The following is a 144,179-nucleotide window of genomic DNA, read 5'->3' on the forward strand; positions in this document are numbered from 1 at the left end:
CATCCACCGCCAACTGAGCATTTGTTGTTCGTCACTTTAACATCTTGGGCTCAACGGTACCGTCTATACTCAAAAGACACCACATTTAGACGATGAATAAGATTCATAAAGTGTGTGAACACAAATACCATAAAAACTCAAAAACTTGAGAAAGCAATAGAGAATTGTACGCAAAAAGAGCAAGACGGACTCTTCTCAAAATAACACAAACAAAAAACACCAAACAACTGACAGCAAGATCCGTAAACCACGTACAAAACAATACTAGGTTTAAAGCAAACAATTGGCTGCAACGTTCTACATTTAATCAAAACTTGAAAGTTGGTAAAAACCGTGATATCAGTATTCTGACGGAGAGATGACATCATCGATCTTCAAGATCATCTTCACGACTTGTGTGGCAAGCAAGATCTGTTGTTGCTTGCCGATTAAGGTTTCGAATACGTTTTGCTCACGCATATCATTCGTACCAGTATCGTTGCAGTCGATGCCACAGCAATGATTGTTCTCCTACACAAATTCAAACCAAAATATGTTTAAAACTAGGGGTGAGCTTTAAAAATCGAATTAACCAAACCGAAACCGAATTAACCGAAAAAACCGAACCGAAGCATTAACTGATGGTTAATTTTTTGTATTTTTGAAAAACTGAATTTTCAGTTTCAGTTCGGTTTTCCATTTTTAAAAAACCAAAAAAAATAACGGACTGAACCGATTGATGGTGATAAAGATTATTAAAATGATGAAGACTGAGGCTAAACTTTGAAGATGAACAAGATGATATATAAAGATTAGGACTAACCTTCTGGTGTTTTTATTATTAAGAACTTTGTTAAATTTTAAACTCTACGACTCTAGCAACTTTTAGTCGTATGATTCCACGTAACATGTGTCTATTTTTGGTTTTTGTATTTAATATATTTATGGTACTCAAATACATTCTTACAAGCTTAAAGTCATCATCTTTATTTTTAAAATTTTTTGCAATTTCTACACATAAATGAAAAAAAGCCGACTATAACCAAACCGAAACCGAAAAAAAACCAAAAAACCAAAACCGAACAGTTTGTATATTAAAAAAACCAAGGACTTCGGTTTCGATTTTTCCTAAAACCGAACCATGCTCAGCCCTATTTAAAACACATACTAAACACCAACAGTTAATAAATATTATAATTACCAAATTTGCCCCTCTACAGCACCCTGCTATATACTAATGGCATAAATACCTTAATTTGCTGTGCTTTCACTGCAGATAATGTTTCAATCGGTTGCAAACCGCTATTCTCCGCAAGAGCCATGGGTACAGAGTCCAACGCATCAGCAAATGCCCTGATGGCATACTGTAAAAAAAACGGCATATTCAGTAAATAGTTACACAATGGGACCCACAAAATGTAGATTACGGTTTTGTACCTGTTCAACGCCTGGATATTTATCAGCAGCAGCTTCAACTGCAATTGAGCATGAGATTTCTGCAGCCCCGCCACCATATACAATCGAGTTGTTACGGATGAGATTTCTAGCAACACATAATGCATCGTGCATGCTGCGTTTTGTCTCCTCTATCATCATCTTGTTACCTTTATTCTCACAACAAATAAATTTAAGTATATAAATTAATATGATCAAAAAACAATCGAATCAATGTTATTAATATACATACATCTATAACTTACCTCCACGAATAAAAATGGTAACAGCCTTTGAGTTTGCACAGTGCTCGATATAAACCATTCGATCTTTTGTGGTACCAAATGCCTTTTCTCTAACCAAACCAGCCTGTCACACAGAAATAATACAACATTGCCATGAGTGCCTATCTACAAGTAATGCATACAAATTCTTTTTGTAAAGGAATTCTATAAATCTCTCATGACGTAACTAACCAACTCCTTGGAATTGATCTAAAATCTTTCACATGCACACAACAATTATAATTTTTACCAATTTACTATCATTATAGAACACTTGTGTTTTCACGTCTCTTGAGACGTAAAGGTAAAAATGCCCATAATATTTGTTGCGTGCACATCAATTATTGTTGTTTACACAGTATCTTCCTATAAACAAGCATGAAAGAAACATGAAACAAGATTACCTTTCCTAGTTTTTCAGGTGTTAGTTCCTGGAACCTAGGAACAATTCTACCACCTGCATGATTAAATAAATAAATAAAGAGATTAATGAAAACTGTGGTAACAGTTTGTATTAAAGCAAAAAATCTTATAAATAGCTTTTAGAAGGCACAAACCAGTAGCTATTGCTATTAGCTCCAGTTCTACACCACCAACCCATCTGACAGCTGGCAAATTTCTGTTCATCAGTAAGTGATTTGCTTCATCGTCAAAGCCCCATTGGCAAATTACCAGTGTAGCCCCTACATCCTGAACAGATCAAATTCAAGAGTTATTAAGGCATGAAGCTCGAACAGCCTAGTACAGAAAATGTTCGTCTGGTTCAAGAAAGGAATTTAAAATTATGATTAATGTGATAATACACACTATACTATTTCAACAATAATCTAACTTTTCGACAGAAAAAAGAAAAAAAGAAAAAAAACATCAGTAGAAAGTTTTATGCATTGAAATTAAACTTGGGCCAATTTTGACCCATTTAACCCACTTCCTTTTTATCATTTTTTATCAATACACATTTGAACAACACTTTTGTCTTTTTAAAAATGATTTAGGAAGCCTTACACATTAAATATGAACCTTGGGCCACTTTAACAAATCTTTTTAATTGGGTCGTGTAGATCAGCTTCCTTGTAAAAGGTATCCAATGTTACCCATTCATAAGTAAACAGGTGTAAACTCTTTACATAATATATATATCAACTTACCTTGCATTTCTGAACCATGTCATCAAAGTACTTCTGTTCTTGCTTCCTCAAAGTTTGAAACTTTTCAACTGTATCGATGTCAACCTTATGTTTGGTCTTGGGCTTCGGCGGCTCAAATGGGCAGGTCAAAATAGCAATTTTAGCATCTTCAATTTGCTTTGGCATTTGTGGGTGACTCATGTCTTTATCAACAACAATTCCATAAATAAGCTCCGTGTCCTCTAACTTCCCACCAACCTTTCCTTCCACTTTGATCAAATCTAGGTTAACATCCTTCCTCTCTAAATCAGCAACAGCCAAGACACTTTTTACAGCAATCTCAGCCAAGCTACGTTTGCATCGATTCACACTAAAAGGTAGAGCTCAATTAAAAATAATCAAACAAGGAAAACTAACAGCAACTTCCTATTAAAGATTGCTCATTTAAAAAGGTTGTATTGCATGTGTTATAAGCAGACAAGCACTATTGAGTGCTTGGGTGAAGGGAAGTGTTTATATGATTGTTTTAGGGTAAAATCAGTTGTTTGTTTTCAATAAAGTGAATAAGCAGGTTAACTCTTTAAATTGCCCTTAAAAATTACAAATTTACCCTTTGCAACCAACATTAAAATTAGGCACAATTAGAATCCAGCTTATGATATTTTACCAATTTTAGCAATCAACCTTTTCATAACAAATTTCACATGTTTGTGCTTATGTGTAAAATATTAACAAAGGTTGAAAAGATGATCCGTTTTCACATTATACTTAAAATATTTATTATAAGACACATCAAAAGCCATGTGACATACATTATTACATAATCACTAAAATGGCATTAGCAAATAAGATCCCATCAGCAATCTTGAAAAAAACGGTAAAAGTTTGACCTTTTACCAGTTGAACATGTCATTCGTCGCAACAACCAGTTATAAAAAAGTAACTTGATTGATAAAATAGGATTACTTTAAAGTTAGTTGTTAGAATCTGGTAAAACATGAAATACGTTTCTATTTCATGCAATTCGCCTTTTCTTGAATAAGTGATTGTTTCATGAAATACAAAATAACAAGAACTCACATTTTAGAGGACAAGGTGGTCATGCAAGTTTGAACCAACGGCTCAATATTTGTAGCACTGAAATCAAATTTATGGGATATCTGTTCCAAATGATCAACAGCAATCTTTGAAGCAATTTCAAATCCTTCAGCAACTCGAATAGGATGAATTCCACGTTCTAAAAGCTTCTCGGCTTGTTCTAAAAGTGCACCAGCTGCAACAACTACTCCAGTTGTTCCATCACCAATTTCATAATCTTGACTACGTGACAGTTCAACCATAAGCTTTCCAATTTGGTTGTCAACGTCCATTTGCTCCAGGATTGTTGCACCATCATTTGCTAAAAATTAATTAGAATGTCAGAAAAACAAATATTAAACCAACAGATTCTTCTTACGTTTATAAGCAAGCGATTATAGCCCAATTTAAAACACCTTTTAGCACACATAAGATTCTTTGGTTGATTCACCCTAGATATAAAACCAAACATTAAAATACATATAAACAAAATAATTAGATAATACATATTGTTAATTGTTTTTATCATACTTTTATACAAAACTATAATTATTTATACAAATATATATTTCATAAACTAAATAAAAAGCTCGTTTAGACTCATGAGCTTCGAACTCGATATATGAAGCTTGAGATCAGACTCTATAAGTAGGGGTGCAAACAAGCCGAGATACTCGCGAGCTACTCAAGATCGGCTCGTTAAAAAGCTTGCTAGAGCCGAGCTTAATCGAGCCCGACCTCGAGCCTAATAAGTAAGCTCGGTTAATAAACGAGCCCTGTGCCATTTATATAATTTTTAAAATATATATTTAATAACTATTAATTAATATATATAATGTTATGAAAAAATCAATAAAAATAACTAAATGATATATATTATGTTATACATATAATATTATAATAGAAAAAAAAACATATAAAAATAATTATAACTATATAAAAAAATTAATTAACAAATAGTAAACGAGCCGAGCTCGAGCTTGAAAATCTAACAATGAACCTAGCTCGAGGTTTGAAAATAAAGCTCGAAATGAGCCGAGCTCGAGCCTTATACTATAAGGCTTGCTCAGTTCGAGCCTTTTGTTTATATATTTTATATATTCACAATTATACATTTTATATATAACATAATACACATACTAGTAATTGTTTTTATCATAACTTTATATAAAACTATAATTATTTATAAATATGTGTATATATATGTGTTTGTGTGTATTACATAAACTAAATAAAAAGCTCGTTTAGACTCGTGAGGCAGCTCGAGCTCGATACGTGAAGCTCAGACTCATACTCTATAAGGCTCAGCTCATTGCAAGCTTTTATCGATCCAAAACCTAATACCTAAAACTGAACATCTAAAACCAAATAAAACCCTAACTATTAACTAATCAAAACGACATCGTTTAAACAACACGTACTGATAGTAATATCGCCGTCGGGACTCTGGAGCATCTTATCCATGCCTTTAGGACCGAGTGACGTACGGAGGATCCGAGACACGGCTACACCGGCGGCGATGTTAGCCTTCTGAGCGTCTAATCCGCGTAACCTGCTTTTGCTTTCCTGTTCTCGGAGTATTATGAACGGACGTCCGTACTCGTCGAACGCTAACGCCATTGTTGGTCAGATCCAAACACAGTGACTCTATGCTGGTGGTTTTGTTTTGCCCTAATGTTATATATAGTGCTTGGGTGTGTCTACGGGTCGGGTATTAGGCTCAACAAAATTAACTAATCGGTTTTTGGTTAATCGGTTTGATTTAATTATTAAGTTTTTGTGAATGGTCACGAATAATTCTTCAATTGGACTGCTGAGGTGCACAAACTGGTTTGGGTTGAGAACGGTTTGGTTTGGTCAACAAAAGTCAAAACCGGTTTATATCGGTTTCGGTTTCGGTTTGGGTTGAAACCAGTTTCTTACAATGCTGCGATCGGTTTCGGTTCGGGTTTTGACCGGTTTTGGTTCGGTTAACCGGTTTTTGTGGAGAAAATTACAAATCGTTTCCAAACCAGTTTCTATAATCGGTTTCAAACCAGTTCGGTTTCGGTTCGGTTAATCGATTTATTTGCCCGCCTCTATCTGGAGACGCTCAATTTTCGATCCGGAAAAAACCATCGCCTAAGGCCTACCACTTGCCGGAAGATGCGACGGTGCGCGGAGACAAACCCCGTTTAATTCAAGGATCCAACTATTGAATGTCGCATGCTTGACTAGTCTCTCATTATCACCTAATGTTATGATGTAGCTTGGGTGTTTGTGTACTAGTTGGGTCGGTTAGGCTCAAGTAGAGGTGCACAAATCGGTTTAAATCTCAAAATCGGTTTGGGTTAAAATCGGTTCGACTTGGTCAATAAAAGTCAAAACTGATTTATGATTGGTATCAGTTCGGGATGAAACCGGGTTCTTGTCCAGGTTACGATTGGTTTCAGTTAGGTGTTTGGTCGCTTCGGTTCAGGTTTTTGTCTGGTTTCGATTCGGTTAACCGGTTTTTGTGGAGAAAACTACAAACCGGTTCTAAACTGGTTTCGGTTCGGTTAATCGGTTTATTTACCCACCTCTAGGCTCAAGCACTCGACCAAGTTAACCAAGTAGGGTTGGGTTTGCTATCCAAAAGGGGGGTTGCGGGCCAGCTTGTTGCCCGCTTACCTGCCACTTCATTGTAAATTGTTTGGTTGTTTTTTATTATTAATGAATCATTAAGACTATCCATATTCACAGCCCAACCCAACATTTCAATAAAACAAAAATATTTCCTTTTTCCTCCACATATGTAATCCAACTTTTTTTAGCGGGCAATGAATCATTCAAATGGGTTGCTGGCCAAGTTCACCATATCGGAATACACTCGATTTTTTTATCCGAAGAAAACCCTCACCTAAGGCATACCACTCACCCGAATGCACGACAATGCACTAAGATAAAACTCGTTCAGTTCAAGAATCCAACTAGTAAAGGCCACCTACTCTCAAGTCTCCTATCATTACCCAAAAATAAATGATAGGGGCAAGAATAGGCCTAGGCCATATGGAACACCAAGTCTTTACCTTAGGTTGATTTTTCGGTTCAGTTTGATTTATTAGGTTGATGTTTTGGTCCGGTTAATAATCAAAAACAAATTTAGGCTTAATATTTTACTTAAAAATATATGAAATTGCTATAAATAGATGAAATCAGTGTATGGATATACGAAATGAATATGTAAGCGCATGAAATGGTGGTATATTACACAAAATACATTAAATGAATGTATAAAAGCTAAAATTGCATGAAATTTGAATGGTTCAGTTCAATTTGGTTATTTTCGATTAATCGAGGGTACAAAAATTAGTTGATAATGATTTTCGCTTGATTCGATTATCGGTTAATTTCAGTTCGGTTTCATTGGTTAACGGTTTAGTTATTGCTCGCCCCTAATAAAGCCTTGTTGTTGCTTCTTTTACCAAATGTTCCAATCCATGTCGGGCCTGGTTTTGGTCAGGTGGTGTCGGGATATTATAAAGGCTGCATGTTGTGTTGGGCATAAAATTTTTCATTTTTTGATATACACACTATGGTAAGCGCAAGAGAGACCCGAAAATATATATGTGGCACGTTAAAACGTGAAATAGCAAAATCTAGACCAAAATATTAGAAAAGTACCATGTCATAATGGTAAAAAGGAGTTGTTCGTTTATGCTTAGACGATTTGTACATGATCACGCATAACTCCGTTTTGAAGGAAACTTACATCAAAACGCAGATAAAAATAAGCATGCCGCAAACTCGCAAAGGCATACTCGGAATTTTATAAAAGATTGTATTTTAAAGGCAAATTGGAAATAAATAATACCACATTTTGTGTATTGGCCGATAATAATCCCATATTTAAAAATCACTATCAACAGTCCAACCTTTCAACTATTTTTGTATCAATGGTCCTCCGTTAAAAAACACTTAACGCCGTTACGTTTTTTTTTTCGAGTTTCAAACCGATATTTTAGGGCTTTTGATCAGAAAAAGGATACGAGTCAACTGATGTAAAACTTATAACAAATATATAACTTTTTTTTTCATATATTCATCCCTACAAGCCTTGATAAGTTGCATAGTGATAGAATTGTGACATATATCTTACAACATCTAGTGCTACACATTTTCTTTTAGAAAAACTGATACCATCTTATAAATATATAACTTTCTTTTTTCATATATTCGTCCCTACAAGCCATATAAAAATGACATATAAAGGGGACATTATTTTGCAACATTAATCATTAATCTTAATGACGAATGATATTGAAAAATAACGGTTTCAATGGACAAATACAAGGTCCATTTGTTACACTCTTTATTACACTTTAAACAAAAACTATTCAAAAGAAACACCCGACAACAACAACAGCTGCTACAATTGCGTAAACAGCAGAGGCCTTAAACGATGGAGCATCACCTTCGGCAGGTGCAGCGCCGCTGGTTGCGCCACCAGCAGCATCGGGAGATCCAGCATCTCCAGCACCGGCAGCACCAGCAACAGCAGCACCTGCACCACCACCAGCAGCAGCATCAGGTGCCCCAGCTGCTCCCCCTGCTGGAGCTCCTGCACTGTCACCTGCCGTAGCTGGCGTATCGGCACCAGCCGATACGTATGCCACCATGGCTACAAGGACGAGTGCAAGAACAACAAATCGGTTGATGGCCATCTTATTTTCTTTATTTGAAACAAATGGGATATGGTCTTTATTTATTTTTGGTATGATGATTTTGGTGAGATTGAATGAAGTACAATGTTGGATTAATATAGTGGAAGAAATTGAAAAGTGGTTGTATTGACCGTTAAAGTCGGTAGTTTAATGGTATTTTTGTTTCTTTGTGTTCTAGACCACAAAGATGTTGAATCCAAATATAGATTATTAACCTAAATATAGAACTGGAATAGATTTTCAATGACTTTTATTGTTTGACATACGTCTGTCATTTCTACCCGAAACCTGAGACCCAACTAGAATAAGAAAATACCAGGAATACCCGAACATGATCAAACCGACCCGAAAAACCTGAAACCTAAAAAAAACTCGAACATTTGCTGTCTTTTGTTTAAACATACGTTTTGGTTAGGAGTCTTTGGTATTTGAAATATTAAGTTTAGAAATTTTTTGACATTATTATGTCATACTATCCGACCAACTCGAACTTTAAATGGGTCCGAACTAACAAAAATGGGTTGGGTTTGGGTTGACCTGTATAAAAACAGGTTGACCTATTAACTCGTTTAAGTATTTGAAAAAAATATATATAATTATATTTTTGTTAATGTTTTTTTGGTTTTCCATTTCTCCTAATACACCATTACAATTTCCAATTCGATTTTATGAACTTTTAATATTTTCAAAAAAAATTAAATAAATTCATATTACTCATTTGCTCTACTACGGACTCTCAGATATAACTATTTTGTTTTCTAAAAAACCTATAAATATATTTTGATAAATGTTCGGGTTCACTTTCGGGCCGACCCAAATTTTGTATGCGTAGGTTATGATTTAAATTTGACACGAATAATAATGCGAGTCGTGTTCAATAATTTGGGTCATCAGCCCATTATGAAGCCTTAATAACAAGTAAACATCCCAAGACCTAAAGTTGTAAGTCCTGAACACTTAATAAACTTAAACTTGAATCCAAGGTTGTTATCTAAACTATATAATTGTGTCTTATCAAGTCTAAAGCCATGATTAAACATTATAAAATAGTTAAAATCAACTTTTAACAAACCGTTTTACGTACTTAGAACTCTTCATATAGATAATATATTTGTTTTAATAGATAACGATTTGTGCTAAAAAAACACGATGTTGCAATCAAGCATCAACTCGATTTCTCATCATAATCAAGTTCGATTAAAGAAATTTCCATGGTGTATTTGTCAACTTAACAAATGTCAAAACGAGATTCATGTTTGACGGGCATCGATTCATAAACTTTTTAGTTAAATCTCTCGAGTCAAGTTGTATGCACATGTAAACAATGACGAGTGAACAAGGAGCGTCGATACGACAACCATATCCTGATTTTAATCGCACTACTATAGTAGATCCATAGCGCACATTTAAGGTACAAGAAAATTTAAAAGATCTTATGAACACATTTGACAGGCAATCCAAACAATCTTAATATAGCTTACCATGAATCAAAAGAATTATATGAACATATACAGTAGATAGCTTTCATATGAATATGAATCTACCAAAACCAAATTGAAGTAATATCAACCACATACTTGCCGAACATAGCTAGAAAGGCGACAGCTAAGCAAATAGCCGTACCGTTTACTAAACTTGGCAAACGAAAAAAAAAAACAAGTGTGATAAAAGTTAACACCGTAACCAACAACGATCTAAACACACTGACAAATATCACATATAAAACCCACTATTCAAAAAAAGTAGTATGAAATCACACTATAACATCCGGCTCTTAATAGTAACCAGTATTGTTCGCTTTACCTATAAGAAACCACTAGTTGAGATTTTTCAAGAGATCATCCATCGTTATCCCACCCAAACACGTTTAACAGTGTGGAGTTCTGTTCTCGTAATCTCATTCACAACCAATACACCTCAAACTACAATGATAGTGTTTGAGACGTGTTATTCCTTATGACCCAGTATCTGGACTAGAATAATGTGGGACTCACCTAAAGAGCCGCATACACAGACTATTCCTTATGACCCAGTATGTAGAGGTGCACAAAATACCCGGTTCCGTACCCGACCCAGACCGGTTCCTACTCGTACCCTACCCTACCCGCGGGTACGACCTGGTATTGGATTTCTTCCCAGAACCGACCCGACCTGTCGGAACCGGAACCGGAAATACCCAACCAGACCCGACCCTACTTGAAACCCGAAAAAAAAACGGTCAAATACCCAACTATACCCTGAACAGGTTCCTACCCGCCCCGATTTTGACTTTTGTTGACCATACCTGGAACCGGCTCCTACCCGGTTCCGGTTCCTGAAAATAGCCGGTTTGTACACCTCTAGTCGTATGTAACACACATTAAATAATCAGAACAGATCAAATCCAAGATTGATCAAGTTCAAAATCTCAAATAATATGAGACTCAGTATTAAACCACATAAGATAAGATGCATTATGGGAAAATCAAACTCTTTATGATGTACAGTAGGTTTAGCACAAAATTGTGTCATGTTTGATACTATACTGTGTTACAATGTACAGCTAGAAAACAACAGCATACAAGCATGCGGAAAATCTTTCGGCTGCAGCCCTTCTAAAACACAGGAGCAACCGAAGAACACAAAGTAGGCCTAAAACTGGATCTAAACACGGAGCCTAATCGCTACATATTACAACGGTATTTACAACTATAAAACGGGCTGCATATACCCTGTACGAGATTCTAAGAAAACATAAACAGATTTCTAATACAACAAATCAGAAACTAAATGACTGCATGACAATGTGGGGATGATGTTACAACACAAAACATGATATACATGAAAAAAATAATAAAACTAATTTTGGAGCAGACCAGCAGTTGATGAAAATTTTAACTTGTCAGCTTCGTCCAGGTCATAACGTTTCCCTGAATACGGTTAATGACAAAAGCTCCAAAAGTTCACGCATTTCTCTCACGCACACACACAAATAACTATAAATGTATCACGGGTTTTAACTGTTTAAGTTGATTTTACCACAATAATTAAAGCATTGAAGTCTGTAGAGATATATCGCTATAATATAATCCACGCCGTGCTTCCAAATGTGTAGAACTTACTTTTTATAATCCCAAAAGCTGATTTTTGCATATAGTGATTTGATGACAAACAGCAACAAGTTGAAGACTGTAATCCCACCAGATTAGCGCCTTCGTTTCCCGTAATACGCGTCTCGGGACCGGGAACGGTGATGTCGGCGGTCATCGTCGGGCATAGCTCGGGACCTGCTCCTGGACCGTGTTGAAGATTGACCACCACGGTCCCAGTCATCCTCATAACTGGTGTTGCGGTCCTTATGGCGGTGATGTTCCCAGTAACTATCTTTTTCTTCTTTGTACTTGTAATCTTTTTCATACCTATCACGGTCCATCGGATCCCGCTCATCACGGTGCCTTTTTTCAGAGTTTTCTGACCATTCACGGTCTTTTTCCTGAGAAACCGCGTTTGACCGAGTGGCGGTCAACTTTTCATGGCTAACCTCACCGCCACCGTACCCATGTTCCGAATCGCCATCTTCACCACCATAACTTGACTCTCGAGTTCTTTGACCTTGACCTTGACCTTGACCTTGACCTTGACTTTGACCATGGTCTTCCCGACCCCATCCCATACCCATACTCGTGTCACCCATCATCCCTCGGTTAAAAAAGGCTGGGTTCACATGTGGCGCCACCCCAGCTAACCCCATGGGATTAACGCCGGGAAACTGTGGCATCATACCGGGAAAACCGGTTCCTGGAAACCCGCCATACGCCCCACGACCCATATATATCGGGTCAAACCCAGCACCACCCATCATACCCTGAGGAGGCATAAACCCACCTGGCGGACCACCAAAACCAGGTCCTCCATAGCCACCGCCAGCTGGCCCGTTTCCAAACCCGGGTGTGTTCATATTCTTCGGCCCCATCCCCCCTCTACCTCTCATATTCCCACCACCCCGGTTCATACCCCCTCGGCCCCAATTACCACGCCCATAATTTCCACCGCCTCTTCCTGCCATATCATTCACCGGTCTTCGCCCTGGTGGTTCCGCTTGAGATTGAATTGGTTGACTTTGACTTTTATTACTATAAGAAGCACCCATTTGTCTTATGCTTTGCGGTGAAGCAAAAGCCACCACGCAAGGCCGCCCGTTGAACAGGTAACCGTTCATCCCATCTTTACAAGCAGCAACAGCGCTCGAATCATAAAAGTCAACTTGGCAATACCCCTTCGACTTTCCACTAGCCCTTTCATCAAAAAACTTTATTTCTTTCACCCTTCCATATTGAGACAAAACATTTTCCAGCTCAGCATCTGTTGTCCACCAGTGCAACTCCCCAACAAAAAGAGTCGTTGCACCGTTGTCCACGGGTGGTCTAACTTGATTCCCACCCATCTGATGGCCTGGCACTGAAACATCACCTGGACCATGACCTGTATTTGAATTTAACATAGGCCCATTATCATTTCCAATGGGCCCCGATACGGGTTCAACTGAAGGTTTTTGGGTCATGTGAAAGTTCATACTGTTACTCTCCTCAGGAACCATTCTTTTTTGTGAAAGATCAACAGTCAACCCTTCTTTATTCAAGCCAGCATTTGGATAAACGGTTTCGGGTACAGGCCCAGGTATGTTTTTATCTCGTGGCACCATAGATTCAGGTTGGGCTTCAGGGAAAGTCGGTTTTTGATCATGGAAATTTCCATTCCCAACATTAACAGACGGTTGCGACTCGGCCCGTTGTATTTGTAGAAAATTTTCACCAACGTTAACATCGTAGTACAAATCATCATATTCATCATCTTCACCACCAATTTCATCATCTGCAAGTGCAGGAATTGCTCCGTCACCATGATATCGTGTCTTTTGGGACCCACCAAATTCCTCATCTCTATAATCCAATTGTTCTTCAGCCATCAAGTAAACACCTCGTCTTAATTGACGAGTCAACAACAATTTAACTTAACCTGCATGACATAGAAAATGGTCACTAATGTTCATGATTTATCACTTGCATATCTCAACAAAAAGATATATGAATAACAAAATTAATATTATCATTATCCTATACATTCTTAATACATACTAAGGTGGGATTTTAGAATTCTAATTGCCTTTGTTAATGATAAACTAAACAGTTAGCAAACTGATAATTGATGTATGTAAAGAGACTTAGACTCACAACCTAAGAGTTGTAACAATTCACTGATACCAATCTACCATTGGGCCAAAGGTCACTTGGTTCCTAAGCTTTAAATCCCTACAAATTACATTTCAATTTGTGACTCGTTTCCATCAATCATCTCCTAAGTTTGTATAAATAGACATGTAATATTTTAAAAACCAACAGATAGAAAATGAGATATTATAGCTAGTAATCAACTCATTAAATATAACTGATAAATAAGTTATGTGCATACAGTTCAAACTATCTATGTCCTATGTCCTATGCTTTTGTTCAACGCCCTGCTTGCGGTGCGCCCATATGATGTATATATGTGTGAACCCTCGGGTGGGCAAAAGTGAAATTGCACTAATTTTGACGTTATTTTACTAATCTCGTGAAAATAACGTTAAAAGTGGCGGAAGGTTAATCAGGCATTATGTGGTGGCACTGATAGCCGAAAGACAAGGGTACACGCACCAATCGGCCGATGTCCCGTTGGTTGAGTGTTATGTGCCTTATGTCCAAGGCTTGATGCAAAACTACTATCGAGCCGGGGGTCTCACCGGAAGCAGCCTCTCTATGCCTTCGGGGTAGAGGTAAGGCTGTCTACATCTTACCCTCCTCAGACCCTACCATAGCTTTGCTATCGGTGGGATTTACTGAGTACGATGATGATGATGATGTGAGCTTTTGTTCTTTCACATTATGATCTACAGTACACATCAACAGGATACAAACAGAGATGCAATCAATGCCACACAGAATAAGTCTCATAAATCAAAGAGCCTAGCTACTGATTTAAGCTTCAAATCATAATATATATATATATATATATATATATATATATATTTCTTGCAGTTTATTGATTCACTAAACTCTCTTAAAATGTCAAGCTTTACTCTGTTTTGTTAGAAACTATCAGAAAATGACCAAATTAAAGTTGCTGCCAGAATCTTAGCATGCGATTCAACTAACAAGCAGTGTTGTGCAAATCGATGATTAATCACTAATTGGTACTCTACCCATGTGATTTCGGTTTCACCTACTCGGGTTGCAAACGATTAGCAGGGTTGCAAACGAGCTACTCGAGATCGGATTATTAAAAAACTCGATCAAGCCGAGCCTAAAAGTAACCTCGTTTAATAAATGAGCCCAAGCCCGAGCTTCACTTATCGAGCTCGTGCCGGCTCGCGAGCCTGTCATTTATATAATTTTTTAAAATATATATTTAATAATTATTAATTAATTAATATATATGTAAACGAACCGAACGAACACGAACAAGGCCTTGTTCATGTTCGTTCGTTAAGAAAATAATGTGTTCACGAACACAAACAAACACAAATAAAATCGGCAGAGCCTATAGATTGAGACCAATGCATTCATCAACGTGAATAATGAAAGCCTGTAAACGAATTGAATGAACACGAACAAAGGCATGCTCGTGTTCGTTCATTTAACTTTAAAAGAACACGGACACTTAATCGAACAAATATTTATGCTCATGTTCGTTTATATAAAAAGGGACATTTGTGTTTGTTTGTTTAAAATCTAAACGAACATAACTGAACAAAGATAAACGAATATAAATGAACAAATATAATGAACATAAACAAACATAAATGAACTTTAATGAAAACACTTAAATGAACGCAAATTAACAAATATAAAAACCTTTAATCAGATTACCTATCTAGATAATATTTAATTATGTTCTATTAATACATAAACAAACATAAATAAATAAACATAAACGAACATAAACGAACGTTCATGAACATAAATGAACGAACGGAACATGTGTTCATGTTCGTTCGTTTAATTAAACGAACAAAAATTTTGTGTTCATGTTCGTTCGTTTATTAAATAAACGAACTTCCCGCCGAACGGTTCACGAGTAGTTCCCGAACGTTCGGTTCGTTTACAGGCCTATATATATAGGATCAGAATCATGTGAGAACTTTTTGGGAATTGAGAACTATGAGAACCATTTTAGACCACAAAAAAACCCAAAAATAAAAAAAATCATAAAACAAAAAAAAACACAAAGATAAAAAAAGTAAAAAAACCAAAAGTTCTTATTTATCATCCCGGTTTCTAAAAAAAAAATTCTCGGTTTAGCTAAATTATACATATACATATACATATAATATGTACATATATGTACACACATGTTTTTTTCCTATACACATATGTATAATTTAAGGTAAATGATAATGTACATATGTGTACATTACATAACTAGAGATTAAATGAAAGTATACATATGTGTATAGGTATAATACGAATTAAAAAGAAAAAAAATCGGTTTTTTTTATTATACATATATGTATAATATGTACACACATGTTTTTTCCTATACACATATGTATAATTTAAGGTAAATGATAATGTACATATGTGTATATTACGTAACTAGAGATTAAATGAAAGTATACATATGTGTATAGGTATAATACGAATTAAAAAAAAAATCGGTTTTTTTTAATGAAACCGGAATGAAATATAAGAATTTTGGTTTTTTTACTTTTTTAAAATTTTCGGTTTTGTTTGTTTTATAATTTTTTTAGAGGGTTTTTTTAGTGGTCCAACATGGTTCTCAAAGTTGTCAATTTGCCAATGGTTCTCTTAGGATCCTTACCCTATATATGTGTATATATATATATATATAATATTATGAAAAATTAAATAAGCATAACTAAATAACATATTATTTTATACATAAAATTATAACAAAAACAAATATATAAAAAAACATTTATAATTACATAGCAAATAATCGATCAATAGTAACCGAGCCGTGCTCGAGCTTGAAAATCTGCTCACAAGCTGAGCTCGAGCTTTGAGAATAGATCATGAAACGAGCCGAGCGTTTGCACAATAGACACAAAATTCGTCTCCATCTAACCTAATTACAAATAATAATAATAATAATAATATCAAAATTCAAACCTAATCTCCTCAATTTACAAGTAGCAACAGCTAACATAACGTCTAAATTTCTAACATAATAATAATAATAATAATCGGATCGAAGCTCAATCGATGCAAAAACGACGGTAAATTGAGATAATTAGGTACAAAAAATGGCGATTAAAAGGATGAATAAGATGTATGTATGTATACCTGTTGTAGGAGATCGGAGTTGATAGAAAATGAATTTGATTTAACGAATTGAGATATTTATATATGTGTGTGTGTGTATATGTATGTATAAACACAGTGTGTGTGTTGGTTGGTTATTGGAAGCGAATTCAGAAACCTAATTTCTTATTTTTCTTCCCCCTTTTGTTTTCTTCATCATAGTAATTGAAAACGTGTTACATAAAATACAATAATTATAATAATATATTATTCACTTTCAAAATATATGTCAACTTAAATGGTATTGGCCTATAATAATCACAAGTTAGTTTATTATTATTGTTGGTGTCAAATTTTAAAAAATTGACACTCAGTGGTTCCCCGTTAAAAAGGTAGGGTTGAGCATAAACCGGGGAAAACCTTATTTTTACAACAGGGTCGGTTTCTGGGTCCTTAGAATCCGGGCCGGGTTTCACGGGTCTGACTATTTTCTCTTTATGTAAACCGGGGAAAGACCATGAGATTCGAACCGATCAGACCTAGTTATTTACAATAGTTCAGGTCCTCGGTCCTGAGAATACCACTAAACGGGTGCGAGTCAAGTCTCGTGGGTTTGATCCGTTTGCAAAACACTACTAAAAAGGACTTAACAACCTTTGATCGGAAGGGGGATACGAATCGAAGCACCGTTTCGAACTAATGTTTACATCAATCAATTCGTTTCCTTCTTCCGATCAAAAGCCATACATTATTTTGAAATTCAGAAATATGTGTGTGTGTGTGTGTTTATATATATATGTGTGTGTAACGCCGCTAAGTCCTTTTTGACGAGGGATCATTAGAGGCAAACTTTTTAAAATTTGGAACCGCCAGTGACGATAAATTGACTTGGGATTAGTATTCGCCAATACCAGTTAAGTTAACACGAATTATTAAATTCCAATAAACCTATTAAAAAACTTACATAAACTTGTGACAACCTATTAGGGGGGAAAATCGCTCCGTCACGCTTATGCCTGTAAACAAACCTAGCGTTCAGTGGGAAGTTCGTATATGTTCGTCTATTTAATTAAGCGAACAAACATGAACACATGTTTCGTACATCATTTATGTTCGTAGACGTTTGTTTATGTCCGTTCATTTACTTACCAGCATCTTTGGTTATGAGTTATGTTATCTCACAATCCTAAAATCAACCTCATAACCTTAATACCCAAAACATCTCAATCATTGACCATTTCCACTGATCAATAGAATTTGTTATCTTGAGTTCAAATTTACCAAGACATCATACCTATAAAATATCAGCATACCTATAAAATGCAAGTAATTTTATATGATTTTAAGAAGATAACATAAATGTTATAAGATGTCATAAGGCATGATCACAGCTTGTCATGGTCGTAAAGTGCTGCATGAAAGTCATGATCATGATAAAAGCAATGTTTTAAAAACCGATTTTTTACTCATACCGGATTGGGCTAAAAGATGGTATAACCGGTCGAACCGGGTTGTACCAGGAGGTTCAACCGGCTTATGTAGTTTACCTTGTAATTTGATATAATTGCAAATTCAACTCAAAAAATAACCCAAAAACATATGATTTCATAATAAAATATAATCCAAAAGTTAATCCACAATTAAAAAAATAATACAACACTACTCGTTTTTAAAAAATAATCCAAAAGTATACTTGTTTCAATGTTATTCGCTAGGCTAAAAGTAATATTTAAAAAATATAGGCCACAAAATATCAAAAATCTTTTGGGCTTTAAACGGTTTGCCGGTTTAAACCGGTATTTTAGAAAAAACCGCCGGTTTAATGTTCTAACAAACTGCCCAAAAATACCGGACTGAAAATACCAGCCTGATATGCGAAATCCGGTATTACCGGTTCAACCGGCCGGTATGAATCGGTATTTAAAACACTGGATAAAAGTACTTCCTGAAAATGCAGATTTCAAACAAAATAATAAAGCTATACCGGAACAATTTCCATGATATTCCTAAAATAAAAAATCGGAAGTAGATACGCGTTTGTTTAGTTTCGGCTAAGATGAATCAGGTTATCTGCTTATTCAGGGTAAAGCAAGTCGTTTGCAGTAACTTAAAAAGAAAAAGGAAAAAAAAAACAGTTTTCATTGATGTCTTGATGACACCATTATCTGGTCAACTTATGTCATCTTATAAATATGCTTATAGAAACAAACATGTTACTGGGCATCCTATATTCCTATAAAACAAAACCTATTTGCTTCTTAAAAAAAGAATACAATAAAATTCATTTTTCCTTACAAGAAATGAAACATTAATCTAGTGCACACCTAATCTGCAGAATGTACACAAAGCATGATTAGAGAGAAAAAAAAACGAATCTCGGATCAGTACATTCCCTTGAAAACAGGATTTGTTCTGCATATGCTTGCGCCGTATTCCTCATACTCTGCTTTCGTATGGCAAGCCTGTTCATAAAATTATTAATTTTTCAATAAATTTTAAAAACAAAAGGATAAAAACAAAAGTGTATATGGGTGGCCAGGCCCATTTAGTCTGGAACATGATTTAACCATTATTTCCCTGTCTAACAACCGTATCTAAAATATAACCAAAAAACAGACAAAAAGAGCGTATGTGTGGGCCCGACCCGTTTTGGACCCGGTTATAAATTACCCGTTTGCCCATTACCCAACCGACTATTGAGTTTTCAAACCATTGTTCTTGTTAAAGTGGGAAAAAAAAGAAGAATACTTCTTTATCTGATATTTCAAAAAAGAAAAGATGAAATGTGAACAGGTTGGTATGACCTGTTTTGGCCCTGACTATGAATTGCCTGTCTGAGGGCGTGCATGAAACCAAAATAACTGACCCACAACCAAAACAACCAAACCCAACTCAAAACCGACTGTTGGTTTTGTGTTTTTCCAAAAACGAATTTCTGGTTCGGTTTTGATTTTGCATGTACCGGAAAGCGAAAGGACTTTAATAATCAAACCAAACAGAACCCGTAAAAACTGACCTCTTTTATTGAATTTTTGAATTATTATAGTCGTTATTTTTGAATGTTAATACTTTATAAGAAAATAGTAAATGCTGTAGCCCCAAAATTGTAGAACTCTAAATGTATAGCAATCAACTAATCATTAGTTAAGAAAAAAACTTTAGGCCCAAACGTTCATGCTCAAATTCAGTATTTTGGGCCGCTTTTGTTTTCACCCCAGTATTTGCAAGCCCAAATGGCAAAACCGAAAAACCGAACCAGTTGTGAAAACCGAAAAACTGAAACCAAACGGTTTTCAAATTTTTGTTTACGGTTCGGTTTGAGCCCAAAACCGACCCATGCACACCCCTCGGTTTGACCCTGGTAAGCTGTTACCCAACCCGCCTACCCATCCATTTTGCCACATTTAGTGTTTATAGAGCTAACACGGAATGACATTTTCGCTTTATGTTGCAAATAAACTGTTGTGCTGTGCTAATATGGAAAGAGTAATAACAACAATAACAATAGCAACAACAACAACAACAACAATAATAATAATAATACCGTAAAAAATTCTGGTGTGGATGCAAGAACCGAGCCTCCAAACCATGCAGCATATCTCTGAATAGGATGACTGACTACATTGACTTCAACTGGCTGTGCCTGGAACCGAAATTATTATTACTATTATTATTATGATTATTATTATTATTATTATTATTATTGTTAACAATATTAATTAAGAATTGACGGATAAACATGCTTACTTTAACTTCACCATTATGCCTCACGCTAGACGCAAGAACTCGTGCATCAACGATCTTCTTTGTATCTCTTTGCAGCCTTCTTTGGAAATCTTTAAACATGGTTGATCCTCCAGACAACACAATATTCTGAAATTAGTGTCCAAAAAGATTAGCTTATCCTTTTGTATGTGATTTTGTAATTGTCATTTCTTACTTGACATGTATTAATTAATTAGTTGTACCTTATATAGAGCCCTTCTTGTATCAATTGGTGCAGACTGGATACACTTGTCTATTACTTCAGGTAAAGGGGTTGTAAAATCACTGTTGTATATCTCAGGATTAAAAAAAATCTGCAAAAAAAAAAAAAAAATTACCAACTTATTAAGTATTCACAATCGATATAATCATTTAATAAAGCGGAGACAGTAAGTGTTTATTACATCAAAAATAACATATTTTCATCATTTTCTAATTGTATGTAAGAGAAAATGTCTATTTCCATGCTATAAAAGGTTACTTATATGCAATGATAAAAACTAAAATATGTTGCATAATGATGTAATTAACATGGAAAGTAACTATTAATGGTTTAATACACCAAAATACAGCTTACATTCATCTTTTTATCATTGAAGTTAAGCGCTTCTTACCCTAATTGTATGTAAGATATTTTCAATTTTACCATTGTAGGTAACCTTCTATAGCACGTAAACTGGCGAAGTAACACACCATCATGTCATGCCTTCTATAGCTAGTAAAATGTGACGTGGCGCATCGCCTTGTTATTAAAAGACTGGCGCCATGTCACCATGTTACCTGCTATAAAAGATTACTGACATGCAATGGTAAACATAGTTTACATTTTGGTGTAATTAACCTGTGAAAATTACACAATAAAAGGGAAACAAACCTCGGGACCAAGAAAGCGTTCATAGCCAACATCACAAGAATACGGTGCCCCGGTCTTTGGTTTAATGCCTCGCCATTGTTTAATGTATTTGGATGGTTCCTTATCATGCTTATTGTACTCCTGTACAATTACAGAAAAATAAAATCTGGTTATAAATTCATGAAACTTGAAGCAGTGTAACAAAAAGAATTAGATAGGTATTGGCTAGAGGTGTTAAACCTTTTATCCATTTTTTGACTTCTATAAACGATCGAAGTGCTAGATATGTATTATAAGAAAAAAAATTCAAACTTCTAAAAAAGTGATTTAAAAGCTTTCTATACATTAGAAAATTTGAATGCACTTAAGTACGCAAACATAACTACCTTAACAATGTCAGAACTTGTGTAGCAATAAGTCTCCTTAATCTTTCGAGCCACTTCTAGTGAATCTTCGGGAGGAATGTGCTCCCCTCTTTCCTGGCAATTTCATGAGAAAGATTTAACTCAAAAATATTAAATTTGCAAATGTAAAATACAAATAAAAGTCAAAGTCAACATACACGCATGAGTTGTTGAACAAAGAGAGTAACATCTTTTCCAGATATTGGTAGTGACTTGATGCTGCTACCAATAACATAACCTTCTGCAACAGGTACAACATGAGTGGACCCATCTCCAACATCTACTACAACACCTGTCATCTCACACTACGCAAAAGTATAGGTTAATGTGATAAGAACTGAGAACCTGAGATTGTAAAATTAAGATAGTAGGCCTGATTCGAGATAGGCTAATCTCCGAATACAAGGTTAAAAACCCTAATTTGATAAATAAAACATCGATGCCTAAACAATTGAACATCCAGGTAGCAACACTAACACAAGCGGTTAAAAAAATAGAAAAGGGTTCCTGCTAGTCCTATTTTAGCGAACTGATGGACAACCCTTAATCGGGTTCGTTTCATAATATGAAAGTAAAAGTTAGAAAATGAATATACCATGACATTTTAGTTTGTACACGACCAAAACATTTTAGTTTCACAAATATGCTCTACCATCACAAGAAAATACAAGATGAGCTCATTAAAGGTGCTTATTTAGCCTAAAACAAGCAGATACAGTCCAAACACTACAAATTGCTTATCAGAGCTTTAAAATACAATAAGCAGATCATCATCATCATCATCGTACTCAGTATATCCCACCAATAGCAATGCTATGGTAGGGTCTGAGGAGGGTAAGATGTAGACAGCCTTACCTTTATCCCATAGGGATATAGAGACTGCTTCCGGTGAGACCCCCGGCTCGATAGTAGTTTTGCATCAAGCCTTGGACATAAGGCACATAGCACTCAATCATCGGGACACCGGCTGATTGGTGCATGTGCCCTTGTCTTTCGGCTATCAACGCCACCACATGATGCCTGATTAACCTTCCGCCACTTTTAACGTTATTTTCATGAGATTAGTAAAATAATGTCAAAATTAGTGCAATTTTACTTTTGCCCACCTGAGGGTTCACACATATATACATTATATGCGCGCACCGCAAGCAGGGCGTCAAAATACAATAAGCAGATAAGCAGTTTAAAGGCAATCCCAAACACAATAACACATTCTAGGTTGAACAAGTTTTAATGTTATTCGCCAAAGCAAAATGATTTACAATGATAACTACTAGTGAAAGATTCTTGGATTCAATGATATATTACACCTTATTAAGTGAGAGATAAAAAGATAATAGAAAATAAAGGCAGCATGATATTACCAGATTTGATACTAAATAAACTTGATGTTTCATTACAGTGAATGTTATGACGAAAGAGAATCAGTTTGAAAGAACTAAAAAGCTTTTCAATGTTTCTTTATTGACATACAATACAAGTATCCAATCAATTAGGTCTTTCTGTAAACAGTTTGATGCCATACAAAACAAATACAAAACTAAAATGTCTTGTTTGTCTTTCTAAGTTTCTATTATTGAATTTAGGAACCAACCTCATTTTAACTAAATTTACTTGTGAATAGCTCAGGTGGTGTGGGTTGATGTCATGACAGCAGCCCCAATCAGATGTCACACGCAAAAAAAGGCGTATGGGAAATAAAATATTATGTGCAAGTTCAGAAAATGATCTTTTCTCTAAAATCTATGTTCAAAAATAATTATTACCGCTATGCATCGACTAAATAACATAAATGGTGCTTGTGGTATGTTCATATTTTACTTAGTCTAGCGTTTGACAAGTTATAGATTTGGTACCAACCATGTAAGTTGGTTTCAACTATCAGCATTGCGCCTAACATTAAGCTGGTTGCTAAAATAAGGAAAAAGTGTAAAATCTGTTTCTACATTCTTCTAGTTATATAAATCTTTCTAAACTTAATTTCATGTTCATTGTTCTCCTAATCACACGCATCTAAAGATCTAAAGATAATCCTAGAATCTTGAGATACTAATCAGCATCAGCATCAAAGAATCAAAATAAATGCACTTTCGTAATAATAACAATATCAACAATAATCATAAAAACAAACCTTAGATGTTGTGTACCCAGCAGCCAAAGCAAGTACCGGTTGCACTGCAATATAAAGCCCTGGAACATTAAATGTTTCGAACATAATCTCGCCAGTATACTCTCTACTTTCCGGTGGAGTCAGTGGACTTTCAGTCAATAAAAAGTAATGATCCTCTGGATCACACCGCAGGTAATTAAATATACACTGCTGCCAAAACCGTTCCATTGCATCCCAATTTTCCACCTGCCCGTTTTTTATAGGGTAGCTTAGACTGTAAGTACTACTAGTTCTTGATTTGGATAATGCTTCTTCCCCAATAAAGAAATCAAGATCAGCCATTACACCCGCACTGTGTTGTGCCAGCCAACTGCTACTTCCCTTACTAGAGCCACGGGCGGGCTGAGATATGAATGATTCATTGACTGCAACTACAGTTGGAGTAATAAAACAGGGTTCCACGTTACCCGCAAAACCCATTTTAGTATACCTGCAGTACCACCATTGGTCATGCTAATTAGCTTTAGTATTATAAACAATCAGATAATCCAATAAAAAGTTAGCATACACAAGATTTATTCATTGGGGAATTTTATCAAAGAGGTGGTCTGCATATACATTGATACTGTGTAAATAAGTAACTAAATATGATTTAGGATTTGTATCAAACAGTTGGTGATCAATTATAATATTGAGTATCTCATGAATTTGATAAACAAGCGATATGGAATGTATATAAATCACTGGTTGCACTAATTGATTTTAGTTATATAAACAAAAAGATCATCCAGAAAAAGGTAAGTAAATAAATATCTTCTTTGGAAATTTTTATCAAAAGTGTCGTGTCCTTATATATGGGCAACGCACAAACGAATATCATTCAGGATATTTTGTCCACCAGTTGATGATCATTCATAACAATGAGTGTTGGATCATGAATTTTGTTAAACAAGCGATACGAAATGTACTAAAATCATAGGTTACTAATTGATTCTAATCATATAATCCAAAAACGCTAGTAAACAAACAACATCTTCTTTGAGACATTTCATCAAACAGTTGGTGTGCATACACATAAACACTAATTAACCAAACACCATTCATTACTTTCATCAAACAGGTGGTGATCAATTATAATAACAAGCAATTAGATCATAGACTCTTTGAGACATTTCATCAAACAGTTGGTGTGCACTGTGCACATATATAGATATCACTATCAAATGGTTGGTGATCAACTATAATAACAAGCATCAGATCATGAATTTTGTTAAACAGGCGATAATCATATTTTATGCTAATCAACTTAGTTATATAACCCAAAAAAGTTACTAAACAAACGACATCTTCTTTCGGGCATTTCATCAAACAGTTGGTGTGCATATCCATAACCACTAAATAAACAAATACCAATCAGAACTTTTATCAAACAATATCTTCTTCGTAGCATTTTATCGAACAGCCGGTGTGCATACATATACATAAACACTAAATAACCAAATTTCACTAAGGATTTATATCAAACAGTTGATGATCAATTACAATAACGAGTATTGGATCATGAATTTTGCTAAACAAGCAATATCTTCTTTGGGGCATTTTATCAAACAGTTGGTGTGCATACACATAAACAAAGCAATTAGATCAAAACTCACCCGGTTCCATTGTCGATTACTACAGCAGGACGAGACGTTGAAGGATCCATGATTCAAAAGCTCACAAACAACAAAACCAACAATAATAATAATAATGAAGTGAAATTGGATCTGCAATTGAGATCCGGTGTGAGGTTTTAGAGAGGAAGTGATCATGACGTTGAATGCAAGCAACGATTCAACAACAACAACCAGTATCCAGTATCATCATCACCATCCATTTGATTGATGATATCATTGGCGTATAATAATAATATGTTCTGACTGTTACTATTATTATTATTATTATTATTATTATTATTTCAGTAATAATATTTGATTGAATTGAATTGAATTGAATTGAATTGAATGAGAGATTGAGATGGGATCCCAAAAGTGTTTGAAACGCTCTGTTTTGGTTCGATTAGGTTAACCCGCAGGTGTTATTATGTATGGACTTTCAACTTATTATTTGTTGGTGTGTGGTTTTATATGATTTCGGACAAATGTTTTAGTTTTTTATTTATTATTACACTCGTTTTGTTTGGGTGTGTAATGAAGTGATATTTAAATGTTATTATTGAAGACCGGGTGTAGTGGGCGTCTCTTGTCACCTCGTTTAGAATAAGTGTTAAACACTGAAGAGGTTACGTCTCGATCAAGAGGGGTGGTGGAAGCTTGTATTGTGGCATGGGAGGCTCGGGTCACTCCCGTTTTTTTGTTCGGTAGTGTAAACTTATGTGTTTTGATTTCGTCCAAAAATTTTATACGTAGTGTAAATTTACTCGTTTTCCGTTTAAAAATTTTGAGCCCGGTGACCGTGGTTTATGAAGAATTTTATACGTATTGAGTTCAGCCACCACAGTTAGTATTGCAAAAATCCCGACAAGGCGTCGATTAATCCCTGATTAATCGCTAGTCTTCACTTCACTGATTAATATTGGGCTATCAACCAATTAATCGGTCAATGGTCAAATCCGGCACAAAATCAGCGGTTTCCCGCGAGATCCCAGCAAAAATCAGCGGTTTCTAGCGAGATTCTAGCAAAAATCAGCGGTTTCTAGCGAGATTCCAACAAAAATCAATGGTTTCTAGCGAGATTCTAGCCAATTTCCGGGCAAAATATGTTTGTGTATGTGTAAAACTGAAAATTACATATAAAAATGTATGCATGTATTTATAAAACTTAAAATTATATATTAAAGTTCGATCTGATTAATCCTAATTGATCGTTAGTCCCCACCTCACCGTCCGACTAGCGATTTTTACAACACTAACCATGCGTATTCGTCCAAGCTTCGCTACTGGATTCCTGATAGGACGAATTAAGCATTAAGACATGGTATAGGTAAAATTAATTAAGTGTGTAATAGGCTCAAGGTCGTGCCAAGCTAGTTACACGCAAGGCGTGCCTTATGGATTGTTATGTTATCATTAGTGTGTAGCTTATAACATAATGGGACCCATATAGAAACGGCTTGTGTCAAGAATATTCTCGAAATGCACCTACTTGTAACAAACTATGACAGTGATTGGTCCGGAAGAGGCCACTAATTGTCTTGCTCAATCTAACGAGTATAAATAGCCATGCAAGTCAACTGTAATGAGGTAATCAAAATCTATCTCGCTCGATTTCTTTATTCACTTTACTCCTCGAAGAATAGTTACCTATTCTCATGTCTGAGAGTGGCTGGAGAAGAGGCCCTATATCCTACAAGCCTGGTTTGTGTTGTTTTCTGTTGGTAAACTCCTGTCGTTCTTGGATTCACCACAACCAGCAGCTAACATAATTCAGTATCCTCACCGGAGCTAATTCTTATAGCTTCAGATGCTATGGAGGGGCATGACAGGGGGGGAACGCCAACAGCTTGGCCTATTTGTAGTCATTGAGGGTCGATTTCCAAGACCATATATCTGTTGGTGGCCAATTTTGGAAAAACAAATATTTTTCTACGTCTTTCACGTTCTTATGTTCTTCTACTTTAACATTCTTTCAAGTCCAAGTATTCTACTTCAAATATGAATCCATTGAACAAAATCAAACTAGTTTTCCAATACCCTCCATAACATGACTTGAAAGGCCGTTCTACAATAACCAAATTCCCAAACACGACCCAAACAACCTCTTGAATCCTAACTTCTTCCACTAAGACAATGTTTATCGCCTTGTTATGGTGACCCAACCGACACCCAACACGATTTTACAAACATAGAACAAATGCTTTCCCACCATACACCCGAGCTACTCCAACAAGGCGATAAGCGAACCCAAATGAAACGAAGAAAAACAACTAGAAAGTGAGCCCTTAGAAAAAGTATTGAGAGATGGTTAAGTTAAGAGGAGCCGGCATTAGCCAGTGTGTGGGTTGACGTTTATGAGGATTCGAGGACAGATAATTTATTTAAATTCTTGATTATAATACTATGTGTGTGTGTGTGTCTTAACTAAATATGATTTTTTTTCCGCGATAGGAGATAGTCAAAAGTGTGACGTATTTTGGCGTTGGGTTCGTGAAAAATCTCACACCATGATGGGCTGAGGAAATTGCCAGAACCAATACAAGATATCAGGCAAATGGACAACAAAGCATCTAAAACTTTGACAATTTAACTCAATCTTTAATTGGCTTTCAAATATTCACTCAAGAACAAGTGGCGCAAATCGTATCAACAATTTAAAGATAAAAGTTGGGTCCCGTTGTAATGAACTCTTTTAATTATAAATACATGACTAGACAATAATGCCTTGACTTCAAGTTAAAAAATAGACAGGGCTAGTGATTTGGATGAAAATGACAAGACTTCTAAAACCTTGAGATGTCAGATAAATAAAACACAAAAAGCAATCATCACTACCTTTTGCAAGAAAGTGGTGCTTGTGACTAAACATCGGGAGCGATTTTAGCAGCTGATCGTTTATTAAATGAAAATAACTTTTATTAGACTGAAAATGAATATGGTGATTACATGTAACAAAATATGATGTGATATCTTAAAAAGTGGTTATGTGTTCCTCAGTTATTTATTATGATATATTTAAGCAAAAAAACATACAAATGAAGAATATAACAAGTAGAATGACACACACAAATTTTTAATACAGAATAATAAAATCTTGTAGGAATAAATCTAGTAAGGTGTTATGTATTATTGATTAATCATTTATATATTAAAAAAAATAAAAAAGATCTATTTAAATCATGTTTCCTAATCATGGTAAAGATTGTTACAAGAAACTATAACTAATATATTATCCATAATACTCCCTCGTAGTTGAGGCAGGAAAAAAAAAATTAAGCGCTTTACAACGAAACACGTTCAACAGAATGAGTATGTTAATATACGAAAACATACATTCCTGGAAAATAATAATAAGAAATAGAAAACTATAAATATTTAACAGTTAAAAAACGCAATGGGAGTAACATGACATGTCTAAGGTCATAGTTGCAGCGATAGGATGGTAACAAAATCTATGATTACAGCAACAAGAGTTACAACTCCGGTGGCACGATGGTGTGGGCAAGAGAAGTGAAAATAAAACGTAATAAATATATTCGTATTATGAGCCATTAAGTAGAACGAGAGAGCAAGAAAAAAATGAAAGTTATATAACGATGTGGATGATGGCTTGATAACTAACCAAATTTTTGTGGCGTTGGCGCCGAAGAGGAATACGAGGGAGTGAGTGAGAGAGAGAAACAAGAAACTAAAGGTTATAATACCATATAGAATAATAAAATTTTTGTTAGATATTGTGTATTATTACCAAAGCGCCTGTAGTCTAGAGATATCAAGGTGTGTAAAAATGTGTTCATTCACAAGTAGTCAAGGGTTATAGTCAAATGATTGAAAATGTGTAGATATATGTTTTGATTTAATGATTTAGAGGGTGTGTGATTAATCGACTTTACACACAAATACAAAATTGATATTTGTAACAGAACCTAATAAGATCTTATCTTATGTTATAATAATTATTATCGTAAAAATTTAGTGTTTTCTAAAAGGTCTTGTTTTTTTTTCTTTATATTTTTCTTATTTATAAAACTATATGAATGTAAAATTACATGTTTAAATCGTTCTTTCTTAAAGATATTGACACCATTGTCAATTGGGATCCAATGTAAGAGAATTGTCCAAGATTATGGACAATGATTGGAAAAATCTAAGTAAAAGATATAAGAACACAATTATTATACTTTGCAATCATATATAGAGAAATGTACAAATGAATGAATCCAATGAGATATGTTATTTTGCAAAAAATGAATCATCTACACTGTATATATAAAGAAAATTTCATGGGCAAAATTAAGAGTAAATTTTAAGAGTTTTACAACTCATCAAGCATATGGTACAATATTAAAGAAGGTCAAAATAGTCTTTGCAACTCTAAATCTCACAGTTATTTTAGTTTCATTTAAAATAGTTATAGTTTTTACCCTTTAACATTGGTTACCTTTTGTTAATTTTAATAATAGTTACACCTTTATCCCTTAATATAAACAAACTACCCCCACAACTTTTAAACGGCCATAACTATTTTCATACATTAATATTTTTTTAAAAACAATTACACTATAAAAACGACCATTTTATGCTCTTTAATTTGAGTATGATATTCCTATAGTTTATTAATTTTAAAACTAACATATTGCGTGATTACCAGTTTGTAGAAGCAATGAGTCGGGCGAGTTCGGCTGATGATTAATTTGTTTCGGGTCGGGATGAGTTCAGATCAAAACGGGTTTAGGGATAAAGCGTTGCCGGAACAGGTTCCGCGCCAAAACGGGTTGTGTTAAAAAGGTTTATCTGATTTTTGTCACCAGTAACACACGTTTAGCCATCCGTTATGCAGATGATATTGTACATACATATCGGGTTGCTCACGTATAGGGATTGTGGTGCGCTTACCGACACCAGTTACACGTCTAATGCCACGTTAAACGCATACCATCGTCGGGTTATGCACGTACCGAGGTTATGAGCGTACTGACATCGATTACGTACACCACTGCATCGCGCGAGCACCTGGCTAGTTATTGATTAAGTGTTAGGCCATCTGTTGTAGTTGTAGTGAGACGTATGCATGGGAGGGTTTCACATTTCACGTTCAAAAACATATGTTATGATAGAGTGAAATGCAGTTGTTAGAAATGCACCTAGTAAAGATTGGTTTTATTACTTTAGACCCGTCCAACTCCAAATTCTTCACTTTGTTGTTTACAACTCATGCTCGTGTCAAGGATAACAAAAATAACTTCTTGAAACCATTGTTTTAAAGATCTAAGTTCCGCTACTAGTTTTTTAATACCACGAAATCATAAATAATAATAATAATAATAATGATGATATTTTTTTTTGTCATTAAAAACAATAATTGCCGTATTAATTGTTTATTGGATTACATCGAAACAGAAGGCAAGCGTACAACAAGCTGCGCCGCTACCCCCTTTTGAATCGCAAAAACCAATCTTTTAAAAACAAATAAAATAATCCCTTCAAAACGTCCTTGAAGTGAATTGAACTCTTTGAAGTATCCAATGGACAAACTTCCAGTGCGTACGTTAGCTTACAAACCATGCATAATGCACGATCCTCAATGCGCCTCTCACTAACATACGCCTCTTGCTTGAATCTCTTAACACAGACCACATCCACCCAAAATACCGGTATTTCCCGAATTTTACTTTAAATACTGGCACCGTTCCGGTACCGTATCGTCCCGGTACCGTACCGGTACCGGTATTTTCCGAATTTTACCTTAAATACCGGTACCGTATCGTCCCGGTATTTCCCGAATTTTACCTTAAATTCTAGTACCTTCCCGGTACCGAACCGAACATTTCGGTACCGGTACCAAAAAATTGCGATTTCCGGGATCGGGATTTTCGGTACCGGTACGATACCGAGCTCATCCCTAGTTTAGCTTACACTTGGCTCGTTTATTATTTATTAACTATTTTATACATATTTTAAATTGTTTTTATATATTTTGAGAAAAATCTAAAACCAGCTTAAACTCGATTTGAACTTGTGTACAGTAGTACCTTAAAGCAGCCAAAGATCAACTCAAGCTCGGTTGTGCAGTGTAAAATTAATACATTAAAGTCTAAAAGAGGTAAAACTTAAAAACAAACAAGGCTCGCTAAAGCTTGACGAACCTAAACGAGTTTCTTATACAAGGCTTTAGCTCGATAATACATGAGCGTTATTTGAGGCTTGGGCTGAAGCTCAAATATCTCGGCTTGTTCGAGCTTATCGATTTGAGCTCTAGTAGCTCCGAGCAGCTCTGCTCATTTGCACCCATAGTTCTCACTATAATATTTGAGTCACATTTATTAAAATCTTATAAAATGCTTAAACTAGAAAATAAAAATTTATAAATTCAGTTCAGTTTTCACAAAACCATCAGTTTTTATTTCAGTTGAGTTTTTAAGGTGGGGGAGGAGGGGGGGGGGGGGTTCAAAGTCGGATATCTGAACTTCGGATATCCGGACCTTTCGAATAGTGGATTTCACTATCCAAATCAGAAATTTTAGATATTCGAAGTTCGGAAAAAATAATAATTATAAAACAAATTTAAAGAAATGCTTTTAAAAATATTTCGGATATCCAAAATATCCGCAAAATTATCATCAGAAATATCTAAAAAAACTATCCAAAGTACTCAAAAATTATTTAAAATATCCGAAAATTATCCGAAATATCCAAAAAATTATTCGAAATATCCAAAATATCCAAAATTTATAATAACATTTATCATTTAATAATTAAAAAAACATTTCGCATAATTTGGATATCCGAACTATCCGAAAATATTCAAAATCACCTTCCGAATCCGGAAATATTCAAACTTTCAGATAATTCGAATTCAGAGTTTTAAATATTTTGGATGAAATAGGAATTCCAATTTTTTTAACACCTTTATTTACAACTTTTCATTTTAATTTTCACATTTTTCGGTTTCAAAAATGAACCATGCATCATCATTATACACACACAATGCGCCTCTCACTAACCTACGCCTGCTTGAACCTCTGACACACGCACTAAACGCACACACAGCAGTTCTCGTTGCAGAGTGAAATTAATGCAATCTCTCATACTCATACATCTTTAATCGTCTTCGTTGTCTGCAAGCTTAATTGTACTACTCTGTGATCTACATTTTACTGTACACATCCTACTATATGTCATTTCATTATTATTATTGCAAAATCTCCGGTTATTTCATCGCCGTTGCTGACGTATTCACCTCCGATCTGTTTCCGGCGTTGCGGTTTTTGTTCCGTACCGGTATTGTTTAACGATCGTCCGGTTTCAGGTTCGCATTTAGTGTAATTCGATTCGATTCGATTAGTTTACCATTTTGATTCGATTCGATTCGATTAATTGTGTTTGATTTAGGTTATTTCGAACCTGTAGCGTTTTGATTTGATTAACTGTGTTCGAATTAGGTTTTCCGAACTCGTATTGTTTAGAGATCGGTAGCTTTTAGGTTAGCATTTAGTTTGGTTTGGTTTGATTTGATTCGATTCGATTAGTTGTGTTCCAATTAGGTATTGTTTAGAGATTGTTGTGTTTTCAGGTTAGCATTTAGTTTGATTCGATTCGACTCGATTAATTGTGTTTGAGTTAGATCGAATTAGGTTATTTCGAAACTGTAGCATTCTGATCTGATCTGATTTGATTTAACTGTGTTCGAATTAGGTTTTCCGTACTCGTATTGTTTAGAGATCGGTAGCTTTTAGGCTAGCATTTAGTTTGATTTGATTCGATTCGATTAGTTGTGTTCCAATTAGGTATTGTCTAGAGATTGTTGTGTTTTCAGATTAGCATTTAGTTTGATTTGATTCGTTTCGATTAATCGTGTTCGAGTTAGTTTGAATTAGGTTTCTTAACTTGTATAGTTTGGAGGTCATTGTGTTTTCTGTTAGCATTATGATTTGAATTGATTCGACTAATTGTATTCGAATTAGGCTTTTTTTTCGTTTACAGATTGTTGTGTTTTCAGGTTAGCATTTGGTTTGATTCGATTTGATTAATCGTGTTCGAGTTAGTTCGAATTAGGTTTTGTTAACTTGTGTAGTTTAGAGATCATTGTGTTTTCAGTTAGCATTATGATTTGATTTGATTTGATTCGATTAATTGTGTTCAAATTAGGCTTTTATAGTTCACAGATTGTTGTGTTTTCAGGTTAGCATTTGGTTTGGTGTGTTCGAATTAGGTTTTTCGAACCGGTATTGTTTACAGATCGTTGTGTTTTCAGGTTAGTATTTTGATTCGATTCGTTGTGTTCGAATTAGCTTATTCTGAACCGGTAATGTTTAGAGAATGTTGTGTTTTCAGGTTACTGGTTAGCAATTTGATTTGATTCGATTCGATTAAAGTGCTTGAATTCAGTTGTCCCGAACCGGTATTGTATAGAGATTGTTGTGTTTTCAGGTTAGTAATTTGATTTGATTCAATGTGTTTGAATTAGGTTATTCTTAACCGGTAGTGTTATGGGTTGTTGGGTTTTCAGGTTACCGGTTTGCAATTTGATTTTATTCGATTTGATTAATTGTGCTCAAATTAGGTTGTTCCGAACTGGTATTGTATAGAGATTGTTGTGTTTTCAGGTTAGCATTTTGATTTGATTTGATTTGATTAATTGTGTTCGAATTAGGTTGGGGAAAAGATGAATCCGTTATGTTGTATTGCTCCGGTGTCGATTGAGAAGGATCGGGCTGGTTCGCCATTGTCTGGAGCTGAGAAACGTCAGTCCGAATGTCAGTTAGGGTTTGAGAGTTCTGCGAGGAGTGTGAGACCGGCGACTTTTTCGGCACAGGTTTCGTCTGTTGGTATTGAATCGGAAAATGTGTTTCATGAAATCGAGGATTGCGAGATTGAAGCGAGGGAAAAGGATTCTTCGGGCTTGAAACCGGTGGTTTTCAGTGGAAATGGTGGTGGTGTTGTGGCTGGGATTCTGTATAAATGGGTGAACTATGGTAAAGGATGGAGATCAAGATGGTTTACATTGGAGGATGGAGTGTTGTCTTACTACAAAACTCATGGACCAGATAAGATCGTGCTCAGTCTGGGGAGAGAGAAAGGGTTTAAGGTCATCGGAGACGAGTCGATTAGGTACATGAGGAAATGCAGTAATGGCAGCAGTCACAATCGATTTGGATCAAAACAACGGAAACCATATGGGGAGATACATTTGAAGGTATGCCCAAATTTTTGATTATCTTACTCCAACTGCAAACTCTTCACACATGTTGATTCATACAAATAAAACAACTGTTTAACACACAATGTAGCTAGACTGAATTTCGGTTTTTGAATTTTTGAAAACCGTCTGGCTTCTGTTTTTCGGTTTCTGGGTTTTCTGTTAGGGTTTGGTTTCGGTTTTGCCATTTGAGCTTGAAAATTTTGGGCTAAAATAAAATATTTGGCAAAAAAAAAAATAATGAATTTGAGCCTAAATCATTTTGTTAATTAATAACTAATTGATTATTATACATGTGGGCTAAAATATTTGAGTTACATACTTATTAAACTCTTATAAATTGCTTGAAATAAGAAATAGAAATTGTGAATCTTTAAATTCAGCTCTGTTTGGTTTTTTCGCTTTTTATTACATGCAAAACCAAAACCGAACAATAAGTTCAGTTTTTACAAAAACATGAAACCAAACTGACAGTCGGTTTTTGTTTTGGTTATTTTCTTTTCGGTTTGGTATTTTTGGATCAATTTTTACAGTTTCATTCATACCCCTGAAGATTATTGCAATTTTTTCAGTTTCTTGGAATACAAAGAGAAAATATTTTGTATTATTGCAATTACAATTGTTAGGTTGCAATGAATGGACAAGTACTAGTGGTTACTTTTTCTGCAATTGTCTGGTGGTAACTGGTAACCATACTTGTTTTCATGAATTATTGCTATGCAACAGCCACCATTAAAACATAGACAACAAGGACATTTTGTTAGGTGGCATTATATGGTTTTAGTTGTTTGGACTTTATGGAAAACCTGAAGATTCTCTAGTGGATATGTCAATTAATTGATGGCTCTGACCTGCAAAACAAAAGTTTTGTACTTTTAAGCTAAATAGAAAAGACGTAAAGGTTTTGTTTTCTTATTTTTTATTGTTTTGCTCTGCTGAATTTAATAAGTTCGTTAAATGATTTTCCAAATTGGGAAAAATTTTATGCGGTGAGCAGACAGTTATAAAGCTCATTTGCCTATACTTGATGTTGAATTACTATTACTAGATAACTTGCATTATAGAAAATATGTGCTCAATTTTATGTTTTGCAAAGCAGAAGGTGAAATATATGAACATTCATAGCTGATAGCTATATCTTATATGAGCATCACTAGGAACTCAATAGAAAACTAATTTATAGCCATCATTCAGTCATTCTGTAATCTGATTTTTGAATCCATTAGATTTGAATTAACATCTAAGAACTCGCCTGGTATCATAATTGTAGATGCTGTTTTCTTTGTAATGACATCAACATTTTCATAAGACTTATAATTTATTTGACTGATATGGCAATGAAATTTCTATTACGTGTAAATTTAAACAATTTTTATTTTTCTTACTAAATTTACCAGCCAACCCTGTTTTTATCTGATTTAACTATAAGTTGGTGATGTGACACTGGTTGACACCATGCCAGCTGCCACATATGCAAGAAAAAAATGAAAAAGTTATTAATGTGTTAGAAAAGTGTTCTTTTTTTTTTGGGGGTGGGGGGGGGGGTCAGGGTGCAGAAATAGTTATTACAAAGTAACATAAGATGCCACATGACATGAAAAAACAAAAAAAAGGTTTAAACTATATTTGAATGCCATGTCACGAATTTTTGAAAAATAGACACAAAATGACATGCTACATTGCTACTCTTTAAACAGGTAATTTATTGCTACAAGAAGTAAAAATGACGTGCTTCTGCCACACCAGATGACACATATGCAAAAAATTGCTATGTCAAAAATACTGAAAATTCAGTTAAAAACACAATATTCTTTAGAACAATTATGTATACAAGATTAAAAATTAGCATCAAAACAAATCAAATGGCACTTCATATACACTATAATGACAGATATTGCCATTTTAGCAGTTTTTTAAAGACCAGCTAAAATGAATGACCTGCTACAACCTATACTAGATTATTATAACTTGGTTGCTAAAATCAGCAATCAAGTGGAAGTTGGTTTCCATTTTGCTCTTAATTTAAAATGGTTGATAAATCAGGAAAAAGTGTAAACTTCATTTTTATCTTGTGCAATTTGCGTTTTTTCACTCTAATAAATATTAACAGGTCTCATCTGTAAGGACAAGCAAGTCAGACGACAAAAGATTGTCTATATTTTCTGGAACAAAAACTCTTCATCTAAGGTGCATATCTAGAGAAGATAGAGCTGCATGGATTGAGTCCCTTTTAGCTGCTAAGGATAAATTCCCAAGATTATCTACAGGGGATCTTGTTCCTTCTGAAGAATTGGTTATTTCAACTGAAAAATTACGATCCCGGTTATCACAAGAAGGAATAACGGAGGAAATAATAAAAGATTGTGAATCAATTATGTTGAGTGAACTCACCACCATGCAAAACCAAATGAAGACTCTTCAACTTAAACATATTGTTCTCTTAGACACATTAAGACAGTTAGAGGTACAAATACTGTTCAACTTAAACATATAGTTTAGTTTTTTGCAAATCACACTTGCTTCATGAAAGATGAATGCCAAAAAATATTGGACTGATTGGTTTAAGCCATTGATTTGCAGACTGAGAAAATCGAGCTGGAAACAACTGTGGTTGATGAAACAAAAGAGAGGGATTCTTGTTGTGGGCAAGATAGAAGATTTAGTGGTAATTTAATTTTTTAAGAGTTTAATCTTCCTGTTAACTAGGTTATTGATACGATATTGCTATAGATGACCTTAGTAATATGGTTTGCAGATTAAAATTATCAATAGTGGTCTTAAACTTATCTAATTTATTATGTGTAGCCTGTTACCAAATGACCTCTGACCGACTGACCAAATAGAGTTTTATGCAACCAAAACAGACATAATTTAAGACAGATACATTTAATACAGATTTTTTTGGCATAATTGCAGTTTTACACTTATTGCATTTAAGATACCAATTGAGTAATTGAGTTAAAAAATTTGCAATAATTTATAATAAGGGTAATTAAGGGAAAAGGGAAAGCTTCGAATAATAACTATCCAATTGTCACATTGAATAGCTGTTTTTTCAACACGTTAAAGTAGAAAAGAAAGAAGAATGTTGGATGTATATTATAGAATCATAGACACTTTTCTTTTCTTGCAACAGATTTCTATTCTATATTGTCAGAAGGCAGTGGAACCGATTCCGATGCCGACAACGAAAGCCGATACGGAGTAGATATTGAATCAGATGAAGAAACTGGGACATTTTTTGACACAAATGAATTCATGATGTCAGCTGATGTTTTAAGATGTGCTTCTTATCGAGGTAGAGAAAATTATGGAACAAGTTCTTCATCAAATGAAAAGGACTCTTTCTTATCAGGCTATGCTGGAAGTGAAATTAATTTAATTCAGTATCCTCATATTAAAAGAAGAGGCAGTTTACCTGAGCCAAAGGAAAAGGAAAGACCGGTTGGATTATGGTCTATTATTAAAGATAACATTGGAAAGGATTTATCTGGTGTTTGTCTCCCTGTTTATTTTAATGAACCGCTTTCTTCATTACAAAAATGCTTTGAGGATTTGGAGTATTCTTGTTTGGTTGATCGAGCATTGGAATGGGGAAAGCAGGTCAGGTATTTACGTTTAAAATATCCATGTAAACTTAAACTGTTAAGAATTTTGACAGTTGCTCTTGAAAAAAGTAAACATATTTTACACCTTGTAATTTGAAATTTAACTGACATTAAACTTGTATTAATGCAGGGGAATGATTTGATGAGAATATTAAGCATTGCAGCTTTTGCTGTTTCTGGTTATGCATCAACAGAAGGTAGACAATGCAAACCCTTTAATCCTCTTCTCGGGGAGACCTATGAAGCAGATTATCCAGATAAGGGCCTACGTTTCTTTTCCGAAAAGGTAAATTATTATGTTAATTACAGCATATAAGTTTGATTATTAGAAAAAAAGTTATGATGTATCATTTAAGTTGTGGTCATCCAAGTATCAACTTATTTCATTGAGGCCACTTGTATATTGAAACAAGTTATAGGCCACCCAAGTATGTGAGCGGTTTTGTTTATGCTAAATCTGTCCAAAAGCATGTCTAATGACGAAAATGCGCTTAATATTTTGAAAAGACAAAAATGCTCTTAAGTTTTGAAAAGAAAAAAAAAGATGCCCTTTTATCATTATGAAAATTTCTTTCTATTAAATCTTGTCTTTTCAAAAACTTATGGGTATATTTGTTATTTTGTATAATATGGCTGGATTATGTATAAATGAAAACAAATACATCATTGGGTGACCTATAAAGTAGTTAAATGTTAATATATGGTAGTTGTTGAATTTGGATACAAGTGTCTGGAATTATGTTTTGTATACCAAATTCTTAAACTTAACGAAAAAGTCCTCTAATAAAGTTTATGTACTTAAATCATGCAAAAACACCGTTTCTTGTAGTTAGAGAAGTCTATGGATTTAGTCATGCAAAAAAGGATTTTTACGTTATAGATTTAAAAATAAAGTAGAGGACTTCATTATCAAGTTTTGACAAGTTTAATGATTGTTGCATTTAATAGGTGAGTCACCATCCTATGATTGTTGCGTGTCATTGTGAGGGCAGAGGCTGGAAATTTTGGGCAGATTCCAATCTTAAGGGAAAATTTTGGGGGCGCTCTATACAACTCGATCCTGTGGGTGTCCTTAAACTGCAGTTTGAAGATGGTGAAACATTTCAATGGAGTAAAGTAACTACTTCTATATACAATATTATTCTTGGCAAAATTTACTGTGATCATTATGGTACAATGAGAATCACAGGTAGTGGTAAATATTCTTGCAAACTCAAGTTCAAGGAGCAATCAATTATCGACAGAAATCCACATCAGGTAGTAATAACTTCTTAATACAGGTCAAATGAGTCCGGGTTAAAATGGGTAAATTGTCATAACACTGATCTTAGACTTGTAAACGAACAGGACGAACATAAACTTGACATGTTCGTGTTCGTTTTAACTTGAACCAAACAAAGGACCGAACATGAACAAGTAAACGAACGGTGCACGAACAGGCGTAACCGAACATAGATGAACTAACATAACCGAGCGGAGACCAATTAAAGTTAAACGTGAAAGTCAATCTGTCGGGCCTAAATAATAATAAAACTAGACCAAATTGTAATGGGTCTAAAAATTATAACTGAATTATGTAAACGAACTTAAAAACACATAAACTAACAATGAGCATAAACGATCGTAAAGGATTAAACATAAATAAGCGTAAATGACGACATAAACGAATGTTCACAAATATAAATGACAGACGAGACATGTGTTCATGCTCGTTCGTTTAATAAGAAAAAGCATATGTGGGTCACCACTCACCCGACCCAGCTATACCAGTTAAGCCTGTAAACGAATCGAACATTCAATGAATCGTTCATGAAATGTTTGGCAGGAAGTTCGTGTTAGCAAACACACACGATCTTCCTGCAAAACATTTCATGAACGATTCACTGAATGTTCGATTCGTTTACAGGCCTAACTGGTCTAGATGGGTCGGGTGAGTGGTGACCCACATATGCTTTTTCTTTGAATGTCATAAATAATTACTATATGTCTATATTATGTAAGAATATATTAATTATGATTAGAGTCTTAAATACTAACTTATTAATTCGGGTCAGGACTCAAATGGGTCTTGGGTGAAAATGGGTAACCTTTTCTGACACTTTTTTCTGTAAATAAATAATATATAGAATAAGTTTATGCAAACTACAATATTATTACACAGGTTCATGGGTTTGTGCATGACAACACGACACGTGAAAAGGTAGCAATGCTAATAGGAAAATGGGATGAAGCAATGTACTATGTACTAGGAGATTCAACAACAAAACCAAAAGGATATGATCCTATGACAGAAGCTGTGTTATTATGGGAAAGAGATAAATCTGCTACTAAAACAAGATATAATCTCACACCATTTGCGATATCTTTGAATGAAATAACGCCTGGTTTAAGGGACAGACTGCCACCAACCGACTCTAGGCTTCGACCCGATCAACGCCACCTGGAAAACGGTGAATATGAGTTGGCGAATAAAGAGAAACTAAGGCTTGAGCAGTTGCAGAGACAGGTATGGTTTTAGTTTTGTGAATTTAGGGGTGTGTGAACCCTGGTCCAGACTGTTGAAACCACACCGGACCAAACTGGGTCCGGTTCTTGGCATGATAAAGATTCGGGTTTTGGGTCCACTCTGGTTTAGTCTGATTTGGGACTAAACTGGTTCTAAACCAGCGGTTCGTTCTGGTCCTGTCGTGTTTTGGAATTTGGACTATTTCAGTTAAGGGTAGTGTGCATGTAACCGAAGAAACCAAATCCAAACTAAACCCGACGGTTTGATTTTATGTTTTTGTAAAAACCAAACCGAATTTATGGATTTTTCATTTTTTATTTTGAATTTTAAGTAATTTATAAGAATCTAATAAATAGTGTAACTCAAGTAGTTAGCTCAAATGTATAACAATCAATAAATTATTAATTATTAAATAGTTTTTGGCCCAAGTTCATTATTTGCACCAAATTTTTTCTCTGCCCAGAAATTTCAAGCCCAGATGGCAAAACCGAAAAAACCAAAAACTTGAAAAACCGACCCATGCACGCCCCCCCTACCATGCTGCTTGTTTAGCTTAACTGATCTTGAGCTTGAACTCTATATATCCAAAACTCGAGCTTGGCTCACTTATTATATTTTAAATATTTGATTATTTGGAATTGCTTCAATAACCGATATGGCACTCTTTATTTTAACAATTTTTTTTATGTTTTTTCATAATTATAGTTTTATATATAACATAATATAACGATTATGGAACATAAATTTATTATATTGATAAAAATTATTATATCTGTATAAATAATAGGCTCGTTTAAGCTCAAGAGCGTAACCGAGCTCATACGATTTATTCAAAACAACTTATTCTCCATTCACAGATAATCATAAAAGCAGTTTGGATAAGTATATTCCAAACACCTTCAAAACAACTCACATAAAAAGTTGTTTTCTATATATATGGTTGTTGAACTTGAAAACAAAGAGGCACATTTGTAATATAAGACTTGGATCAAGGTTATTTATTTATGTGAACAGGCAAGAAAACTGCAAGAAAGAGGATGGCAGCCAAGGTGGTTTGAAAAAGACGAAGATGGTTGCTTTCGTTACATGGGTGGATATTGGGAAACGAGAGAGAAGAAAGATTGGAATGGAATTCCAGATATATTTGGGCAGAATGCTATTCACGCTGAAGACGAAAATCAAGAGTGATGTTTCAAGGTATTTAAAGACTTTTATTTGATGGTATCAAGTATATAATTCCTTTAAAAAGCCTATAAATAAAACGCAATCATGATATGCTTGAAACCGTTCGTTGTCATATGTATTATTCTTAACGATTTTGACTCTCCGTCTATTGCATCAATGAGTGCTAGATCCTACATTATTGTTAGTTGGTATTGGCATTTTTTTGACAATTGACAAAGTGATTTTTGGTTTCTTCCCTTTGGTTCATTTAAGTGTAACCGAACAAATAAGCAAAAATGGTTTTTGTTAACGAGTACAACCAAAAACAGACAGATTGTTACACCTTGGATACATCAATATCATTCCATTCAAAATAGTAGGGCCGTTCAAATAGCTTGTCGCTCACTTGTTTTTTCGTTCGATTGTAAACGAGCCGTCTAAACAGCTCGTCGCTTGCTTGTTTTTTCTCTTGATTGTAAACGAGCCACTCTGCTCGGTTCGATTTGTAAACGAGCCAAGCAATGACCAAAGGTATGCTTGGTTCGGTTTGGCTCAATATTTTTAATTTATTTTTGTATATAGTTATATATTAACAAATATATGAATATATAGACAACATACATGAATATAAGTATACAATTTTTTTCAACCCTTTCAAAATTTTCCTATTCTGTTAATTTTATAGTTCATTTGTTCGCTTTAAGTTTTCAGAATACTAGAAGTTTGTTTACATGATTATTATCTCACTTGAAACTTCTTTCTAATAAGAATTTACAACTTATTACACGTTTGTTTAAAAACTGCTAATTTGTTTACAAAACAATATTATTTACAACTTTCAAACTTGTTTCTTATTGAAAACTTTAAAGTGCAAAAGAAGTAAATAATGCTTGAAAATCGCTTGATGTTTGATTGAAAAATGCTCAATTCGATTTTGGCTTGTTCCGATTTTCGCTTGGTTCGAATTTTAGCCGTTCGGTTTGGCTGTAAACAAGCCAAGCAATGAGCAAGCCTTCACTCAGTTCGGCTCATGAACAGCTCTACAAAACAGAGATTGGGTCATAAGGAATGCATGGCACACCAAGTTTTACGTTTTAGGTGCGTTGTGGTGGATGAAAGAGAATTTGTAGTTAAATGTGTTTAGATGGGATCATGGGAACCAAAATAAACTCGTATCGTATGCTCTTTATGCATGATGCCGGCATTCTTGATTAGGCGCAAGTGTTACCCAACGATCCATTGCATTGTGTAAAATTCAGATTGTTCATGCTTGTTAAATAAATAAACAAGTATCCTTTGGTTGTTCCGTCACTGTTTTCCGCTTTGCTTGCAGTTATTGTCCATTGAGTTGTGTATGTTAAACTCTATTGGTAAGTCATAACATTTTCTTATACACGCGATCCTTCACCGAATAAAAACAAGTAGTTATTCGAGAAGATGACCTTAACCAACAACAATCATCGATGTCGTGTTCACACAGAACTTATGTCCTGATTCACTTCAGGCAAACCAAACAACAATATGACGGAAAATCATACAATGTATTGTGATATTAATCAAGCAATAAAATAAATTACGTGAGCGGGTCCCTCTCTTTGTTTTCTTGTATCAACTGCTCCCTAACTCTCTTGATCTCTGCTTCCTTCTCCATTCTTTCTTTCTGCAAACAATCAAAAATATTATTAATATTATGCTTTATTACATATATTATATTATTTCAATAATAATCCTTCATCAAAGAAGGTAATAATACATATAGGTGCCAAAATGAGTAGGTCAGATAGTTTAGGTAACGGGATTGAATCAGAATGGGTAGGTTTTTAAACGAGCTGTGTTGACCAAAAACAGCTTTTAGACTTCTAAAACAAGTTTAGATAAGAGTAAACTGCGGTTTTCGTCCTTGTAGTTTGTCCAAATATGCGGTTTTAGTCCAATAGTTTGAAATTTGCAATTTTCGTCCATGTGGTTTCATTTAACTTGCAATTAAACCCGATCCCACTAACCCCGTTAAGTCTGGCCGTTAAAGCCCATCAGCGTGGTCATTTTTATCCTTTTTTTCCCAAATACACCCCAGCCTCTCACATGAGGGGGCTTGCGAATTAGAGCTTGGGTTTATTTGGGGAGAAAAAGGACAAAACTGGCCCTCACGTGAACGGCAGACTTAACGGGGTTAGTGTGATCGGGTTTAACTGTAAGTGAAATGACACCACAGTAGGGGAGTTCAGATTTCGATTCGCATTCGAAACATTCGAAATTCGATTTGATTATTAAGATTCAAATTCGGTTTTAAAAAATTCGATTCGATTCGTATTCGAGTATATTAATCGAATACGAATCGAATACGAATTTATGATTTATTATTCGATTCGAAATTCGAATTCAAATTATACATACAGATATGCATATATATAATAATTTTTTTATTTGTGTCAAAACCACAAATAATAAATTCCATTACAAATTATTAAACTCAATATGCCATATTATTTCCTAGCCTATACTAATATGGGTGTTAGTTACTTCTCGTTTTGAATATTTTGAATTTATACTATTTGTAGTTTAGTTTTGAATTTATTATCATGTGGTATTGTAGTTACTTTAAATTTATATGTTACTTTTGCAATTATGATTATGGTTTTCGAATTTTTGGCATAGGTAAACTTGAGTTAGATTGTATTTATTCGAATTAAAATCGAATTTATTCCAATTCGATTCAAATTCGAATTTTAAATACGAATTCGAATCGAATTGGGCATATAATACGAATATGAATACGAATTGAATAGTTCAACTTTTAATCGAATACGAATACCGGCAAAAAAACAATCATTCGGATTATTCGATTCGATTTAACTTAAAAATTCGTTATTCGATTCGATGAACACCCCTAAACCACAGGGACGAAAATCACAGATTTGAAACTATTGGACTAAAATCGTAGATTCGGACAAACCACCTGGATGAAAACCGCAGTTTACTCTTTAGATAACACAAACCGTACGCAATAAAATCTGCATGAAGATCCAAACCAGACATAAAGGCAATGATTGAAATTTGAAGCAAAACAAAAGTCAAAATATGTTGGTATTGTATTCAACCAAAAAAAAAATAAAAAGGTTCAGATACAAACTTCAAAGAAGACTACTAATAAACAATATTAATAATATCTGCAACAAATCGTTTCCATTCAAAGATAACGGTTAAAAGTTAAACTTCTATCAAGTCTACACATTGACAGGCTACTAAAAGCTAATCATATGGTTAGAAATGATTAAACAGTCTTGTCTTTATCATACAACCATTGTAACAGATACTTTCACATTCATTAAACAAACATGATTTGCATCTCCTATCTCACGTGGCGTTTGGATTGCTTATTAGAACTGCATATTGCCTTTTGATATAAGCAGTTTGAAATAAGCTACTATTTAACTCGTTACTCAAAACAACTTTGTTCAACACCAAATAATCAAATAAGCAGTTTAGATAAGCAATCCCAAACACCCTCAATAACAACTTCCTGACGTATCGTAAATTAATAAATGCGATAAGCAGATTAACAGTTTCAATAACGAGTCCCAGACAGACCCTAAAAATGTAATCAATTTGCCACAATCCATGGAGCTTGTGAGCAAAAAACTAACCGTTAACCGAAATTAATTATAACCAACAAAACCGATCGGTTATGGTTAAGTCCCGTGGTTAACCGTCCATTAGATTATGGTTATGGTCAGAATTTAACCGAAACCGAACCGAACCTTTTGTGTTTTCCAAATTTTATGCCTCCAGTTCCAGATTTGAACATAAATATTCATGCTGCAACTGTCTATAACTAGAGATGCAAACAAGCCGAGCTGCTCGCGAGCTACTCGAGATCGGATCGATAAAAAGCTCGAAAAGAGTCGAGCTTTTTCGAGATTGAGTTGAGTCCAAGCCTCAAATAAAGCTTGTTTAGGCTCGTCGAGCCTTAACTAGCCTTGTGTATTTTTAGATGTGGCCTCTTTTGGACTCCTATGTATTAACTTCACCAATGCACAACCGCGCTCGAGCTTGTTTAAGAAACTACACGAGGTCAAGCTGACCTTAGGCTTGTTTAAGGTTTTTCTCAATACATATAAAACCAATTAAAACGTATATTAACTAATTAAAAAACAATAAACGATCCGAGCCCGAGCTTTAAAAAACAACTCACGAACCAAGCTCACGCCTTGGAAACTAACCTAGCTCACACTCGAGCTCTCGTAAGTCATAACAAGCCGAGCTCGGAACTGGCATATTTCAGCTTCAAAACTTCATAATTGAGCTTCGAACACCATAAGTTCCATAACCGGACCAATTTCAACCGAAACAAAGAATAAAACCCAGAGCAATTAACCAAACTTGACCGAAACCTACTCATAACCGATCCGATAAAATATCCGTCTAACTTCACACCTCACAGCCAAGCTTAGGCTCGTTTAAGGTTTTTCTTAAAATACACAAAACCAATTGAAAAAACTATATAAATTACATAATAAGTAATTAACCGAAACCGACTTGAAAATACATGTAATTATCGCGAACTGTAAAATAGAAGCCCTAATAATTTCTAATCAAATAATCAAACAACACAATCACATATTAACATAGCTAGATTAATATATAATATAATATAATGTTAATGAAGCAAATCACCTTTTCGTCCTGGTGAAGTGCGATCCAGACGTGAACTTTATCCATTGACTGCCAGAACACAAACGCTCCAAGTGACATCCCGAAAAACGTAGTCATATTCACCATCTTCGATGATTCAATTGCTTCTGTGTGTGTGAGTTTTGAGCCCTAATTTTATTTGTATCCATCAATGTTTTAAAAACACCTGCAGGCAGGTTTAAAAACTCTTAATAAATAGTTTTTTAAAAAATTATAAAAAACATAATTGTAAAAAAATATATTTTTATAATTAAAAAAAGAAAACAAAAATGACATGTCATCATTTTACCTCTAAATATCTAGGATTGGAAGATTAAGTGACCTAATTTGAATAATAAAAAAAATGAGTGACCTAACTGGAACAAAGTTGAAACTTGGTTACTATTCTCATAAAAAAATTATAAATTATATTTATTTAATAAAAAACAATTATAAATTATATTAATTTAATAAAAATAGTGAAGTTTGGTTTGCTAATGAGTGCGAAAAGTATGGTTTGGTTGGATTGGATTGGTGGAAGAGAGAGAAATTAATTTTATAATAAAGATTGGGTTGGGTTAGTTTGTGAATGAGAATGGTCTAACATAGCGGATAAAATTGAAATGTGTAAGCACGGTAAACGGCGTTCGTTGATCAATCACTTTTGTATCATGCAAATCCAATATTGGTTTATTTACATCTTTTTTTACTTTTCCATATACAAAGTAGAAACTTTCTATATGACTCGACAATTGTTCATGTTTGATATTTGGTTCAAGTGTGATGCTTATTAACATAATTTTTGGTTATTTTTTGAGTTGAAATTGTATTTATATGGAATTGCAAGTTAACTATTCAATTCGGTTGAACCTCCCGATGCATTCGGTTCAACCGCTTATACCATGTTTGAACTAAATCCGGTACGAGTAAAATACCGGTTTTTAAAACATTGGTATCGATGATTCCAAATGACGTCGTACAAGAATAACATAAAACAAAATGAAAACCGACGGTTTGGTTATATGGTATCATTAAAACCGAAATTTGTTCGCTTTTGATTTTGCATGTAATAAAACCCGAATTGAACCGATTTAATAGATTTTTATTTTTAAGTTTAAGTAGTTTGTAAGAATCAAATATAAGAGTGTCAATTATTTATTTTGTATAATAACAATTCAAAGCGTGAACCGTTCTAATTCTTGATTGATTTACTTTGGAAGCCGGGTCTACCTGTCGATTTCTACCTATTCGGGTTTGGAGGTCGGCATGGTGATGTCTGCCACTCTGTTTTCCACTGTTTATCGCCGTCGTCGCCTATTGTTGTCCCGCTCGATTTTGGAGTTAATTAACAAAAAGATGCACGCCAAATTTTTTATTTTGGGTTAAAAGAATTCTCGGTCTAAAATATTCAAGCCCAAATGGCAAAATCGGAACTGAACCCCCAAATCGAAAAACCAAAGCTGAAATGACTCGTCCATATGCTTCAGTTTTAAAAATCTCAAAACCGAAGTACCCTTAACAGACTCATATACACTCCTAGCCTTTTATGATGGTAAAATATAAAAGTTCAACAAGACTAGAAAATAGACAGAGAAAGAAATGAAAAACATTTATAACACTCCTCAAGTTCTTATCAATCATTTATTCAATAAAAGTTGGTACAATACACCATTATTCTCAAATACATATAGGCAACATATGACCATTAAATCATAACCTATGTAGTATTTATATTATTCAAGATCGTAGATGATACTAGGTATGATTGTTGTTGTTTGTTGCAAGACTACAGACGATAACGCCAATTAGTCAGTGCAACAACGATACAAGTAAAACTTCTCCATCGGCTTCCCACATTCAGCGCAAACCACTTTCTCCGGCACACTCCCAGTGGTTCCCGGCAAGATCAAACGGTTGCAATGATGTTGCGGCTTGTTAGCCTCAAGTTGGTCGTTTAACGCGTCGGTGAAACCCTTGTTTTGTGCATCTGTCTGCCAATCCTCAAAATGTTCAATAGTTTCTAAAAGTGTATCCCCATTGACTTTTTTAATCCATTCCTTTGACCCTTGACTTATCACAGCCCAACCCTTACCACTTCCATCATAAGTAAGCATCACATTGATCTCCCTTAAAACTGCGTCTTCATCGAAAGGTTTCCTATTTTGTAACTTCGAGTGCAACATGCTCTCGAGCCGAACCCAAAAGGATGTTATCAGGGTCAAGCTGGGTAGCACGTTGCTAAGTTCCTCGTCCTCAATGATCTCGATGTTTTTTTTCACTTTGTCCCTTGGGTTGCTTTTCCCGACGTATAACATCTCGAGCTTGATTCCAATCCGATTAACAATATTTTTAAAGGCCCTTGTAAACTTTCGTATCCACTCGGTATCCTCCCCACCGTACAAACAAATGTACTTCCCTTCAGCAACCTGTCACGTATTATATTTGTCAAAAAAAAAGTACAAAAATGAAAATGTGGGTTTGTCAAAATTAAAAAAAATGTAAACGTGCGTAAACTACTTGCTTGGTCTGGTGACAGAAGTGTATGCCTTACAACCAAATGGTTGTGGGTTCTAGTCTCACTTGAGACATATAGTGACATAGATGGAAAAAACATTAGTTGTTCAGAAAAATAAATAAATAAATAAAATAAACGTACCCATTGGGAAACCTTTGGCTCTATGGATTCCACGAGTAACTCGATCTTCCAAGTTTGATCACGCCAAAGGACTTCTTCCCTCTGACTAGTGAACGGGAACCCCTTGCTTCCCCAAATCCACACCATGTGTTGCGCATTGGTGTTGACGATCCTCCCTTGAGTATCCATCACCACGAGCAATGGTTTTTTGTTAAAGCGCCACACGTCTTTAATATACTTGATCGTCGCTGGATGAAGTAAAGATGGGTGAAACAGTGAATACCATGGCATGTTGTTTCTTAGTGTCTCAAATTTGATCCGGTTCTCATCGGTCCACGGTGTTGTCCAATAATTGGACACCACTGGGAGCCAAACCACCTCGTATTGGCTCCCAGGTCTTGTCGGCTCTTTCCTTGACTCCTTGTACCTCTGCTCAAGAACTGATAGCTCTTCAGAGGGTAAGTCAAGGTCGGATATGAATAGCAACACGATCTTCTTTTTAAATACGTCGATGCTAACCTGATTATGCACATTATACAACTTTAGCATGTCAAGATATACAGCTTTTATTATAACTAATAGAAACAAAAAATGTAAGTGCATTCTCATCCAACCCCTCTATATTATGTGAGGGGGGTTTTTATAATTTAGAGAGTGATTAAGGGTGTTGTGAGTGAAGAGTTTTTATATTTTAGAAAAAGTAGTGATTTTTCTGTATATTGAAAAAGTTACTGTTCATCCCCTATAATTTTTTAATATATTTTGAAAGTGGTTGTGAGTGAAGGAAAGAGAAAATGTATAAAAAGTATTATTTAATTGAAATGGAGAGACAAAATGAAGTGAGTTTTAGTGTAATTTTTGGTTTGAAGATATGGGGTGGGATGAGAACGCTCTAACATCTTCTTTTTAAAAAATGTAACACACTTCGTCTAGCTTCTTGCTAGTCGTATATTTCTCAGTAAAATTGATTTTCTTGGCCAAGTTTTGTACCACGTAACGTGTCAAAAGGACAAAACACCGTCTTTTAATGAAAAAATATACAAAAAGTTATCACGCACTCGATCTTTTGTAGAAGTCTCGTACAATGGTGGTTGATCATCCTGCCACGGAAATATTAGTTCGAGCACCTTGCCGTTATCAAATTGTGGAGTGCTAAGGATGCCAACAATAGTTTGATACACTTCATCCTACTTCTTCTCATCTGTTTATTATTAAAGTTTTGAATTAATGATTATTTGATGCACACATCTACATTGATTAAGTGATATATTAATTTATCATTCTTAGTCTTACTAATATGCTTATAGCAAAGATCCAATTGTTGCTTGAGGTGATCATAAATATTGCTGATCTTGTGAGCCAAATTCGATAGTTCCCAAGCTTCCTCGGTCGTTGAGACGTACCTATAGTTAAATGGGTTAAACGAGACAACAAGTTAAACATCAACAAACATATAGTTAAAAGCTTATAATACCCCAAATAATTTGATTTATAGGGTAAATATCTTATTAGTCTAATTGTATAGTTTTTGTACCATACATGTTACATTATTATTATTATTATTATTATTATTATTATTAAAAATACGAAAACATCAAAAGTGTTGGTAACATACCTTGATCCAATGCCGATGAGGCTCATGAGTATGGATGCACTAGTCACAATGCTACGAATGATCCAATAAACCGCAGTTGGAATAACAGTAGTGGCCGTTACTAGTTCTGGTGTATTGGGCTTAATATATTTTTCTGGTAGCTCCTTAAATTTGATGATTAAGTGAGTGAGGTCAAGAATGGCATTGATGAGGTTAGTGACATCGTTAAACCTCGGTTTGAGATATTCACCACGCTCTAGTACGTCAGGTAAGTGCTTGAGGTGAGCCAGTGATTCAGCTAGTGGGTTGGAAGCACGAAGCTGAGTAACCAACCAAAACTCGCCATAGCTCACCGCAAATGCTGCCAAGGTAATAATAGCTTTTGCATCCCAACTATAGTTGGAAAGCGATTTAAAAATCGCAGTGGTAGTTGCATGTGTATCGCCCCCTCCATTACACTTGCAAGAAATCTGCAAAACGTTATATAATATCATTGATCTCGTAAAAAAAATATGGATATTAGATTTTAATAATCACAACTGTGACCTACTAGCCTCAAATACTTGAGCTTAATTAATTATTACCTCACATCCAACTTTATTAACTGTGAGCGATATAATTTCGAGCATCTCATTAACGTCGTTGGCATAAATGTAAGGCACAAACAACGGCTTTCCATCTTTTTCCGCTTGAGGACCCTATAATTAACAACGAGTGATTAAAAAACATTATAAATAACATTCAATACTAAAATGATCTAGTTAACATACATGATGACTTACATAAGGATATGCCCTATGCATTATGTCCTTGATGAATCCGAGAAGTGGTGTGACATCAATAGCAGTCCCATCGAAAGAGTGGGTTGCGAGTATGTTTTTCATGATAACATTGTCATCCGAGGCCGAAAACATGTATTGGTCACCTCTAGCTTGTAGAGTCAGAATGGAAGCCATTAAGGGAATGGTTTAGTTTTTAGAACAATGGACTTTTGAGTTGTGACATAAACTATTGGAAGATGTTATATATAAAAGCAACATTTTGGGAATAAAGTTGGAATAATAGTGTGCCTTACCTATGCACTTAATTCATGCCATATTTCCTCTTGATTTGTTGAATCATCCTCTTTACACTTCCCCCCTTTTCCATAACTTATTATTATTATTATTATTATTATTATTATTATTATTCAGTTTCAAACTATTACCGTAAGTAATATAGCATAATGTGTAAATGTTACTCAATAAGCATAAATTTGATGAATACTGTTTCATAAATCATAACCATATATGCAATATATAGCATGCACTTTCAAATGTGCATTGATTTAGATTCAAATTAAGTGTAGAAACTTAGACCGAGCGTAGTGGCTCGTTGTGGAGTCCACTACTAGCCCCAAAACATGATGAACATCGCCCCATCCTCGTTTTCCTCTTTGTTTTGGCTGGGTTCGTTGTGTACACAAAAAAGATGTTGTGTGTGTGTGTGTTGGGGGGGGGGGGGGGGGGTTCTCCATTCAAGTTTCATTGATTTTTAATTTATATTAACAAATTTAAAAAGTAAGGGGGTTATGGGCATTTTACCACTACGACACTTTTTGCAAAACTAGTCACTGCTGATTGGGATGTCACGTGTCCGAAAACTCCTGGTTGTGCTTAGTTGCTAAGTGTGGTCATATTAAGATTTTTTTGTTCTTCTCCATACTATAAAACTTTTCCTATATCGTCCTACCCATAAATATATCTTTGAAGAGTGTTGTAAAACTCGCTAGGCGCTAGTCGTACGTTAGGGGAATGGGACTAGCGATTAATTGGATTGGAATTTATATGAAAATTTTCAAATATACATAAACATACCAAATTTTATATATAATGATCAAATGGCGATTAATCGGCGGGGTACCGAATGGCGATTAATCGGCGGGGTACCGACGCCTAGGCGGGATTTTTATAACCATGCTTCGAAGTCATTTGAATGTTTCAAGTTTCAACATTCTTTAAGGCTTGTGACTACTCATAAATAAAGTGTGTTATCAACTTATCAGATTCATGGGCTGCTTTAATATCAAACAATCATTTATTCAAATACAAGCATCACAAATACAAGTCATTTATTAAAATAAAAGTATCACAATTACAAATGAATAGCATATGGTAATTAAATCATAACATATGTTCATAATCTATATAACATTTTGTTCTTTAATCAGTCAGTGCAACATTGGTACAAGAAAAACCTCTCCATCGACCGTCCACATTCAGCGCAAACCACTCTCTCGGGCACCTCTCCGGTGTTTCCTGGCAAGATCAAACGATTACAATGATGTGGTGGTCGGTTTGCCTCAAGATGGTCGTTTAAAGCGGGCAAGAAACCCCGGTCTTGTGCCTCATTTTGCCACTCACTATATTTGGTCAAACTTGTTAAAACCGTATCGCCATTGGCTCGTCTCATCCAGTCATCAGACCCACGACATATCACAGCCCAACCCTGGTCATTTCCATCATAAGTAAGCATCACATTAATCTCTCTTAAAATCGGGTCTTCATCGAATGATTTCCCATGTTGTAACTTCGAGTGCAACATGCTCTCTAATCGAACCCAAAAGAACCATATCAAGGTGATGTCGGGTAGCACGTGGCTAAGATTATCGGCACGAATGATATCGTTGTTTTTTCTTACTTTTTCTCTCGGGTTGCTTTTTCCTACATATAACATCTCGAGCTGGATTCCAGCCCTAGGAGCCACAGTTTTTGCGGTGGATGTAAAACTTCGTATCCACTCTATATCCTCCCCACCGTACAAACAAATGTACTTTCCGTCAGCAATCTATCACAAAATAAAATTGTACTTTACTTTAGTATGTTGTCACAAAGTAAAAAATGAAAATAGGACTTATACAATGAAATGTGGTTAGTTAAAACTTAAATGTACCCAATTGAAAATCATTGGCTCTATGGAATCGGCTAGCAACTCGATCCTCCAAGTTTCCTCACGCCATAGGGATTCTTCCCTCAAGCTTGTGAACGGGAAAGCCACGCTTCCCCAAATCCACATCATATGTAACGCGTTGGTGTTGACGATCCTCCCCTGAGGATCCATCACCACAAGCAACGGTTTGTGGCTAAAATGCCACACCTCCTTGATGTACTTGATCACTGCTGGATCAAGTAACGAGGGGTGAAACACTGAATACCATGGCATCATATTTCTTAACCCCTCGAATTTGATTTGATTCTCTTCAGTCCATGGTGTTGTCGTATGATTGGGCACCACTGGGAGCCAGACCACCTCATATTGACTCTCGGCCTTTGTCGGGCTTTGCTTTGCCTCCCTATACATTTGGTCAAGAACAGATAGCTCTTCTGGTGGTAAGTCAAGGTCGGATATGAGTAGCAACACGATCTTCTTCTTCAATACGTCGATGCTAACCTAATCATGCATATTATACTTTAGTATGCCAAGATAACTATTATGGAAACTACTATAGATTTAACTTATTTTGGTCATTATGTGGACTTTTGTCTCGTTTGTGCATTCATTAACGTATATTTTTTTGAACAACTAATTTTTTCCACCTTTAACGAGCCAAAACTCCAAAATGACCAAAGGCCCTTTTTTAATAACAAAATATATATAAGTTACAAGCTTTTATGTAATAGATGCAATAGAACAATGATCACTCACTCGAGTTCTTGTCATGCTTTCGTACAATGGTAGTTGATCGTCCTTTAAGTAAATCAAATGTTTGAGCGGCTTCATATTATCAAGATGTGGAGTGTCCATGACGCGAAGAATTGTTAGGTATGCTTCAATATGCTTCTTCTCATCTAGTTATAATTAAAGTTTTGAATTAATGATCATTTGATGCATACATCTACATTAATCAATTGATTATATTTGACACTGATCTTACTAATATGGTGATTGCAAAGATCCAAGTGATGCTTTAGGTGATCATGAATATTGCTTATCTTATGAGCCAAACTCGATAGTTCCCAAGCTTCTGTGGTCATCGTGGCGTGCCTATGTTAAAAGAACCTGTTATGTGCATCATCCGGTTGTAATAACGCAAGCAATCCAGCTTATAATGTTAAACTGGTTAAACGAGCCAACTCAAACATTGACTAATATGTGTTGCATGCTTATAATGCCCATATTAAGTTAATTATATAGTTGTTATAACCATCAGGACGGGTTATGCTTAGTGTTTAAACTCAATTATCTAATTCATTTAGGCATTTTTATTAAAAAAAAACACTTTTAGCACTATCCAAATCATAATCCAATAAGTCTATTTAAAAATTTTAATTTTTTAAACCCAATAAAAAACTCTTTTAGTTAACAATTTTGTTGTGTAGTTACTGATAACACATAAGAAAACAAGGGAAAAAGATAACATACTCGTGTCCCATTCCGATGAGGTTAATGAGTATGGACGCGCAAGACACAATGCTTCTAATGATCCAATAAACCGCAATGGGTATATGAGTGGTGGCCGCCACTAGTTCTGGTGTATCGGGGCTAATATATTGTTCTGGTAACTCCTTAAATCTAACGATACAATGTGTGACGTCCAGCATGGCCTTGATGAGGCTAGAGACCGTGCTAAACCTTGGTTTAAGAGATTCACCACGCTCTAGCACGTCAGGTAGTTGTTTGAGGTGAGCCAGTGATTTGGCGAGTGGGTTGGCAGTGTGAAGCTGAGCCACCAACCAAAACTCGCCATAATTCACCGCAAAAGCTGCTAAACCAATAACAGCTTTCGCGTCCCACCCGTAGCTGGAAAGCATGTTAAAAATCCCAGTGGTAGTTGTATGTGCATCTCCCCCTCCAATACACTTGCAAGAGATCTGTGATTTGTTTTAAACGTTAAATTAAACGGGGTCAAACCTGAAATTTTATACGCGAATACAACACGAACCCGAAAATCGTGTCATAAAAATGAATCCAAATACGTCACGTGTATTTGTGGGTTGACACGAGCATTACTTATTTAACCCAATTTTAGTTTCTCAATTAGTTCTTTAAATTTGTAAATTTACATATTATTTTTTTTTAATGATATATGTTTAAACTATGCATTTTGTTTTCAATCAAATAATTAAACACTCAAATAGTTTAAGTTATTACACGATACACATACAAAAACAAAATATAAAAAATAGGTTAAATAGGTCAATTCACATGTATTTGCAGATTGACACGAACGTTACCTATTTACCCAATTTTAGTTTCTCGTATTCTAAATTTACATATTATTTTGTTTTTTAAGCAACTATGTTTAAAGCAAGCCAATTATTTTTAAACTAATAAATTTCGAGATAAAATACTCAAATAGTTTAAGCTATTACATAATACACATACAAAAACAAAAGATAACAAACAGGTTAAATGGGCCAATCCAAATATGTCACGTGTTTTGCGGGTTAACACGATATTACCTATTTCACCCAATTTTAGTTTCTCATGTTAATTTAAAATTCTATATTTATGTATATTTTATTTTTTTTAAGCAAATATGTTTAAAGCATGCCAATTGTTAACTAATAAATTTCGGGATAAAATACTCAAATAGTTCAAGTTATTACACAATACACATGCAAAAACAAAAGATAAAAAATGGTTTAAATGGGTCAACCCATCAAAACGTCAGCTTGACCCGAAAATGACCCATTTTGCTAAACATGTTCGTGAGTTCGACCCCAAAATGACCCAAACCCGTTAAGACTAAACCCAAACCCACAAATTTCATGTTTGATTCATGTGATGTCAAAAATTCACACCTCTACGCTAAATTAAACCAACGATCTCATTAAATGTTCACTCAAGACCCAAGCTTAAATTTTACCTCACATGAAACCTTATTGATTGTGAGCGCCATAACTTCAAGCATCTCATTGACATCGTTATACATAACATTCTCCACTATCGCGTCTATTCCCGCTTGAGTACCCTACAATCAATAATCATCATAAACAAAAATTTAGTATTTTGACAAGTAATTTACCACTCACATCATGGCCCATTTATCTTCTGTTTTGATGTAAACATTATATTATTAAGAAAATACTAGAAACCTAAAAATGTTTTTATTTATTAAAAAAAATAAGTACTAAATGATCTAACATACACGATGACTGGCGTCGGGATGGGCCCTATTCATGATGTCCTCGATGATTTGAAGAAGCGGTACAACATCAATAAAGGTTCCATCGGGAGAGTGGGTAGCGAGTATGGTTTTCATCATGGCATTGTCGTCAGCTGATGAAAACATGTGTCGGTCACCTCTTGCACGCCGAGTCCTGCTTGTAGCCATAGTAGAGAATGGTTAAGTTTTTAGAACAATGAACTTTTGAGTTGTGACTTTGTGACATATCAAAGAGTTAGAAGATGTTATATAAAGATACATTTGTGGAACAAAGAGGGAATGAATCTTGTACCTTGCTTGTACACATTGATACAATCTTCCCCTTGAATCTCTTGAACCATCATCTTTACTTTCCTCACTTTTTCATAATTTATTCAAGTTTATTTATTATTATTATTATAGACAATATACATTTAAATAGCGGGGTTTGAATTTAGGGGTGTAAACGAGCCGAACTACTTGATACGAGCCGAGGTTTTTTCTAGCTTGAGCCAAGTCTAAGCTTGATCAAATAAAACTTGTTTAGTTATCGAGCTTGATCTCGAGCCTTGAATGAGATGCTCGTTTAAGCTCGTCGAGCCTTAAGGAGCCTTGTGTGTTTTTAAATTTCATCTCTTTTGTACTTATATGTATTAAGTTAGCACTTCACATCCGACCTCGAGCTGAGCTTTAGCTCGTTTAAGGTACTAAATGAGCCTCATTTAAAGTTTTTTTGCAATATACAATAATTATAGTGATACTAATAATAAAATGTAAAAACTAATAACTAATAAACGAGTCAAGCCCAAGCTTGAAAAACAGCTTATGAGCCGAGCTTTAGCTTTAAAAAAGAGCTCGAAATGAGCCGAGCTGAACTCGAGCCTACTGTAGCTCGGACTCGGCTCATTTACACCCACGGGCTTGATTATTATTTTAATGGCTCTACGTGTTTCTTGCTTGCTTGCTTTTTTTTCTTTTATTCTTTCACCTTTACTTCTTGTGGTTGGTCTATTTAACAAATATACCAAAAGTGGTACTTCACTCATTCTCTAAACTTTAAGGTGTTTGGTGGGCCCATCTTATCTACCGTCTTAGGGTGCAAACGAGTCGAGCCCAAGCTTAACTAGGCTCGGGTTCGGCTCATTTAACTTATATAGAACTCGAGCTCGGCTTGTTTTGAGCTTTATTTTCAAAGCTCGAGCTCGGCTCTATTATTTAGTTTATTTAATTATTTTTTATAGCATTATATATAATTAATAACTATTAAATATATATTTTAAAAAATTATATAAATGGCAGGCTTGTTTAGGCTCGCGAGCCGGCTCGAGCTCGATAAGTGAAGCTTGGGCTCGTTTAATAAGCGAGCTTACTTTTAGGCTCGAGCTCGGGCTCATGCTCGATTAAGCTCGGCTCGTTCAAGTTTTTTAACGAGCCGATCTCGAGTAGCTCGTGAGCAGTTCGGATCGTTTGCATCCCTACTACCATCCATGCCAAGAACGGAATACAAGGAAAAATCAGATGTTACTAAAAATGGGATCAATTATTTTCAACTATGGTTAACTTCAAATTTGACGGTCACTACGCCCCCTTCACCTCAGTATATTGAGGCAAACACCATTTCAGAGTGGGTGTTAAGGGCATTAAGGGCACTCTCGTGAATGTGTTAACAGACACGAGAGAGAGATGCATGGATATGCATGTCAGCATGTGTATTTAATTTATGGGCTAATGCAAAATAAACACGTTAATGGGGCCAGTGGCGAAGTATAGTGAGGGCTAGTGTGGGTCCGACCCCTCTGTTTTTTTACAGTAGTATAAATTTATCCGTTTTTTTATTTGTTATACGTAGTGTAATAGTGTAAATTTAGTCGCTTTCGATTGAAAATTTGAGCCGCACCTCGTTTATGATTTAAAAAATATATATATTTTGAGTCCAAGCTTCGTCACTAAATGGGACGACAACCCATAACAGTAGTCTGAAATGTTTTATTTACAGATTTGATAATGCTAGTTATTGGAAGAAACATGACACTTTTTGGTGATTAAGCTACCCAAATAGTTAATTAGTACTTTTTTAGACTAAAGTTACTAAAAAAAAAGTCAGAAGAATAACATTATCTTTTTTGGTATATTACACTTTAGTGCTAAAGATAAAACAAATTTACTTTTTGCATCAACAAAGTAATAAAATTATTTCGCCCGTTATCTACCTATTCTAATAAACTAAAATAAATAGAGATGCTTGTCATCTTTTGGTTAATTCTTATAATTTTTTTCTCTCTAAAACTAATATACCCTAATATATGTAATAAATAAATAATTAATATTAATTATTCACTTTCCTTTTACATTATTTATATAATATCTATATATTTTTATAAATATAAATATTAACATATTATTTTACTATATATTTCGAAATATTTGGTGAATTCCAAAAATCGACAACAAATCATGTTTCTCAAATGAAAATTGTTTTGGGTTTTTTGTGGAAGTTAAATTTGATTTTATGGGTCAAAAGTTGATAAATAGATTGTTTGGTACAAGTTAACTACATTTAGGTCAAATTTTGTTACGGATCAAAAATGAAAATTTTGAGTATTTTTAAAAGTTTGAGAATGCAAAATAGATTTATCGTCAAATTTGTTATGGGTTCAAAGTGTTGACTTTAAAATGTCAAAAGTATGAAAGTTAGAATTTAAACATGATTCGGGTTTCAAGTTTATTTTTAAGGGCATTTTTTTGAAATAATCAAAAGGTTCGGGATTTGGCAAATTAACTATTTTTCCCTCAACTATTAAAACTTAAGAAAAGATTGCGAACACTTTCGACATGCCACCCCCATGCCTATCAATATTTCTAACTTTTATCAAATTTCAAATATTTATGTTTAACATTAATTTTTCTTTCAATGGTGATCAAAACGTTGTATGGAAAGCATGTCATGCAAAACTATGCTCAAATGAAACAAAATATTCACAAAATTGAATGGGTTAACATGTTATTTTTTATGTTGTCAATATGACAAAGTCGAAAAGTCCTATGAAACTTATCAAAATCATTTTTATGGTGTAGCTCAGAAAAACACAGTTCTTGAAGAACATCCATTGTTACAATTCAATATCATACTTTCTTTTAATGGGTGGTAAATTGATAAACATATCAATAAAGGCAACGCATCTTTTGTATTTAGGCTGAGTGGTTAGAACTACTATCGGATGAGAAGTCTTATTTTCGAAATTGGTTCATAACCAAAATTCTTTCAATTATTCATACATGACACCGAGAATGAATTTTTTAATATAAAGAAGCATTCTCAGGTACGATTTTGCACGAACATTTTTTTATTAAGTTCATTTGAAAAAACCATTTTGCGATATAAATAAAATCAATTTATGTACACATTGTATAGATACAAACATAGACGTAATACATTTTTTTTTCATATACAATAATTTTATAATTTGAACTATTCCGTATGTAAAAAGAGCTTTAAAACTAGTAAAATATACTTTAGAATATCTAGAAATCTTTTTTCTTTTTCTTTTTCTTTTTCTAATTCTTATTCATACCCAAAACTTTTTGTTGACTTAATATTAAAAATGAATCAAGTTTACATCTATGAATAACGTGAAATAAATGATTAATACATCTAAAAAAAGACGATATGAATTTCATGCGCATGACTAGACATGAAAAAAAAAGGTTCGCTTCGTTAAGCCAAACCCGTTTCCAAAGCGACGTAACCTGGCGCTTCGTATACCATTTTGTAACTCGGAGACGCAAATCGGTTTAAGACCCGGCTTGCTTTGGAAAAACTTGTTTTTAACATGTTAACCGGTTTTCATCCTGACCCTGATCAGTTCCTATATGTTCGAGTATTTTCGTCCTAAAATCGGTTTCCAATCAGAACTGATTTATAGTCAAACCAGTTTTGACTAGATCGATTCGGGGTATAACCCGAACTTGTTTGTGTCTGGAAACCGATTTGTACACCTCTAGGTAGAGGTGCACAAAAAACCCATATGTGAGTTTTTTATACTTGGTTTTTACTACCCAAACCCGTACCCGACTCTACCCGTAGGGTACGGATAGGGTATGCATTTCAGTACCAAAACCCATACCCGATTTTTACGCGGTAATTTTCGAAAACCGGAACCAGCTCTATACCCGATACCGGGTTTTCAAATACCTGATCTATACCCGAAAAATGTCTGAAAAATACCACAAAAAAGTGCATCCCCATAAAAAACCAATATATACCCGAAAAATACTTGAAAATACGGTTTTTTTCAAAACTCGGAAATAGGGTATTCAAACCAATATAATCACTATTTTGGGGTTTTTTGGGTATGGATTGGTTTTTTAAAAGTTGCATTTTTTGGGTATTTTTGAAGTATTTGAAAAACCCAGTTTCGAGTATTGGAAAAACCCGGTGCTGTGTATGAAACCGGTTCCGGTTCTGGGTATTACCATGTACACATCAGGTCCGGTTCCAAATACGGGTTTTGATACTAAATACATATCCTATGAGTAGGGTCGGTACGGGTTCGAGTAGTAAAAATTCAGGTTCGGGTTTTCTATTTACCTTTACTGAAGCCCAAAAGAATGTAACTCTAACTATAACAGGCTTTACTTATCTCAGGCCCAATTAAATAATATCCCTTTAGTATCATCTCCTTCACTTCCATTCTGAAACTAAACCCTAATTTATTATTCAACCCTTAAACCCTAATTCATAATTCAATTAAATTCAATTCAATTAATCTCACGTAGCCGTTAATCACAATGAACCGCACCAAGTCCAAACGCAATCACACTCCAAGCCGCCACAAAAAAAGGTTCAAATCGGACAAACCCGACCCGTTTTTCTCCGGCGACTGGAGGAAACCCGAAGACGATGACGACAGTGTCAAGAGCAGCGATTCCGACGAGTTCGACGACGACGGCGTCACGGCGGCGGACGACGGCGAGTCGGAGGAAGAGATGACGGCGGCGGAGAAGAAGAAGCGAGTGGCGGAGGAGTTGTTGAAGAAGATGACGGCGGCGGCGGCGGCGGTGGAGGATGGTGAGGAGGTTGATGAACGAGGAGGTGTGGAGGCTAGGGTTTTGGAAATGTTGCAGGTGAAGCAGCTTGAAGAGAGTGGGCGTGCGCGTAAAGCGGTCGCAGCGAGGTAGATATATTATTATGTTATAATGCTTTATTATGTTTATAATGTTTATAATTGTAATATGATGCTAATTGATTTATAGTTATAGTTGTATGGACTTTAGGTTTAATTAAGTGTTAATTAGGTAAATGTTAATGTTGTGATTGGTTTTAGTTGCAAGTTAGGGGTGCGAGCGAGCCAAGCTGCTCGAGCTCGGATTGATAAAAAACTCTGAACGAAGTCACAAACTGAGTTTTTTCGAGGTCGAGACTTGAGTAAAGGTTGTTTAGTTATTGATCTCGAGCTTGAGCCTCAAGTAAAACTTGTTTAGTTATTGAGCCCAAGCTCGAGACTTGTATAGGAAAGATAGGAAAGCTCGCTTGGGCTTGTTGATTCTTACCTAGTCTTGTGTATTATTAAGTTTTACCTCTTTGGATTTGTGTGTGTTAATTTCACACTATGCAGCCGAGCTCAATCCGAGGTTAGGCTGGTTTAAGTTTTTTTTTCAAAATATTTAAAAACACGAAAAAGTGTATTTAAGTTAATTGATAAGTTAATTAATAATTAGTAAATGATAACGAGATGAGCTTGAAAAAACAACTCATGAGCCGAGCTTAAGAAAAATAGCTTGAGCTCAAGCTCTCGTAAGTTAAAACGAGGCGAGATTGAGCCTAATCGAGCTCGGGCTTGGCTTGTTTACTTTTCTTGCTTTTATTGGACGAGGGAACAGTACACGAACAGCTAACCAAACGAAAATTTTTGATCGTGTTTGTTCATTAAGGAAATGAACTTGTTTATGAACGGTTTACAAACACGAGCGGACACAAATGTACACGAAAACTGTTTTATTTGATTTGGCTAACTGAGAATGGTCAGTATCAACGGTTGGCTCGGCTACAAAGTTTGTGTTGGTGTTTCTTTTTAAGGTTTATTTTCATATGTTAATTTTATTTCTCATATAATCACATAATACTCACATATATTTTGCTTAAATCTATATGATAATTAGAGACTTCTTTAAGAAGTTTTTAAAAACTTTGACGTACAATCATCAACAAACAAACGTTAATGAACGTAAACGGTCACTATTGAACGAACTTGCCTCTGGCCATGTTCATTTATTTACTAAACGAACATACATAAAGAAGCCTCCCGCCAAACAGTTTGCCGAGCGTTTGGTTTGTTTACAGCTCTGGTAACATCAAACTCCAACAATGCCTTTCAATTTTTCAATAACAATAACTGTTTGAAACTTTAGGTCTAAACTATCACTGTTTGAGCATTCAAGCTATATAACATCTAAAGAAGAGCTGATTCTGGTTTGTTCTGTATATGTAGTGTTCAGAAACCAAAAACAACAGAAGGATTTCGATTTCTAGTGAAACACAGGCAATCTGTAACTGCTGTGGTAGTATCAGAGGACGATTCTAAAGGATTTTCAGCATCAAAAGATGGTTATATTGTTCAGTGGGATGTTGAATCTGGGAAAACAGAAACATATGTTTGGCCCAGTGAAGAAGTATTAAAATCTCATGGTGCAAAAGATCCTCAGGGTCGAGCTAAAAAGCGAAGTAAACACGTTTTAGCTCTTGCTGTAAGCTCTGATGGAAGGTATTTGGCAAGTGGTGGCTTTGATCGACATGTTCATTTATGGGATACACGCACACGTGAGCATATTCAGGTATTATTTTGGTTGTTGAAACTTGTAATTTAATTAAAAGTTTGCTGCTCTTATTCTCCAGTTGTGTATTGTTGCAGGCTTTTCCTGGTCATAAAGGACCGGTTTCTTGCTTGACTTTCAGGCAAGGGACTTCAGAGTTATTTTCTGGTTCATATGATCGAACAATTAAAATATGGAATGCAGAAGACCGATCTTACATAACTACATTATTTGGTCATCAGAGTGATGTGTTAACTATCGATTGCTTAAGAAAAGAACGTGTGCTAACTGTTGGGCGTGATCGGACCATGCACTTATGGAAGGTATAATGTTTTACTCTTTTAACTTGTTTTAAATAAGGCAAACTAATTGAAAAAGAAACAACCTTTAGATTTTTTCCTCATATTGTTAAAATCGGGTGCGGAAGTTGAAACTTGCAGTAAATTGCTGATGCTACCCTGTTTGATGCTTTGCAAGCTCCCACATCAGATGCCACAATTGAAAAACAAATGTTTATGGGAAAACATTGAAACTATAATTTTATTTTTTGTTTTAACAAATGATCTTTGAAAACACATTAAATTGAAATGTTAGTTTGGAGTGTTAGGTGCAACGAGGCATGCATGTGTATCACAGTGTAATCTTGTTGAAAGTTTGACATTTTGGAAAAAAAGAAATATTACAGGATTGTTATTAAATGTCAATTTGTCATATGGACGTATATAAAAAATGATTAATAGAAGTCACATTGGCAAATTTGAAAAGAATAATAAAAAATGACGACACTTACGGTTGAACATGCAATTGCTTGCTAAAATCAGTTATAGAATGTATTCATATAAGGTTGCTTCTAGTTTGCACCAAATTTAAGGTTGGTTTCTGCGAGCCTACAACTTATTATTGGTTTTAGCAACCAGCCTCATTACTTAATGTCAAATTAGATGCACTGTGGCATATACAAGCTCACTAAAATGACATAAAATGGCACATCAGCAGCTTTTGAAAAATCATGTTTGTGTTTTGAAGTAAGTTACTTGAAGTAAGTGTAAAATATTCAAACATGCCAATATTATTTATATTTACATTTTCAACTAAAAAACAGGTTCCTGAGGAATCACAGCTAGTCTTTCGGGCTCCTGCATCATCATTAGAATGCTGCTGTTTTGTTAATAATGATGAATTTCTATCGGGCTCAGATGATGGTAGTGTTCAGCATTGGAGTGTATTGAAAAAGAAACCTCTTCATATTATGAAAAATGCTCACCCTTCATTACCTCCAAATACAGTCGATATCACACAAAATAATGATTTATCAAACGGTAGTAAAGGTAATAAACTTCACTTTTTTGTTTTTTTTTGTTTATAATCTTGGCAGCTATCAAGAATTTTAGTTATGATTGCATTTGTATTCAGATGATTCGAGCCATGCTCCTGAAAATGTGGGCCCATCTGCTAGTTCTTGGGTTAGTTCTGTTGCTGTATGTAGAGGCAGTGATCTTGCAGCATCAGGAGCAGGTAATGGTGTGGTTCGTTTGTGGGAAATAAAAAGTGATGGTAAAGGCGTTCAACCACTTTTTGAGCTGCCATTGGTAAGCTTTTGTTTCTTATTTCAAATTGGTCAATTGTGTCCAAATAGGGGTGTAAGAATCTGAGTCGCTCGTAAGCTAGTTGAGTTTGGCTTTGCTGAAAGCTCGAATTGAGCATAACTCCAACAAACTCGAGCCTTTAATAAGGCTGATTAATAAAGGAGCTTGGGCCCAAGCTTCATATATGTTCGCAAGCCTATAATTTTATGCAGTAGTTTTTTTAGTATGTTAAATATTTATTGCATGATAAAAATAGTCGTACATTTATGTTAAAACTAGCTAAATAATACTGTACTATGTATATAAATAAAACAAATAACTAATTAGGGGTGTAAACAATCTGAGTCTCGAGATCGACTTGCTAACACCTAGAATCAAGCCCGGCTTCAACAAGTATGAGCCTAAATAATAATTTTATTTAATATATTAAATATTAATTACATGATAAATATGATTGATTATATTTTATAAAATAACCAAATAATATATATTATTTATAGATGTGAAGTTATAATTATAAATTTATATTAAATAATAGTAAATGTATATAACTAAAAGTAATTAACTAAATATAATAAACAAGCTGAGTTTAGATCTCGAGCACAGTTATTCTAAGCGAACGGCTCTAACACACCTTTAGACCTAATAGAAGATTTTTTGGGTCCACCAATGCTGAAAGTCAAGTGAGTCAGCACAAGCCGGCTTGGTCATTTTAACCCGTTTCATCCCAAACTTGTATTGACCCGTTGCTTTTTCTAGGTTGGATACGTAAATTCTTTGGCATTTGCCAAATCTGGGAAGTTTTTGGTTGCTGGAGTCGGCAAGGTGAATTTTAACAACCTTATTATTCAAGTTTCTACAGTTACATATTTCTGTGCTTATATATATAATATTTTTTTATATATCAGGAACCCCGTTTAGGTCGATGGGGGTCTCTTCCGGATGCTCGGCATGGTGTTGCTTTGCACCCTTTGCAGCTCTCGTGATCCAATAGCTCAACCGGGCCAATCCGGTTTACTCACACAGGAATCAAGACCGAGTTACAAAGAGTTCTCTAGCAGACACAAAAAGAAACACCTGGTGAAAATATCCGGTCTATGTCTTATGCTGGTAACTTATTGGGATTTTGTTACATTTTTTTGTTGTGATGTATCAGTTAAAAAATCAATTTTGGTTACAGTTTTGTTCAACGTCAATCGGTATTGATTCTAAAATCGCGAAAGACTTGCAAATTTGGTTGTTGGCATCTGCAGTTGAGAGTAGAAATTTGGGAATTATATTTGTGTTGAAAGTTAAATTTTGAGTCAAGTTTAGCAAGGTTTTGCTGTTTTCGATCTTTTCGCTATTTTCATATAGGCAATCAATAACAGCTTAACACCACTGAACACTCTAAAACCTATTACAAAAATTTATTATTTTTCTCTACATTTTCTTTAAAGTAGCGTTGACGTTAATAATAAAGGCAATCGAGCAGCTAGCTATGCCGCTAACCCTTTTTGAATAGCAAAACTAAGTTGTTTAAAAATAACATTCGTATAATGCGGTGTTGTAACAATGCTACGACTAAATAGTTTACTGCCTTATTGTTGCTGTCACTTAATATCTTCATGTCAGTTGAACCTACCGACGCAACACAATTCTAATCTCAATCAGATTCTCGCAAATCGGACAATGATAAACGGATCCCGCACTTGCGACACACCTTGATTACTGCAAAGTAGAAATTTGGGTGCTAAAAACTCACTAATGCCCACAACCGAAAGCCATATCCTTCGGTTTGTTGCAACACAAAGTTAGCCCCGTCATGTGAAAACAAATGCCCACCAAATCACATCTATCCCTATTCAGTGAAAACAGAAGCGACATTTTTAAAAAGATCAAATGGAAGCGTAAATGAACAAATGAAAACCAAAATGAGTAAAAAGAAGCCTAGAATGAGGGACTCGCCTCCTTAATCATTCCATGAGTCCCGGATAGCCCCGGTCAGTGAAAACAAAAGCCCAACAGGCGCAGCTACCCCGGTTCAATGAAAACACAAACGACATTTTTCAAACGAACAAATGGAAGCTCAAACGAACAAATGAAAACCAAAATGAGTTAAAAAGAAGCCTAAATGAGGGACTCGTCTCCTTAATCATCCCATGAGTCCTGGATAGCCCAGGTCATTGAAAACAAATGCCCACCAGTCGCAACTATCCCTGTTCAGTGAAAACATAAGCGACACTTTTCAAATGAACAATTGAAAGCTCAAACGAACAAATAGAAACCACAACGAGTAAAAGAAGACTAAAATGAGGGTCTCACCCCCTTAATCATCCCTCGAGTCCCAGATAGCCCCAGTCAGTGAAAACAATAGCCCAATAGTCGCAGCTACCCTAGTTCAGTGAAAATAGAAACGACATTTTTCAAACGAATAAATGAAAGCCCAAACGAACAAATGAAAGCACAAACGAACAAATGAAAACCAAATGAGTAAAAAAAAGCCTAGAATGAGGGACTCGCCTCCTTAATCATCCCACGCGTCCCAGATAGCCCCGGCTTGTGATATAAACATAAAAAGATACTTATAGTTTAAGTGGCTAATGCTTCATAGGCCTATGGCTTTATAACTTTAAATCCTGTATTGATGGGATACTCCGGGGTCAGGAGGCCATGGGTCTTTATGCGGTATATCATCTGGGTATTTATATCTCCTAAGTGGATTTGTAGATATTAAAAGAGCTCAAAGAGCAAACCTGCAGTTTTCTGCCAAAATATAAGTCTTTAAGCATGATCATTACGTGCTTTATAAATACAATACACTACTGACTTGATTATTCACGCTGTTAGTCATATGAGGTCCCCTATTACCGTTAAGAAACGGATCACAAGGGACACGTCATAAGTAAGCGCTACAGATAAATTCATGCATACTCACCTATGGAGATGGATTTTGGGGTGTTGCTTGATAACGGGAGTATGTCATGTAGTGGGACTATTTGCTAGATAGTTACTTAATTGCACCTTAATCGTATCTAATGGCCATTCTGGTAGACTTTGATGCTTAAGTTTAGGTTGGTCGATAATATCCTTGATGTCTTAGCTATTACATATGAGCTTAAAAGTGTATAATTTGTGCAAATTTTTGATCAACTATTCTTAAGGTTTAAATAAAAATTAGGATGGCCTGGTTCAGTAAAACCATAATGAAGCATGATCAGGCGGCTTCAGAGCTTTGAAAGTGTGGGTTTCATTTAATCATATGAACTAACGAAATTGTCTCATCTTATTTTTCCCGGTAAGTATTAGGGCATGGGTTTAAGTGTACAACAATATCGGCAATCGCGGTTTTTGTGTTCTCTATAATTAATTAAAATAATCTAAAGTATTTTGTGAAGACGGTTTCTAATTCTGATTCCATTGCAAAGTCTTTTTTAGGACGAAAAAAAGATAATGTATAATATAATATTAATCAGTTAGATTTAGTTAAATAAATGAATGAACATTGTTACTTCAAGCATATTTATGTGTTTCAGGGAATTGGATGTTATGGAAGCTTAATAGGGTGATTTACGAGCTTGGAATGAAGGCTTAGAAGTGCGGGATTGGGATAGCACGCTTCATGATGCAGAAATAAAGAAAAAGAATAATTTTGGTTGTTTTCTTTGTCCTTCGCGCGACGCTAAGGAACCTTGAAGATGTTGGTTCGCGCTACACGAACCAACTCAAATATGAGCCCGACTATTTTGTCCTTCGCGCTACGCGAAGGGCAGGCCCATTACCCGCGACGCGAACCGCCTTAAAACAAAGAAAACTAACCCTAATCATTATATAAACGATTTTTAGCCTCTTTTCGTCATACCACTTGTTCCAGAAGCTGTTGAAGAACTCCAAAACGATTTTCCATCATCCCGAGGCTTCCGGTTCAGCAATTCATCATATGTTCTCAAAGATAAGTGATTTAATCATCATGTCAATGCTCGGCTAAACATCTGTGTTCATTCTAGGCTAGGGTTTTGTGTAATTTGATTTATGACCAGATTCATTGTGTTTAAAGTTTAAGAATTTGATTAAGTTTTATAATTTGATCTTATTCGATTATTGCTTTGATTGTTTAAATAGTTTGTGTAATTGATTGCCAAACCTTGCATCACTTGTTTGATTGTGTTCATCAACATTTAAGGTTAAGCTCTTGTGTCATTGAACTAGTAATTACTAGTCATTGCAACTTAATTGGTTTTCAAAACATAAATTGGTAATTAGGTAGACTAAGTTCAATTGTGTCAACAATTCGGTTAAGGTATCATTTGTTATCACAATCAAACTAATAGGTCTAGTAATTACTGCGCAATCGAGTCAGTTGAATCTGCGATTAGTTGAATATCACATTACCTGAACCTAGAGTAAATACCTTTTCTCATTATTGTTTACAAACTTTCAAAGTAATTGTGTTTTCTAAATCATCTTTTAATCTGCTTCACTGTTTGACATCGACTATCTGCTTAGAATAATTAAATTAGTTTAAATAATAAATACTACTTGCACTTTCCTTTGATTCCCTTAGAAGGCGACCTTACTTACCCGTACAAGTTATAGGTATTTAAGTTATTAAAATACTTGTTTTTTATTAGAACGCGACATCTGCGTCATAAACAAAACTTTGTTTTTTGCACAACCTAGATCATAACCAAGTAAACCATTTAAAGATTTAGTTGTTTAAACCCAACAAGAAACCCTTTTACTTAAGACCCAAAAATATTTTCGCCTTCGGCACATAAAAATTTAACGATTCTCATAAACGGCCCTGCTTAAACATTTAAATGGGTGTTAATCATATGCATGTGATTTGCGTTCGTTATTTTGTGTGATTGATTCTTGTGTTAATTTGACACATAGTCCGTAGTACACTACATTATCATGCCCAGTACACTCTAGTTAGTTTACTTAAGTACATGGATTGTGCTTTAGGATAGTAAGACCAAGATGTGTTATGTCTACGCAATACTAAGACCAAGGTATGCAAACACCAAACCTGAAACCAGTTGCTTGTTTCCTATCTTACTAACCGAAGTTTAACTCTTTCGTGTAGGAGTGTTCTTCGGGTTTTGGGTTTTCCGAGTCGAGTTTTTCGGGTTTTAAAGTTTTAAATCTTAACCCAAAACCCAACCCAAATCTCTCACGGATTTTTCGGGTTTGGGCAATTCGGGTTGGGTTAATCGGGTTTCGAGTATCCTAGAAAATGAAAAAAAAAAAACAAAAGAGATTAAACAACTTCAATGCTAAAATTAAAACAACATAGTCTTCTTTGCTCGTAATGCAAATAATCAAATAATAAATCAACATAACTTGATAAAGTCATAAAACAATTCAAAAGAAGAGTAAAACTAAGTAACTAATTCGAACCATAATCGTCTTCAATCAGACGTGATTTGAATATTCGATTACGGTTGCTATTAGTAATAAACGAAAAAAAAAATTAGCAATAAGCAATCGATCCATAATAGCTGGAATGACAACAGTCGATTGAGCCCAGATTCTGATAACTTTAGTGACTAAGACTAAGCCTATTATACCCAAAAATATATTTAATTTCAAAACTAAAAGTTTATTCGGGTTTTTTGGGTTGACCCGACACTTATAAATCAAACCCGAGAACCAACCTGAATTACTTTGTTTCGGGTTAGTCTTTTCTCGGGTTCGGGTTTTTCGAGTCGGCCTCAAATACGGGTTTTTTCGGTTTGGGTTTCGGCTAAAAGTGACAGCCCTATTTCGTGTAATTTGCTTCTTAATTTTATTACACATTAGTTCAGCAGTTGTTTAATTCAATCTTTTTGCATTTGTTTTCTTCTACTCAAGCAATATTTATAATAGTGGATATGACACCTTCTTACCCTAATTATATAGGTTATTCAGGTTTTTACATTTTTGTATTGGTGAAATATGTAAAAATAACATGACATAAAATGAAAACAATGCCAAATAATATTACAAAACTATATACTCAGTGTAATCACACAATATCTTCACGCATCGGTCGAGTCTATTGATGCAATGCCCTTCTGGTCTTGATCCGAATCCCACAAATCGGACACAATGATAATGCAACCCCACATTCGCAACATGTCTGTTAATCGCAACAACAACAACAATAACAATAATAAGATTTTCAAATCATATACATTGGTTGTAAAATACGAATAGCGTGTTAAAGTTTACCTGATGCCCGCAGCTGAAAGCCATATCCTTCGGTTTAACAAGGCACATAGGGCACGGCTATATAACACAAGTTACGTCTCGTTAAATGGTGTTTGGTTTCGTTTATTCGACTATTTGCGAGCGAAATATTTATAATATGTTTAGATAATGACACAAATTTTTTAGCACATACTTACCATATTGTTGTCATTAGAATTTGGAGATGAAGGCATCTCATTAACATGATGTCTTCGAACACTTCGGTTTCTTAAATTGCCATTGACGGGTGGAGGTAAAGGAGTGGTGGCTGGAGAATAGCCTGTCCGGACACTGATCAACAGTATAACGATAAGTGAAACTTTCAAACATTTGATCTTAGGGGTGTGCGTGGTGCTGTTCGGTGTGGTTATAGGCTAAAACCAAACCAAAAAAAAACTTCGGGTTTCGGATTTTTTAAACCGTTCGGTTTTAGCTTTTTCAGTTTCAGTTTGGTTTCGATGTTTTCAGTTTTACCTATTTAAACTTGAAAATTTTATGCCGAAAAGAAAGCTGGCCGAAAGTAATGAATTTAGGTATAATTAATTTTTTAATTGTTGACTAATAGACTATTATACGTTTGGCCAAAAGTATTTGAGTTACATATTTATTAAATTCTATTAAATTACTTAAAATATAAATAAAAAATAAAAAAGTAGAGATTCGGTTCGGTTTTTTTGGTTTTTATTACATGCAAAACCAAAACCGAACTAACTTTACAGAAACATAAAACCAAACTGTCGGTTTTTGTTTCAATTAGGTTTTTTCAGTTTTGATTTTTCTGTTTTTTCGGTTTTCTGCACGCTATTGATCTTAGTATGTTTCTAAATTCTAAGACACATAAATATTTTAACTTATATTTATTTATTGCGTATGATTTTTGATTTATTGATGCTACACAAACATATAAATTTATTGTTTACCCGAGTAGCCCGAGTTGAAGTGTTGCTTGGTATTGCGAAGGTATTTCCATCAACGCATTAACCGCGAATTCTGTCTCTTTTTTAAATGGATTGGTAATCTTTGACATGATTTCCGTAAAATTCACAAACTAGCAAGAAACCAGAGCAAATAAGTGTCACAAAAACGATATATTGTATCGTGACCTTTTTTAGCGACGATTTAAGTTATTTCAAACCTGTAAATTGTCGAATGCTCGTGAGGGTATATTGTCATCAAACTCCTTCATCATGTCCCACGGACCGTCACCAACGCCTACTAGTATTATTGATAACGGGTGGTTGCTACGAAAATACAACATGAAAGTTATGCACATATTTAGCAACAAAACGATCGATTCATTAAGATGTTAAATTATACCTTGCTTTAACTATGGCATTGATAGTGTTACGTTCTTGTGAACTAAGTTGACCTGTTTCCGTATCGACACTTCTTGTAACCTAAATCGGAGGAAAAAACATTGTTTTTTAATAAGTCGTGACAGATACAGGATTCACTCACTATTTTACCTGACCGTCGGCTATAATCAACAAGACATGGTACTGACCACCACTTTCTTCAACTATTGACACCGCGGTTTCTATTATAGGTGCAAAAGATGTCGGTCCTGCAAGCGATTATAACGAGTCGAGCTTAACCTTGTAAATGCTAAATTATTCTTTCCGAATTAATATTTTATATATTGTTTGAAGCTAGTTGAGTTAAGCTTGAGCTTGAGCTAGTCTTTGAAGTTCTTGACCCTGAATCCTGAAGCTCGTCAAGCTATCGAGCCAAGTTCGAGCTTATTATAAAGTCCTCGAGCTTGGCTTGCTATGTTTTAGCCAAGAGCTCAATAATCTAAACGACTGAAATTTTGTCACTACAAGACATTTAGGGAGGTCAAACAAACCCGAACCCGAACCCGACATGCAAACCCAAGCTGAAACATTTAGGACGGATACCAACTAGAAGATTATTTTTTAAAGATTTTATGGTTGTGGAACGGGTAGTGTATTAGGTGGGTGATACGCAGCCCGATTACCGGAAACATGTATACTGGTTTACCCAAATCATACCATACCATATCATACCTATGGACATTTTCTTTTTTAATTTTATTTTCTCTTGTCCTTGGATAATATAGTAAGGTACTGATATTTGTCTAAAACACGTCTCATTGTCATCTCTAAAAAAAGTTAAGATGTCACAAACTAACCCGAAAGTTTAAGTTGAGGAACTATCTCTCTATAACGTCTCAAAACATCCTCAAATCCTTGACAAGGATGTGAATCAGGATAAAAAAAGAACACGCCTTCATCATGTGTCGATGCTACAAAACACATTTAAACAACTAGTTAATTGCACACATTTTCGTTACATAACTTGTTATACAAGATGAATTAATGTATAAACATGTACCATCTCCAAACCCGAAACAAGGGATCAAGTTATCCTCGTCGAAAGCCGCCAGTGTTTTGCCAATGATTGATATTGCTTGTTCATACGGATTTTGTAACACCCCAATGCTATGCAAACTTCTTTTGTTGAATGATTTCATCCCTAATTTTTTTTACAATATTAATACTTTTAGCTACAAAGTTGTGACAAAAGTTACATTTAGCGACTAAAGCAAAGATTTAGCGACAACCTTTGTTTAGCATGAAACCTACGAAAACCGATCCGAAACCACCAAACCAAAAGGTCAAAACGAAACCAAAACTAACGTGAAATTTCGATTCGGTTTCGGTATTACAAAGATTGGACAAACTGAACCGAACTTAAAGATTTTTGTTTTAATTACTGAGTAATTGATAATGGTTTAACATATATTTTAGTCAAAATGTTTAATAATTAATTATAAAATGACGAAAAAAATATAAATTCATTAGTTTTAGGTTTTTAGCTCACTTTTTTCTTTTGGCCTAAAACGAAATAACCCAAAGCAAACGGTTTTAAAAAACTTAAAGACCGTGATTTATGTTTTTGGCTCGTTTTAGTCTAAAATTAAACCGAATCGACCCGTACACGCCCCTAAATCGATGACGACAAGTAGCAAATAACATTAAATATTTACCGAATTATCAATTTTCCCAACCTGTCCATTCATTGCTTCTGGTGAAATCGATACCAACAATGAGATTTGATGATTCAAGCCCAGCTTCAGCAAGAGCCGATGTAACCTATAAAAGATAATATTAGAAATTTTCACGAAATACGTAAAGTGTGCATAAAGCTGAAAAAACTGATTTAAAACCAAAAGTGAGATAAAAATCGACGGTTTAGTTTTATGTTTATCCAAACCGAATTTATAGATTTTTTATTTTGTATATAAAGTAGTTTAAAGGAATTTAATAATACGTAAATCAAATGTTTTTTATTGAATGCATAATAATCAACTAGTTAATAATTAACATATTTTTATAGCTTGAATTAATTCTTTTTGTTAAAAAAAATTTCATCCCAAAAATTTTAAACTTAAATAGAAAAACTGAAAATAACGAACCGTACTTTAGCACTTAACCCAAACCAAAACGGAACATTTTCCAAAAACCAAAGTTTCGGTTTAGCCCAAAACTGACCCGAATTAAACTGTGCACACCCCTACGTAACTTGATCTACAAGTAAGTCACCTGGTCGAGCGTCTCATAGTTATCAGGTATTAGTGAATACTTTCGATCCAAACTTCTTTGCGGTACATGATTACTTGTGTTGTAACTAACGCTACCTGACCCCGCATAATTGATGTCTTGAGTTCTTGTGTTTGGTGTCTCTTCTTTTGAACTCTTGCCACCCATTGTTACCAAAAACTGATCTTAAAGAAGATATTTGAGTCTTCTGTATATAAAGATACAAAGTTAAGTTGATGTATGTATATTATTATGTGTGTGTCGTTGTGTAATTAACTATATACAATACAAATGTCATATATGACTAGTCAAACTCTATTTTATGAAATATAAATGCTAGGAAATTAGGAGGTAAAAACTAGGAAGCACACCTTGTAGCTATCCACACGGATTACTTATTAAAGAAGGAAATCCGGGTACGGATAATTCAATACCTTGATTTCAATCTCGAATTCATCTTTTTACAGAAGTAACTAGCGATTCCTAACGGGAAGTCCTGTAAAACAGAAACATCGTGAAGCTCGTTACAGGAATGGGTTCTTCCTGTAACCATTTTCTGATGTGAGAATTGATAATGTGATCTTCTTTGTGAATATATTGGTGTGAAGTACGAGAGAACGAGATAGCATATTTGCAGTGTTTTAAAAATCGGTTCGTACCAGCCGGTTGAATAGATATATCAGACCGGCATTATGAGCGCTGTATTTTTAGGCAGTTTGCTAGAACATCGAACCGGTGGTTTTTTCTAAAATATCAGTTTTAAGTCCATGAGATTTTTGATATTTTGCGGCCATATTTTTAAAAAAAATTATAACATAGCGATTGATATTGAAACAAGTAAACTTTTAGATTATTTTTTAAAAAAATCGAGTGCTTTTGTATTTTTTTGATTATGGATTAACTTTTGGATTATATTTTTTTTACGGAAGCATATACTTTTGGGTTATTTTTTAAGTTGAAGTTGCATCTATTTGAAATTACAAGGTAAAATATTCAACTCAGTTGAACATCCCGTTATAACCCTGTTCAACCGGCTGGACCATTTTTTGGCTTAATCCGGTATGAGTTAAAAACCGGTTTTTAAAACATTGTCATATTTGTACCTCTTACTACCTATTGTATTTATAGAGGTGGGAGGTAGGACTGATATCACTAACGACATCACTGGTTCCCTTGGTTAGCAAAAGTTTTTACGGGTCATGTTAGTGAAGTCTTCTATTCTTATTGGATGTTCGAAAATATTCCTTTTGTTTCCTTTGAGGTTCGCATAGGATTTAAATGGTTCGGGTTATTCCTGTTTTCTTATTGAATCGGGTTGTTTTGATATGGGTATTCCGACCCATTCATCTTCACTTATGTGTTGAAAACAAGAATTCAAGATAATATGTAGCCTCTGAATGTTCTAAAGCTTTTGAATAAATTGGTTTTTGAGTATTTTGATACTATTAGGAGCCCGTTTATCTACCATTTTATTGTAATTTTATGAATTTTAACTTTTAAAAAAAAGTATTTACTAAAATTATTACTTAAAAAAATCAAATTAATAGATTTCTGTTCAAAAAAAAGAAGAGAGATTTCTGTTTTTATCTATTTTGTTTTCTTTCTTTTTTTCTTTATTTCTATCTTTTATTTTCGTCTCCATGCTCACTCGCGTTGCTTGTTTACTTTTCTTATTTTTTTTATATGTTGTAGTGCGACGGCACGTGTTTGTTAGTTGGTGGTGTGGTAGATGTGAGTTCAAGAGGGAGTATCAATATAGTCGGGTTGATGCATTGATGGCCTGATGGGTCTAGGTTTAGTAAGTTAATGGGTCGAATCATTGAACACGAACACAACTCATATATTTAGTCAAGTAAAATGTATTGTACCACAAGGTTGGGTCGGTCGACTGACCCTTGCCCGACATCCCGATAGACCTGAATTTTATTTTACTTTTTAAATTATATATCTTTTTTAGAAAAATTGTTTATTTAATGTTTAAACCCAAATACTCAACTAATTTAAGTTCCAATTTTTTTTCACCTTCGGTTCAAATATTTTTCACGATTCTCGAAGACGGCTTTGATGTATCAACCTAACCTGGATACACGTAAATCATAACCTGACATGTGATAATAATAACAACAATCTGTTTAACTCACTTATCTAACCGAGTCATACAAGTTAACAGCTTATACTCAAGTTTTAAATGTGTTAGACCATATTGAAGGTGATAAATGAATTAAACATATCGTAAACAGGTTGACGGGTATCCAAAACCTAATTCCATACCCTGTTTTTTTTATCATGTTAAACAAAATGTAAGCTCTATATATAAATAATTTCAAATTACGTAACTCGTGATGTCTCAACTACAAGTATATTTGCTTGAATGATAAAAGTCAATGTCAACTATATTCTTATTTATCAATAAAAAATCACCTTAAGAAAATAACTTGCGAAATAATTCGTAGCCACAATTAATGTTTTATTAAAAACCACATTTTAAAAACCATATTCGTAGCCACAAGTCTACGTCAAATTAAATAATAACTAAATGTATATTAGAAAATAAAAAAATTAAACAACACTGTATTATATATTTGTAAATTTGTTAAAAAACTATCAATGTTTTGCTTATTTATCAAACAATTTGGAACCATTTTTTGAGAAATTCAAGAAATGTATAAAATAATACTTCAAAAAAGGTTTATAAAATATAAGGGTTACAGCAAAGATTATGGCCTCTTAGTTTTACGTGAGTAATTCCTAACACCATCCGAAGATACGGCATTAGCTTGGCATGAAATTCACGGAATTAGGTTTTGATCAGGTCGAATTGTTTAGCTAAGGGGGTCGGGTTAACCTTGTGGGCTCACGAAATCCATTGATTTTTTTATTTTATATTTTTTAAGTGTGTTTTATGTAATAAATTAAATTGTGTGGATATGTTATGCCAAACTTTAAGACTTAGACATGCGTAGTGGACCGTTCCCCCCCCCCACCCCCCACCGGGGCCGTTTTGATATTCAAATTGTCTCAGAAGAAGGTGGGGCCAGAAGATTGTGGACCAACGGAGAAGAAGGAAGGGGGCGTTTTCATAAAAGGAAATTCATATTATAAATATAATGTAACTGTTTTTTTAAAAAATTGTATTTTTTTGTTATAAATATGCATATTAAAAGTATCAATATATGAAAACAATAAAAATATATAATAATAATAACGTTCGGATCGGATGACGCGTGTTTGGGTCCATCCATCAATATGCGTGTCGGGTTTCGGTTCACGTGTCTGGCACGATTTCAGATTCAGGTCGTGTTCAAGTTCATGCCTAGTGGCCCACCAACCCACAAACACGACCGATTCCGTAAATATATTTAGTAAGCGTTAAACACTCTCATACAAACATCATCAAATTTAGCATGTATTCTTTTTGTAATCAATCTTATAAACCTGGAATCATTACAAATCTTATAAGTGATATATCAAAATAATAATTAAACAAATTTTATAAGACAAATCAAAATAGTAAATATAAATAATTTGTCACTATAAATTTTTTATCCACTTCCTCTCCTTATTATGTTTTTTGACCAAAAATCTTCTTGTTTCGAATCCGATTATCATCTTTTCGTGACGCATTTTTTAGCGACCAATGTCCCGCTAGGAGGACTGCTAACGACAAACGTACAATGCCCGTATAACCAATATGAGTATCGAAAAAACCCACCTAGAGTCGATGTTGTTCGAAGAAAACTCTTTGCTTCAAACACGATTCTCCCGGTTCTCATTTGCTGGTTTAGAGACGCGACATGTGTTTTCGTGAACGGGATTTGGCTACTCACCATATGAACATCTCTAAGTGCATACCCTTTTCGTGACACTTCTAAAGGTTCAACATACCGAGCCGCAATAAGAGTTTTCTCAAAGTAAAGATTAATAACAATATACCGAAACTCCACATTAACTTTCTTATTCGGGTTAGTGAAATTCGCTAGCAAAGTCATGTCACCGTTTAGAAGATACCCGAGATCAAGATATGCAGCGTTAAGGCTGGCGCTTGTGATGTCAAATTTAGGGTATTTTGGGCGGTAAGCAAGGTAGACTATCAGAAGAATTAAGCCCCCGACGATTATAGTAACCCAAAACAAAACGCAACATATGGCAATGAGCCAAGCTAGACGTGTGGTTTTTCGTGGTGGTGGGACGTGTAGAGGTGGCGACGGGTAGTGAGAAGAATGCGCCTTGGTGGGTAGTGGGTGAGGTTTGTCTATGTGGTGGGCCCTTGGAGGTACTAGTGCTGGTACTAATCCTGATCCTGGTCCTGACCCTGACACTCGCCCTGACCTTGGCCCTGACCCTGACCCTGACCCTGACCCTGACCCTGGGTTTGGGGAGGATATTGGCAAATGAGAGGTTGATGGTTGCGAGTGTGGTAAGAGTGGAACCACGGGTGTTGGTGACTCAGGTGGAGGAGATCGTCTAAACCGTTGGGGCACTTGTGATGCTCGAGCGTTTGGACCGTTTGGGTCACCATACCGTTGGGCTCGTGGCTGAAAATGCGGGTTGGTTTCGCGTGGTTCACACATGAGTGTGGCTTGAAGTGGTTGAGTACGAAATGGGGATGCAACAATGTAACAAGTAACAACAACAACAAGGTTTGAATAATATTTGAGGTAACTTGAAAGTTGAAACAAAGCAAAAAAATAAAGTAAGGAATAAAAGAAGTATTAGGCATAGAAGGCAAGTAATGTAAATGATACCATGCTTTTTAGGGGCTAAGAAATTAAAAAAATGGTTGTTTAGCCAACATAAAGCAACTTATTGCTTACTTAATTAGCCATGGTTAAGATAGGCTATTAGCCAGGTGTTCAGAAAGTGTACATGGGTCCATTTTGTAAACATCACGATATTTGTAGCAATATATTTAATTTAATATTTATTTTATAAAACTAGAGAAATAAATAAACGAATTATGACTTATAAATTATTCGTTCTGTTTTATAGGATATTGACGGAATAGGGAATTAAATCTTCGAAATTGACAACTAATAATTAATAATTAATTAGTAGTAATTTAAAGCATAAATAAACACGAAACTTAAGTCACTTGTGAGCAGGGATGGCAATGGGTCGGGTTGGGTCGGTTTAAATACTTCTAAACCCATACTCAATTATGAAAGTTCGTCCAAACTCGTCGGGTGTTAATCGGGTAATTACCTGTCAGGTTTCGGGTTTCCTATCGGGTTTTCTCAAAATAGCCGTCGGGTTTCTATCGAGTTTTGGCAAACTACAAGTAATCGATTACAAACAATGATTACCACAAAAATAAAATGTCTCAAATAATTACCATAAATAAATTTCGACAAATAATATATTTAAAATATTTAGGATGTACAATATATATATATAGTTTACAAAAAGTTATGTCGGGCATATCGAGTATATACTCGGATAAATGGTCAATGGTATTGGGTTGGGTAATCGGATATATTACAAATCTCAAACCCACAAAAAATTTTAAAACTAATCCCAAACTCTAATTGGCGGGGTATTACTCGCCCCAATTATGTCGGGTTTCAGGTTTTTCTATCAGGTTCGGGTTTCACTGTCATCCCTACTCGTCATTTACTCGTTTTATACTAAAAATGAAAGATATAGAAATGGCCAAAATTTAAAGGAATTTGTATCGTGACATAACCACCTATGACAGTTTTCTATATGATCCAACTCGACGATAACGTTCGGTTTATTGCTTATGGGCCTCGTAGCTGCACTTGTAGACCGACTTAGGCTCTTTTAAGTTTGAGCACATTTTGTCATATTTCCTATGATAGCCCATATTCGCTTGTTAAACCAAATGGACAAAATATTTTTCATGTTCATTACTTAATAATAAACGAACTTTCAAAACAATACCAGACTGGTTTTTATGAAGAGCTTATTTAATAATTAAAGAGCGGAAAACATGACACAAAATGCACAAACTTAAAACAAACTAACTTGTAAAAAAACACGAGTTAAGAGCAAATAAGAAACTTATATTAAAAGTAACATAAACACTCCTTTTATTCCTATTTAGTATAACTTTTATAATCACTTAGTAACAAGTAGCACTTTTGGTTTTCTAACACGATATAATGTTAAAATCTAGTGTATTTACTAATAGTCTTTTAACTTTTTACTTTAGACTGCCTTCTCTCTATAATGAAAAAACCAACAAGCGACAGCAAAGCAAAAACCGAAAAACAAATGGATGCAACATCAATCGACACATGATGCCCACTAATCCCTTGAATCTTGAATAAGTTATTGGTCTTCTTATTGTTTGTGGTTTGCCCATACGCGATCTCTTCATCGGCATCATTATAAACATATGATCTTATAAAGTATGTAGCTGTTGGAATATCTTTCTCAATATTCCACTTGAATCCTTCTACATTCCCCTCATAAGGTTTGTTGTATATCGTAAACTGACATGTTTTGTCTTTTCTTAGGTTGTCATTTGTTTTCCTCCATTTTCGATCAATTTGGCTAACCGGGGCATAACAAAGCTTTACTTTCACTTTCTTGTATTCGTCGGTTTGGTTTGTGGTCGTTTGGTTCAATCCAAAAGTAACGGTTATATCATCTTCACCGGCTTTTAAAACTGCGAGTTACATGTTTTGTTTGGTTATTAGAATAACATATTTTAGTTGCAAAACACCCCAAAGGGTGTCACTTGCACCTTTATTTTATTTAATAAAGAATCATTTTTCTTGAAACCATATTTCTCACAAACGTATTTTTATGTTATTATTCATATGATTTTGCAGAAATTGCAACTTTTTTTATAGGTAATAATATATATTCAGTTGGGTGATTATAAAAAGTTTTTCTTTCAGGAATAATTATATATTTTAAGTTTTATCTTGCTAAATGAAATACTATAAAAGTTTTAATATTGTATAATCAAAAAAAAATGTTGTTTTTCGCGTTTAATACTCACGTCATCTTCAGTTGACATATTTAACCTGTTTAGTTAAATGGTTCATGTTCGTATTTATTTGTTTAAGTTAAGTGCTTAACCCACTTAATTAAAAAGTTTGATCCTTAAACCTATTTAAATTTAGAAAAACAAATAAACATAAATGTTTATAAGGTCATCCCATCAACCCATTTAAGCCATCTATCACAAGTTCACAACTCGCAAAATCTGTTTAGGACATGCTTAGCCTATCTATCTATCCAACCCGCAAAGCCTGTTTTTGACCTAAGTAACTCGTTTATAATTTAATTCGACAACTTGCTAACAAATTTGCAAGCTGGCTAACATGTTTGGCCCGCTTATAGAAAATAAAATACGCGTTCATTTTAAGCATGGCACGGAAAAATATATGGATCATGTCTAGATTCATCAATTAAATCCGAAAACCATCAATCCACCAGACACCCCTAAATTCAAACAAGTATGGTTCTTCCTTGTGCGTGTTCATTGCACAAAACGAATTATAAACATCAAAAGTAATATAATTAAGTCTACTTATGAAACTTAAAATAAAACACGAATTTACTATATGAGTGCAGTTTTACCTTGACCTTCTATGACAGAAACCACGACGAAAAGAGACCGCGGCAACGACGAGAAGAGCACATCTCCATTTGTAATCTTTAAACAGAAGAATAGAAGGAGAGAAACTTTAACCAAAAAAGATTTCATATATTCTGAAGTGAGAAATTAAAATCTATTAGGTATTTTGAAGAGTTTATGAATGGTGTTTATTTTATGAGTGGTGTGTAGAGTCAAAATTGTCATATAGTGACCATAGTTAATGTGAATGGCCCATGGCTGCCATAATAGACTAAATGGCTAATAATAGTTGTGGTCTCAAGAGTCTTTAGTCCACACTCAAGTTGAGTTCATTGGGCCATTGGTTTTGTTCTAAAAGTTAGCAAAATTCAATGGTTTGTACTTTTATGAGGTTGATAGTGTTACTTTAAATGTTTGATTTGTTTACTAAAATATGATATTTGTATTGAAAAACAAGGTAAAACAAAATGTGATACTAATTACTTTAAATTTGTTAATTTTGGATTATTTCAAATAAAAAACATGCCAAATGATTTGATTATGTGATTTTACCATTGACACTGACACTACATTCTTCGGTTTAAAATACAAATAAAAGAAATGATAAGACTGGATAGAGGAAGAAAAAAAAGAAATTATATATTTAAAAGACATTCTCGAGTTAAAATAAAAGAATAGAAAAGAAAGTATTAATTATATTTTTGAGTTAGATAGGAAGAAAAATATAGAAAAAATATTATAACTTTACAATCATGTCCTCATTATTGAGTTAAATAGGAAGGAAAAGATATGGTAAATTAGTAATATTATACATGACTATAAACTTTCATTCCGAATCAGACCATATTTGGCTGGAAAGTTTTGAAAGAAAAAGACCATAACTTTTTATTTCCATTCTCTTTCTTTTATTTTAATGAAAAAACTCAAAAATGAAAAAAGAAAAATTTTCTTATCTTTTCTTTTCCAAACTCTTAAATAAAAAACTCAAGAATGCAGTGTAAAGAGGTATTTCAAATTATATAAATTTTAAATATTTTTTTACTTTATACAACACAATAAATGATTATAAAAAAATAATATATATAATATATATAATTAATTATAAATATATAAAAATTAATTAATAGATAGTAAACGAGCTGAGTCCAAGCCGAGCTTGAGCTTAAAAAAAACTACTCCCGAGAAGAGCCGGCTCAACGTTCTCGGAGGCCTAAACCCAAGGTTGCAAAAGTCGCTAGGCGGACCCTAGACGGCCGACTGGGGAGTTGGGTGTAATCGGAGAACTCGGGGAGTACTCGGACATGATAAATATAAATAAAATTAATTTTTGGATAGTATATATATATCAAATATCATAAGTTTAATAGTATTAATAACAAAATAGGTGAATATCAATATAAATAAGAGAAATAGATTTTTAAATAATAGATTATTCTTAGAATTGCTAATAATTAATTAAAAATATGATATTTTTTCTTTAATAATAGACATACGAATTATGTTTTATTTTTTTAAGTCAAAATTGCTTCAAGTTTACCGACTACATGTGATTCTGGCCGAGTTTGACCACCTTTGATCGATTCTTAGCAACTAGGTGGAGTTAAAGAAACTCGCATCGGCGACATACCTTGTAGCGAGTACTCAGGGAGTACTCGGCCTTGTAAACCTACTTTTGCAACATTGCCTAAAACTAACTAAAAATGTTGAGACATTTTTCTTTTATTTATTTTATGCGTATAACGCTAGAGAGAATACAAGAATTATAAAATATGGATGATATGCACTAAACAATAGAGAATATCAATCCTTCTTAGCTTATGGCCAATCAATGAGTTACTAATTCTAAAAAAAACTCTACTTTTAAAATCTAATATTACGTATCTCCTATTTAAGATGGATACCCTATAAAACTGGAGGCTCAAAGCCTTAACCTCGTTTAGCATATCCGCGAGGCGGCCTTGCTCCCGAGCCGAACTCGATCTTTAGAAATAAAGATCAAAACGAGAAGAACTTGAGCTCTGCGTAAGTTAAACGAGCTCGACTCAACTCGTTTGCACTCACTCCTACTCCTAGGGGTGCAAACGAGTCGAGCTGCTCGCGAGCTATTCGAGATCGACTTGTTAAAAAGCTCGATCAAGTCGAACTTAATCAAGCCCGAGCCTGAACCCGAGCTCGAGCCTAAAAGTAAGCTCGTTTAATAATCGAGCCCGAGCTTCACTTATCGAGCTCAGCCGGCTCGTGAATATAATTTTTTAAAATGTATATTTAATAATTGTTAATATATATATATATAAATATATAAATATATATATATATATATATATATATATATATAATATGTTATGAGAAAATAGCTAAAAACAACTAAATAATATCTATTTTTATACACAAAACTATAATAGAAAAAATAATATTAAAATAATTCTATATAAAAAAGAATTAATAAATAGTAAATGAGCCAAGCCGAGCTCGAGCTTAAGAAGCTACTCACGAGTTAAACTCGAGCTTTGAAAATAGAGCTCGAAACAAGCTAAGTTCGAGCTCAAATTCTGTATAAATTAAACGAATCAAGCTCGAGTCAAGTCGAGCTCGGGCTCGGCTCGGCTCGGCTCGGCTCATTTCCACCCCCACAACGATTCTTTTGTAATTGTGTCACATGCTGTCCACAATAACCGTCACCACCCTATCCACTTATACCAAACCGGCAACCACCGCCGTAACAGAATTCTCCGGCCAATAATAACCGTCACTCACTCACTCTCTACATATAATAATGATACTCTCTTCAATCACACCTCAATTTCATCATAATCTTCACCAACACACTGATCTCCGCCGTCAATTTCACTACAAATCATCATCCGCCGTCCATTGCAGCATCGGTTCAACTCTCCGTCACGTAAGTATTAGTGATAATAATGACAGTAGTAACAAATGCAGGGTGATGACGTCACGGTAGCGTCAGCTGCCGCTATTGCAGCTGCTATACGTAGCGCGTCAACGTCTCCGGTGGAGTTCGCGCAGAGGATTGAGAAGAGTAAAGCGGTTGTGCTTCCGAGTTCTGATTTCCAGACGCTTTGTGTTGAACAGATGGATCTGTTTCGTCGGATTGTGGATCCGGATGCTCTGTTATCGGTAATATTATTATTATTATTATTATTTGGTTTTAATATGTGTAATTGAGTTTAATAACATACATATAGGCATATAGCTATTTGTTATTTCATTGATTTGGTGATTTTGTTAGGTTTACTGTGTATAATTGAGTCAATATACATATGCCTGTTTGTTATTTGATTGAATTGGTAATATTATTAGGCTTACTGTTTATATTTGAGTCATTATACATATGACTGTTTGTTATTTGATTGAACTGGTAGTTTTATTAGGTTTACTGTGTATAATTGAGTCATCTGTGAGCTGTAGTGATGTTGTTATTTGATTGAATTGGTAATAGGTTTCGCCGTTTCGGTTACATAAAGAATACTGTACCTAATGGTAGCCTAAGGTTTGAAATGTTAGTGGTAAAGGTATAAGACTATCGTGATGGAATTGGTGATTTTATCAGGTTTACTGTGTATTATTGAGTCATTTGTGAGCTATTGTGATGTTGTTATCTGATTGAGCTGGTAAGATGTACCTAGTGGTAGCCTAGGTTTTGCAGTATTAGTGATAAATGTATCAGACTAACGTGCTTCCAAGCTCTGATTTCCAGACGCTTTGTGTTGAACAAATGGATTTGTTTCGTCGTATTGTGGATCCGGATGCTTTGTTATCAGTAATATTATTATTAGGTTTAATATGTATAATTGAGTTTAATAGCATACATATAGGCATATAGCTATTTGTTATTTCATTGAATTGGTGATATTAATAGGTTTTACTGTGTATATTGTATAATTGAGTCAATATACATATAACTTCTTCATTTGTGGCCTATTATGATTGTTATTTGATCAGGTAGCATTCTCAGTTACAGTTAGAATAGTAAACCTAGTTACAGACTTCAATTACAGTTAAATAGTAAACCCAATCGTAGCCTAGGATTCGCAATATTAGTGGCTAAAGGTATCAAACAAACGATTTGGAAATTATATAACTATTTGTTTCGTCGTATTGTGGATCCCGATGCTGTTTTATCAGTAATTTTGTTAGGTTTACAGTTTGCTGTGTATACTTGAGTCAGCGTACACATGGTTATATAACTATCTGTTAATTGATTGAATTGGTGGTTTTATTAGGTTTACTGTGTATAATTGAGTCGTTTGTGAGCTATTGTGAATTCGTGATGTTATTTGATTGAATTGGTCATAGATTTTAGTTACAGTAAGAACAATGTGCCTAATGGTAGCCTAGGGTTTGCAATATTAGTGGTAAAGGTGTCAAACTAGCTATTTATTCATTTCAAGCTCGTGTGATCTTGTTATTTAACTAGGTAGCATTCTCTACACTAGGTGCATTTGATTGAGTTGGTAACAGACTTCAGTTAAGAGTTAGAATAGTAAACCTAATTGTAGCCTAGGATTTGCAATATTAATGGCCACCAAAGGTATCAAGCTAACGATTTGGAAATTCTATCACAAAACTAACTGACTGACAATTATAACTCGCCTGTGAATTATTTGCACCATAAACTAGGTGTACTTAATTAATTTGGTAGCAAACTTTAATTAGAGTTAGAATAAGAAACCTAATTGATTATGTAGCATTCCTTAATCCTTACACTAGGTACATTTGATTGATTTGGTAACAGACTTTAATTAGAGTTAGAACAGGGAACCTAATTGTAGCCTAGGATTTGCAATATTGGTGGTTAAAGGTATCAAGCTAATGATTTGGAAATTGGAAAATTTATCAAGTCTGTAGATAAAGTTTTGGGAAAATTTTCAAAATAGACAAATTGACCAAAAAGATTTTTAAATTAAGCATGAAATTATTTTCTCTGCAAATAGGCATGGCCAATCACGTCTTGAAAAATAAGCTGCTTAGGCACCATTAGGCACAAAATGGACCAGCACGGGATATCATGTAAAAGTTATTTCCTCTAAACTGCAATGAAAAGGCCACGAACGTGCATGGAGAGTTTCCAAAAACGCCTAAAAAGGCGCGCGATTAAGCTCGTTTGGATCCCACAGGCTGATGATCTGGCACCCGCTTAGCCTAGACATTTCCCAAAGAGGCTTAATAAGTCGCTCAGTTAGGCTCTTTTGGATCCTGCGCGCTGACGATAGGGCACTCTTTTAGCCTTGACAGTTTCCAAGGACTCTTAAAATGTCGTGCGGTTAGGCTCATTTGGATCCCACACGCTGAAGAACAGGTTAATATGTAGCCATGGCAGTCCCGGAACCTCACAGCCTTTTCATTGCTGTTTAGGCTTCTCTATAGCCTTATCATGACACATGTCAGAATTTTGTTTTGCCAAGTCATTTTTACATTCTGTACCATTCTGGCCCATTTGGAGCCTAAGCGGCTTATGTTTCAAGACATGATTGGTCATGCCTATTTTAGAAAGGAAATAATTCATGCCTATTCTGGTAATTATTATGGTCAATTTACCCATTCTAAAAATTTTACCTTAAGTTTTGGTGTCCATCACAAAACTAGCTGGCTGACAATCGAGAATGTTGAAAGTTTCACAGTCATAAGTTATCTTTGAATTGCTTGAACCATTACAGGAAGCAAATTGTGCATTGTGTGTGTTATGGCTATTTTAAAGCATTTAGATGGAGATGGTGCTTTTCTTCATTACTAGAAGATTGATAAATCTTAAGGAGCATCTTAGTTGCTTTTTAACATTATCTTATTCTGATGTTGAATGCTCAATTTGAATCCTGATAGCATGCATTTAATATTCAGGTTTATGTGAGACCAGCTGGTAGTTATGTTATGGACAGGCTAGAGTTGCGCAGAGTTACCGTCTATCCTGGAAGGAATGTGTCTGATATTCTAATATTAATCAGTGATTTTAGTGTCCCAACAGGATTAAGAGCAGCTGAAGCTTCACTCTTGAAACAACAGGTACAATTTTTCATGCAATCTAAGGTGGTGTTTAGGATACATATTCATGCAACTCTTTCTTTAGAATAGGATATACCTTTTTTTTTGTTTCTGATTGTTCTTTGTTCAATTTAGGATACATATTAATGTAATTGTAGGCAGAATTTATTCCTGAGTCTCGAGCTTTGGTTTTCCCTATGGTGAAACATCCGTTTGTTGTTGGTTTTTTGGTTGCTGAAATTCCAAAACTAGAAATACAAAAAGAAGAAGATGATGCAAAACAAGGCTCATCACCTGAGGATACTTATGCAGTGTACCCATATGCAATCTCAAAATCATGGGAATTCCAAAATTTTGTAGATAGAACATTGGAATTGCACAACTTTTCTGCTGAGCAGAGATTAAATGCAATAAACATATCCCGCTCTGTTGCTATGGCGTATGTTATGGATCAGGTACATGACCAATTTAGTGAGTTATTGTGTTACAGTTAGAAATTTTCCAGGATTTTTATCCAAAGTTATTTTAAGTTTAAAAACTGAAAAAGTGGATTATGAGATTGTAGAACAAAGTTTTTAAAACTAAATCACTGCTTCCAATTGTATCGATATTTATAAAAAAATCATGGATAGTTTACAAATCTTCAATTTGCATTCAGCATGGCATTTTATTGTGAATGTTTTGGTTAAAATTATATTATTTGACTTATGGTTTTGTTCATGAGAGGTAGTGGTGTTTTCTTAATTGTAGACTGTGGAGCGATTAATGCTGTGAAATATTATTGTTAGTTTATTACTAGAAACTCTTGATTAGTGCTTAATATTATAAACCAAATGTTTCAAGACTGCTCTACTAGTTTAGTTTGAAACAATCTTAAGACGAGTACTAATATGTGTATGTTTTTTCACAGAAATCAATGTTACTTCAGCAATCATCATGGCAAAACAATGTTAGGATGAGTAATTTGGTTGAGTAAGTAAGACTTTTATACACCTATTTCACATTACTGACTATAAAACTGCATGAAATGACCTTTACACTTTTACCTGATTTTATCTACCAGCGTACATTTTATCATCAATTTTACCAACCGAGTTACATTTTATTACTGCACAGCATGTGGGTCCTCTTGAACTGGTTTTGAAAATTTGTTGGCATGGCATCTTATTTATCATTATACTGTATATGTATATGCTAGTTTAGATATAAATAAATAAAGCTATTTTTTACAGTATATGCTTAATGTTTCACATAAAGCTTTTTTGCATATGTGCCCATATGATGTGGTGGCTGCCTGGCTGGTATGGTCTCAACAAATGACACCAATATCCTGATAAAAACACTTAAAAATGAGGGTGGTTGCTAAATTCAGTTTTAAGTTACAAGTTGATTTATATAATATTCATAATGAAAAGTTGGATGCTAAAACTTAAGGAAAATATTATGAAGTAATGTATCTATTATGTGCACTTTAGAACTCTTTGTTCATCGATATTATGGACATAAATTTTCTTAGACAATATTATGATTATTATTCTTTTTTTAACAGATTCGTGGTCCACTTTCTAGCATTCGAACTTTGAGCAAAATGTTATCCGCCAATATGAAGAAAAATGAGGTGTGTGCCTAAGTTTGTCAATTTTTATTACTATAATTCATCCCCGACGACGGATTAGTCGACATTTTTCACAAATTTTACGAACAGAAGCTCTTATTTTCATATTTGCCACTCCTTTAATTTTGAATCCATTTCTTGGAAGAAAATAAATTTCTTGAAATTTTTCAGAAGTTACCTTTTTGACTCTTTGAATATGTTATTGTAGATTTCTTATGATATTGTCGAGGACATAATGGTAATAGGCGACGGTATGAGAGAGACTCTTCAACAATTGCAAGACGCTGTTCATATGACAAAGGTATGCTCTTGCATGGATATATATATTTAAGAATTAATTTCACACACATTATATACATGTATATTATCCCAAAAACTCAAATTTATGTGTGTATATATATATATTCTTCTAAACTTTATAATATCATATTTATTTATTCAAAACACTAAATATATCATATTTGCCATTTGATAGTAAATAAAGCTAAATCAATTATTTATATCAGTTTGGTTCACTGAATTAACAAATAAGAAAACATGCTTGTGCTTATTATGAATCTTTTACATATGGTGTTCTCTTGGTTTATTCAGTGAAACAATAATTATATAAACATATAATTCTATAAATTTGCTGTGGAGTATCCATCTAAAGTTCAATTTTCATATGTATCCTTCTAAATTTCATAATATTGTCCTTATCATTCAATACACTAAAAATAATATTTATTCATTTCGTAGTAAATAATGTAAATTTAGTTACTATAACGAACTGTTTCATTGAATAAAAGAATAGGAAAACTACGTTAATATTGTGAATCATATCACTGCCCTTAATTTCGTATTAAGAATAGGCTGCATATTTTCAATGAGCTTATGCATTTGATAGTTTAATATCAATGTTAAATGTTTATCGGTTCTGCTAATAGTTTCTGATTTCTTTCAGACCAATATAGTTCGCTACAATGAAGAAAACCTAACGAAAATAGATGAATCAGCTCACGAGTCAACGAGGTCTCTGTTATCCAATTTTTTCTCAAATGACACCTCTACCCCCACGAGACACGAGTATGGCGGACCTTTCTCTCTCTCTTCAAAATCTGGAGATTCGGAAATGCCCATGCCACCTATGGCACTTGCACCTTTGTTAAAACATAATATAAGGTATGGCTTTTCTTTTTCTTTTTTGTGGAAAAAAATAAAAATACTAATTTTTTTATTTTCATGTAAAAAAAGCCATGCAATGCATCTGATGTACTCTCGGATCTTGTGGGTGCACTCAAACCACTGGCTCATAAACAACAACGCATCATAGAAGTATGTGAAATACCCGAATCTTTGGAAGTTGCAGTTGAAGAACCTGCTTTGCGCCAGGATTTAAGCAACTTAATCGAGGGTGCGTTATTGCGTACAAATGTTGGAGGAATGATTGAGATTGTGTCCACCTCAGCACCAGCTGGAGGCGTTCTTATCATAATCGATGACGATGGACCTGACATGCATTACATGGTATGTTAAGTTGTTAACGTTGCCGACTCATACTCAACTTATTGTTATTATTAATTAAAAACGGGTTTATTTAACTGTGCAGACACAAATGCATTCGCTTACACCGTTTGGAGCGGATCTTTTGTCGAAAGGTATGGTTGAAGACAACATGACATGGAATTTTGTAGCAGGGTTAACCATCGCCCGTGAGATATTGGAAAATTACGGTTGTGTCCTCAGAGTAATCTCCCCTCGGGTGATTGAGGCAGCGCTTGGTGCTGGAGGGTCCCGTGTAGAAATATGGCTGCCTTCTTTCTCTTCTTCAACCGATGGTTTAAACCACCCTGCTCAGGCGGCATAAGGCTCTAAGTGATGTGGATTGCCCAAAAGGCCCTCGTTAAATCGGTAACAAACTTCTTAAACCGAAAAAAATTATATTCATGCTTATTGGCAATATGTATATATAATTGATGCTATTACATTAGGTTTATGTAAATAGCAAATTATATCAGAATTAATAGGTAATGTAAGGGTTTGTTGGATTATAAAGTAACAGACGTTTTATACGTGTAAAAGATGACGTGACGGTACCTTTTTTCTTTTTACCATAATCGGTAAAAAAAAGGTGACGTGGCAATGGTTTTACGGGTTTAGCATGCAATTGCATCAAATTATAAAGGGAATAAAAGTTTGTTACTTTAACCTTAAAATGTAGTTTGTTATAGACAATGAGTAACAAAGTAATAATCGCGATTGCGACTAGACCATCCAGATCGTGACAAATTTATTGCGAAAGTGACGGTCACGAAGAAAAGTAATACGACACGGTTTGTTGCAATCTTGATGGCCACCTTGAAAAGGATGATCGAAATGGCATATTCTCATGCTACTTGACTCTTATGGTGATTTTCTGCTTGGTAATGATATTTAGTATTTTAATTATTATTAAATGTCAACACCAAATGAGCTTTCACACGTTGATTGCAAATAGTGTTAAACTAGTTCCCGGTCCGATAAGCTCGTCTGGTTATTAAACCCATGAGTTAATTACACAGATGATTCTTGTGGTTTTGCCTAGGGGTGTAAACGAGCCAAGCTACTTGAGATCGGCTCGTTAAAAAGCTCGATTGAGCCAAGCTTAGACGAGCCCGTGCTCGAGCCTAAAACTAAACTCGTTTAATAAACAAGCCCGAGCCTAAGCTTCACTTGTCGGGCTCAAGCCGGCTCACGAGCCTAAACGAGCTTGTCGTTAACATAATTTATTTACTATATTTATATATATATATATTTAATAATTGTTAATTAATCTATATAATATTATGAAAAATAACTAAACAATATATATTATAATTGAAAAAAATATAAAAATAATTTTAAATATGTAAAAGGTATTTAAGAAATAGTAAACGAGTTGAGTTCAAGCTTTAGAAATAGAGATTGAAACGAGTCGAGCTTTATGTAAATTAAACGAGCCGAACCCGAACCTAGTTGAGCTCGGGCTCGGCTTGTTTGCACCCCTGGTTTTGCCTAAGTAACGCCTTTTGATCCTACAATAATAATATAATTATCTAATAACAAAAAAAATATATAAATTCCATAAGGACAAACAATGCCAGTTTCCAAGATTCCAAATTCTTTGAAGAATATAAACTTATCATCTCAAGACATGCCAACCTCAAATCACACGAAGATTATCAGATTCTTTATTCTCCACATAATCAATCCTCTTATCTAGTATAGTATGTAAAAGAAACATTAATTATATATACTTATAAAAAATATTTCAAATTCATAAACTTAACTCATTATTAAAATAAGTAAACAAAAAAAAAACATGTATTTGACTTAAATTTCGCGGATAATTGAAAAAGTTTCATAAACAGGTCAGGTTTGTACACGACAAGACATTCTAATTTAAGTAGATATAAAGATACACATCTATACATGGTAAAAACTTATGTAACATAGACATACGATTATTCTCAAAATTTCTTCTCATGTTTCACCAAATGTTTTTATGATTTTTATGAATATACTTTTCTTGATTTTAGCTTTCCATACTGTACTCGAGACGCGATCAATGACAAAAACAACAAAACACGAATTTAAATAAATAAAAGAATATCAATCTCGGTTCAAAATTTTCTAATTTATAATAAGGGAGACGTCGATCAATGGTCAGTAACAAACAGTCTGACCATCGAACCACGCCCTCCCAAACAAACAAATGAATAGAACTAGCGAATATTTACATCAATCACCTATAAATCCACGAAACTCATCCCGCTCTATAAAGACCTCCATTTTAAACAAATAAACACTAAGCATGTATTTGTACAACCTTTGGGCTCGGGTCAGCCTAGGTCAACCACTTTCATGCAATTCCCGGGCAAGAGAAATCTATAATCGTCCGCGTTTTCAATTAGATGTTGAGGAAGATGAACAGCCGAATACGAATGTGGAATGGGTCCCATTTTCCCGATGATATCCTTAAACGAATACTCCTCGGGCATCATATCGAAAAGATTTGACCCTTTGCATATCACATTTTGAACCCTACTAGGGTTCAAAAACCTCTTGAACCTCACTCTATCACTATGACTATAAGCTTTCATTTTGAATATAAACTCGTTAACGTGTCGAAAACAAAAGCTACAATGCCACCCGGCATCCGCTAGTATCACATCCGAGTGATGAAAATGGGCGTATCTCGTTTTCCCCGATTGATATCTATGAACCGAAGCCCGCCAACTATTATTATCCGAAAGAAACTCAAACGAATATAAATAATTTTTTAACCGAAGATGTAGCGCGGGCGGGATATCATCACACCATCTTAAGAGATTAATCGTGTGTCGGCTCGGGATTTCATCGACATCCGACATTATCAACAAATCATCGTTTTCGATCCCGGCTTTTTTAATAAGATAATCCAACGCTAACCGTTGATACGCCTCTTCAACAAACGGGTTCTCCCCCTTTTTAAACCTCCCAGGAATCATCCCGTAAGTCAACCTCGAGTCAACGAATTTAAACCGGTCACGGTTGCTAGAAAACACTAACGGTTTTGGGACCCCGGTGAATGTCGAGTTTGATTCTAGTAGTACAAATTCAGTCACGTACGGGTACAACTCGTGCCATCTTATTGTTAGAAGATCGACCTCGTTACTAAACAAAACGGCATCAAAAACACGTCTAGGGAACTCTCGGGTTTTCCATCCGTGAAGTTTACATAGGTTTTGCATCGAGACGTTTTCGTGATAATAATGTGGGATTTCGTGGAATGGTTTTGGAGGTGATTCCCATAACGGGCGTAAAAAGTATGTGATTTTTTGACCGTGAATGTATAGTGCGAAGATAATCGAGGGTGTCAACACGAATATGAAGATCAGGGTTTTTAAATCTAACCCACGAAGAATGCATTTTACACGCGATAGAGTCGAAGGTTGGCCCGAATCCTGTAAATCAAAATGCACATTTTGGTTACTAAGCACACACTTTTCTATATCTATATCTAAACACTCAAAGAGTGATTATCTGCAGCCTATAAGCTGTTCAAATAAGCAGCCCACAAACGTGTCCCGAAAATTAAATTATTTAACTGTTTTACATACTAATACTTTAAAATTCTAAATTTACATATATTTTTATTTTATAAGCAATTATGTTTAAACCATACCAATTTAAATTTTAAATTTTAAAACTTAGAAATTATTCCGATGGTTTATTTTGTTATTATATAATTAAAAAACTAAAAGAATAAATAAATGGTATAAATGGGTCAGCCCACGAACCCGTCTGGTTGACACGAACACATGACTCCTTTAGCTAAATGTGTTCACGCCTTTACGGGTATACAGGCGAAGCTTAGTGAGGGCCAGGGGTGGCCCCGCCCCTGACCCCTTTTTTTTACGAAGCATTGTAAATTTACACCCTTCGCCCAAAAATTTTTATATGCGGCGTAAATTTACCCGTTTTAGATCGAAAATTCGAGCCCAACCCCCAGTCGTTTATGAATTTTTTAAAACATTTTGAGAAACCCTCTCCACCCCCACCCACCACCCACGCACACACACTCTCCCACCCACAACCCCACCCCCTATGTTCTAGTCCAAGCTTCAATGTTCAACTGTTTGGTTAAACTTGTTCGCTGACAAACCCGCGAATTTCGAGTTAGGTTCGGGATGAAAATCAAGACCTTTGATTGCAAATAATAGATTTTTATGAATACTGAAATACCAAAAAGTTTTTAACAATTTTTTTTTCCAAATTAACAGACTAGATGCATATATATGTATCATAAGTTATTAAATTACCTCATCACAAATATTACTGCAGATATCATCTGATTTCTTAGAGCAATATCTTGATCCACCTTCTGCCATTAAATAAGCTTTCTCCACGATATTGACCACCATAAAAAGTCAAAACTCTAAATTCAATATCAATTGAATAAATTGATCACCCCCAAATTAATTACTAATTAGAGGGCAATCCCAATTTAATAATATAAAAAATTGAAGAAGAATTGAGTGTCTGGGGTTTCTTTCTTTCTTTCTTTCTTTCTTTCTTTGTATCCTGTAAATTACTCTATGAATGTGAATATAAAAGATTATAGATATAATGCATTTGAATGCATATGAATGGTGGTATATATACATGGGAGATGATAAATAATAGTTTTTGCAAATGACGAAATTGCCCTTCTTATTTATTTGTTTTTTATTTCTTTTAAAATTTTATTTTTACGTGAAATCTCCTGGTGTATGCTTTGTTTGCATCTTATCCTTCCTAAATTTTTGCCAATAGATTTGCTGTAGTGAGATTTTACCGAGTATGGCTATTATTATTGTTTAAAGACTATACTCTAAAATCTGATGGCCGTTTGATTCTGTTTTTAATAGAAATATCTTGTAGTTAGTATGTTATCTTTTATTATTTTTTGTTTATCTAGATTCCTAGTTTATTATTTCATTGTTTACTATAAATAAGGTTATGATTTCTCTTGTCACACCCGGCCCTGAGCGGCGGAAACAGCCGGGCGCGCGCGAGTGGGGATTGATAATTAAGCACGGGCCATTGCAAACATTCAAAGTAAGATTTTCATTGCGCATGAAATGTTTAATACAAATACATTACATTGTTTAGAAATTTCATAAAAACATCCAAGTATAAAAACTGTTGAAGATTTCCACGCCATATCCCCTTGCGCGGCGGGAACAACCACGCGCATCGAAGGGATAGAACTAAAATCTTCCAAAAAGCTAGTTTTAGATGTTCAGCGTGAGGTGCTCTAAGTGTGACTCCATGCGCTACCTAGTTATCTCCTGAAAGACACGTAAAACATTTGAATCAGTATAAACTGAGTGAGTTCACAAGTTTTAGTAACTTGATAAATCGCATTGCATCATAGTTTTGATAAAGATCATATTGAAACACATTTCTGATTTCATGTCTAAACATATGTTTGATAATCCGTATGAAAACATAGATCTGACAACATATTTCTGATAGATCCGTTCCGCGGGTTACGCGCGAACGTTTCTGGAAAACGTACTCGTCTATGCAAAGTGGCGCTGCCACTACGAGCTAAAATAGTGTAATACCGTCCCGCGGGTTGCGCGTGGACATTTCTGAAAAGCCGTGCTCGTCCATGCAAAGTGGCGCTGCCACTACGAGCGAATAATACTGTAATACCGTCCCGCGGGTTACGCGCGGACGTTGTGCCGGAAAACAAGGCGCTCGTCCATGCAAAGAGGCGCGACCCCTACGAGCGGGCTCAATCCCATAGTACTGCCCCATTCTAGGCACTCGTCCATGCAAAGAGGTGCGACCCCTACGAGTGGGTGGATCAAACCAGCAGTCCCTACCCTTAGAGTTCCAATGGTAAAGTGATCACTTACTCGAATTCTGGCGCACATACATCGTAAACCATAGATAGCCGTTTGCATTGCTCATCATGAAACATAATTTAAACACAATCGTTTACATAACTTGTAAGTATACCATGATAAATCGTAATTTAAGTACGTGTCCCTCGCCCCGAAAACAGTTTAAAAACAGTGAAAACAGTGAAAATATGGGCTGTGAGACTCACCTGTGGTTCTTGTTAAGGGATTAATCGAGATTCGGGTTTTCTTGGTGTTGGCCTCGGAATTGAAGGTCTAGTAACAGGATCGGAAATGAAAACAATGGATGCTTGGGAGATGATTAGTGCAAGTTTGCAGTTCTTAAGAGAGAAGTTTGAAGTGTGTTTGGGTGATAGTTTAGGTTACATATTTATAGGCAAACTCAAGGGAACACAATCCCTTGCTTCAGGGGATTGTAATCTTTTCATATCTAGGTGTAATGATGATAAAGTATGGAAATTATTATTGTTTATTTAAAAGTGGAGTAGTGGATAAAAGATTTTGATTTGATTTGGACAGAACATGCAGGTCTGTGGTTGGTGAGAGTAGGGTGGCTGACAGTTGACTTTTCATGTTACAGTATGCTTTTTCAGGTACTTTTGTCAGTGTACAGTTAAAAAGTAGAAATCTCTGAAACACGCTACTGTTTTCTTTTGGGCGGGAATAATCTCCTTACATCTGGAGAATAGACTAAGTGTTCTGCGCGTATCACTTTGTGCGCATAGCTTTCTGCGTGAAGGACATTTCTTTGCTGCGGGTATGTACGTAACCTTCTCGCAGTCAGGGACATTGAGTTTCATTTGTAAATTCTCCAGGTGGTCTTGGTATTTCAACATAGTGATCAGTCATGTTGAAGTCAATTCCATCTTGGAGCTTCAGACAAACTAGCTCTCAATGTTCCCGCCATGCGGGGAGGTTACTTCCCCTTCCGCAAGCGCATAAACGATTTGGGATGCACCCGCCTTAGCATCATGCGGGACGGTCAACCCATCATAAAGTTATGTTACATGAAAACATAAAGCCAAAACACTCGCGCATGGCGCATATAACATATGCCCACGCTGGTTCTTAACGTGGCGCACTCGCGCAGGGCGCACATAACAAATGCCCGCGCTGATTAACATAGCGCGCTCACGCAGGGCGCACATAACACATACCCGCGCTGATTCTAACATAGCGCGCTCGCGCAGGGCGCATATAACAAATGCCCGCGCTGATTCTAACATAGCGCGCATAATATTCTCAATCACCTAATTATTAGGTTGATTACTTAGTTTATAGGATTGGGAAATTACCGGGTGTCACATTTTCCCCCTGTTAAGAGAATTTCGTCCCGAAATTTAGGAGACGTCGCTGGCAGAAGCTATGCTCTGAAAGAGGTGTGGGTATTTCATGCGCATTTGATCTTCTCTTTCCCAAGTGAATTCAGGCCCACGCCTTGAGTTCCATTGAACCTTTACTAACTTGATTCTGCTTCTGCGTAACTTTTGTTCTTTCCAATCGGTTACGGCTATAGGCTCTTCTACGAAGTGCAGTTGTTTGTCGACGTGAATCTCTTCCAACGGTAAAATCAACGTTTCGTCAGATAAACACTTTTTGAGGTTGGACACATGAAACGTATCATGAACTCCACTGAGTTCGGCGGGTAAACGGAGTTTATAAGCAACTGGACCGATCCTTTCCAGGATCTCAAATGGTCCAATGTAGCGCGGATTTAACTTTCCTCGCTTGCCGAAACGGGGGACTCCTTTCCATGGAGAGACTTTCAAAAGTACTTTATCCCCTACTTGAAACTCCAACGGTTTCCTTCGCACATCTGCGTAGCTCTTCTGTCTGTCACGCGCTGTCTTAAGGCGATCCCGTATCTGAAAAATCTTGTCTGTTGTTTCTTGGATCAATTCTGGACCAGTCATTTGCTTGTCACCCACTTCAGCCCAGCACAGTGGGGATCTACACTTGCGCCCATACAAAGCTTCAAACGGCGCAGCCTTGAGGCTTGTGTGATAACTGTTGTTGTAAGAAAATTCAACCAATGGGAGATGAGTATCCCAGCTACCTCCGAAATCGATTGCGCATGCGCGCAGCATATCTTCCAATGTCTGAATTGTTCGCTCGCTTTGCCCATCCGTTTGGGGATGATATGCCGTACTCATGTCAAGACGAGTACCTAAAGCCCCTTGTAACGATCTCCAAAACCTCGAGGTGAACCGACTATCTCTATCAGAAATGATGGACACTGGGACTCCATGTTTTGAAACTACTTATCGAATATACAATCGGGCTAACTTTTCCATCTTATCGGTTTCCTTGATCGGCAGGAAGTGCGCTGACTTAGTTAGCCGATCCACAACAACCCAGATCGTGTCATAACCCCCAGGTGTCCTTGGCAGTTTGGTGATGAAGTCCATAGAGATTTGTTCCCACTTCCACATAGGAATTTCTGGCTGTTGGAGCAACCCTGATGGTTTCTGGTATTCAGCCTTCACCTTCGAACACGTCAGGCATTTACTGACATACGTCGCGATGGCGCCTTTAAGATTGGGCCACCAATACAGCGCTTTAACATCTTGGTACATCTTGTCTGCGCCAGGATGTACGGAATACCGCGTCTTGTGAGCTTCGTTTAATACTTGCTCGCGCAATCCTCCCATGAGAGGGACCCATATGCGGTTAGCAAAATATCGAGTGTCGTTCTCCTTGATCTCCAAATTCTTAATCATACCCCCAAGGGATTCGTTTTTAACAAACTCTGGTTTCAAGGCTTCTTGTTGAGCGTCTCGGATGCGGGTAGAGAGATCTGCGCGAATGGTCAACCTTAGAGCCTTGACTCGTAGCGTTTTTATTCGCTCCTTCCTACATAGCGCGTCTGCTACCACATTCGCCTTTCCAGGGTGGTACTTAATTTCACAATCATAATCATTCAACAATTCAACCCATCTTCGTTGCCTCATGTTTAAATCCTTTTGATCAAATATATGTTGAAGGCTCTTGTGATCCGTAAAGATTATACACTTTGTACCATAGAGGTAATGGCGCCAAATCTTTAGCGCGAAGACAACCGCTCCAAGTTCCAGATCATGCGTTGTGTAGTTCTTTTCATTGGTCTTGAGTTGGCGCGAGGCATACGCTATGACTTTGTCTCGCTGCATAAGGACACATCCGAGTCCCTGATGTGAAGCGTCGCAGTAAACGACGATGCCATCCGTCCCCTCGGGCAGAGACAAGATTGGCGCACTACATAACTTCTGTTTCAACATTTGAAATGCCGCTTCCTGATTTTCGCCCCAAACAAACTTCTTGTCTTTCTGAGTTAGCGCGGTCAGAGGTAGAGCTATCTTGGAGAAGTTCTCAATGAAGCGTCGATAGTAGCCAGCTAGTCCTAGGAATTGCCTCACCTCAGTTGGGGTTTTTGGCGCTTCCCAGTTTTCGATGGCCTTGACTTTGGAAGGATCAACGTGTATTCCTTTCTCGTTTACAACGTGACCGAGAAAGTGAACTTCTCTAAGCCAAAACTCGCACTTGGAAAACTTCGCATACAACTTTTCTTTCCTCAACAATTCCAAAATCAATCTCAGGTGTTGCTCATGCTGGGCCTTGGTCCGAGAGTAAATCAGAATATCATCTATAAATACATTTACAAATTTATCCAAGTATGGTTTGCACACGCGGTTCATCAGATCCATGAATACAGCCGGCGCATTAGTTAGCCCGAAAGGCATCACTAAGAACTCATGATGGCCGTATCTAGTTCGGAAGGCTGTTTTCGGCACATCTTCCTCATGGACCCTAAGTTGGTGGTATCCTGACCGTAGATCTATCTTCGAATAATAACTGGATCCCTGCAACTGGTCAAATAAGTCGTCAATCCTCGGTAAGGGGTACCGATTATTGACTGTCAGCTTGTTCAGCTCCCTGTAGTCAATACACATTCTGAACGAACCATCCTTCTTTTTAACAAACAGCACTGGAGCTCCCCAAGGTGAGAAGCTTGGGCGTATGAAACCCTTATCCAATAGTTCCTGTAGCTGATTGGATAGCTCTTGCATCTCAGATGGAGCTAATCGATAAGGCGCTCGGGCTACCGGCGCAGCTCCTGGGACTAAATCAATACGGAATTCGACTTGTCGCGGCGGCGGTAATCCGGGCAAATCTTCAGGAAAAACTTTTGGAAATTCGCGCACTACTGGTAAGTCTTTAATTCTTCGCTCATCTCATTTCTTCTCTACTACATGCGCCAGGAAGGCGTAGCACCCTTTCCTTAGGCACTTGCGCGCCTTTAGGCACGAAATTAGTTTCGTCGCAACTCCCCTTCTTTCCCCTTGAATCACCAAGATTTCTCCGTTCAACAGTGGGATCCGAACCTGCTTCTCATGGCAAATAACCTCCGCGTGGTTCTCGACTAACCAATCCATACCTACCACAATGTCAAAACTTCCCAAGTCTATTGGCAACAAGTTAATATTGAACCCGTGACCTCCCATGATTATTACACATTGTTCAGTTCTTTCGTTCGCGCATAACTGCCTATCATTGGCTAGTTCTATAGTATAAGGTGTGTCTAGCCTACTGGTTGCTAAGCCTAGGGAGTCTTTAAACTCAGCGGATATAAAACTTAGGTCAGCGCCAGTATCAAATAAGACAGATGCAAAATGGCCGTTAAGCAAAAACGTACCGGTTACCACATTCGGCTCTTCTTTAGCTTCGCCTGCGCCGATCACAAAAGCTCTCCCGCGAGCTTGATTTCCCTTTTGCGGGCAATCCCGACTAAAATGCCCTGGCTTCCCGCATGCGTAGCAGTTGTCGCTCGCTCCAGCTTCTCTGATACGGCAATTCATCGCCTTGTGCCCTGGTCTGCCACATTTGGCGCATTCGATTCTTGCGCATTCACCCTCGTGGTTATACTTGCATTTGTTGCACCATGGGCGAGGCCCGCTGTATCATTTCCTTGATGGTTCCGCGGCTTGGACCGCGTAAACCCTTGCGCTCTCATGCTTCTTGAACGGTGGCTGCTTGGAGTCGGACCCTCGGTGGTGAGAGTTCCACTTCCTCTTGGGATCAGAGGTTCGCTGCTCGATTCCGCGCGTAGTCAACATACCCGCACGGACCGTATCCCTTGTAAGGGTGGTGGCCCGCGCTACCGCCTCATCAAAGGTTGGAGGCGCTGCGGCGTTGAGCGGAACCCTAACAACAGGAGGTAACCCAAAGATATACCTCTCGATCTTCTTTTCCTCCGTGTTTGCCATGTCTGGCACCAACTGGCAAAGCTCATTGAACCGGTTGTTGTAGGCGTCGATATCTGTTCCTACCATGGTGTGGTTCCAGAATTCCTGTTGCAGGCTCTGAATTTCTGCGCGAGAGCAGAACTTTTTCATCATCATCTCTTTCAGCTCCTCCCAGGTCCTGTGGAGAGCAACTTCTCGCCCCAATGTTTTTGTTTGAAGCTTCCACCAAGACGAAGCTGCCTCTTGGAACATGCAGGTCGCGTAAAGGACCTTCTGGTTCTCACTACATCCGCTAATGGAGAGAACTGTCTCCATCTTGTCAATCCAGTTGTAGAGCCCAATGGCCCCTTCCGTACCCTTGAATGGCCAAGGCTTGCAGGCCATGAATGTCGTGTAGGAGCATCCTTTGTCCAAAGCTCCTGATTCGGGTTCTGGGGTCTCGTTCTCCTGACGACCCTGACTAGATTCGGCCTTGCTGGCCTCATGTGTTGCGATCGCTTGCGCGATTATTTCTGCGAGTTCCTCGGGTGTCATGGTAATTCCCTTGGCTCTAGTTGGAGGCATTCTCGCTTTAAAAGAGTGAAAATATATCAAACTTAGCGCATGTACTCTGAGCACATAATGTTCTTATCTTTATTCACTATACACTGTGCGACCCGTGTTCCTAAGTGTGTGTATAGTTTCCTTTGAAAATATTTTCCTTGAAAAATATTTCATGCGATTCCCCAACGGTTATAGTCTAGGTTAAAACTTCTTTTCCTAGTTCGCTATAACCAGTGCTCTGATACCAATCTGTCACACCCGGCCCTGAGCGGCGGAAACAGCCGGGCGCGCGCGAGTGGGGATTGATAATTAAGCACGGGCCATTGCAAACATTCAAAGTTAGATTTTCATTGCGCATGAAATGTTTAATACAAATACATTACATTGTTTAGAAATTTCATAAAAACATCCAAGTATAAAAACTGTTGAAGATTTCCACGCCATATCCCCTTGCGCGGCGGGAACAACCACGCGCATCGAAGGGATAGAACTAAAATCTTCCAAAAAGCTAGTTTTAGATGTTCAGCGTGAGGTGCTCTAAGTGTGACTCCATGCGCTACCTAGTTATCTCCTGAAAGACACGTAAAACATTTGAATCAGTATAAACTGAGTGAGTTCACAAGTTTTAGTAACTTGGTAAATCGCATTGCATCATAGTTTTGATAAAGATCATATTGAAACACATTTCTGATTTCATGTCTAAACATATGCTTGATAATCCGTATGAAAACATAGATCTGACAACATATTTCTGATAGATCCGTTCCGCGGGTTACGCGCGAACGTTTCTGGAAAACGTACTCGTCTATGCAAAGTGGCGCTGCCACTACGAGCTAAAATAGTGTAATACCGTCCCGCGGGTTGCGCGTGGACATTTCTGAAAAGCCGTGCTCGTCCATGCAAAGTGGCGCTGCCACTACGAGCGAATAATACTGTAATACCGTCCCGCGGGTTACGCGCGGACGTTGTGCCGGAAAACAAGGCGCTCGTCCATGCAAAGAGGCGCGACCCCTACGAGCGGGCTCAATCCCATAGTACTGCCCCATTCTAGGCACTCGTCCATGCAAAGAGGTGCGACCCCTACGAGTGGGTGGATCAAACCAGCAGTCCCTACCCTTAGAGTTCCAATGGTAAAGTGATCACTTACTCGAATTCTGGCGCACATACATCGTAAACCATAGATAACCGTTTGCATTGCTCATTATGAAACATAATTTAAACACAATCGTTTACATAACTTGTAAGTATACCATGATAAATCGTAATTTAAGTACGTGTCCCTCGCCCCGAAAACAGTTTAAAAACAGTGAAAACAGTGAAAATAGGGGCTGTGAGACTCACCTGTGGTTCTTGTTAAGGGATTAATCGAGATTCGGGTTTTCTTGGTGTTGGCCTCGGAATTGAAGGTCTAGTAACAGGATCGGAAATGAAAACAATGGATGCTTGGGAGATGATTAGTGCAAGTTTGCAGTTCTTAAGAGAGAAGTTTGAAGTGTGTTTGGGTGATAGTTTAGGTTACATATTTATAGGCAAACTCAAGGGAACACAATCCCTTGCTTCAGGGGATCGTAATCTTTTCATATCTAGGTGTAATGATGATAAAGTATGGAAATTATTATTGTTTATTTAAAAGTGGAGTAGTGGATAAAAGATTTTGATTTGATTTGGACAGAACATGCAGGTCTGTGGTTGGTGAGAGTAGGGTGGCTGACAGTTGACTTTTCATGTTACAGTATGCTTTTTCAGGTACTTTTGTCAGTGTACAGTTAAAAAGTAGAAATCTCTGAAACACGCTACTGTTTTCTTTTGGGCGGGAATAATCTCCTTACATCTGGAGAATAGACTAAGTGTTCTGCGCGTATCACTTTGTGCGCATAGCTTTCTGCGTGAAGGACATTTCTTTGCTGCGGGTAGGTACGTAACCTTCTCGCAGTCAGGGACATTGAGTTTCATTTGTAAATTCTCCAGGTGGTCTTGGTATTTCAACATAGTGATCAGTCATGTTGAAGTCAATTCCATCTTGGAGCTTCAGACAAACTAGCTCTCAATGTTCCCGCCATGCGGGGAGGTTAGTTCCCCTTCCGCACGCGCATAAACGATTTGGGATGCACCCGCCTTAGCATCATGCGGGACGGTCAACCCATCATAAAGTTAAGTTACATGAAAACATAAAGCCAAAACACTCGCGCATGGCGCATATAACATATGCCCACGCTGGTTCTTAACGTGGCGCACTCGCGCAGGGCGCACATAACAAATGCCCGCGCTGATTAACATAGCGCGCTCGCGCAGGGCGCACATAACACATACCCGCGCTGATTCTAACATAGCGCGCTCGCGCAGGGCGCATATAACAAATGCCCGCGCTGATTCTAACATAGCGCGCATAATATTCTCAATCACCTAATTATTAGGTTGATTACTTAGTTTATAGGATTGGGAAATTACCGGGTGTCACATCTCTAGTTATTTAGTTAAGAATGTTTTTATGGATAAATCTTCTCGTTTGATTCATTTAGATATATTTTTTAGATCGGCGACTCTTTTTTTTCTCTTTCCTTTTCTTTTCTTTTTTATTTTTTTTTGTTGTTGTTTAGGCCACCGCACCTCTAATTTGGAGACTCCGTTGCCTCACTCTATCAGACTATGTTGTTTTAATCGGGCCCACGCTGATCTCCGATTTTGGCTTGGGCGTTCCCCAGGAAGCATATTGCCGGCTGCCATCTGACAGTCGTTGTACTGCCACAAGAGCAGAACTCTTTGCGTAACACATGGTGGGACGAAAACTCAGGGTGGCTCGGGATCCGAATTGACAATCTCGCAAGACGTAACTCAAATCACTCATTGCCAAATAAAGATCGAACTTAGTTCTCCACTAAAAAACCGTTTCTACAATTATTTTCTGAGCCATTTGACTTATTTTGTGTGTGAATGTTAAGTAGTTGTGTTTTTTCAAGAATTATATGTAGTATATATTTTCTAAAATAAACACAACATGTTGAGGGGTAGTTTGGTCAAAGTATAGGATAGAAAAGGTCTCGTGTAGGGGTAGTTTGGTCATTAGGTAGAAGACTTAGCCTTGTAAACGCGGTTTGTTGGATAGACCGATCACCCAAGATGGCAAACTTTGGACCTACCCCTACGACACGTTTAACTTTTTTGAATACAAACATGTACGTAATTACAAATTATTATCTTCCTAGTAGTTTCATTGTGATTTAATTCCTTAAAAAACTTCAATATGTTTTCAAACTAATTAACAATAATTATGTTTTACTAAAACCAGGGTGTTAAACGGGTCGGGTTTACGAGTTAACGGGTTTAACCCAGCACAAACCTAAAAATTTGACAAGAGCGTAAACACGATCCGAACCCAAGATATTAATGGGTTGGCCCGGACATGACCCATTTGACGGTAAAAAGGGAGAATTATTATTATAGGGTGTTTTTTTTTCAATTAATAATATTTTCATACTAATTATATATAATAATTTACAAGTTTGTGTCGCAAAGCCCTTATTGGTTTACTTTGCGGCACCCTATTGGTGTTTTTTTTGTTTTAATTTAGGTCCGTAATGAACGTAATGAAAATATATCGAATGTGAATTTTAATTTTGTTCTTTTTTTATTATTTTGTTTTAATTATGGTACCATGCCGAACACGACGGAAACCGACCGGATTCGCGTAGACTCACTGTGTTTTGTTTTAGTTTCAGTTTGTAACGATAACCGAGCGAATGCTGATTTTTGTTTTTTTAGTTCTGGTACCGTAACGAACATGAAAAAACCTGACGGAATTCGCGTAGACTTAGCTGCCTCAATGTCCGGGATCGATAACGACCGGGTTTTATCAATAATCGAGTTTTACCGACCGACGCCACGCCATTGGTCCATCCCAATTTTTTGTAATTTTTTTGTTTTATTTTTGTCTTAGTTCCGATACCATAACGCATGAAACTGAAACCGACCAAATTCGTGTCGACTTACCGTATCAACGCTTGGGTTTTGCCACTGCCTGGGTTTTACTGACCTGCCCATCGCAACACGCCGGGAAAAGCACTAGTTAATCATAATTATGTTTTACTGAAACTAGGGCTGTTTGCGGGTTAACAGGTCCAACCCGACACAAACCTAAAAATTTGACAAGAACATAAACACAATCCGAACTCAAAAACCGTTTCATGCAAGTGAACCAAGCACAACCCACATATTCATGGGTTGGCCCGAACACGACTCGTTTGACGAGAAAGTTTTTTATTTTTTATTCTTTTCACATATTGTTGCTTTAAATTTGTAATTATATAAAAAAATTAATTTATGTGTTACAATTACATTTCAATCATAAAATATTATGTTATTCTCCTTTTTAGTTCTAAATTAAAGCATAAGGTACCCAACAAATTTAATTATTACGTAAAACAAATCCAAATATAATAAAACTATACTTAAATAACGGGTTAACTCAGTGCCGGACTGATTTATACAATTCTGTAAATTTCGTATTAGGTTCATGTCGTGTCAAAATTTACATCCCTAAAGTATTGTTCAATTGTTTTTCTTTTAACATTTTTTTCAAAAATAGTTTTGGGAAAGTTTAATTAAAATGAAATTTGTGTTGATTTTGTTATTTAGAAATAGTATCTTAAAAGCAAAATATTTAGAGTTTATTGCTTGAAAACCTAATATTCGGGGACCATCATAGAACAAGTGTTTATCAACGTAACTTGATATTCTGATTGACTCAATCCTCTAATAATGTTACATTATCAAGCTTTATTATCAAGGAGGAAAAGAAGTACCACTAGTATAAAGAGTCCAAAACTACTATATTATCTACTTTTATCATAAAAAAACAAAAGAAAAATAAAAAGTCGTTACGTTTAAAAACTTGTTAGAAACGTAACACCACGACAAAAGAAGAACAGAAAAGCCCGTCAACAGTTCAAAACTTGTTAAAAATCCACTGCACATCATGAACTTTTTGACTATGTCATGATATTAATCTAAGTCATCTGAGTTTCTTACTAAGACAGTATATCCAGATAACTATCTAAACCTAAATGATGTCTATATAATCAGGATTGTATGTGTTTGATTTTTTAGAATTAGGTTTCTTCAGTGCTCGATAATCAATGAATGATATTTTATATCGTGATATTTTATTTGAATGTCCTGAAGCTATACTATAACTATACATTATAATCGAAATTTACGGTTTAATCAGGGGCGGCCCCTAGAAGGGGCAATGTGGGCGACTGGATGGGGATACATTTTTTCAAGATGCACAAATATTTTAAAAGTTCCCGATAGTGTATATATTTTTAGAATACCTGAACACATATAAATCCACTGTTGTGATAAACTCATTATAATACAATGATTTTGCTAAATGTTATGTTTTACTATAACTTGAATCGTCATTTAAAAAATTAGTTTACATTATTTAGTTCGTTAAGGCCTAATTAGGGGCATATTTTTTTTCCCATCCAAGGCACATGAATTCTCAGGGCCGCCACTGTCGATAATTAACCAAACCTTGTAGCCGATAATTTATATTGTGATATTTTATTTGAATCACCTGAAAGTCTATCATAGGTATGTATACATTATCTGTTAGGATTAATGCACACACGAACCAAACACAAACACAATAAAGCAATTGTTTGAGGATTTAGCGTGGTTCAGTCTAAACTGACCTACGTACACGTGTGGCAACTAGGTATTCTTTATTGAATGACAATTGAGTGACAAATAATTACAAGTACATGACGTAGTATAAATAGAGACTAAACTAAGGTTTGTAAATTATTAAACAAGAAATCTCACCCGTCTCCTTTTTTGACTAAACAGACCCAAACAAGGCCTACGAAACCCAACATTATCTACATTATCATCTGAATGTAGGGTTTATATGACTCTTTCAACTACTTATCTACATGTTCACTTGAAAGATAAGAGTATCAAGATTCTATTTTCCATTTTGAAATTTGTAGTTGTGTTTTGGTCGTTATTGGTGTTGTGATGATATTGACTTGCACCAATTATATTATGTGTGTATTAATGGAATTGATGACTAGTTGGGTGGTCTCTCTAACAAGTAGGAGATATTATTATTATTGCACATGGTGGTGGTGATGAAAGTTAACTTCAAGGGATAACATGTTTGAATTTAAATTCTTGTATATACCCAATCTAGTATTATTAGTTTTATAATAAAATATAATGTTTATATCAAGACAGAAGGCAAATGAACAAAAAGCTGCGTTGTAAGCCTCTTTTGAATTGTAAAACTTAATTTTCAGAAAACTATATTGATACATCTTGGAGTCATAACATTACTATGCATGACCCGTTGGACTCGGCTACGTAGCTTCACTGCTTCAGGTGTGAGGAAACCAAAAGTGTCAAAAACAAAAAGTATAAATACATGTTGGTTGTCAAAACAAGTCTTCTCATGTTTAGTCACCTTGCATGAAACAGCTTTTAGAGCAGCCTACCCGACCGTGAAACCACTACTCCCCAAGCCCACCAATGGGGATACCCCTGTTAGATCCACGCACACGGGTCAGTCAGACAGACAAAGAGTTGAGCGTCCATCCAGCGGGCCACTCAACAAATTCACATGTGTTTCTTTCTTAACCAGCCTGAAAATACAGGTTCAGCGTAAAATAAGTTCGAATCAAAACCAGAAAGGTCGGCGCGCTTGGGCCACGGGTAAAAGCGGGTTCAAAGTAAAATAAGTGTGAATCAAAACCGGTCACTTAACATATTATTAAGTTTGTTCCAAGTCAAAACAAGTTGTGCCCAAAATAAAGTGTGGTTGGAGTGAGTAGATTCGTACGGTGATAACGGGGATGGCGACTACAGTGAGCTTGTCGATGGTAGTGACGACGGACGTGAGTGGCTGTGGCGGCGGTGAAGTGGTGGCAATGGGGCCAGTGGTTAAGGTGTTTGAGGATTGACAGCGACGAAGCCAGTAGTGGAAGTGTTGGTGGTGTAGCGTTAACAACGAGTAGGCGATGAAGACAAATATAATGATGAGTGGTGCTAACCCATTTGAAACTTTGTAATAGTTTTATGCTAGTCTTTATAAACCAACTAGATTTTCATCGGCTCGTTGCGCTGGGGCAATTGATAAAACCTCAACGTTGAAACTGGTTGTTGGTAAAACCCGGGCGTTGGTATAGCTAGAGCGTTACGTCGGTGAGTTGACGTGAATTCAGTTAGTATTGTTTACGTTCTTTATAATATAGACACAATTGGTAAAACCTATAGCATCCAAAAAAATATATTCTTCAAATTAACATATAAAAATAAATTAGTTAAAATGACATTTGTTTGGTCGGTAAACATGGGCGGCGATAAAACCCACGCGTTGTCGGTTCCGGGCATTGAGGCGGTAACTGGAGACGAATTCAGTAGGTTTTGACTACGTTTGTTATGGTACCGGAGCTAAAAAAGGGGGAAAATACAAAAAAAAAATTGGGTGGACCAATGGGGTGGTGCCGATCGGTAAACTCGGTCATTGGTAAAACCGAGCATTGAGGCGTTGAGACGTCGAGTCTACGCGAATTCGATCGTTTTTTGTCACGTTCGTTATGATATCGGAATTAAAACAAACAAAAGAAAAAAACAAAATTATCATTCTGTCAGCTTCCGTTATGTTCGTTATGGTACAAAACAGAAAAAAAACAAAAAAAAAAATACTATGAACAAATTAGGTGCCGCCAAATTACCCAATGACGGCTTAGCGACACCAAACTTGTCATTTATATCCATTAGATAATTAAGATTATAGATAAAAACAAACGTCACAGCTAATAAAGTCCAAGTATTCTTTTCACCTAGCCTCTTTAATCTTTATAGCAACATTATTATAACATTCTGGGCTTATTTTAGCCCAATAACAATTTTCATACCCAGACCAAATATTAAACAGCCCACTGAAACATGTTTTGTCCAAGCCCAATACCAATCCAATCATTTCTAAATATCACCCTAATCATTATGCTGACCTGGCCAGGTAGAGGCACAAACCGGGTATTTTCAGGAACCGGAATAGGGTACGAATCGGTTCCAGGTTTAGTCAACAAAAGTCAAAACCATGTCGGTAGAAACCGGTTCCAGGTATAGTTAGGTATTTGACTATGTTTCCACTAGGTTTTCCAGGTTTTTTTTCAGGTTTTGGGTAGTGTAGGGTCGGGTTTTGACCTGGTATTTTTGGCGGGTCCTGTTACGGCTTCGAAAAGAAATCCGTCATACCACGGGTTGTTGCGTGTAGGAACCGGTTCCAGGTCGAAACCAGAACCAGGTATTTTGTGCACCTCTATGGCTAGGCCTCAACAAATACAAATCCAGTACCCATTAGTTCTTTTTATTCTTGCTCGAGCGGGAGATTAAAAATTATGATGTCGGGTTTCTCCGTACTTCAAGTTGGGTTTAGCAATAACACTTTTTTTTTGAATTGGAACTTACAATAGGCCCAAGTCCTTAAGAGCATAACCTCCCATTCCTTCTATACCAACCCATACAAATACAATATACAAGCCCTATAGTGAATTATTTAGTGTGCTTTCCAAATATTCTCATTAAAATGGGCCCAACCAATTTTCATAATATGAAACAGCTCGTCGCTCGCTTGGAAACTGCTTTGAAAATACTTTCTCGTTTTCTTGCTCGATTGTAAACGAGTCGCTCTGCTCGGTTCGGTTCGGTTTGAATATTTTTAATTTATTTTATATATAATTATATGTGAACAAATATATAAATATATAGACAACACACATAAATATAAGTACACAATTTTTTAAGCCCTTTTAAATTTTTTCTATTTCGTCAATTTTATAGTTTTATTAGTTTGATTCAAGTTTTCAGAATAGTAAAAGTTTGTTTACATGTTCATTATTTCTGACTTCAAACTTCTTTCTCCTAAAAATTTAAAACCTATTGTACGTTTGTCTAAAAATTACTAATTTGTTTACAAAATACATTATTTTTACAACCTCCAAACTTGTTTCTTATTGAAAATTTTAAAATGAAAAAGAAATAAATAATGCACGAAAATAGCTCGATGTTCGATCATAAAATGCTCGATTCGATCTTGGCTCGTTTATATTTTCGTTCGATTCGAATTTCAGCCGTTCGATTCGATTGTAAACAAACCAAGCAACGAGCAAGCCTTCGTTCGGTTTGACTCGGCTCATGAACAACCCTAGATTGAGCCGACTTCATCAACAAGTTGATTGATGATTAAAGGATTAAACAAGTTTTCTACTTTATGTATTTTGGAAAGATTTAGCTTGCATTCCAAACTAGGGATGGGCTATAAAAATACATATACCGAGTCATGGTTATATATGACTTGTAATCCAGTTTTCTTTGTTATCATAGTCTTCACCAAGAACACGATCAAGAAACCGAAAAACTTCCATATGTTATTAAGTTATTAATCAAGAAAAATTACTTAAAAACTTGATTACAATGTTAAACCAAAACATTGGTTTAAATAAAATAAAATAGACTCGTTAACTTAGATATGCTTATTAATAGGGATAACCAACGTGTTAGTATCCAACTCAAACATCACTAACTTGTGGGTCAAGATAAACTTATCGAAAATTGGCGAACAATCACCTCCTGAATTTCTTAACCGAATTAGGTAGGTCTTCAGCTTCGGGTAGCAGTCCACCATTTAAATTGGTATCAAAGCCTTGACCAATAACACGAATTAGGTATGTGATTGTTGGGCTTAATTCTCGACTCAAACAAGGTGGTTTGGGTTGGGCCAACTCCGTCAACAAGTCGGTTGGTAATAAAGATATTAGTTAAGCTACCAAATCGAATTATAACTCTCATGAACCCTTAAATAGCATTTGGTGTTTTAAACTAAAAACTGAAAAGGAGTGACTATTACATCGAAACATAAGGCAAGCGGGCAACAAGTTGTGCCGCCGTCCATTTTTGAATTGTAAAAACTCAATTTTTATATGTCCTTAAAAAGAGTAAAATAAAATGTCAATTTAATAATAATTATATAAAGCAGTACATGAAATGTTTTTTTTTCCCTTACATGTACTTTGATTTCAATAATAATAGAACAAAAAAATCATGATCATTATTTTCCATTATGATCATCAGTCTTAGAACTAATGCATTTGGTGTTGGGTTTCTATGGAAAATTTATACTTGGTTAACCATTTAACTAGTCACAATTAAGGCGGAAGCGTGATATTTACAAATTAAACATATCTATCCATATGTATATATATATATATATATATATATATATTACAAGTTTATATGATATGTGTTCATGAACAACCTAGTTTATTCATGTCATAAGATTACCAATAATCTATATGTTAGAAACCCGAGGCAAGGATCAAGTAATACGGAAAAACTAAACTATCAAAGCTTGTAAAACTTACATTCTTAAACCTTTAAGAGATGTAGTTGATGGTTGAAGAAGATGATGATGTTGATGCTAGACTTTCAAAGGAAAATCCTCAAACGGAATATACCCCGAGCCTCCAACACACACCGAGCTATGTTAGGGAGCTTGAACACCAAAAACCGAGACCCGAGCCTCTTCCTTTTGTCTTGGCCGAAAACAAGAAGAAAGAAAAGAAAGAGTTGTTTTGGTTTTTGTTACTTACTTGAAAGTTCTTGAAAGTCTTGATATATAAATATCTTACAATCAAATCATATCATGTTGTTAGGTATTAAGTCAAGTAAGAAATACTCAACATCCACCAAATCCATGACAAAACTTGACCATAACATTAGGGTGTGGGGCCCACCCAAAACCGGCCCCAAAATTATATATATATATATATTTTTTTTTTATTTATTTTATACTTTATAAAATATATAAACACCCCATCTTTTATAAACCATTTTACAAAAGAACATATAGTTAAATAATCATTCCAATAATAATTATTTGAATAAATAAATTAACCAATTAATTTATTTAACACTTTCAAGTAAGTATTCAGAAATCCGATTTTCTGAATGTGTCGTGTTCTGTATTTGTCTTATAGATCTTATCTTAACAAATACATAATTGGTGTGTGTCTAACTCGTTATTGGGTATGACCCGACTTGGATCAAACACAACTAGCCACATTAACCTAATTATGTGTCTCGGGCATACGGTATTCCAACAATCTCCCACTTGCACGAGACTCATAGGAAGTTAATGCTAATGGTGAATACCGCCTAACAACAGGTCACCATCCCTAGTGTGTTTGACTAAGTGTCATTCAATAACATCATCCCCTTCAAGTCCCTACTTGATATGATATAGGTAAGTTTTATCATTATATCCCTTTGTTACTAGATGTCTTGTCAAATCGAAGAGACACAGAGTGATCATTCTCTCAATGATTTAACTTAACAGGCCTTAGACATCTAAACTCTCAACACATAAGAGGAACAAATTCCATCTTGACTGCATACATCCTCGTTGACATCTCATATGATATCTGAGCTCTTTCTTATACGTCATCGTGTTACTGAAATAACAAAGAAGAGAGTCAAGATATCAGACTTGATGAAAAACCAGATCCGATATGCATCTCAGGTCAAAGGACACAATGATACTCGCCTTTACTCAAGGATTACTTATGATCAGTTGCACTAACTCCATGCAGTGATCCTTGAGAGCGGATCATGTCCAATATTTGTATCCCACAAATATCTATGAACCTTGGTGGCAAACCTATGCCCTATATTCATCACATGAATATCAACCAATCCGGGTTCATAATAGTCTTAACTTCATACTCGTTCCCACAAGTATGATCGACTACGGACGTTTAGAACAACATAAGTCATTCATGGATTAAACATGCAAATATAGAACATAACTCATTGAATAATTAAAACATAATTAATTTTCATGAGATACCCATTACATTCGTTCTTATACAAACACTAAATACAGATTAAATCCACTCACTAGAATACCGAAGTCCTAATGCACAAACATGACCCTCATGCTTTGGCCTATCGAGGAGCTTCGTGAGTGGGTCCGCAATATTTTGATCGGTATGAACTTTATGAATACATATCTTTCTCTTTTCAACTTCATCCCTTATGTAGTTGAATCTGCGCTCAATGTGCCTCGTTTTCTGATGAGCACGAGGCTCCTTGATCTGTGCAATAGCACCTTCATTGTCACAGAATATCTCTAGGGGCTCCTGAATGGTAGAGATAATCCCTAGATCCATGATGAACTTTTTCATCCATGCAGCCTCTTGGGCTGCCATTGAAGCGGCGATGTACTCAGATTCTGTAGTAGATAACGCGACAACATCCTGCTTCGAACTCTTCCAAGAAACAGCGCCTCCATTCAAAATGAAGACATATCCCGACTGTGACCGAGAATCATCTCGGTCAGTTTGGAAACTCGCATCCACGTAACCCTTTACGACGAGTTCCTCCTCACCAGACCCATATATTAAAAACATATCCTTAGTCCTTCTAAGGTATTTTAATATATTCTTGACAGCCATCCAATGACTGTCACCTGGGTTGTGCTGGTATCTACTCGTTATGCTTAAAGCATACGAGACGTCCGGTCTAGTGCACATCATTGCATACATAATAGATCCTATTGCCGAAGCATAAGGAACATGCTTCATCCTATCCTGCTCTTCCTTAGAGCTAGGACTTTGGGATGAGCTTAACACGGTTCCTCTAGGAATAGGTACCAAACCTTTCTTAGAGTTTTCCATCCTGAACCTTTTCAGGATTTTATCAATGTATGCACTTTGATTGAGTCCGATCAATTTCCTTTGTCTATCCCTATAGACCTTTATTCCCAAGATATATGTCGCTTCTCCAAGATCCTTAATTGATAAACGACTACTTAACCACGCTTTAACGCTTTCCATACTTGGTATATCATTTCCAAATAAAAGTATATCATCGACATACAAAATAAGGAACATGACTATACTCCCACTAGCCCATTTATACACACACGCCTCATCACCGTTTTGGACGAAACCAAACGCTTTGATTTCTTCATTGAAACGATGATTCCACATCCGTGATGCTTGTTTCAACCCGTAGATTGATTTCCTTAACTTACATACTTTGTCAGGATTAAATGGATCGACAAAACCTTCAGGCTGAACCATATGGACATCTTCCTCAAGATATCCATTAAGAAAAACGGTCTTGACATCCATCTGCCATATCTCATAATCAAAATGAGCTGCAATGGCAAATAATATCCTGATCGACTTAAGCATCGCGACCGGCGAGAAGGTTTCATCATAATCAATCCCTTGAGTTTGCGTGAAACCTTTTGCTACAAGTCGTGCTTTGTAAGTATCTAAATTTCCATGCATATCGGTCTTCTTCTTGAAGACCCCACTTACATCCAACCAGTTTGGAGTTAAGTGGACGATCAACCAATTCCCAAACTTGGTTATCGTGCATAGATTGCATCTCGGCGCTCATGGCTTCAAGCCACTTGTCACAATCAGGTTGTGACATAGCATCTTTGTAGGAGATCGGTTCATCCGAATCGACCAAGTAGCAATCATCCACGAGAAATCCATATCTCTCGGGAGGTTGACTAATCCTACTAGATCTGCGAGCAACGTGTGTATGATCAACCATTTGATCACCTTCAACATCCTCGTGTTGAAAACTAGTATCGACCAACTGTGTATCATCCAGTGATTCTTGAACCTTTTCAAGTTCCACTCTCTTTTCACTAGGTCCTTCCATAAGGAACTTAGTTTCTAAGAAGTATCCTTTGCGTGAAACAAACACCTTTTGTTCACTAGGATCATAGAATATATATCCTATATCATCCTTTGGGTATCCTATGAAGATACACCTGATGGATCGAGCCTCAAGCTTATTTGGGGTGTCACGTTTAACATAAACTATGCATCCCCATACCCTTAAATATGAAAAGGATGGAACCCTTTCCATGCCACACTTCATAGGGTATTCGATCCACCTTTTTGGTCGGGGCCATATTCAAAATACGAGCCGCTGTAAGTAGCGCATATCCCCAAAATGATGGTGGTAGTGAGCTTCGTGCCATCATTGATCGAACCATGTCCAACAGTGTTCGATTCCTCCTCTCGGATACTCCGTTATGTTGAGGAGTACCAGGAGGAGTGAGCTGTGAAATAATTCCACAATCTCTAAGATGACTTTGAAAAGCATCACTAAGGTATTCGCCTCCTCTATCGGAGCGGAGTACCTTGATTGTTCGAGTCGAGCTGATTTTGTACTTCATTTTGAAATTCCTTGAACATTTCAAAGGCTTCATGTTTGTGTTTCATTAGATACACATACCCATATCGACTAAAATCGTCGGTAAAGGTAATGAAGTACCTTTCACTATTCCTACTAGTGGGCTTGAGAGGTCCGCATACATCCGTATGTATGATACCTAACAAGTCCTTAGCCCTTTCATTTGTACCTTTAAAAGGTTCTTTGGTCATCTTGCCTTGAATACAAGATTCACACTCATCAAACGAACCTAACTCATTTGTTTTCAAAAGACCATTCTTTTGGAGAGTATTTACACGATTCTTGTTTATGTGTCCAAGACGACAATGCCAAATGTAGGAATTACTCAAATCCTTTTTGAGTCTTTTAGTGGAAGTTTGATATAATGAGCTATTTGAGGTATTGTCATGAACCAATTCATAAATACCGTTGTTTGGTACAGCTTTAAAATAAAAGATACCATTAGATGATACATGCATTTCTGATTTTACAAATTTAAAGTCAAAGTTACATTGTCTAAGAAGGTGCACAGAAATAATGTTCCTAGTCAAACTAGGAGCATACAAAACATTTCTCAAAACAACTTCCAAACCACTTGGAAGCGATAAAGTGAAGTCTCCTCTAGCGACCACGTGCACCCTTGCACCGTTGCCCATGAAAAGACTCACTTCGCCCTTCTTTAAGTCTTCATTCCTTTTGAACCCCTGCAACCAATTGCAAATATGAGTTCCACATCCGGTATCCAATACCCATGTGTTAGAAGAAATAAGATTTAGCTCAATATTAATCATAAAGACATTACCCGAGGCATGCCCCGCATTCCTCTTGTCTCTTAGCTCTTTTAGGTAGACCGGGCAATTGCGTTTCCAATGTCCGGTCTCCCCACAACCAAAACAAGGATCATCCTTATGACCCCTCGGTTCCACAACCTTTTGTTTCTTTGCCATAACCGGTGATTTGCCCTTACCCTTAAGATGCACAGGAGGACCCTTTCTTTTTGCTACCTTAGCCTTAGGATTGGGTTGAGATCGATTCTTGGATCTACCTTCATTGATCGCAAACACGGGTAAAACCCTTTTACCCATGCTCGCCTCGGCTGTTTTAAGCATTGAGTGAAGTTCTCCAATGTTTTTGTCCCACCCGTTCATGTTATAATTTAACACGAAAGTGTCGAACCTTTTCGACAAAGAGTTAAGGATCAAATCCGTTGCTAACTCTTTTGAGATGGGACAATTGAGCTTGGCGAGGCGATCAATGTAACTTTTCATCTTAAGCACATAAGTTGAAACTGGTTGATTATCATCCATTCTACATGCATGCAAGGCTCGAACCGTTTCGAACCTTTCAACTCTTGATTGCTTAAGGAACATTTCCTTAAGTTGTGTAATCATGTCGTACGCATTATGGTTTTCGAAATCCTTTTGGATTTCGGGAACCATAGTCGCCAACATGAGGCATGACACTTGAATGGAATCTTCCGTGTGTTGGACCCAATTCATATATTCGACCTCACTTCCCTCTTCCCGGTTCATTGGGGATAGGTGTTTCCAAAACATGATATAATTTTTCTTGTTTTAGAACAATCCTTAAATTTCGGAACCAATCCGAAAAGTTATTGTGGTTAAGACGGTCTTTAGCGAGAATAGATCGGAGAGATACATTTTGGACGTTAGGGATTATGTTGTCGTCGACGTGTGCGGCCATCTGCAGAATTTTAATTAAGTTCATTTTAGTGTTTTACCTTTTTAATTATTAATACCCTTTTATATATACCAAATATAATTAATAATTAAAATCTAGAATCCAACGATAAACCCGACTCCGGTTAGGTGACCTTTTTCCCATTGTCGGTTTATCAAGGTAGTTATTCATAACAATTGCAAACCCTTTTGCAACTTCTAGAGTTTATGGGACCGGTTCGAAATCATATTTCGTGTTGGCATGTTTATCCCATCAACACCTATTAGACCCCATGCTTGGGTGACCCTCTTCACATGGTTCTAATTTAAGTCGTCCTACTTGTATCAACTTGTAATATTAACATACAAACGGTTAGGTGACCTTTTTCCCATTTATATGCCAATATTACCTCAACATATTAATTTACTCTACGCGGTTAGGTGACCTTTTTCCCACTAAGAGCTTACTAATATGTTAAGCGTTATACAAAAGGATGGTGTTTAACTTGTTATCCTTAATTTTAAAAGGGATTTTTAGTTTTAATAATTCTAGTTATAAAACTTTAAATCATGTTCTAACATGCATTTAGTAACATGATTATTTTGAAACCATTTTCAAAATTCTAATTTATAATAAAACCATTTTATTATGGGCGTGAGACGGCTAGTTAATAAATCCATTTTATTAAACTATGTGTCACGTAATTACCGATAATTATTAGAACCCGTTTTATGCTTTGTTAATTAATTCTATGTGACGAAGTTGATATCCTAATATCTAGCAACCACATATTCAAACAATCAATTAACAAGCATACACAATTATACTAGACACGAGCCACTAAGTTAGACCACACTTGTTAGCCGAAACAAGTGTGTGTCTTAGGTCCAATCCTAAGGGACACATGACACATGGATGTTGTAGCTCCCACTCGATCCCGCATCCAAATGCTTCGAGCATCTTCTTCAACCCCGTTGTGATCCATTGGGCTTGAACTTGGGCCTTAGCTTCCATAAGCTTCCATTTGGGCTCATTGGGTGGGCTTAGGTCCATTTGGGCTTGAATCCCTTTAATGGGCTTGTGAGACCCATTATCACCATACCCGGCCCAATAAGGCCCAAACTTCCAATTGTGCAATCTTCTTTAAATTTACATAACAAATGTCCTAATACATTTTTTTTCTATAAAATAAAGATATTACAAATAAACTATTTATTACATACCCATATGAATAAATAATTACAAAATTGCCCCTAATTAATTATTACAAACCGAAACTTTGAATAATTAATAACAATCACAACAAACATCCATTTGGTCTACGGCTCGGTCTAGTTTTAACAAACATAACCCGTTATGTCTTAGGAACCCGTTCCAAAACCCCTTGACCTTATCGGGCCTAGCCCAACCCATTTGGGCTTGACCCAATAACTTGATTATGAGCTTCGGCCCACTGAAAGGTCTAATGGGCTTCGGCCCATTTAACCAAAATGGGCTTCGGCCCATTTAACTTTCTTCCCTCCTTTATTTTTCTTCTCGGTTAACCCATTAACCTAATGAAGTGGGCTTCGGCCCAATGACATCCGAATTGGGCTTCGGCCCATGAACTCGGTTTTATATTTTTTTTATTATTATTATTTTTTTTTTTTTTGAACAAAGCCAAAAATAATAACAAGATTAAATACAAAAAAATCATGCATGTTTATTTTTGTATAAAATCTTTCAAGGGGAAAAATATAAAACCGAAAACCCGAAGCTTAGTTTCCCGTATCCCGGCTCTTGATGCCATTTGTTGGGTTTCTATGGATAATTTATACTTAGTTAACCATTTAACTAGTCACAATTAAGGCGGAAGCGTGATATTTACAAATTAAACATATCTATCCATATGTATATATATATATATATATATATATTACAAGTTTATATGATATGTGTTCATGAACAACCTAGTTTATTCATGTCATAAGATTACCAATAATCTATATGTTAGAAACCCGAGGCAAGGATCAAGTAATACGGAAAAACTAAACTATCAAAGCTTGTAAAACTTACATTCTTAAACCTTTAAGGGATGTAGTTGATGGTTGAAGAAGATGATGATGTTGATGCTAGACTTTCAAAGGAAAATCCTCAAACGGAATATACCCCGAGCCTCCAACACACACCGAGCTATGTTAGGGAGCTTGAACACCAAAAACCGAGACCCGAGCCTCTTCCTTTTGTCTTGGCCGAAAACAAGAAGAAAGAAAAGAAAGAGTTGTTTTGGTTTTTGTTACTTACTTGAAAGTTCTTGAAAGTCTTGATATATAAATATCTTACAATCAAATCATATCATGTTGTTAGGTATTAAGTCAAGTAAGAAATACTCAACATCCACCAAATCCATGACAAAACTTGACCATAACATTAGGGTGTGGGGCCCACCCAAAACCGGCCCCAAAATTATATATATATATATATATATTTTTTTTATTTATTTTATACTTTATAAAATATATAAACACCCCATCTTTTATAAACCATTTTACAAAAGAACATATAGTTAAATAATCATTCCAATAATAATTATTTGAATAAATAAATTAATCAATTAATTTATTTAACACTTTCAAGTAAGTATTCAGAAATCCGATTTTCTGAATGTGTCGTGTTCTGTATTTGTCTTATAGATCTTATCTTAACAAATACATAATTGGTGTGTGTCTAACTCGTTATTGGGTATGACCCGACTTGGATCAAACACAACTAGCCACATTAACCTAATTATGTGTCTCGGGCATACGGTATTCCAACAAGAGGTTGTATGCCAAATACCACCACATCGGAACTCTATTGCCTTGGTATCCCACATGTCGAACCTTTTCTTCTTCATGTTGAATGAGGCTAGGAACTCCTTTGTAAGTTCGTTTACTGAATCCCCTGTCTGCTCAAAAACTCGTTTCCACGGTCTTGTGACGATGTTCTGGTAGCGCTCCCATTGGTTAACTTGTCTGAGGGTTTCATCGCATGCACAGAAGTGAGCTTCAGGATATCTATTATTGAGATAGGTTAATCTTACGTTTGCCGATCGGCTCCTTAGTCCTCCGGTTTCTGAAGACTAGGAATGCATGAAACTCTTCCCCATACTCGGCCATCTGCAATTTAAACTTAAATTAGTCCAAATTCATAAAAAATTTCGAATTTGCTGAAACAGAGAGCAAAGCACGGTGGCGTGCTTTCAGAAGCACGACCCCGTGCTGCTGCTTCTGGTTCAGTTTTCTTTGAAGTTTGACTTTTTGTTGACCATGACTCGTGTTTTTTTTTTGGCACGGCTCGTGTTCCTAATACCGATTTCTAGCTTACTTAGAATCGAACCTTCGTTTCTAACCGGTTACATCAATTGGGTTTAATGGTTTGTCGGGTATTTATTCTAATACCCAAGACCCGAATTGTTTCTTTCAATTTATCCCTAACCATCAAACAATCTACAATCTATTCATCATAATCAATCATAATAACCCATACCCTTTTCGGGGTTTGACTCGATTTGGTTGATTTGAACAATTTTAGGGTTAATCTAAACCTAGAATGACGAATATGAGTAATGCAATTGTTAAATTAACATACCTTAGGTTTAGAGTCGAAGATTAGATGAAGAAATTCGTAAAATGGTCGAGGGTCGGTGGTTTTTTGTTCAGAACGCATTGAAATTAGGGTTGGATGTGTGAGAAAGTAATTTTATTAAAGGTAAAACTCGTAACTGCTGTTTGACCAAAAACACGGCCCCGTGCAGTAGGAAGCACGGTACCGTGCTGCTAAGTGCAGATAGTACTGTTTTGTTTATTTTGTTTATTTGTCGAGCTTGGTTCGTTTTTAACTGGTTTTTATTTTCTGGTTATTTTAACATGGTAATTAAAAATCCTAGATTTCATTAAAACATAAAATTAAAGACATAATTAAATATAGATGAAACGAAAAGTACAACAACAATTCTCGGGTCCTAGCACATAGTACTAGCGGAAACAACTTAAACACGAAACGAAGTCGGAACTTCAACGGCTACCACCTCCGAACAAGTCCTGGATGTGTGGTGGTGATCGTTTGGCTTCCAAAAGTTCGTCAAGCTTTTTGTTGAGCGTGACGAGTTCTCGGATGAGAAAGTTAAGTTTGGAAGTCACATCTTTGTGGTGGCCATCCACAACATGGAAGTTCTCGAACCTGAGCAGGTCGACTTTGTTAATCAGCTCGACCACTCGAGCCTCGGTTTGCATGTTGCTCTCAACATGGTCTCTTACGATGCATTGGAGTCTCATGATTTGTTCCTCAAGGAAGGAAGATTCATGTTGTTTCCCCTTCTTCACTGGTTTCCATTCAACCCGTTTTCCTTCCATTTAGGTAGTTTTTGTTTGGTGTGAATGGAATAGTAAATTTATGCATGCATTATATAGAGACTGGAAAGTTGAACATGGCACCGTGTTCTTGGAAGCACGGTCCCGTGCTACTAGAAGAATAAATGTTTCTGAGTCAGAGAATTGTACGGAGTCAGCCCGTATCATGCTGAAGATTCTGGGTGACCACGGCCCCGTGCTTAGGAAAGCATGGCCCGTGCTTTTTGTCACAATGATTTTTCTTTTAATTTTCAACGTGATTCATGATCCTGAATTTTTAGAGTGATGTTTATTGTAATAATTTGGAAGTTTGGTCATCTAAAGATTACTTTCATTGAATAAAGATCCTAGAACAATTACAGGATAAGCCTGGGTTTCCTAAGAAAAGAAAATAATCTGGTTAAGCCCGAAGTCCTAACACATTGTGCTTAATGCACTTTTTAACATATAAAAACATAAAATTAAGTTTCCTAGAGCTCTCCGAAAGGCTCTCCTCCGAATGCTCCTGGTGGTGGAAAATACGTGAAACCGAGAACTTGAAACTGGAGTAGTTCATTGATGTTTCAGAGTTCTATTTTCATGTTTTCCACTGATTCGGTGAGTTGCATGAGATGCATCTCTGCGAGGACATTCATTTCGGTGAGTTCTCTCACGAGTTCTTGAAGTTTCAAGAGAAGCTCGGTTTTGGAAACATGGCGAGCATCATTTCTCGGATGTCGGGAAATGGGAATTGCTTCATTCATCTCAGTTGGCATGCTGAATTATCAGAGGTTTTTGGTTTTGGTTTTGGTTTGTGCAAGGAATGCAATGACACAAGGTGCCTTTTATAACCAAACAGGAGACCGAGCACGGTATCGTGCTTTTAGAAGCACGCCCCCGTGTTTTTGCTCTGACAATTCTGTAACAAACCAGTCTGACTGAGATTTTTGCAGCGTAGATGCCGGCCCGCATTTTTAGGCACGGGACCGTGCTTTAAGGAGCACGCCCCCGTAGTTTTTCTGAAATATTTTTTTTTTAAAAAAAAAGTATTTACAAGGCCTATTTTGTGAAGGTCTTGGCCAGACCTTGTTTCCTTAATATTTAATTTAAAAAGTTTGGAGGGTTAGTACCTCCAAAACTTCTTTTAGTGGACCGTCGATGTATGGTTTTAATCGATGTCCAATGACTTTCAACTTTTGGCCGTTTGAACTTGAAATTTCGATGGTTCCATAGTCAAAAACTGTTTCAACTACGTATGGACTTGTCCATCGGGATTTCAGTTTTCCTGGGAAAAGACGTAAACGAGCGTTGTATAACAGTACACGATCGCCGACTTGAAATTTCTTGTTTCCTTTTAAATGGGCGTCGTGTATTCGTTTAGTCTTTTCTTTGTAGGACCAGGAATTTTTGTAGGCCATCGCTCTCAGTTCCTCGAACTCACGAATTTGATCTTCCCGGTTTGCTCCGGCGGGTGTTAGATCACAATTCACTGCTCTGAGAGCCCAATAAGCTTTGTGTTTTAATTCTACTGGTAGATGACACGCCTTCCCGTAAACGAGCTTGAAGGGTGTCGTTCCTATGGGAGTTTTGTAGGCCGTCCTGAGGGCCGACAATGCGTCATCTAACATTTCTGCCCAATTTTTGCGATTCATCGCCACACTTCTTTCCAAAATTCTCTTAATTCCTCGGTTTGAGACCACCACCTGCCCAATGGTCTGTGGGTGATATGGTGTTGCTAGTCGGTGGTGAACCCCATATCGTACTAAGACCTTGTCCATCAGGGTGTTACAAAAGTGAGTACCTCTGTCGCTGATGAGGGCTTTTGGAGTACCGAATCTTGAGAATAACTTTTTCAGAAATCGTACAACTACTCGAGCATCGTTGGTGGGAAGAGCTTGTGCCTCCACCCATTTAGACACTTAGTCGACTGCTACAAGGATGTATTTATTTCCGAATGAGTTAGGAAATGGCCCTATGAAATCTATTCCCCATACATAAAAGATTTCACAAATTTGAATGCCTTTTTGAGCCATCTCGTTTTTCGATGAGATGTTCCCAACTCTTTGACAAGCATCGCATGCTTGGATCAAAGCATGTGTATCTTTGTATATAGTTGGCCAGAAAAATCCTGCATCAAACACTTTCCTGACCGTGGTGGCAGTACCGTGGTGTCCGCCTGTTGGTCCTTCATGGAAGTGTTTGAGAAAGTCTAAGGCCTCCTTGCCTGCTACGCACCTAAGAATGACTTGATTCGCACCTATCCTAAACACATATGGATCTTCCCAGAAGTAAAAAGGTCGGAGAAAAATTTCTTCCGTTGTCGGTGAGTAAGTCCTTTTCTGAGGATCCTACAAGCTAAGTAATTAGCGAAGTCGGCATACCAAGGACTTTCGTCTTTTTCCTCTATCACTTCTTGAATGTGCATGAGAACTTCATGTGGGAAATTATCATTGATAATTTCCTTGTGAAGTTCTTTGGAAGTTGGACATTCTAAACGTGAAAGATGGTATGCGGCTACATTTTCTGCTTCTTTCTTGTCTTTAACTTCGATGTCGAATTCTTGGAGTAGTAGGATCCATCGGATGAGTCTAGGTTTGGCATCTTGCTTGTTGAATAGGTATAGTATTGCGGCATAATCGGTGTAAACTATGGTTTTGGAAAGAATTAAGTAGGATCTAAATTTTTCAAAGGCAAATACTACGGCTAGTAATTCTTTTTCAGTTGTGGTATAATTTTCTTGTGCATCGTTAAGAGTTAACTGGCGTAGTAGATTGGGTGAAAGTGTTTTTCTTTGTGTTGTCCGAGTACGGCTCAAACTGCAAAGTCACTTGCATCGCACATTATTTCGAATGGAAGGGTCCAGTCGGGTGTGGTCATGATTGGTGCGTTGACAAGTTTGTCTTTCAATGTATTGAATGACTCAACGCATTCCTCAAAGAAGACGAATGGTGCGTCTTTCTCTAGAAGTTTGGTCATAGGTCTTGAAATTTTTGAAAAGTCTTTTATGAAGCGGCGGTAGAAACCAGCGTGACCTAGAAAACTTCTAATTTCTTTGATTGAAGTCGGTGGTGGGAGTTTGGATATGGTTTCTATTTTGGCCCTATCGACTTCTAGTCCGTTTTGAGAAATCTTGTGACCTAGGACAATGCCTTCCTTTACCATAAAGTGGCATTTTTCCTAGTTGAGCACTAGATTTACTTTTTCACACCTAGCTAGCATTTTTGTGTAGGTTTTTCAGACAATGATCGAAGGAGTCTCCAAAGACTGAGAAGTCGTCCATGAAAACTTCCATAGAGTTTTCGATCATTTCATGAAAGATGGCCACCATGCAGCGTTTGAAGGTGGCTGGAGCATTACATAATCCAAATGGCATTCTTCGGTAGGCGAAGGTTCCGTATGGACATCTAAAAGTAGTTTTCTCCTGGTCTTCAGGGAAAATGGGAATCTGAAAGTATCCAGAAAATCCATCAAGAAAACAGTAGAACATCTTTCCAGATAATCGTTCGAGCATTTGATCTATGAAAGGAAGTGGAAAATGATCTTTTCTTGTGGCATCATTAAGTTTCCGGTAATCGATGCAAACTCGCCAGCCTGTGATGGTCCTCATTGGTATCAGTTCGTCCTTTTCGTTCATTACGACTGTCATTCCTCCTTTCTTGGGTACTACTTGAACGGGACTTACCCAAGGTGAATCTGAGATTGGGTAGATTAATCCGGCGTCAAGCAGTTTGATTACTTCCTTCTTCACCACATCTTGCATGTTGGGGTTGAGCCGTCTTTGATGTTGGACCACGGGTTTGTATTCTTCTTCCATGAGGATTTTGTGAGTACAAAAGGAGGGACTAATGCCCTTGATATCCATGATCTTCCATGCGATAGCCTTCTTATGGTTTTTGAGAACCTTAAGGATTTCGTCTTTCCTTTCTTTAGAAAGGTGAGATGAAATAATTACTGGGAGTCTAGAATCTTTCTCTAGAAAGGCATATTCGAGAATGTTTTGGCAGTTCTTTTAATTCCAAGGCTGGTTGTTCTTCGATTGATGTTTTTGATTTTTCATTGTTTTCAATGACTTCGAATATCGTTTCTGATTCTTCGTGGTAGTTGTTATTGAAATTTTCATTTTCTACTTGTGTTTCTAGGGGAGTATTGATGGAGGAATCTCGCATATAGCAACTTACGATGGAATCTATGATGTCAACACAGTATAAAGTGTCATCGTGTTGTTGCGGATATTGCATAGATTTTCCTACATCAAAAGTGATTGCATCGTCATTGACCCTAAGAGTGAGTTTGCCGGTGCAAACATCAATGATAGCCTTTGCAGTGGCTAAAAAGGGTCTTCCTAAAATTAGAGGTACGCTTTTGTCTTCCTCCTTGTCTAGAATCACAAAATCTACTGGGAAAACGAACTTGTCAATTTTGACAAGCATGTTTTCAACAATGCCCCAAGGATATTTAATGGATCGGTCAGCTAGCTGAATGCTCATGCGAGTGGGTTTTGGTTCTCCTATCCCTAGTTTTGCTAAAACCGCATAAGACATTAAATTAATACTAGCTCCTAGGTCAGCTAGGGCATTGCTAACAGATAAATTTCCTATGAGACAAGGGATAGTAAAGCTCCCTGGATCGGTCATTTTTGTTGGTAGCTTGCCTTGGAGGACAGCTGAACATTCTTCACTCAAGGTGACATGCGAGAACTCTTCCAGCTTCCTCTTGTTGGTCAGTACTTCTTTGAGAAACTTGCCGTATTTCGACATTTGAGCGATAGCTTCGACAAAAGGGAAGTTGATATGGAGTTGCTAAAAGAGTTCTAGAAACTTCCCATACTGGGCTTCCAATCGCTCATGCTTCAGTCTTCCAGGGTATGGAATAGGTGGAACATAGGTTCGAACTGGCTCCTTAGGCAGTACTGTGCTTGTTGGGATCAGCCTTTCCTAGGTTTCATCAAGAGACTTTTTCTCCAAAGTTGGTGAAACAACAGTGGTTGTACCACTCCTGAGTGTAACGGCGTTAGCTGTTGCATTCGGATTGGTGATTGTATTGCTTGGGAGAGTGCCAGGTGGTTTTCGGATAATTGTCGAGCAATTTTCCCGATTTGGGTTTCTAGGTTCTGAAGTGATGCTTGTTGACTTTTGCGATCGGCCTCATGCTTCAGTAATATTTCACTGATATCAACAGCTCTTGAGTCGGCTTTCTTCTCGGCTTCATTTGTTTTGGTCATTAATTGGATTAACATTTCTTCAATCTTCGAGTAGTTTGGGTTTTGATGGCTATTAGAACTTTGATCTTGAAATTGAGGTTTAGGTTGGAATGGTTGATTCATTGGTCTTTTCTCAAACCCAGATAAAGGTTGAGTGTTACCTCCGTCTTTCCAGCTGAAATTCGGGTGGTTTCTCCATCCTGGATTGTAGTTATTGCTGAAAGCGTTGTTCTGTCGAGCGATGAAATCGACTTCTTCCATGGCCATAATGACTTGTTTACAGTCACTCATCTTGTGACTTCCTCCACAAGTGTCACAGGTAAGTCTTGTTTTTGATAGTTCGGCTTGAAGTTGTTCGAATTTTTTAGAAAGGGCTTCAAGCTGGGATGTGACAAGAGTGTTGGAGTCAACGTGGTGTATTCCCTTATAGGTAGGTGTAGATCTTGGTGGGTTGTAAGCGAAACTCTTCTTTGCGGCCTTCTCTAAGACTTCAAATGCTTCGTTAGGTGATTTGGATCCCAGGTCTCCACCAGCGATCTGGTCGATGGCCTGTTTGTTTTGACTGTATTGTGCGTCAAAGAAAGTTTGGACTTGTAACCATACGATCAGTCCATGATGTGGGCATCTTCTTAGAAGACTTTTGTATCTTTCCCATGCTGCGTGTAACAATTCATCATCATCGGTCCGGAATCCGGTAATGCTGGCTCGATATTTGGCAGTTTTATCGGGCGGAAAATATTTGAGGAGAAACTGTTCAACCCTCTGGTCCCAAGTGGTGATGGAACCAGAGGAAAGAGATTCTATCCATTCTAGGGCTTGGCCCCTTAGAGAGAAAGAAAGAGTTTAAACTTGATTTGATCTTCTGAACAGTTTTGAATTTTAAAGGTTTCGCAAATTCGTAGAAATCGAGATATGTGAGAAAGAGGGTCTTCGTCAAGGAGACCATGAAATTGAACTGAATTTTCTACCATATGAATGGTGCTAGATTTGATTTCAAAATTTTCGGTGATTTCAGGAGGAGCCAATCCATTGCCGTAGCCTTCGAGAGTCGGCTTGTCATACTGGCTCATGTTCGGCTCATTGTTCTGGGCCGTCATCATTTCTTCGGTTTTATTTTCTTTTGATGTGGTGGCGTCTACTGATACATCTTTGATTGCTTCTGCGGTTTCTGTAGCCCGTTTACGAGTTCGTCGACGAAAGAGTCGTTCCAGTTCAGAAATTGGAGAACCAAGCTCAAGCTCAAAAGTAGAGGACATACATGAGGCTAAATCAAAATTACACTAAAGTAAAAGTTAGTTAAAGTTAGTCTAGGTTGAACTATAATTTAAGCTATTTTAAACTAAACTAAGGTCTAAGTTAGTTAAACTATTTCAAAAGTAAGGTAAATAAAGGTTAAAAATTAGGCTAGCCGTAAAATTATATAGTTTAATATTTAGTAAAATTAAAGATAAGATAAAATAGAAGTTAAAAATTTGTACAATTATAGACAATGATTAAATTAAAACTTGGATCGTTCTCAAAAACATACCGTGTATCCCTGGCAACGGCGCCAAAAACTTTGATGTGCTGTGTGCGCGGCTTGTAAAATTATGAAAGGTTGGATATTTAGCTTTTGCACAAGATCGTGTTTTAAATTTACAAAAGTGATTTCTACAAAGACTAAACACACACAAAATAGGCAAGTGTACCTATCGTATATGTAGAATAGTATCGGTAAGAACCAGGTATCGATCAGTGGATACAAAGGTTTCTAATAATAAATCGTTGTTTTACTTCAATCGGAGGTTTTAATCATTTTGGGGTTGATTTTCAAACTTTTTATAAAATATAAATACTTATATATATAATATATAGGTGACCGAGACAAGAGATTCTAAACGGGTTGTTCAATTATGCGAAGGTTACCATCTAAGATCAAGAATCCACTCCATTTTTAGCGTTGATAATTAATATGTAGACATGTGATAGACTTGCCGTAGCAATATATGATAGATAGCTCCTTAAACCTTAAGTGAGCATCTTCGGCACTAAGGAGATGGTGTGCACATTTTAAAGTCCACCATTTCCTAATGTCATACCATATCAATGATGTCGATTTGAGCTGACAAGTAGTTTCGTAAAGTAGAAAGATTAGGATTGACTTCGATTTCTCGAATACCAATTCTAACAACTTCGGGTGGTTGTAGTTCATCACACAACCTCCCCTTGGTTGATTTATGTAGGTTACAATTCCACAATCTGTTAACATATGGTTTCTTTAACAAATTTGATTTCCTAAGCAAAGCGATTTTCGGATTACCAAGGTTTAGAAAAATACACTATAACTTATATCTCATCATTTCTAAGTACAATATAAGGATCCGTGTTTCGATAATGTATCAAAGTATTTCTATCTTTCAAGAACATGAATCGATCAATAACGATTGCCAATGATATTGACAACCACCAACTTTGATTTAGTGAATTAAGATGGTGAAACATTTCTCATCAATAGATAATTGTAATATAACCATGTACTTTACTAGACTACATCACATGTCTTGATTAATTATCAAGTAAAACAAAGCTTCTTCATAGATTTTAGATGGTAAAAGGAGTTTAGCTCATAATGAGAATAATGATAAACATTAAGATGATTGATAACAACAAATACATGATTAAACTTAGAACAATCTAACCAAGTGTAGATGAATCCTTCTTCTTAATGATGGTAATGATGGTTGATGATGATGACCTCCAAACCTCCAAACTCTTCACTAGATCTTCAAAGTGAGTGTTAGTGTGTGTTTTTATAAGTGAAAACCGGAGAGAACTCTTTTCAAGGCACACTTGATGAATGAAACATGAGCCACTATTTATAGGCAATCTGGACGATGAGGCACGACCCCGTGCATGATGAGCACGGCCCCGTGTATATTTATGACATGCGCCAGATTTGTTTTGTCTTTTGTGTGAGGTGGCAACGGCCCCGTGGTTAGCAGGCATGACCCCGTGTTGTTTAGTGACATGTGCTCAATTCTTCTTTGTCTTTTCTGCATTCCCATCCCCGACCCCTTGCATGCTGAGCACGGCTCCGTGCTTTTGTTCTCAGATTTTGTCTTTTCTTGTTTCAGAAGCATGGGGGCGTGTTTCTTTGTTTTCTTGTGTTTTCTTCTGTTTTTCTTCGTCTTTTTGCTTGTTTCTTCGTTTGAGGCTTGGTTTCACCTGAATATGTTTTATTATGATAAGTAGTCTTTTATGCTATGTTATTAGATAGAAATTGCTGTTTTTAGAGATTATTTGATGCCGAAAAGATGTATATTTCTATGTACATCAAGTGGCCAGCTGTGATTAGCTGATCACGCTACTTTCCGTGTCCTACACAATTCCCATTGTGAGTCCACTTGTGCTAGTTCTATTTCTAAACAATTAGACAATCAAATAGTTCATGTCATAATGTACTTCTATCCCTAGAAATTAAGCTAACTTCCTTACACAATATTACATTACACACGAAATTAATCATACATTTTACCTTTACTTAGCTTGCTTGAGTGACACATGGCTTTCTCGAATTGACATCTTCTTTCTTTTCTTTCTTAAGTCCCATTCTCTATTCAAGTCAAAGCATGTAGGATGCTTAATTCTATCGAACTTATGCTATGATACCAACTTGTAAGGCCCCGTTCCCGGATCCCTAAATTGGCGTTGGTTTACACATAAACACAATTCAAACAAAATATAAGAGTTAATTTAAACTTTCGCGGAAATAATGATAGACAACAATTCATTACAAACGTTCAATACTTGTCTTTAAAACATAACATAAAGTAGCTTAATAAAAACATCATGACAAATTTTCTTTGGATGCCAGTCCCTTCAAATCATGCCATGTCTCTCTCTCTCAAGCCAACCGTTTCAATCAATTCACATGCGTGCATACTAAAAGTCAGCTACGTTGAGTTTTAGTTAATCAGGTAACATTCAATACATTCACATAGTTATACATACGCATCCGAAGATACATATTTTATAACCTACTTACCTTTCTTTCGTACATACATACATACGTATATACCTTCTTTCTTTCTTTCATACTTTTATATTTAATCTTAATTTACATACTTATACGTTTTAAAGAGCATTATACCCTACTTCCTTGAGTATTATTAGGGCTCGGTCCACTTTCTTCCTCGGATATTATTAGGGTCCGGTCCCTTCTTCCTCGAGTATTATTAGAGCGCGATCCCCTTCTTTCCATGCAACCATTCATACCTTTCACTATATTTCTTTTTGTAATCTTTCATACATACTCACAATCTTTCGTATATCATACATATATCATTCATGCATCATATATAAATAATCCCATCTTCTAATGATCACCTTTCTTGGCGATCGTTGACGTACCGACAAGCATGCATTCATAACTTCAATAACTATTATATAAATCATATAAGGAATACACTTACCATTTAAGGTAAGTTTATTAACTAATCAAAACGAGTATGCACATAGCCCTGAAAATTATAACAAGGAAAGGGGGCTAGAAACTCACCTATAAGCGATTCCTTTCGGAGTTTACGATAATGCCCTTCTTGAGCTGTGCACGACTAACTTTGTATAAATTAACAAGCATCACTTAAGTACTCCTAATTATAAGCCATTTCTAGTTTTAAACGTTACCTTACCTTATTAATTAAATTACAGATTTTTAGCTCATATATCATATAAGTTCATATCTATCGTTTACGTACGTATACGTTGTTTATCTTTCGTTTATTTAGAATTACATCCTATCGTATAAGTTATTATTGGCGTGTAAGTAGTCATGGCGCATAAGTCTCCGTAACATATAAGTTATATACATACACATCTCATACATATATATACGTTTATATACATACACGGTACATGCATACATACACGCTACATATATACATATACGTTTATATATACATACGCGGTGCATGCATACATATACGATACATATATACATATACGTTTATATATACATACACGCTGCATGCATACATATACATATATGCTACATATATACATATACGTTTATATACATACACGCTGCTGCTTATACTTATAAGCTACTTAGAATTATACGACTTATATACTTATACCCCCATATAAGTTCAGTTCAGCTCCTTATTATGTATTTTTAAGGTTTTTCTTCGGTTCCGGCGTTGTCAGCCGCCGTTAACCACCATAGTTGGCTGGGGTTTGATCATTTATGACCTGGGTAGCTTCAGGGTGTCCAGATCTAAGCTAAGATGGTCCTTAAGCTCGTTTTTGGACGATTAAACAACTGAATAAACCTAGATCTAGATTCAAATGGCTCATTCGGCTTCGTGGGGCTGCGGTGTCGGGCTCTGTTATGTTGGTTCAGCTGAGATAAACGATTTCTTACCTTCGGTTGGTCTTGGATCGTTGGATAGAATAGAGTAGAGACTGTTTAGCTTAAGTGTGTTATTGATGGTGGAGGCTATGGTGTACAATGTATGGAGATGGAAGGATTAGGGTTTAATGGGTATTTATACTCCCTAAGCTCATGGGCCTTAGGCCATCTTCCATTTTAAGTCCATAATTAATTCCATCTAATTAGCCTACCATCCTTCTATCTTTATTATTATTATTTTATTATTATTAATCTACTAACTCAATTTAATTCTTCGGCGTAAATAATATAATAATATTATTCATAGAAATTTGGGGATGTTATACTTCTTTCTTATCTTTGCCATTCTTGTCTTCTTCTAGATTTATGATAAGACCATTCATAAGATAACCGGTTAATTCCATGGCTGAATCTGCGGTTTGACGCAAATTAGATCTCACCATGTCTCAAATTTCTCGAGGTGCACCAGAAATGTAGCGAGTCCCTTTGTTGGATCCCGTTGTTACCAAATGTGGTACTAATCTACAATACTCATGAAACTTAGTATTTTATTCCATAAGATTAGTGCCTTCCACCCTATGGTTCAAAAACTTGGTTTGAATAAGATCGGTTTCATGCATGGGAAAGAACTTTTGTAACACAAGTTCTTTAAACACTACCCATTTTAATTGGCACAAGGTTTCTCTACCCTTTGACGTGATTAGGGTATTCCACCATTCTAAAGCTTTGCCTTTAAATATTTTAGATGAGTACTGAATCTTTTGAATCTCAGTACATTGACTAATGATGACGATGGACTCGATCTCTTCAAACCATCATAAAGCTGATATGGCACCTTTGTCTCCATTGAATTCTTTTGGTCCATAGGATTTGAAGTTCTTGAAGTTACAGCCTTGGATTACTAATTGTTTCTTAATTTTACGGTTGAATTTTCTATCAACGTTGGAACTATGAACGTTTTCATCTTGATGAGAAGGATTTCGGTATGGGTGAGTTCTAACGGTATTGTTTGAATGATGAGATTTACTTTTGTGTGTTTCTCCTTTCATTGCATCGTTGAGAGGAGTCATTGTGTTATGAATCATTTCTTGCATTTTGACAAGATACTGCTCAAGAATCTCCTGTGCAGGTTTTGTCATATCCTTGTTGCTTCTTTAAACTGAAGCTTCGTCATTATTCTCTTGATTGTTTAGATTTGACATCCTTTAAATAGAATAGATTTAGTATGAACGGAATTATTATTTATATACTAATGATAGAATGTTTGCAACAATTGTGTGACACTGAACAATTGATACAAGAGATTTTATTTGTCTATGAAATATTTAACAATTTTTTTCGTCTTCCTATGGGAATTTATTTTTGTCTTTGCTTCTTCGTAAGGCCCTGTTACTGGTACCTCGCTTTAGACGTTGGATTTACTCATAAAATAGTTTTAAATATCAGAGTTAATAAAAACTTTACGCGGAATATAAACTTTCATTAAACATTACATAATAATTCATAAACAAGTCTTAACAAACATTCTTGTCTTCAAAAATTAAAACATCAATTATAATACATCATTATTCTTCAGATGCCAGCCTCTTATTCTTCTGTCATGTGCCCCGCTCAAGCTAGCTGCCTCATTCTACTCACCTGCGTGCATACTAAAAGTCAGCTACGCTGAGTGAGTTCTAGTTAAACATACAACATACCTAACATTCATAATTACATACTTTTGTTCATACTTTATACTTTCATACCTTCGTTCATTATACATTTACTTACCTTCATACCTTCTTTCTTTCATATTTATACTTTATGTTTTTAAGAGCATTACGCCCTACTTTCCTCGAGTATTATTAAGGCCCGGTGAATATTGTTGGGGTCCGGTTCCCTCTTTCCTCGAGTATTATTAGGGCCCGGTTCCCTCTTGCCTCGAATATTATTAGGGTTCGGTTCCCTCTTTCCTCGAGTATTATTAGGGCCCGTTCCCTTTCGTTACCATATAACCATACATTACATTTCTTTTTCTTTATCTTTATAACATTCATACATACAGTCATACATACATTCATATCATACATACATTATTCATACATACTTTCTTTCGTATACTCATTTCATACTTGCTACACAATACCTTCCTTAACAATACGTGCAATATCCGAAGATCCTTCACGTACTGTTAAGCATACATTCATAATATAACATAACTATCACATTCATCATAAAGACACACACTTACTACTTAAGGTAAGTGTATTAACATTCACATTGAGTATGCACACAACCCCGAAAACAAAACAAGAAAATGGGGCTAGAAACTCACCTGGATCCTGTTTCGTTCGCCATTAACGGTTAATCCTTTCCTTAACTGAGCTCAGCTAACTGTACATTAATTACGTATATCAATGCTTGTCCTAATTATATTATTCAGGTTTCACCAGAAATGGCTAAGTCTGGTCTATTCTAATGGCTTTATAAGGTATTGTATTCATAAGCATGGTCTTGTATTAGAATAGAATTTACTTAGAATACAATTTTACCCCTAAACACTATTGTATTCGAATATAAGGTATTCAGATACTTTAGTATTCGAATACTTTGTATTCAAACACATTGTGTTCCTTTCTTTCTTTCCTCATGCATTTGAATACCCATCACTTGCTTAATCTTTCTTTCTTTCTCTCTGTATTTGAGTGTATATATATATATATATATTGTATGCGAACCCTCAATGTATTCGAATTTATATATATGTGTGTGAACCATCAATGTATTTGAATGTATATATATGTATGTGAACCATCATGTATTCGAATGTATATATATATGTATGCGAACCATCATGTATTTAAATGTGTGTGTGTGTGTGTGTGTATATATGCGCGAACCATCCATGTATTCGAATGTATATGTATTTGTATGAGAGTCATTATTATGTTCGAGTCATATAATGTATTCGAACATGCATATGGCATTCGAGTTAAACAATGTATTCAAGTCATACAAATGTATTCGAACATGCACATTATATTCGAATCATACGTGGTATTCTAACATGCATATTGTATTCGAGTTATACAATGTATTCGAGCATATATATGTATTCGAGTTATACAATGTATTCAAGTCTAGCATTGTATTCGAGTCTAGCCATTGTGTACAAGTCTACCAATGTATTCGAACGAGCTGCTATTTTTAGGTCCTTTATTTGCATTATCCTTACATGTTTTTGTTGGAATTACGTATGCCCGAGACACATACTTATACTAATGTGGCTAACTGTGTTTGATCCAAGTCGGGTCATACCCAATAACAAGCTAGACAACACCAAATGTATTCTTTAATGATTTGATCATTTAAACGAATACCGAACACTACGCGTTTAGAAAATTGGTTTTCTAAACAAACACACTTGAGGATTTAAATAAATTATCTGGATAATTTGTTTATATAAATTAATTATTTAATTGGTTAAATAATTATGTAAATGCATGTACATTTTATAAAATGGTTTTATAAAATGAAAGGAGATAGTTTTAATTGTTAAAACAAAACAACAAAAAAAAATAATAATAATAATAACAATAACAAAACCGGCCACCCCATGTGGGTGGTGGTTTTTGGTCCAATCAAAACTTCCTTGGTTGGTTGACCACTTTATTATTTACTCCATCCTCCAAGACATGCATTCATGCTTTTGATTTTTGAATTTCCAAGTGCAAAAATATCAAACTATCTCTCTCTTTTCCCTCTCCAAACTCACGGCCAAATAGGGGCTGTTTTGGGAGTGAATTTTGAGCTTGACCAAGTGTTCATAAATCCTAGCAATCACTTGGTGTTGTTGCAAAAGCTTGGGGTATCAAAAGCTTGAGGTTTTCTTCTTTGGAGGCTAGCCATTCAAAGACATCATCATCTTCATCCACTTACTTGTTCTTCTAAAGGTAGAAGAAGGTATATTTTATATTTGTGAGCATTTTAGTTCTTGTAATATTGATCCTTGGCTTTGGGTTTTAGTTTTAACATAATGGTATGTTCATTAACAAGTTTTAAGATATAAGCTTCCGTTGCGTTTTTCATATTAAATGGTTAACTTGAACTTTGATAAACTTGTATAAAACCCAACAATGGCATCAAGAGCCGGTTACAAGGACTTATGCTCCTTGCATGTTCATAAATTTCGGGTTTTTTCATGGGTGAAAAAGGGGTCCGAAATTTTGGTGGATTTAACCCCCATGGTTTTGTAAGATCTTGACATGCATGGAAAGATCTTAGGAAACCATTATTAACATTTGCATGTTGAAAATTGTAAAATTTTGGGGGGGGGGGGGGTTTGGGCCGTAGCCTCTTGGGGGGGGGGGGGGGGGGCCGATTCCTTTGATGTTTTTGGGCAATGGTTGCTTAGGTTGCATGCTTAGAACATTTGGTATGTTTGGATGTGTCATAACCGAAACCGAGACCTTGGATGTGTTGATTGTTGTTATGTGTATGTTGGTTATATTTATTATTCAATATGGTTGTAATAATTCATATTTTAGGCTTGTGTAATTTATTTATTCATAAGTTGGTATGTAATAAATAGATTAGTTGCATTTTCTTTGTTTTAGAAAAATATGTATTAGGATACATTTTGTAAAAATTGAAGATGCAAGAATTGGTGGATTTGGGCCTTGGACCAAATTTTGGGCTTGTTGGGCCTCACCGGCCCATCATGGGATTCAAGCCCATTAGGCCCATAAATTTCACTCTTGGGCCCAAGAAGACTTTTGGAAGTTTGGAGCCCATTTACAAGCCCAACAAGAACACAACAACTTGGAAAGGATACTTGAAGCATTTGGATGCAAGATCAAGTGGGAGTCAACATTCCATCCTTGTGTCATGTTTTGTCCCTTAGGTGAGACTTATGACCTATACTTGTTTCGGCTAACAAGTATGGTCAAACTTAGCGGTTCTCGGTTATGACTATATTTTGCATGTATGCTTGGTTGTTTGTTTTACTTTATGTAATGTGTGGTTGATAGATATTAGGATATCCAAACCGTCACATAGGAACGACAACTAGCATAAAACGGGTTCTATATATATTTGGTAATATCGCGTCAATTAGTTAATAAAATGGGTTTATTAAAACTAAGCGATTACTCACATATAATAAAATTGGTTTTATTATAACTTGAACCTTGAAAATTGGTTTTCAAAATCGCCATATTACTAAATGCATGTTAGGATATGGCATAATGTTTTTCAAACTAGAATATTGGAAAACTTAAAATCCCTTTTTCATAATAACCAAGGAAACAAGTCTAACACCATCCTTTTGTATAAACACTTAACGTATTAGGAAACTTTTAATGGGATATAGGTCACCTAACCATTTTAAGCAAACTAATATACTTAGGGTAATATTAACATATTTGTGGGATAAAGGTCACCTAACCACTTATATGTTAATCTTACATGTTTTTACAAGTAGGACGACTTGAATTGGAAACCATGTGATAAAGATCACCTAAGCATGGGGTCCAATGGTGTTGATGGGATAAACATGCCAACACGAAATAAGGATTTCGAATGGTCCCATACCTCTAGAAGTTGCAAAAGGTTGCAATCGTCAAGGTTGACTACCTTGTTAAATCAAATAACGGGATAAAGGTCACCTAACCGAAATTTGATTTATCGTTGGATTCTAGAATTTAATTATTATTTTAAAATTTGTTATAAAAGGGTATTAATAATTAAATTGTTTATAATACTAAAATAGAACTTTGTTAAATTTTGTAGATGGCCGCTAACAATGCAAACACCTCTACCCATAACACCCGTAACCTATCCTTAAGAACCATCCTTGAAAAGGATCGTCTAAACCATAATAACTTTATGGATTGGTATCGCAACTTGAGAATAGTTCTCAAGCAAGAAGAGATATCATATGTCTTAGACGATCCCATTCCCGACGAGCCTAACGTGGAAGATGAGGAGGCTTATAATGATTGGGTTAACTACACCAAAGATTCGGTACAAGCCTCTTGCCTCATGTTAGCAACTATGATTCCCGAAATCCAAAAGGATTTCGAGCATCATGGGGCATACGACATGATAACTCAATTGAAGGAAATGTTCCTTCAACAAGCTAGAGCGGAACGTTTCGAAACGGTTCGAGCGTTTCATGCATGTCGTATGGAGGAAACCCAAAGCGTCTCATCTTATGTCCTAAAGATGAAAAGCTACATTGAAAAGCTTAATAGGTTGAATTGTCCCGTGTCTAATGAGTTGGCTACGGATTTGATCCTCAACTCATTGACCAAAAGGTTTGAAACTTTTGTCATGAATTATAACATGAATGGATGGGACAAAAGCATTGGTGAGCTTCACGCAATGCTAAGAACGGCCGAAGCGGGAATGGGTAAAAAAGTTTTACCCGTTCTAACTATCAATGAAGGCAAAAGGGGACATAACTCCAACCCCAAAGCAAATGTTGCTAAGGGCAAGGGCCACGTTCAAGGAAAGGGAAAGAGGAAAGCCATCACGCCCTACAAACCGAAGGAAAAGAAGCAAAAGGTTGCGACGCAAGATCCATGCTTTGAGTGTGGAGAGATAGGTCATTGGAAAAGAAATTGTCCGACCTATCTCAAAGCGTTAAAAGATAAGAGGGATGCGGAGCATACCTCAGGTATTATCTTTACTATATATGTTGAACTAAATGTTATTTCTTCAAATACATGGGTACTTGATACCGGATGTGGAACTCACATTTGCAATTTGTTGCAGGGGTTCAAAAGAAGTAAGCAACTCAACAAAGGGGACATTAGTCTCTTTATGGGCAATGGAGCAAGAGTTGAAGTCCAAGCTCAAGGAGACTACATGTTAAAGCTTCCAAGTGGTTTGGAAGTAATTTTGAAAAATGTTTTGTATGCTCCTAAGTTAAGGAGAAACATTATTTCCGTGTCCCTTTTAAAACAATGTGGCTTTGATTTTAAATTTATGGATTATGATATTCATGTTTTGATGAATGGCATATTTTATTTTAAAGCTATACCCATGAATGGTATATATGAAATAGATCAAAGTGGTATGTCACATAGTAGTTCAATATATAATTTCAACACCAAGAAACTCAAGAAGGACTTGGGTGATCCCTATCTTTGGCATTGTCGCCTTGGACATATAAACAAGAATCGCATGCAAACTCTTCGCAAGAGTGGTATTCTAGAAACCAATGAGTTTGATTCATTTGATGTATGTGAATCTTGTTTACTAGGCAAAATGACAAAGCAACCCTTTAATAAAACTTTTGAAAGGTCAAAAGAATTATTGGGTATCATACATTCGGATGTATGTGGTCCTTTTAGACCAATGACTAGGAATGGTGAAAGATACTTCATTACCTTTATTGACGATTATAGTCGATATGGTTATGTGTACTTAATGAAACACAAAGATGAAGCTTTTGAAATGTTCAAAGACTTCAAAGCTGAAGTAGAAAGACAACTCAAAACCACAATCAAAGTACTTCGTAGTGATAGAGGAGGTGAATACCTAAGTGGTATTTTTCAAGATCATCTTAAGAGTTGTGGAATTATTTCACAACTTACTCCACCTGGAACACCACAACATAATGGTGTGTCTGAAAGGAGAAATCGTACCCTATTAGATATGGTTCGATCAATGATGGCTAGAAGCACTTTACCTCTATCATTTTGGGGCTATGCTTTACTTTCCGCTGTTCGCATATTGAATATGGCTCCAACCAAGAAAGTGGAGAAGACACCTTTCGAAATATGGCATGGAAAGGCTCCATCGCTATCATTCTTAAAAGTTTGGGGTTGTGAAACTTATGTAAAGCAATACACCCCAAACAAGTTAGAAGTCCGATCCACTAAGTGTATCTTTATTGGTTACCCTAAAGATGATATAGGATATTACTTTTACGATCCTAGTGAGCAAAATGTTATTATTGCTCGAAAGGGTAAGTTCTTGGAAACTAAGTTCCTTAAGGAAGGAACTAATAGTAGAACAGTGAAATTTGATGAGGATCAAGAATCACAAGATGATACACAATTGGTTGATACTAGCACTCAACAAGAGGTTGTTGAAAGTGATCAAGTGGTTGATCAAAACACACAAAACGTTCGCAGATTTGGTAGAGTTAGCAATCCACCCGAAAGATATGGATTTTTTGTAGAAGGTTGCTACGTGGTAGATTCGGATGAACCAACCACATACCGTGATGCAATGTCCAAGAATGATTGTGACAAATGGCTTGAAGCCATGAACGTTGAGATGCAATCCATGTATGACAACCAAGTTTGGGAATTGGTTGAACCACCACTCAACTCCAAAGCTGTTGGAAGTAAGTGGGTTTTCAAAAGAAAAACGGATATGCATGGAAACTTGGATACTTATAAAGCAAGACTTGTAGCTAAAGGTTTCACTCAAACTCAAGGGGTTGATTATGATGAAACTTTTTCGCCTGTGGCAATGCTAAAGTCTATTAGGATATTATTTGCCATAGCCGCACATTATGATTATGAAATTTGGCAAATGGATGTCAAGACCGCTTTCCTAAATGGATATCTTGAGGAAGATGTCTATATGGTTCAGCCTGAGGGTTTTGTCGATCCGAAACATCCTAAAAAGGTATGCAAGTTAAAGAAATCAATCTATGGATTGAAACAAGCATCTAGAACTTGGAATCATCGTTTTGATGAAGAAATCAAAAATTTTGGATTCATCAAGAACGCTGATGAGGCTTGTGTGTATAAGAAAGCTAGTGGGAGTGTAATTACCTTCTTAGTATTGTATGTCGATGACATTCTACTATTTGGAAATGACATTCCAACCATGGAAAGCGTTAAAGCTTGGCTTGGAAGTAAATTTTCCATCAAGGATCTTGGTGAAGCAGCCTATATTTTGGGAATAAAGATCTATAGGGATAGGTCAAGGCGCTTGATAGGTTTGAACCAAAGTACATACATTGATAAAATCTTGAAAAGGTTCAAGATGGAAAACTCCAAGAAAGGTTTTGTACCTATTCAAAGAGGGACCATATTGAGTTCAGCTCAATGTCCAAGCTCAAAGGATGAGCAAGACATGATGAAACAAATCCCATATGCTTCTGCTATAGGATCCATCATGTATGCGATGATATGTACTAGACCGGATGTGTCATGCGCTTTGAGCATAACAAGCAGATACCAACAGAATCCAGGAGACAGTCATTGGATGGCTGTTAAGAACATATTGAAATACCTTAGGAGGACTAAGGATATGTTTCTGATATATGGATCTGGTGAGGAGGAACTCGCTATAAAAGGTTACACGGATGCGAGCTTCCAAACTGATCGAGATGATTCTCGATCACAATCTGGGTATGTGTTCACTCTTAATGGAGGAGCTGTCTCTTGGAAGAGCTCAAAACAGGAAGTGGTAGCATTGTCCACTACAGAATCAGAATACATCGCCGCTTCATTGGCAGCTCAAGAAGCTGCATGGTTGAAGAAATTCATTACCGATCTAGGGGTGGTCTCTACCATTCAAGACCCCCTAGAAATCTTTTGTGACAACGAGGGTGCCATTGCTCAAATCAAGGAACCTCGTTCGCACCAAAAGACAAGGCACATAGAGCGGAGATTCAACTACATAAGGGATGAAGTTGAAAAG

The 144,179-nt window shown here is 35.9% G+C and overlaps 11 protein-coding genes and 2 pseudogenes across 14 annotated transcripts; 3 read left to right on the top strand and 10 right to left on the bottom strand.

Moving 5' to 3' along the window:
• Positions 1-298: 298 nt before the first annotated feature.
• LOC143636555 (T-complex protein 1 subunit epsilon-like) lies at positions 299-5,522 on the bottom strand. Its single transcript, XM_077104121.1, has 9 exons — positions 5,323-5,522; positions 3,905-4,223; positions 2,846-3,194; positions 2,255-2,387; positions 2,102-2,154; positions 1,680-1,782; positions 1,417-1,583; positions 1,230-1,343; positions 299-510 (listed from the first exon to the last, which is right to left on the bottom strand). Exons 1-9 carry the CDS (start codon positions 5,519-5,521, stop codon positions 340-342), a joined length of 1,608 nt encoding a protein of 535 aa, XP_076960236.1. The 5' UTR covers position 5,522; the 3' UTR covers positions 299-339.
• A 6,228-nt stretch (positions 5,523-11,750) lies between these two features.
• On the bottom strand, positions 11,751-17,018 carry LOC143636538 (uncharacterized). The gene is made up of 2 exons (XM_077104108.1): positions 16,905-17,018; positions 11,751-13,578 (listed from the first exon to the last, which is right to left on the bottom strand). Exon 2 carries the CDS (start codon positions 13,526-13,528, stop codon positions 11,768-11,770), a length of 1,761 nt encoding a protein of 586 aa, XP_076960223.1. The 5' UTR covers positions 13,529-13,578; positions 16,905-17,018; the 3' UTR covers positions 11,751-11,767.
• A 2,134-nt stretch (positions 17,019-19,152) lies between these two features.
• LOC143636539 (actin-related protein 3) lies at positions 19,153-25,829 on the bottom strand. The gene is made up of 9 exons (XM_077104109.1): positions 25,650-25,829; positions 24,016-24,484; positions 22,043-22,189; positions 21,867-21,959; positions 21,502-21,621; positions 20,831-20,941; positions 20,610-20,735; positions 20,407-20,505; positions 19,153-19,324 (listed from the first exon to the last, which is right to left on the bottom strand). Exons 1-9 carry the CDS (start codon positions 25,697-25,699, stop codon positions 19,244-19,246), a joined length of 1,296 nt encoding a protein of 431 aa, XP_076960224.1. The 5' UTR covers positions 25,700-25,829; the 3' UTR covers positions 19,153-19,243.
• Positions 25,830-32,794: 6,965 nt separating this feature from the next.
• LOC143636556 (oxysterol-binding protein-related protein 1D-like) lies at positions 32,795-42,150 on the top strand. Of its 2 annotated transcripts, XM_077104122.1 has the most exons (9): positions 32,795-32,958; positions 34,303-34,845; positions 36,959-37,312; positions 37,429-37,513; positions 37,985-38,451; positions 38,587-38,742; positions 39,405-39,713; positions 40,618-40,962; positions 41,977-42,150. In XM_077104122.1, the coding sequence occupies exons 2-9, from the start codon at positions 34,315-34,317 to the stop codon at positions 42,148-42,150; spliced, it is 2,421 nt and encodes an 806-aa protein (XP_076960237.1). In that variant the 5' UTR covers positions 32,795-32,958; positions 34,303-34,314. The 2 variants fall into 2 exon arrangements, with proteins under 2 accessions (XP_076960237.1, XP_076960238.1); XM_077104123.1 differs by lacking the exon at positions 32,795-32,958 and having other exon boundaries at positions 34,227-34,845.
• A 1,549-nt stretch (positions 42,151-43,699) lies between these two features.
• On the bottom strand, positions 43,700-46,906 carry LOC143636518 (uncharacterized). Its single transcript, XM_077104093.1, has 2 exons — positions 46,801-46,906; positions 43,700-43,786 (listed from the first exon to the last, which is right to left on the bottom strand). The coding sequence occupies exons 1-2, from the start codon at positions 46,903-46,905 to the stop codon at positions 43,700-43,702; spliced, it is 192 nt and encodes a 63-aa protein (XP_076960208.1). The 5' UTR covers position 46,906.
• A 1,672-nt stretch (positions 46,907-48,578) lies between these two features.
• Positions 48,579-51,997, bottom strand: LOC143636540 (protein SIEVE ELEMENT OCCLUSION B-like; annotated as a pseudogene). Its single transcript, XR_013154259.1, has 7 exons — positions 51,797-51,997; positions 51,611-51,724; positions 51,048-51,496; positions 50,726-50,835; positions 50,491-50,633; positions 49,454-49,951; positions 48,579-49,223 (listed from the first exon to the last, which is right to left on the bottom strand). The product of XR_013154259.1 is annotated as a protein SIEVE ELEMENT OCCLUSION B-like (transcript).
• A 1,189-nt stretch (positions 51,998-53,186) lies between these two features.
• On the bottom strand, positions 53,187-57,370 carry LOC143636541 (protein SIEVE ELEMENT OCCLUSION B-like). Its single transcript, XM_077104110.1, has 7 exons — positions 57,157-57,370; positions 56,875-56,979; positions 55,428-55,876; positions 54,940-55,049; positions 54,711-54,853; positions 53,958-54,455; positions 53,187-53,852 (listed from the first exon to the last, which is right to left on the bottom strand). Exons 1-7 carry the CDS (start codon positions 57,340-57,342, stop codon positions 53,232-53,234), a joined length of 2,112 nt encoding a protein of 703 aa, XP_076960225.1. The 5' UTR covers positions 57,343-57,370; the 3' UTR covers positions 53,187-53,231.
• A 4,743-nt stretch (positions 57,371-62,113) lies between these two features.
• On the top strand, positions 62,114-66,806 carry LOC143636542 (U3 snoRNP-associated protein-like YAOH). The gene is made up of 7 exons (XM_077104111.1): positions 62,114-62,327; positions 63,642-63,984; positions 64,062-64,286; positions 65,066-65,282; positions 65,377-65,552; positions 66,309-66,374; positions 66,458-66,806. Exons 1-7 carry the CDS (start codon positions 62,140-62,142, stop codon positions 66,533-66,535), a joined length of 1,293 nt encoding a protein of 430 aa, XP_076960226.1. The 5' UTR covers positions 62,114-62,139; the 3' UTR covers positions 66,536-66,806.
• A 4,762-nt stretch (positions 66,807-71,568) lies between these two features.
• On the bottom strand, positions 71,569-75,493 carry LOC143636543 (E3 ubiquitin-protein ligase RGLG2-like). The gene is made up of 11 exons (XM_077104112.1): positions 75,329-75,493; positions 74,794-74,878; positions 74,118-74,258; positions 73,915-74,028; positions 73,229-73,326; positions 73,080-73,159; positions 72,898-73,003; positions 72,683-72,810; positions 71,921-72,053; positions 71,745-71,801; positions 71,569-71,652 (listed from the first exon to the last, which is right to left on the bottom strand). The coding sequence occupies exons 1-11, from the start codon at positions 75,491-75,493 to the stop codon at positions 71,569-71,571; spliced, it is 1,191 nt and encodes a 396-aa protein (XP_076960227.1).
• Positions 75,494-78,930: 3,437 nt separating this feature from the next.
• Positions 78,931-79,896, bottom strand: LOC143636519 (uncharacterized). The gene is made up of 2 exons (XM_077104094.1): positions 79,685-79,896; positions 78,931-79,654 (listed from the first exon to the last, which is right to left on the bottom strand). Exons 1-2 carry the CDS (start codon positions 79,894-79,896, stop codon positions 78,931-78,933), a joined length of 936 nt encoding a protein of 311 aa, XP_076960209.1.
• Positions 79,897-81,358: 1,462 nt separating this feature from the next.
• Positions 81,359-83,064, bottom strand: LOC143636547 (high-affinity nitrate transporter 3.1-like). Its single transcript, XM_077104113.1, has 2 exons — positions 82,880-83,064; positions 81,359-81,956 (listed from the first exon to the last, which is right to left on the bottom strand). The coding sequence occupies exons 1-2, from the start codon at positions 83,004-83,006 to the stop codon at positions 81,481-81,483; spliced, it is 603 nt and encodes a 200-aa protein (XP_076960228.1). The 5' UTR covers positions 83,007-83,064; the 3' UTR covers positions 81,359-81,480.
• Positions 83,065-85,650: 2,586 nt separating this feature from the next.
• LOC143636544 (chloroplast sensor kinase, chloroplastic-like) lies at positions 85,651-92,398 on the top strand (annotated as a pseudogene). Its single transcript, XR_013154260.1, has 9 exons — positions 85,651-86,012; positions 88,734-88,895; positions 89,033-89,329; positions 89,785-89,850; positions 90,424-90,492; positions 90,698-90,790; positions 91,433-91,647; positions 91,719-91,995; positions 92,078-92,398. The product of XR_013154260.1 is annotated as a chloroplast sensor kinase, chloroplastic-like (transcript).
• A 1,930-nt stretch (positions 92,399-94,328) lies between these two features.
• Positions 94,329-96,392, bottom strand: LOC143636548 (uncharacterized). Its single transcript, XM_077104114.1, has 2 exons — positions 96,291-96,392; positions 94,329-95,432 (listed from the first exon to the last, which is right to left on the bottom strand). Exons 1-2 carry the CDS (start codon positions 96,390-96,392, stop codon positions 94,329-94,331), a joined length of 1,206 nt encoding a protein of 401 aa, XP_076960229.1.
• Between the last annotated feature and the right edge of the window lie 47,787 nt (positions 96,393-144,179).

Source organism: Bidens hawaiensis, unplaced genomic scaffold (genome assembly GCF_021521415.1).
Source record: "Bidens hawaiensis isolate Kalapana, Puna unplaced genomic scaffold, B.hawaiensis_p1.1 tig00007984_1, whole genome shotgun sequence".
Taxonomy (NCBI): domain Eukaryota; kingdom Viridiplantae; phylum Streptophyta; class Magnoliopsida; order Asterales; family Asteraceae; genus Bidens; species Bidens hawaiensis.

Bases quoted from the DNA above. Each gene is read 5' to 3' on its own strand.
- LOC143636555 (XM_077104121.1), bottom strand. From the start codon at position 5,521: ATGGCGTTAGCGTTCGACGAGTACGGACGTCCGTTCATAATACTCCGA. The intron at 2,388-2,845 runs GTAAGTTGATAT...TGATCTGTTCAG, and splicing joins ACATGGTTCAGAAATGCAAG to GATGTAGGGGCTACACTGGT. The intron at 511-1,229 runs GTATTTATGCCA...GAATTTGTGTAG, and splicing joins TGAAAGCACAGCAAATTAAG to GAGAACAATCATTGCTGTGG.
- LOC143636538 (XM_077104108.1), bottom strand. From the start codon at position 13,528: ATGGCTGAAGAACAATTGGATTATAGAGATGAGGAATTTGGTGGGTCC.
- LOC143636539 (XM_077104109.1), bottom strand. From the start codon at position 25,699: ATGGATCCTTCAACGTCTCGTCCTGCTGTAGTAATCGACAATGGAACC. The intron at 24,485-25,649 runs GTGAGTTTTGAT...GTGGTACTGCAG, and splicing joins GTAATCGACAATGGAACCGG to GTATACTAAAATGGGTTTTG. The intron at 21,960-22,042 runs GTATGTTGACTT...TGAAATTGCCAG, and splicing joins TTGTTCAACAACTCATGCGT to GAAAGAGGGGAGCACATTCC.
- LOC143636556 (XM_077104122.1), top strand. From the start codon at position 34,315: ATGAATCCGTTATGTTGTATTGCTCCGGTGTCGATTGAGAAGGATCGG. The intron at 38,452-38,586 runs GTCAGGTATTTA...GTATTAATGCAG, and splicing joins CATTGGAATGGGGAAAGCAG to GGGAATGATTTGATGAGAAT. The intron at 39,714-40,617 runs GTAGTAATAACT...ATTATTACACAG, and splicing joins TCGACAGAAATCCACATCAG to GTTCATGGGTTTGTGCATGA.
- LOC143636518 (XM_077104093.1), bottom strand. From the start codon at position 46,905: ATGGTGAATATGACTACGTTTTTCGGGATGTCACTTGGAGCGTTTGTG. The intron at 43,787-46,800 runs GTGATTTGCTTC...GATTGTTTGCAG, and splicing joins CACTTCACCAGGACGAAAAG to AAAGAAAGAATGGAGAAGGA.
- LOC143636541 (XM_077104110.1), bottom strand. From the start codon at position 57,342: ATGGCTACAAGCAGGACTCGGCGTGCAAGAGGTGACCGACACATGTTT. The intron at 56,980-57,156 runs GTATGTTAGATC...TATTGATTGTAG, and splicing joins ATCCCGACGCCAGTCATCGT to GGTACTCAAGCGGGAATAGA. The intron at 54,854-54,939 runs GTAAGATCAGTG...AATTATAACTAG, and splicing joins TCTTTGCAATCACCATATTA to ATGAGAAGAAGCATATTGAA.
- LOC143636542 (XM_077104111.1), top strand. From the start codon at position 62,140: ATGACGGCGGCGGAGAAGAAGAAGCGAGTGGCGGAGGAGTTGTTGAAG. The intron at 63,985-64,061 runs GTATTATTTTGG...GTATTGTTGCAG, and splicing joins GCACACGTGAGCATATTCAG to GCTTTTCCTGGTCATAAAGG. The intron at 64,287-65,065 runs GTATAATGTTTT...ACTAAAAAACAG, and splicing joins GGACCATGCACTTATGGAAG to GTTCCTGAGGAATCACAGCT.
- LOC143636543 (XM_077104112.1), bottom strand. From the start codon at position 75,493: ATGGGTGGCAAGAGTTCAAAAGAAGAGACACCAAACACAAGAACTCAA. The intron at 73,004-73,079 runs GTATAATTTAAC...GTATTTTCGTAG, and splicing joins AATGCCATAGTTAAAGCAAG to CAACCACCCGTTATCAATAA. The intron at 71,653-71,744 runs GTAAACTTTAAC...TGCGATTAACAG, and splicing joins CTTTCAGCTGCGGGCATCAG to ACATGTTGCGAATGTGGGGT.
- LOC143636519 (XM_077104094.1), bottom strand. From the start codon at position 79,896: ATGTGTGAACCACGCGAAACCAACCCGCATTTTCAGCCACGAGCCCAA. The intron at 79,655-79,684 runs GTCAGGGTCAGG...GTCAGGGCCAAG, and splicing joins TCCCCAAACCCAGGGTCAGG to GTCAGGGCGAGTGTCAGGGT.
- LOC143636547 (XM_077104113.1), bottom strand. From the start codon at position 83,006: ATGAAATCTTTTTTGGTTAAAGTTTCTCTCCTTCTATTCTTCTGTTTA. The intron at 81,957-82,879 runs GTAAAACTGCAC...TGTAACTCGCAG, and splicing joins TTCTGTCATAGAAGGTCAAG to TTTTAAAAGCCGGTGAAGAT.
- LOC143636548 (XM_077104114.1), bottom strand. From the start codon at position 96,392: ATGGTGGTCAATATCGTGGAGAAAGCTTATTTAATGGCAGAAGGTGGA. The intron at 95,433-96,290 runs GTAATTTAATAA...TTTGATTTACAG, and splicing joins GCAGTAATATTTGTGATGAG to GATTCGGGCCAACCTTCGAC.